The 121,896-nt window shown below is 33.5% G+C and overlaps 3 protein-coding genes across 3 annotated transcripts; 1 reads left to right on the top strand and 2 right to left on the bottom strand.

Moving 5' to 3' along the window:
- Positions 1–26,863: 26,863 nt before the first annotated feature.
- LOC140436419 (odorant receptor 13a-like) lies at positions 26,864–105,807 on the bottom strand. The gene is made up of 6 exons (XM_072525234.1): positions 105,695–105,807; positions 39,394–39,872; positions 34,907–35,008; positions 32,901–33,006; positions 31,662–31,823; positions 26,864–27,012 (listed from the first exon to the last, which is right to left on the bottom strand). Exons 2-6 carry the CDS (start codon positions 39,807–39,809, stop codon positions 26,941–26,943), a joined length of 858 nt encoding a protein of 285 aa, XP_072381335.1. The 5' UTR covers positions 39,810–39,872; positions 105,695–105,807; the 3' UTR covers positions 26,864–26,940.
- On the top strand, positions 63,512–102,827 carry stg1 (stargazin-like protein). The gene is made up of 3 exons (XM_072525233.1): positions 63,512–63,600; positions 94,723–94,863; positions 101,921–102,827. Exons 1-3 carry the CDS (start codon positions 63,534–63,536, stop codon positions 102,688–102,690), a joined length of 978 nt encoding a protein of 325 aa, XP_072381334.1. The 5' UTR covers positions 63,512–63,533; the 3' UTR covers positions 102,691–102,827.
- A 14,725-nt stretch (positions 105,808–120,532) lies between the features above and the next one.
- On the bottom strand, positions 120,533–121,510 carry LOC140435673 (uncharacterized). The gene has a single exon (XM_072524393.1). The coding sequence runs from the start codon at positions 121,508–121,510 to the stop codon at positions 120,533–120,535; it is 978 nt and encodes a 325-aa protein (XP_072380494.1).
- Positions 121,511–121,896: the final 386 nt, after the last annotated feature.

Consider the following 121,896-nt stretch of genomic DNA (forward strand, 5'->3'; position numbering starts at 1 on the left):
GAAGAAGAAGAAGGGGTTGATGTGTTAGAGAATTTAAGTCACATAACGCTTCTACTTCTAGTAGGGATATAAACTTTTGAAATAGTGAACTCAACTCCAAATTTGGATAAGGGCAAAAATATAATGCTACAAATGATCAAAAAATTATTTTTTTATATTCTTTGCTTGTATAATTTGTGAAATCAACTACTTACTGCTTTGTGATCTGCATATCACTGTATGTGTGTCTCTTAATTAAAGCTAATATACAATTATCTCTTTGTGAACCGATTCTTTACAGTTTTCTACATATTCTTAGTCTGCTTTGATTCACTTCAACACTATTAAGTTATCGTACCTTTCAATTAAAGCCCTAAGCTATCTGTATGCTACACACACTTCTGTTTGGTTCATTAAGTGTATCTTTCATAAACACAGTAAACAGACTACCAATCGCTGAATTAATTACAACTTATCAGCTACCTAATTGATAAATTTTAACGACAGCCATTAATTGGTCCTCGCCGGTCGTTTTATTTGATGTCTAGACCCAAAACATGGGCTGCCAATAATTTAGTTAACGAGAGGCTTTTGGTTCAGTTATAACTTCAAAAGGATATTGAAACTTTATTGGTCCATATCCGGCGAAATGTAAATTTGTAACGTCACGTTTACTCTTGTAAAGATGTCAAATGTGTGTCAATTTCGTCTAACGTTTAATTTGTTTATTTAATTCGGTTATAAATTAGTCAGTAAATTTCCCTAACGACACTCATTATTTCAATACACTCAAAAAAGGAAACGTCGAAAATTTTAACCGCTATTCGAACTTTTTTTAACTACAAATATTCAGTGTTTAATGATATTATTTAGCAATTTTATCGTATAGCAAATTTTGCTGAAAATATTAAACGGAACTCATTTTGCTCCCTAATATACAGGGTGTTTCAAAAAAAGGTAACCCCGTCTCTAGGGTAGGTAAAAAACTGAAAAATAATTGGGGTTTGCTTAGTAAAAAAATTTTGTAACGCCATCCGTTTTCAAGATACAGGGCGTTGGAGAAAAAAAAATTACGCATTTTTTACGATTTTGCCGAAACTACTGGCAACATTGTAATGAAATTTTATACGAATATGTTTTGGAAGCTGATACATCCCATGAGTTTGTTTTTATATCTGATTCTCATAGAGGGCGCTAGTTACACGGATCGTACTAAGTATTAGTCAATATAACTTTTTTAAGAGTATAATTATTAATCAAAATTTCAAGTAAACTTAAACATCATTCAATTTTACACGAAAAAGGTACTCTTGGTAAAACTCGATACTGTGTACCGTTTTTGGAATATTTGGATTTAAAAATTATGAAGTAATAATTGATGCTGGTAGTAATGATAAAGTTCTAATAGGTATACCTCTATTTTCTCCAAGTGTGCCATGGAAATCTGACATTTATTGATTGTTATGACGATAAATCAACAATAATTAGAGTTTTGAAACATTGTTATTTGTAAAATCAAATTAAAATGTACTCAAATGTTGAATACACTGACATGTTATTAACCTTAGGCGAATGTTTAGGATGTTCTAGTGCAGCTGTGACACGTTATGCAGAAAAGTTTCCTAGAAGAAACTTACCAAGTAAAAAAACATTTAGAGCCGTTGAACGACGTTGTCGAGAAACTGGGAATGCGAGACCAAATAAAATAAATTCTGGTAGACCAAGAACTACAAGAACAATTAATAAAGAAAATAATATTTTAAATTTACATGATCAAGATCCAACAGTTAGAGTAAGGAATATAGCAAGACAAACAAATACTTCTTCTTCAAGTACTTGGCGTATACTGAAAGAACAGCAATTACATCCTTATCATTACAGATAAGTCCAAGAGCTCTTGCCAGATGATCTACCGGTTAGAGTGGATTTTTGTGAAACATTGCAACAAAGGTCAGCCCACAATCCAAATTTTTTAAAATGCATTCTTTTTACGGACGAGGCCACCTTTACGCGACAAGGTATGTTTAACTCCCATAATGCACACTACTGATGTGATGAGAATCCACGAGTCAAAAGGGTATCACATTACCAACACTCATTTAAAGTTAATGTTTGGGCAGTAACTTTAGGTAACAAATTAATAGGTTATCATATTCTACCTGGAAATTTAAATGGTGATATGTATCTTGATTTTTTAAACAATTCCTTATTCGAGATATTAGAAGATTTAACGCTAAACGAGCGAAGATCTTTACTTTTTAGTGCACGATGGAGCTCCACCACACTTTGATAGAAGGTGTCGTAATTGGTTGAGTAATCATTTTCCGAATCGATGGATTGGTAGGGGTGCAGAAGCTCCGATTCATTGGCCTCCTCGGTCATGCGATTTTAACCCTTTGGACTTCGCAGTTTGGTCGTATATTAAGGAAAAAGTCTATGCTACAGAGCATTCACGCCAAGAATTGGAAGAAAGAATTCAACGTCAATTTAATGACATCATAGCTGATCCCCTACCGTTTAGAAGGTTAATGGAATCTTTAGATAAAAAATTCGACTTGTGTATTCGCGAAAACAGAGGGCATTTTGAACACTTACTGTAATTGAATTTTATTTTATGTTCTTAGTCATTAATATAATTTTCTTCTTGTGAGTTTTGTTTAATTACTAACTATTTTATACCAGCATCAATTATTACTTCATAATTTTCAAATCAAAATATTCCGAAAACGGTACACAGTATCGAGTTTTACCAAGAGTATCTTTTTCGTGTAAAATTGAATGATGTTTAAGTTTACTTGAAATTTTGATTAATAATTATACTCTTAAAAAAGTTATATTGACTAATACTTAGTACGATCCGTGTAACTAGCGCCCTCTATGAGAATCAGATATAAAAACAAATTCATGGGATATATCAGCTTTCAAAACATATTCGTATAAAATTTAATTACAATGTTGCCAGTAGTTTCGTCAAAATCGTAAAAAATGCGTAATTTTTTTTTCTTCAACGCCCTGTATCTTGAAAACGGATGGCGTTACAAAAATTTTTTACTAAGCAAACCCCAATTATTTTTCAGTTTTTTACCTACCCTAGAGACGGGGTTACGTTTTTTGAAACACCCTGTATAGGTTTAAATTTTTGTATGTGTATCATGTCGGTTCACCGATTATCTGATTTTGTTTTACTAAAACCGTAATGGAATTAGGATTTTAGTAAAACATAAAATATAATCAAGTAATTGATGTATTTCCTGCAATTTTTTTATCAGGAATTAGTAATAATGTAATTTATCACAAATAATTGAACCCTGCTGCGTAACTTAGCAAAAAGCAATAAATTCAGTTTTAGACATTTTTTAAGTAAATGCTACAAAGTATTTGGTTTAGTGGAATCTACACTGTGAACTGTTCACTTCAGGCAATATGCTTTAAATTCATTTAAATATAATATATTATTATTAATTATATAATATTATTAAGTTATTAAATTATATTATATATATATATATATATATATATATATATATATATATATATATATATATATTAAATTATATAATATTATTAAGTTGTGAAAATAACTGTCAAACTTAATGTGAATTTTGGGATTCTCCCGGAAAAATATTAATTTTTAGCGGTTTTCTGAAGATATTGTAATTGTGCTAATTTATTATTAATCATCTCGAGATTTGGTATATTTAAATTGATTATTGGTAAATAAATAAATTTTCATTTACCCAGTCATTGTGAAATAAAAGTGAGCTATAAGTGTAGTGAAAATATTTCCAACAGGGAACGGACCAGGATCAAGTGATTTTCACTACCCTACAGTGCAGTTTGAAACTCTAATGCAGAACGAGCCTACAAACATACATCCGTATTACCAAGTTAGTCAAATAAATACTCAAGATCCACCATCAACCAACCATCCATGTATTCAAATCAACCAACAGTCAACCAAATGATACCTTTTGATAATTATCAACAACAATATCAAATAAAGATCAACAATCGACCAAATATTTTTTACTATCAGACAAATGCTAGAAAAGTATTGGGAATATAATAAAGAAGTACATCAGATCTTCATAGATTTCAAACAAGCATATGATTCCATAGATCGCTTAAAACTGTGGAGTGCAATGATGGAGTTAGGCGTACCAAAGAAGCTGACCATGATTGTGCGAATGTGTGTCAACAATTCCTTTGCACAAATTAGAATAGGAGGCAAAACTTCAAAGGCTTTCGGCATAAGCACCGGATTCAGACAGGAAGACCCGCTGTCCCCATTACTATTTAACCTAGCATTGGAATATGCAATGCGAAAAATCTATACCAGAGTCAAACCAGACATAACTGCCAGAGGAGCAAAGATTATTCTCGCATTTGCAGATGATGTAGATGCAGTAGCACAGACAACACTGGAAGTTAAGGATATAGTATCGAACTTTGAAGAAGCAATACTAAGCGTAGGCCTGAAAATAAACGAAGAAAAAACTAAATACATGGTCGTATCAAAAAAGGAACGACAGCGAATAAGACAAAACATTACCATAAACGATCATAATTTTGAGGTGGTCAAAGAATTCAAATACCTAGGAGCAACAATTACCAGTGAAAACACAGGAGAACGGGAGGTTGAAATACGAATACTGGCGGGGAATAAATCATTCTTTGCCATTCAACATCTAATGAGGTCAAAGCTTCTCTCAAGGCGTGCCAAAATCCAAATGTACAAAACCATAATACGACCAGCAGTGACATATGGAAGTGAAACATGGACACTGAGAAAGAAAGAAATCAATACGCTATTAGTATGGGAACGCAAAATCCTGCGAATTATATATGGTCCTTGCAGGGACAGCGTGACAAATGAATGGAGGAGCAGATACAACAATGAAATAGAGACTCTCTTCGAAAAAAGAAACATCGTAAGATACATAAATGAGTCAATAGATTAAGATATGACATACAGAGTGATGACGACAGACTGATTAGCAATGTGTTTTGGAAAAGACCAGATGGTAGAAGATCGACAGGAAGGCCTAGAAAAAGGTGGAAAGACGCAGTCAGGGAAGACCTGGAGAAGATGGAAGTAAGGCCATCGGAAATAATAGCACAGGATCGGAATCAATTTACGCAACACAAAGGACTGCAATAAACCAAAAAAAACACGCCAGCAACTTGCACTAACTGCAACGGAGACCATCCTTCTAATTACAGAGGATGTTCTGTTTATCGTTAACTACTAAATGGTAGGTACCCTGACAAATCAAAATAAATCACAACTCAAAATCCTGTGAACAATTCCAATATAAATATTACTACCCAACATCATGCTCAGAATTTCAACAGAATCAGTTATAGAGATGCTGTCATTGGAAACATAAATGCAGATAACAAAAATAACAACAATGAATTAGCAGATAAACTATCAAATTTCCTAAACGAATTTAAAAATAGGTTCTCTCAACTCTTAAACCAAAATAATATCATTTTAACCATGTTAACTACAGTCATTAACAAAATAACAAAATAGCTTTCAAGTCACTATGAATTTCGTCGTAGAATGCTAATGGCATTTCAAACCATATACTAGAGATGTCACTGTTTTTAAAAATGTATAATATAGACATTCTATTAATATCTGGGAGCCATGCCACACAAAGAACGGTTATTAAGGTACCTTACTATACTGTGTATTATGCAAACCATCCAGACCAAAGAGCACATGCAGATTCTGCGGTTATTATTAAATCAAAAATTAAATACTGCAGTTCAACCTTATATTACGGAAAAAATTCATGCAGCAATCATTAAAATCGAAACAAACACCTCCCTCAGTGTATCATCAGTCTACAGCCCACCTAGACATCCAATTTTAAGCGAAGAGTATCATGATTTCGTACAAACTCTTGGATCCAAATTCATAGTAGCAGGAGACTGGAATGCCAAACACACCACATGGGGTTTAATCTGATCGCCATGGAGAGCGGATATTTGAGAAGAAAAGTAGCTAAAAGTGCAGTTAAGCAGGAAAAACAGCCGCACAGGGTTTTAGGAACCAGAGAGGAAATGAAGTTATAATTCAAATAAAAAACAAAATTTGAAGTTAAAATATACAAAACTCTGTTTGCTAGTTTATTATAATTATTCTCACCTTGCTTAAAAAACTTTGTACACATCAAAACTGATATAATAATTAAAATTATAGTCAAATGGTGCATAACATTCTTTTTACATTGTTGACGGCGATCACATATTTAAAAAATCACGTACACGATATAAAATAGGATAAAAATCATTTCCCAAAGACATTTTTGATAAACAAACAAACAAACTTCGGAAAAACAGTTTTTATATAACATATCAATATTTACCGAACGAAGCACCACTAGAACAACTTAGTTACTTTACACAAGCCGTCTATACGTTTGGAACAGTAGCTGGAGGAGTAGGTAAACTTCCGGAAGGTAAATTTTCAGCAGGCAATCCAGCAGGTAAGCCTCCAGCGGGCAATCCTCCTGCGGGCAAGCCTCCAGCGGGAAGACCTCCAGCAGGAAGACCTCCGGCAGGGAGACCTCCGGCAGGAAGACCAGCAGGGAGACCTCCAGCAGGAAGACCGCCTGGTAAGCCTCCTGGTAAGTTACCCATTGGTAGTTTTCCTATGGGCAATTTTGCAGTTAGTTTCGAGAGAAATCCAAGTTTCTTTGGCTTAGCGGCTGCAGCTTCTGGTTGAGCACTAGAAGCACCTGAGTTATCGGTACCATCTCCCAACAATGCTACTTTTCTGACATCTTCACTAGCCCCACTGCTGATGTTGTTATACTGCATCGCGTTTGTAATGTTGTTTGTTGTACTGTTCTGGCCGTGCTTCCGTGATGCAGCTTCATTACGAGCTTTTAATGCTTCTTCTTTTAACGTTTGTATATTTCCTTGTAGTAATTTTGCGATATGATCCTGATGTTTAGATGATTTTTCCATTTCTATCATCACTCGTTTATTAGCTTTAATTTCACATTTAGCCACAGTCAATTCACAGTTTAGTAGAAGGAATCGAATGTCTTCACTAGGAGTTTGTGTAGTCGTTTCAATAGATGCACTTTTATTTGCTAGAAAATCTGCAAGTTCATTACTAATTTTGAGATTGTCAGACACTTTTTTGTTTATTATTATGGAAACTAGGTCACTTTTTGAAAGATTGAGTAACTCTATTTCAATCGTAGACATTTTAAATTAAACACTGTACTGTTTATACAAATCAACTAACAAAATGTACGCAGGTTAATTTCTTATAGTTGATTTCAGACTATATTTAATCTTTAAGCGATAAATCGATATGAAATTTGATAAATTATATCGGGTGACGTCGAGTCGTTGATATGCTGCTACTTAAAGGATCAAACCTGCTGTTCCAACTGTTAAATTATCTTCTATTTTCTATTTAGATTCTATAAATACCAGAAAAATATTGTATGGAACCAACACAGCCGTATTTTTTTGTTTATATTTATGTCGGATCATGTTTATTATCTACATAGCGATTTAAATTGTATTGTATTTACAATTAAGTAAAATCATTTGAATAATTTATAATTGGTGAAGGAAATTTCCGATAATATTTATATTACAGTCGTCCTCTATGATCATGCCGGTTGTTTTTTTTTTATTTACAATTAAGGCGCCTCAACCTAAGTGGTTATTACCGCCGCTTGGTGTTACAATTCTTTTTTACCTTTTTGGATACCTACATAATATACAGATTTTGACATACATAGATTTTTACATATATAAATCTGAGTTAAACTAAGTACATTAGTTAATAGAAGATTTACACATTTATTTGTACACGTACTGATGTTTAAATTTGGTTGTATATTCCTATTGATTTTAGAAAACTTAAAACAGACGAATAGACACAGTTTTCTTCTAGACACTCGCGCAGCGTTGCCGGTAGGTTACACTTTTTTCTCTCCTTTGAATATGCAGGCCATTCGATTAAGCAATGTTGGACACTTAAACTGTTAAAACACTTACCGCACATTGGATGAACACTTCCAGTAATATGGTATTCATGTGTTAAGCATGTATGTCCTAATCTTAGTCTGTTTATTATAATTTGGTCTTTCCTGTTGCTACACATATTCTTTCATCTTGTAACTGTTGTTTTTATGTCTCGTAGTTTTTGTTGAGATTGATTCCATTCTTAAAGCCACCGTTCTTTCAATGTCGAGTTAATCCAGTGATGAAAATCTTTCGTATAGGTAGGTTGGATCAAGTATTCGTTGTTAACTGAAGATTTGGCGCCAACATCTACTCTTTCATTACCATGTATACCTAAATGTGACGGAATCCACATAAATTTTACAATCGCATTCTTTTGATGAAGTTGGTACAAATAGTTCTTTATCATTCGCAACAATGGATGATTTGGGTAAATGGTGCCTAAGCTACTCATGGAACTTAAGGAATCTGTTATTATCAGGCACCTGCCTAAGTTAGCGTTCAGTACATATTCTAATGCTTTGTAGATTGCGAATAGTTCTCCTGTGTATACTGTGCTAAAATTTGAGATTTTGTATAAAGCAGTGTAGTTGTTGTGTATGAGGGCACATCCCACTTTTTTTTCTAATTTGGAGGCATCAGTACAAATATGTTGGTAATTCTGGTACTCATAAATCTTACTGTAAAATTATTTAACCATAGAGGAAGTTTTGTCAAACTACTACAAAGACTAGTAATCAACCATTAAGTTGATTACTAGTCTTTGTTAAACTCAAGTCCAGGAAAGGTTTTCTGACCATCCAAGGAGGAGCTCAACTGTGTCACAGTTGACACAGTTGACACAGTTGACACAGTTGAGCTAAGCAAAATATTACAGGCGCTTAAAGAATGCAGGCTAGATTATAGATATACTAAATTATTATACAAAATATACCTGCAGGTAACAACCACTGTCAGATTACATACTAACAATAATCGCATAAAAATAGAACGGGGCGTTAGACAAGGAGACCCAATGTCACCTAAACTTTTTAATACGGTGCTAGAACATGCTTTTAAGAATTTGGATTGGATGACAAAGGGAATAAAAATAGATGGAGAATATCTAAACAACTTACGTTTAGCCGATGATATACTTATAATAGCTGAAGATCTAGGTATGGCAAGAGAGATGGTACAGGAACTAGTACCATCAGTATTGGTGGGAAACAAATAGAACTCGTAGATAGATATAAATACATGGGACATGAAATTATGATTGGCAGGGATAATCAGACTCATGAACTGAAGAGAAGAATCGGCCTTGGGTGGGCAGCATTTGGAAAACTGAGAGAAACTTTTAAAATTGAGCTGCCCACATGTCTAAAGAGAAAGGTATTTGATCAGTGCGTCCTCCCAGTCTTGACGTACGGAGCAAAAACACTTACCTTAACAAAAGTAGCAGCTACCAAACTGAGAGTCACGTAGATAAGAATGGAGCGGTCCATGTTAGGAATAACTCTGCGAGACAGAATAACCAACGAAGACATCAGAAGACCCGGAGTGACTGACATCATCGACAAGATAGCCAGACTAAAATGGAGATGGGCAGGACACATAGCCAGAATGACAGATGGGCGATGGACAAAGAGGTTATTGGAATGGAGGCCAAGGGAAGACAAGAGAAGCGTCGGTCGACCACCTACAAGATGGACTGACGATTTAAGAAGACTCAATAAAAACTGGATAAGAGCGGCGCAAGATAGACGGGGTTGGAAACACGAGGAAAGGCCTATGTTCAGCAGTGGACTCTTGAGGCTGGATGATGATGAAGAAGGAGCGATTAAAAGGGTGGTTTGGTATATTTTAGGGAAGACAATATTATTGCTGGTCATGTATCTATTAAGTCTTTCATAAAAAGGGGGTTTAGATCTTTTTTTGTTAAGATATGTTGTGTGAAAACGAGAAGCAAAGACATTGTTTCTGATGGGATTTTCACTATTTGCTGAAACGTTTGCGGCATATGCTAGACTAAGATATTGTCTTCTTAATTCCAGAGGCATTTCTCCTACTAAACATAGTAAGCTATCTGTAGGTGTGGTACAAAAAGCTCCTAAGCGTATTCTTACAGCAGCATTTTGGATTGTTTGCAACTCTTTTAAAAGTGATTGACTGGTAGACCCATACACTATTGAACCGTAATTGACTTTAGATCAAATAAGGCTTTTGTACACTGCCAATAAGATATCTTGATCACATCCCCAATTTTTAGTAGATAGGACTTTCATTATGTTCAAATATTTTTGACAAGATGTTTTAAGATGATAAATATGTTGCTTAAAATTTAAATGTTTGTCAAAATTAATTCCAAGGAATTTGATACAATCAACATATTCTATTTTTGTATTAAAGATTGTAAGCTCTGGATACATTTACTTTTGTTGGAACAAAATTTCATTCCAAATTTCATTGACCATTTTTCTAAAGCAGAAATAGTATCTTGTAAGGTTTGTTTAATTAGTTCTATGTTTCTTCCTTTACAATAAATTATGAGATCATCTACTCTTTACTGGTGGAGAATCGTTTTCCAAAATACTATTAACAGCAATAAGAAAAAGAGTAACACTAATTGATGAACCTTGAGGGGTTCCATTTTCCTGTATTCTTGTTTTAGAAATGAAATCATCTACCTTTACTTGGAAGCTTCGGTTTTTTAAAAAGTTAGTGATGAAGTTTAGCATATTTCCTTGCATACCTGATTTCTGTAAAGTTTTAATTATCCCATGGCGCCAAACTGTATCAAATGCTCTGGTTATATAAAAAAATACCGCTATGCAGCTTTGATTATTTGCTAGCGCTTCATGTATTTCAGACTCGAGGTCAACTAAGTTGTCTAGAGTTGAGCTGTCTTTACGAAATCCACTTTGTTTGTTAGATAAAACAGATCTTTGGTCGATTATCCAAATGAGACGTTGGTTAATTAATTTTTCAAGCACTTTGCTCATTGCACATCCTAACGATACTGGACGGTAGGAGTTTGGATCTGAACGTGGTTTACCAGGTTTAAGGATAGGTATTGTGTAAAGATTATTCCAAGTATGTGGAAACACTCCTTCAAGCCATATTTTGTTATATATCTTTAGTAAATAGGTAGTTCTATTTTTAGGCAAATTTTTAAGGAAAATAATAGGAATATCATCTGGACCAGGACTTGAGTTTTTAATAGAATTTATAGATTCAGTTAACTCTTCCTCTAGTCTTGGTGCATTTATTGGTAGGTTATGGCTTTTATTATAATTAAATTCTTGTAATTGTTCTTTGGTTTTAAATTGTAAAAACTCTTGAGAAAAATTTTCGTTACTTGAATATGACTGGTAGGATGAAGCTAATACATTGGCTATTCCAGATCTAGATGTATGTATCAAATTTTGTTAATTTGTTTCCACACTATTGCTGCTGGGGTAGAACTGTTTATTGTTGATAAAATTTTTTTCCATGATTCCTTTTTTGCTTCTTTTACCACTTTTCTACTAATAGCCCTTAACTTCTTATATTCTAGAAGATTTTCTTGTGTTTTTTGTTTTTTGTATTTATTGAATGCTCTGTGAGTCTTCTTTATAGCATCCTGACAGCGATTGTTTTACCATGGTACTCCAATACGATTTCTTAATATTTTCTTTTTTCCAATGATATGATCTGCTGCTGAAAGTATGACGGAGGAAAATTTATTTACTAAGTCGTTTATATTGTCATGCGGGAATGGACGTGAAAAAACATTCAATTAATCCTATCCTATCCTCTATTTCTGTATTCCATCTAGTGTATGGTTGAATTTTTTGTTTGTTTTCGAAATGTATCACTATGGGAAAATGAACGCTTCAATACAATTGTGTACTAGCTTCCCAAGTTATGCTTTATACTAAAGAAGGGTCTACAAGAGATAAGTCAATACAACTAGTGTTTCTAGTAAAAGAATTAAATCTTGTTGGAGATCCATCGTTAAGTATGGTAATATTTGTGTTATTAATGACCGTTTCTATTATGTGTCCTATTTTGTTATATCTATTGGATATCCAAAGCGGATTGTGTCCATTTAGATCTCCTGCTATAATCTTAGGTGATGGAATTTGTTCTATAATATGAGTTATCTCTTTTATACTTATATCAGTATTCGGTGGAAAATAAATGTTATAGATTGTAGTGGAGTATTCTGGAGAAACTGAAAGGTACGAGCAAGGTGGACAAGGCACAATCAAAGGAGAGATAGGTGAAGTTATCAATTTTGGGAACAAAAGGTTAGTTTCGTCATTTTTAGAAACAGAGACTTTCAATCACGACTACCTATTTAAATTAGAGATATTCGTTTTTTTGTTGGTTTTATTGAGAATTATAATACATGACAATTTATCGGAAGTCACTAAAATTAAGAAATTTTAGATTTGCATATAAGCTTAATTAATTTGTATTGATAATTTCAGTTTATTCAAAATTTTTATTTTAATATTTGATTGGTTTTTTTTAATATAACATTTGCTTTGTAAGTTATAATTGTGCTGTAATTTTATTTTCCTATTGTCGATCTTTTTTTTCTCAAAGGCAACTAGCAAAAAATACTTTGAAGCCACGTTTTGTTTTTAATAAGTAGAAGAGCCCTGAGATATCATATTAATTTATTAAAAAAAATTAAATATTTCACAACAGTATATATATATATATATATATATATATATATATATATATATATATCTTATATAGTATGTAATAACTTTTTACATTATATTTTCATTATTCAATGCATTTGACATTTTCATTTTGGTTAAACAAAAACCTCAAAACTGCATTTAAAAATGTCGTTTCGCTTTTAGCTATTTCGTGACAAAAAAACGGTAAAATACAATATTCGTTGCAGCTTTTACAAATGCTGCGTTAGAATTAATTACATTTCCTGAACAATAACAATCATGTCAGTTTGAGCGATCACCTGTCTGGGTGATACCTCCTCCTACGCTATGAGTAAAGGCCCTTCCCCGGAAATTTAAACTGCACGTTTGTTTTCATAGTTTTCCATCAATCTTACAAATGGTTAAAAATTCTGTCTATGTTGAACAAACCATTGTGTACTCGAAAAATTTTAATCTATTCATATTTGTTGTCTGCACAGTGACAGATTTTTCAATAACACGGGTTTGTAGATTTTAAAATGCATTTGGATAACAATGTTTTTTTGTTCTTCATTTGTATACAACTTTTTGTTATAAAATTTTTTAATGATTGCAACAAGAGTTGGGGCATACTGATATAAAAAAAACTAGTACATTAAAATACTTCAAGTCAATGATTATATTATTTTAATTTATTACATGATTGTATGGTGGAAATGTTCTTGTTTCAAATGCACTGGCGCGATGTTTTCGGAACAGTAATACGTAACCTAACGAAGCAGTGGCGTTTCAAAAAATACCTATAATTTACAATAGGTCAAATTGTTAAAGATGTGTAGGTACAACATAAACAAAATATGTGTGATGGATTCGACCGTTACTTGATGGAAGTTTATTTTATCAAGCAATAAAACACTGAAAACTTTTGTTTTCCACACTTCCATAAATTTTGTTATACTTTACTATCACTACAGTTATTTCAGCGTTTCGGAGTGCCTTTCTCAAGTGAGTGCCAGATGTTTTTTTTTTAATTCCTTAGAATTTTTGCCAAAATTTCCGTATATTTCCCACTTAACCATATTTAGCCTAGAATCCTAGAATGGACTACCTAAGTCTGACGTCAGAATGAGGGGAGGTTTTAAAAACCTTTCCAAACATTTCTAATTTGTGTGTATTTTTCACATAAGAAGTTGGAAATATTGTTTCTTTTTAATTGTTTGAAGAATGAATAAAGACTTTTGGTTATGAACGTTCATTCTGTGCGATTGGTGTTACTTGTTGTTCGTGAATTTGTGAGGTAAGAATTAGTGTTGCCAATGCAAAAATAGAAATTATCCGAATGTTGGGAGCAAAATATCCGAAATTATCCGAATGTTAGGAACCAAATATCCGAAATTATCCGAATTCATAAAAATCGAAAAAGAAGACTAATTAAAAGGCATTATTGACAAGAAAAATGGCAAGAAAACAAGATTAGTTTGATAGAAATATATTTATTTAAATAAAAAAACAACAAACCATACATAAACACAGCAAATTAACAAATTATTAACTCATACTTATTGTTTACATACATAATCATAATAGGTTGTAGGAACCAGCTAGGTACAGCTAAATCAAGTACCAATGAATAAATAAAAAAAGCTAAATAAAAAGTTGAAAAACTGAAAAACTAAGCAAAGAAGGGATAACAATTCCTAGTTCCTACAGTTTATTCATTTTTTTTGTTCCATATTTTACAATTAATCATATTCAATATTTGTCAATTCCAAAGATCCGTGGATTTTTGTACAGTAAAACGCGTCTATATTCTTTGGTAAAACAGTAAACCAAAATTATACTATTTGTCAACAGAGGGCGCTGAATTAATTCATAGGTTCCATCATCTTCGATTATATGAGAATAGAATTTGCAGTTCTATGTACATTCGCAAATTTAGCTATTTAAGCTTATAAAAATTTAAATTCTATTTAAAAATAAAAAGTCGATAGATCTTTGAATTATCCGAAATTATCCAAAAAAATTGTTCAATCCGAAAATTATCCGATGGCCCATGAAATTATCCGAAAATCGGATAATTATCCGGACATTGGCAACACTGGTAAGAATATCAAAGTATTAAGATATTTTAGCCCAGGGGGATCCCCGTTGTAATTCGCCGTTCGTGAAATACCACCACTCTAGTCACCGACAGGGAATCATATGAACAGAATTCAGTGATTCCCCGAACAATACGATTTCGAAGCAGATGGTATAATGTTGTATCGATGTGCTGGACGTTCAACAGTTCGAACCGTGGGAGTGTTGATAATCGCGCACCCATTTTCACGACGACACGACGAGGTATGATCCGGAGCGGCTATTTAAGGCGAGCGACTGGCGGAATTAAATTTGTCTTGGCTCTCGGCTCCCTGGCTCGCTGGTGTATTGAATCTGCGAGCCGACCCGGACAGAGAGACTTCCGTAGTGAGGATTATACTCTGTCCTCAATCAAGCAGAACCCGTGGGTATCGTGCATTGAACGTTACCGTCAACTCTGACTTAGAGTATAGCGTGGATCTACAACCGAATATTTCGATTGCGAGTGCGTTTGGCGCTTCCCCTGGATTGAAGTGGAAGCGAGTACAAGTCTGCGTGCGATTGAATTCGCGTATTCCATTGTTTTGTTAGTAATAATAATTTTTCTTTTACATGCTTCCGCCGGGGAATTCACTTTCGGCGGATCCAGACATATAGAATACATTTTATTTTTTATTTTTTGTATATACGTTGAAACTAATAGATTGATTTTTATTTCAACCTGTGTTTTACTGAGTCTGTCGCCTCGAAACAGCTACCCGTCACAATGTACATTTTTGGAAAGTTTATTAAATCCAACAGATTTTTTAAAATAGTCTTACAAATATTAAGAATTTCCTAGATTTGAATAAAAATATCTTTTTCCCTAAGCTGGCTCAGAATTCCCTAGGTATAGGAAAAATTCCTTAGTGTTTTTTTGTATTTATGACGAAAAAATACGCTCAAAAATAAAAATAAATATTATATCTATTTTTAACACATAATATCAGATATATATACAAAAAAATTTTATATTAAATTTTTTATCGATTTACTCATGGCGGTTAACGTGTTAAGTAAATGGCTGGAGAGTGTAGTTAAGCTTACAAGCAACGGTTTGTTTAAGTCGGTTTTCTGTGAATTGAATGACCTACCAGACTATTCAGCCTTTGAGTAACCAATACATCGAGAAAGAGAGGGCTCAAGGACCCATTAGTTTCTACCTCCAATCTAAATCTTATACATACTTGGATGGGGTGTATTCACATGGCCGAGAAATCAAGAAAGTGTGTTTGGTTGTTGCCACAGACAATTATATTATAAATAGATATAATGATTGGCTGTAGTCAAAGTTATAGCCTGTAAATAGAGACAATATTGTGCATATACCTTCTCCTTTTTTATACAAGAGACCAGACAAATTAATATTAGTGCGACTTAAGCTAGGAATAATAACAATAATAACAATATTCCGTGGATAATACGAGGAAAATAACAATACCATACATAAAAGGATTATGAAAGAACATATAAAAGAACAAAGAATTGTATTTATAAAATACCTTGTAAATGCGATCAGTTTTATTTTGGTGAAACATCAAGGCCATTAAATGTTAGAATAAGTGATAGTAAGAAACAACTATCAGCTTATTAAAAAACTATAGAGAAATGAACATTAACAATAAGTTTTCAATCAGTTTTATCTGAAGTTAGAAAAACTTTGAATTAGTAAAATAAACCTGATTAAGGAAACATATAAAAAATTAAGGCCATAAAAACAGACTACTGGAGACGATGTTGACGTCTCACTAGACTTAATAGGGTGAGGAACTTGGACATTAGTAGAGAAATGGAAATTGACCTAGACATAATAGACATTATCGAAGCGAAAAGACTAAACTGGTATAGGCACCTGCAGAGAATACTGAAAGTAGATGGTTAAAAAGATAGAGAAATGGACTTGGCCCACTAGAAGAAAACGTGATAGGCCGAGACGGTCATGGAGAGAAGATGTCAAACATGCAATGACCGCCAGATATTTAAAAACTGAAGATTGCTTCGATAGAAAACGCTGGAAATTAGGATGTGAGAAACGGCGCCAGCTGTAAATGTCTCGCCTATTATTTATTATTTATGTTTCCTGAGGTCAACTGATGTTTGACGCTATATTGTAGACATACTTTTGACTGACTTCATTGAAATGCTGCCCATTATTAATATTATTTTTACTATTATTCATTAATTGTTGTAAAGCATATTAAAGATAATATTGTTACATATTTTGAGACTAGAAACATTACATACGTGTGAAAAAATAAAAAAATACACAGCTTTGTCATTTTATTGTAAATTTAACGTATTTTCTCTGTCAGTTCCTTTATAGTTCTCGCACTTTTAGCCTTATTGTCCTAATTTAAACTCAAAGGTAGTAGTAAAAACGGTTGCAAACATTAGGAGTTTGATTAAAATTAGACGGACGTGACTGAAGTTCTAAATAAAAGAAAATTAAATCGACTTTGTTGTAAGAATCTTTCAGACTAATTTGATTCTCGCGTTTGGCAGGATCTGTTTGGTCCGTTACACAGAATAAATAAGATTTACACAAGACAATTTTATTTTGGGAAATATAACAACGGGCTTTTCAATTGTTTCGGTGTAATACAATTTAAAAAAGCAAAAACTTGGTAAAAATTACAAACATGAGACATGAATTAGGCTTTCACGGCCATCGTCTTGTCATCCAACTTGTTAAACTGTTTGTTCGGCTCTTAGACCGTTGTCTTCCGAGATTAGTTCTCGACCATCTTCTGAAGATGTTATTGCTTTGCTTGTAAGCTGAAACTGACGCCGCGTTTCAAGCAAGCAATTTGATTAAACCCAGCCTGTGAGAAATGTTCACCCCTATGAATTACGTTCTGGTGTAACAATTCGTTGGGGCGAGGTGTGTTAACTCGAGTAAAAACAGGAGTCACCCCACCGCGCTCCAATGCTCCAGACCATCCCATTCTCCCTATAGCACTCTGATGCGCGATAGAGGCACAACTATCAGCCAAATGCTCTTCATGTGGAGGTCCTGGGTAATAGAACCCCAACATGGTTTCCTAACCGAATGCAAAATGACGCCGCGTTGTACTACGGAGGCCATATTTATATTTTCTACTCGCCTCCCCTCAACAACAGGCATACAAACGACGACACGGCCCCTCACGCTACAACCAGTGGAGGGGAAGCGAGTAAAAAATATAAATATGGTCTCCGTAGTACAATGTGGCGTCATAAAACATGAAGCCATAAGGCAAAGCAATCCAAAGCATCCACATGGTAAAACCACATATTGCTATTATTACCTTTTATCTTCTAATCGAACACTGGGACTTTTAATCTTGTACTGAGGAAATAAAATTTATTTCTTACACAGAAAGACGGTATTAGATTTAATTTTAATTCCGGGCATCCGCCAACCGCTTATACGTATTTCAACCTCATCAGAGCGATATATGCACAAGCTCTGAATCAAAACTAAAAATGTCTCGCGTCAATAATTATTTTTATAATTATTGTATTATATTTTAGATGCGACTGTATTTGACGTTTATTGATGTCAAACTGCGCACATAAATAACATACATCATATAAATACCAGGAATAAAAACAAACAAAAATTTCACGTAAGGTATAATCAGAATTTTACGAATAACTTTGTCTTAAAATAATATTGTTTTGCTTTTACGGTACGAGTTAGTTGTCTTCTGTATTTCCTACTTTTGTACCAACCAGTTTTTAGTGTTGTTGCTTCAAAGTTCTTAAAACTTTTGTTAGTATTTACTTCTGCATGTTGTGTTACACTTTGAATTTCAATTATAATTTGCTGCATTTATTATCATCACCTTGAAGCTGAGAAACTCGGCTTTTCAAAGAACTCATCGACCATTTTGTCTAAAGACCCTTCCTTAAATTTTCTCTTTTAAGATTAACATAAACGTAAAATGTAACAAATTAGATTCCTTTATATTCAGTACAGTGAGTATAATGTATTGTATTTTAAGTATAACGGTAAACTAACATAATCAAAGAGTTATACTTCATTCACAATTATAAGAACTGACTTATGCAGAATTTAAAAGTATCCCGCTGATAAAGTCGAAGCCATAAAGGGATTTGCCTCTTCAGGTAAATAGTAAAAAGGGCCGGCTTAACGAATTTTATATTTTATTTGTCATTTACATTACATATTTAATTTAAATAAATATCTAGATAATTAAGGGAAAAAATACATAAACTGATGGAGTATTAGAATTAATTAATTATTATATTTTCTGTCTCGATTCTTTATTAAATATATCCAAATTTTGAAAGTCATAAACAATTTTTGTTTTGTTAAAAAAATTGCAAGTGAAATAATAAAATGGTGAAGTGAAAATTAAAATGAATTAATGTAGATATATACATATAGCTAAATATGATTATATTTTATACTTCATGTAAGGAAAGAAGTGTTTTAATTGTTAGTAAGGTATAAAGTATGTCTGAAAAAGTTGGCAACAATGGCCTTTTAATGATGTATCAGTAGGTCCATTAATTTTTAATTTTATTTCTAATCTATCTTATTCAATATACAAAATTAACAAATGCATAAGTATTTTTTTATTTACTTTTTACTTTAAATTTATTATTTAATCATTAGAAGACCATGAATCTAAACTTGCACATAATTTTTAATAGCTACAAACATTTTAAAAAATTACATTTTCTTGCATATCTAAATTTAAAATCACTTTCCTCTTCAGTATTAATTAATAATTTTGATTTTTTCTATCTACCACTTAATATTTTATAAGATTATCTGTTAATGATTTCTATGTGATGTATAACCTTTAATGAAGAATCATTTTTTTTCGTAAAATTATTAATAAAGAATATTTCCCATTTTTTGCCAACTTTTTCAGACATGAAACGGAAAACTTAAACATAACAAGTCAACATGAATAAATATGAACCTTTTAAAACGAGTAAATTGGTACTCACCGAAGGGACCTCAGACGTTCAGATACAATTAGCGTCTCTTTGTAAAGACAATGAAGTCGACTTTACTAAAGTAACAAGACATTTACTTAACACAGACACTACACAGTACTCCCCTGAGTTAGTGATAAGTTATAGTCTAAAAAAATCATTATGAAATTGACTGGCCAGTGTGAAAACTAGTGCCAATAAAACACAAAACACACACAAAACATTTTCTTCGTTGAGACTTAAAATAATGATTAATAACAATAATTATGGGAAATTTGTATGTTTATAAAAAGAGTTTTTTGACATTATGCTTGAATGATAATATTTGATCTGATTATATATACCTACATACAGTCGTGCTATGCTTGGCTATTATGCCGGTCCTGGCAGCTTTGGTAGCTGTGATAATTATACAACAATAGACTATTTACAAGGGATTATTCAGTTTTACAGCTGTTATTAAAATAACTTTTATAATGAGACACTAAATTTCTGGATACAGTATACATATATATATAATGACATAAAAATTTTTTAATCAAGTTTAGTATTCAGCGTTGTGTGGTCCTTGGTTTTTTGAAAGTCGTTTACAATGCCTATAGGCGGATAGTTCTTGGTTTATAGAAGCGGATGGGGTCTATAGTGCTGGAGTTTTCAAAATCAATTTGTGGCCTGTATCAAGATTGCGATCAGAAATGGAATGTTCATAAATTCTATTTTGGATTCTACGGCCTGTTTGGCCTACATAAGATCGGGGGCAGTCTGCACAAGACATTTCATAAACTCCTCATAAAATTTTATTCTTCTTGGTTTAAGGATTTTGTTGATTTTGTGAGTGACACCTTTGATTTAAGGAAGAAAAGCTTTTGAGTCTTTTGAGATTGAATGCGAGATTGATGCCAGTAGATTCTCCTATTGATGTGATTTTGCAGTAATCATTTTGGATAAGAGCTTGTTTTAACGAAGAGAGCTCAGCGTGTTTTTGTTTCATGTCAAAGGTGTATTGATCTGGAGACAAGGGTATTAATCTTCTTCCTCTTTATAAGTAATTCTGCTTGATCATTGGCCTATTAAGATCTCTATGGAAGTTTGTCACTCCATCTTTTGCGCGGTCGTCCGATACTTCTGTCGATTGGTGACTTATCTCTTGCTATTTTGACGATACGGGTCTCCTCCATTCTGCTTATGTGGTTATTCCATTCTTTTTTCTATTTTGTGTTCAATTATTTATACACTGTACGTTACATTTTCTTCTAATGTCTTCACTTCTTTTTCGGTCTCTCAGCGTATTTCCTGTAATTCTTCTCAGTACTCTCATTTCTGCCATTTCCAGTAGCCTTTGCGTTGTGCCTGCGCCTGCAGTTTTGTTGAGTGGATCGAATAGTTTGACAAAACTGTTGCCAGTCCCAAGCCTGGATAAAGGAGGAGGGGGTCAAATATAGCCAGGATAGCACCCTACTGATAGACTTTAAAACCATACAGCTCATAGAAACAGGATTATGCCTTGGAACAAGAGTATTAATGACTGAATTAATTTGTGAAGATTTTAACGTTTTAGCTTTCCCTTCCTCAGGTAGCTCAATGCTTCGTGGCTGTGTTATTTGTAGCTCTAGAACTTTATTATGACATTATTACCACAATTGGTAACAGTGTCCCTAGTGCTCCTTTCGTTAGGTAGCTGTAGCTTCCTCCGTGGCTGTGTTGCAGGGACTTCTGACAGTACTGCCACAATTGGTAGCATAGCTAGTGTAGATCCTTTCTAACTTAGCTGCACCCGATTGATGAAGACTGACAGTCAGAAATACGCATCTATGGTTGCCTTCCACCTCTATGGATGCTAATAATATTAACCCAGTCTAAGAGACTTGCACACCCCTTAGAATGACATCTGGGTGTTACAATTCATTGAAGCGAGGTATATTAATTCGTCTTATCGGGAATATGTTTTCTGAATGGTTGTGTCCACTAGTTGCGTGAAGGTTAAGCCTTGGTCCATGGTGACTCCTAGGTATTTCGCTTCTCTTTTCCTTTCGATGGAATAATCTTGCACTAACAGCAGTTCCTCTTGAATTTCTCTTCTCTTTTTGAATATCATTACTTGTGTCTTCTCTAAATTGATTGCTATTTTCCATTGGATATACCATTTTTTAATGTTATCTAACGCTGTCTGTAGATTGTTTATCGCTACTTCTAACTTTCTGTGTTTGGCCCCAATCGCTGTGTCGTCTGCATAAAGGCTGAGTAGTGTTCCTGGTGTTCTTGGAGCTGCGGTATGTATTGTGTACAGTAGGGGCGACAGAGCTGCTCCCGTCTTCGCCTCACTGTATCCGTAGCCTCTGATTTTGTATATTACGCCTTTTAGTCCTATTTCGTATGTTTCAGCTTGTAGTCTGCTTAGTATTACTCTTTATAAATTCTTGCTGACTGCTGGCAGTAAGCTTATCGGCCTGTAGTTTTGCGGAAACATGGTATTCTTTCCTGGCTTCGGAATCATGATAACGTGGGCTTCCTTACATCGATTTGAGAAGATCCTGTTTCTACGGATTGCGTTCGGTATGTTGGTTAAAAATACTATTGCTTTTGCTAGTAGATACTTCAGAGTTCTATTTGAAATTTCATCTAGACCAGGTGCTTTTCTCGATGAGCTATTTTTAATTATTTCGTTTATTTCTTGAGGAGATGTATGACGAACCTTTGGGAACGGTTGGTTGGAACGCTTCATTGTGGGTTTTGATGCATAAAGTGGAGAGGAGACTAGGAGGAAATATGTTTTGATCTCTGTCTATTAAGTGGAAATCTAAATGCTAGTATCTCTGTTAGTTATCTCGCTAATTTTGTAATACTAATTTTTTTCCGTATATGCATAAAAGTCAGACAAAGAGTATCTCTTTAAGTGTCAGAGAGGCAAAAAGCAAAAAACTGGCTGTAGAAATTAGGTATCTTAAAAGATTCAGACACGTAACTAAGATACATAAAATGCAAATCCCAACGATAGAACAACACTTATCATTGGTTAATGACATTATGTTATTGCTTTATGACATTATGTTTATTATCAGCTGTGTCATAAAACTGATAATTTGGAAGATTAGCAGTTATTACTTGATAGGGTGAATAGCATAGGTAAAAAATATGGCCTCAAAATCAACATTTTGAAAATGAAATATATGGTCATTAGCAGAAACCCTCCAGAAAACCCGATAATATGCATAGGTGACGATCGCATAAAACGCGTGAAAACTTTTAAATACCTTGGCACCACAATCAATGACCAATCGGATCCACAACAAGAGATAAAAACCCGAATACAAATGGCAAGACAAGCTTTTGTGAAATTCAGACCGCTCCTATGTAATCAAAACCTAAATTTCGAAATACGCTACAGAATGGTCAAGTGCTACATATGGTCCATCTTGCTTTATGGCATGGAAACGTGGACTTTTAAAAAAACATCTATCAACAAACTTGAAGCCTTTGAAATGTGGTCATTGAGAAGAATGATGCGCATACCTTGGGTGGATAGAGTTCGAAACGATGACGTCCTTAAGAGAGCCGGCGTGGAAAGAGAACTCTTTGAATTAATTAAAAAACGCAAGATTGGTTACCTTGGGCACATATTGAGAGGAGCAAAATATGAAATACCACAGTTAATCCTACAAGGGAAGATTGAAGGTAGGAGAGGAGCCGGCCGCAAACAATTATCCTGGTTAAGGAATATTAAAGAATGGACAGGAATACACAATACAGGCGAGCTGTGTCACGCCGCCAAGAACAGAATTCTAGTAATGAGATAGTCGCCTACGCACTTTGGTGTATGGCATGTTAAGAAGAAGAAGAAGTCATAAAACTTGTCTATCGATAATTTTTAAATGAATATACTTACATTTATGTGTACGAATTTGTTTAAGACATAATTTTTTATTAGGTTTAGCTATTTCAAAGTTCATTGTAACTTAATAACTTTAATATCTTTTCCATTATCATCGCCATTTCACTCATTAACGGCAGGTATACAGACATGAAATTAATGCACATTGAAGTTCGTATTTCAAACTAACTGCATGGAGTAGATTTGAAACTTTCGAGCCATTGTCACTGTTAGCTGTTACTTTTGAGTCTGCGATAGTTTATAATTAATTGATCTTCAACAACAGCGCGGCAAAACCTCACCTAATGACGCTAATAGAGAACTGTCTGTCATAACTTAATAGACTATGATATAGGGATGGAATACTTAGACTTTATTTTATTATTTGAATCTTACAGAGGGTGAATCAACCAGAAATAAATAACGAAACAAACCAAAACAAATGTTTCAAGGCTATATATAGACCAATTCTTACCTATGGGAGTTGAAAGATGGAACTTGAAATGATAGGATATGTATTAGTGAGCGTACACCAAACTAAAGACTTGTTTCGGATTGACCGAAAGTTTTCCAGTGATGTGACGATTGGTTTGCATCAAGGCTCTTCACTGAGCGAAGAGCCTATACTTCATCCTATTAAGGATGTACTGACAGAGAAGGTAAAAAAGGGGGCGCTTTGGTCAATGCTCTTTGCGGACGATACCTGTTAGTGGAGCAAAGTAAAGAAATGGTAGAGAAGAAGTTGGAAGGTAAGAGAAGGACTAATGAAGAAAGAGAATTTAAGGTCAGTAGGTCTAAAATGAAGTATATGTGATTGGAAAAAACAGGGGAAAACTAGGAGAGTATGAGAATTTAAATACCTTTTACGCTCCTACATTATGAGACACTAGGTCCCGCAGTTGCTCACAGGATATACAGGCTAATTTTTTTAACTGAAAGCGAATGAGCTGTGATCGAAATATCGAAGAAAGGCTGAAAGACAAGATATATAAGAGTGTTGTTAGAGCAGCGTTGGTGTACGGCAGTTAAGTGTGGTCTCTAAAGAGGATTCAAGAAAAGAAGATGGAGGAGGTTTGGTCACGTCAGGCGTAGAAGGATTGAGCTGTTAGAGGTTGATGAAAGAAGAGGTAGAAGAAAACCGAGGAGAAAATGAAAGGACTGTGTAGCAGACGACGATACGAAAAGATTTAAGTGAAGAAGGCACGATAGACAGAAATGAGTGACGAGAGTAAGGAACAACCTCTAAAAGGGAAAAACTTAGGAAGAAATAATGTACTTTTATGTGTTCTACTGCTTAGGCAAAAAATAATAACGAACCTATTTTTATGCCCTTTGTGAATTCAGAAATAGTTTTTTTACTTTTCTATATGCCTTCTTTCTTAAATTTACAAATTGCTGTTAAAAACTTGTCTTTATTTTAATCCTAATAATTAATTATTTAAAACTTGGAGAATATTCTATAATTTAAGCCCAAAATAACGTAAGGACAAGTAATCCTTATGCACCTTAATACAGAATTATTAAGGACCGCCCGCTGAAAGCTTTAGCGTTCTCCCCACTGGGTGTAGCTCCCCCAATGTGTTTTTTATCCCAATCAAGCATATTGTTTTGTTTTACATTATTAGAATAAATATCGGATAAAAAGAAATATATACAATATTCTTCTGGTATAGATTTTTTCTTCTCTCTTTTGCTGCCCTCATTTATTTATTTTTAAGAACAAAACTGCGACTGTTTGCTACTTGCATCACGTTTTATGTTTCAAGCGAGCGTAAGAAGAGTTTCTGGAAGTTCATTTTTGTCTTATATCCGCCACTAACCCCAAACTGGAATTATTTGAGTTGTGTGTTGCATTACTACCTTTCAAGTGCAATATCGATGATTTTGACATAGGTATCTGTAGTAATAAAGACGGCGGGCTCATAAAAAGTGTCTTGATTGGATTATATACATTCAGTTTTTACAGATATTGTTTTAAAATATATGTACATAAACTATTTGTTTGGAATTTGTCCGTATTTAGTGCTTATTTATATTTTATTTTTATTATTCCTAGTATAAACATATGACCTTATTAAATGACTTAATTCATTGTTTATCTTCTATTAATTTCCTATGTTAAAATTGGCTATATTCATATTTTTATCAAATCTGAGAACCACTTGCATACGATTGCCCACACGTCGGTGGAAAAATAATTAATTTACAAATTAATTATTTTAATTAAATTAATTTTAATTTAAATAACAAACAAAACGATTGAGTTAATATCTTTTTTAAAAATTAACTTGAGAATTTCTTAATTTATTACGTCCCTTAAACGGTGTGCGATTCGACGTTTGAAAATGTTCGCAGAGGTTTGTTCCATGCTTGTCTATTTATAAAGGATGACAATTCCTGCTAATAGGGAAGAACTTAGTCAATAACATCTCTAGCTTAGAATGCAGAAACATCGATTCTTCTCTTTTGTGCTGATAATAATTTATGAGTTATGCCATTCGATCTGTTCTTATATTTACAACCATATACATTTCATTTTTTTACAGCCCTAGATAAATAACCAGCTTATTCTATATATCCTACATAATCTGTATCATGTACTATTTATTAAGTACTGAGAAAACAAATGATCAAAGACGTATTGAGTTCTACGGTTCGCAATGCTTGATGACAGTATGTCCGGTGGGTATGTAAAAATTGTGAGAATATACGTGTATATATATACACACATAATATATACCTATCAAATGCTTTACTTTTAACTGGTAGACGACTTTTCTCAAAATGGTGCATTATTTTTCTAATATTTTTAATAATTTAACAAGTTCACCGAACCCACTGTAAGAAACATAGACATTTGGTTATCGAGTTCCATAAAACTCAAAAAACTTGTCGATACCTGTCTGAATTTAAGTCCATAACGGTGTACTTTTTTACAAGATCTCTCTTGACTTCTTGTGAACACTTTGTTTTTCTCGCCTCAGTCATTCATGTTTCTTTTATTCCCTTGCTGTGTTGATTCACCATCCATTTTTGTTAAAAATTATTTTTTTAATTCAATATTTCTTGTCCCCCAAATTATTACTAACTTCGAATCTGTATTTTTTTCTAATTTCTTTTCAACAAAACAATAAATTGTCCTTTGTTAGTTTTATTGAGAAACTGTTTTTATTGAGATTATTTTTATGAAATATTACTTATTTTTATTCTGATATATAAAGCTAAAACTACAAATAAAACTATATATGTAAACTATATTAAAATTTATTTTATGTAACCGTATACATACTTTAGCGTGCAATTAAATATTTCATTGTAAAGTTTAGATAGTGTAGCTTATTTTATGTGATCCAAATTTCAAAAGAACGTAATTTCAATTTAACTCTCAAGTGGTGTTGTAGTCTCAACAGTTTGCAGGAATGTAAAGAAGGAATAAGCCGTTTTGATCATCTGCAAATGAAACAATTACAGTTAGTACAGGAACTAGCTAACAATTTTACAAAGTGTTTTATAATTTAAAACCTTTGATAAACCGTAACTAAGAATTAGTGGGCATGCTCTGGCTGCATTGTAGATGTAGTACCTGTTGTTTGACACGACCGCACCAAGAGTCATACACTGGAAGTGGTTTCAAACATATATATTATCAAATGAGGTTGACTGCCTCAGTATAGGCAGTCATCTCTCATTTATAGTCCATGTGCCACACTCTTGTAACTCGATCACCCTGCAGATAACCAGATATTGCTAGAAAATTGGGCAGCGTTAGCTCTCTGCACAATACTGACGCCAAACGAGAAGTAAAAACTTTTATGGTCGTGAATCAGAGAGCAAACGTCAAAATAGAATCCATAGTGTCATTGACTGCTTTAGTCTGTAGACTAGTGCGCACTTTAATCCGCATTGCCTAACTTCAAATTATTCCCATTGGCCAATTGACCTGGACATCCCTAAAATCGCTACAATACGGGTGTATAGAAGTATCCGATTTTCAGGTCAGGCAAGTCAGTCCTTCACGGGCTCTCCTAGAGTCTTACTTCAACTACATATTAGTGTTGTATTTGTTATTCAAAAAAATAGCTAGTTTAACGCTAACCCAACCAAAACATGAAAAGTACATAGCCAAATTGGACTTAGCAAAGGATTCTTCTGCGACGGTAGGCTCTGCAGAGCGTTCGAGGACACAATGGCGGTGTGGCCCCTTTCTTTGACAAGACGACAATCGAAAGGCATTTGTACGTGGTACGAGAAACAAGTGAAAACTTCATACTAAATTTCTCAAGAAAAACAATTATGGCAGAAGTAATTTTTGTTTGTAGGAGACCTTAAATGAGCCAGGGAGTGCTAAGAGTTCTCGCGATGACATAAACAAACATAATAGAAACTTATTGTGGAAAGCCAACAAAAATGCACAGTATAAACTAAGCAATGCGAAGGTTGAAAATAAATATTTTGTTTTTAAGTGAAGTCAGATGACCAAACATCGAAAAATTCCAAGTCAGCACTTATACCTTTTACCACCACCCTCAAATCCTACCACATCGCATCTCCAAACCTTATATAACCCACTCAACAAAAGCACCAACTATCTATCAGACAAAACAGCTAACCTCAATACCGTTCAACTCCATAGGCCCTAGACTTTTATGTAAAGTCACCCACAATCCAGACCCATATACAATAAGCTCCAAACAAACGTTCATCTATTAATGACCGGCGTGAACCAACACTTATATCAAAAAGATATCGAGGATAGCTTGCCAGACATTAACTTTTCATACAAAAATATCGTCCTCATAATTGCCCCGAACTAACTTCGTACGAATCTTCACAGAGTCAAAACCCACTTACGCCTAAGCACTCTTAAGAGATATTCAGATTAACAAGAAAAAAATGCATTATAGGATCCGTAAGTCTAACAGTGTAATTCCTTTGCGTTTGCAATATTTCTTGACATAATATTGTTCTGAAGCTATTTTCTTGTGGCATTTTAAATTAATTACTATTTAAATGGGAATAAGCCACAATTAAAGGTTAAAATACGTTTATTGACGTTTCAATTTCCACTTCGGAAATCGTTCTCAAATACAAACATTAGTAAATTAAACAAATTTTGTTTTTTGTTACTTAGTGAAAAATTCTTCTAATAATTTAATTTTATCTGACTCATCTATATTGACAATTCAGACATACCTTATACATTTTAAAGTAGACGACTTTAAAATGATATTGCCAATATTGTCGAGTTGCGTTCCTGGGACGACTTTACTTATAAGATAGTTCATTCGATTATATGAAATCAACTTTAACTTGAGAATATCCGTCAGAAAAGATCATAACATGTAATTCGTCTTTAAAAAGACAAATACATGCCATGATGATAGTAAAATTCTCCTGTTAGTATTATATTTAGGTGAAACATCAAGACCATTAAATGTTAGAATAAGTGAACATCAATCCTATATTAAAAATAGAGAATTTGATAGATCTCAAATCTGTAAACACGCATGGGATAATGAACATAGGGTTCAATGGAATGATTCAAATATAGTCCTAAAAGAAACGGATGGTAAAAAGAGAAAAATCAAAGAAGCGGCTCTAATTATGCTAAATGAGACCAATTGTGTCGCGAATTCCTCGGCAGAATGTAGTAGGATCTGGTTACCCATATTGAAAGAGGAAGTTATTAAAAGGAAAATACCAGTATTGGTAAGTCAGTAACATATAGAGAATACATCATTTATGTTCTTTAAATAACAAACATATAAAGTCGGAATTTGGTGTTTATTGAAGGTAAACTAAATGCACGATCAAATACTTACCATGTCGGGATAGTATTATGAGGTTTTTTTCCTGGTTTTTCCCTCATAATTTACTATGGAATCACTAACAGGAGAATTTTACTATCATCATGGCATGTATTTGTCTTTTTAAAGACGAATTACATGTTATGATCTTTTCTGACGGATATTCTCAAGGTAAAGTTGATTTCATGTAATCGAATGAACTATCTTATAAGTAAAGTCGTCCCAGGAACGCAACTCAACAATATTGGCAATATCATTTTAAAGTCGTCTACTTTAAAATGTATAAGGTATGTCTGAATTGTCAATATAGATGAGTCAGATAAAATTAAATTATTAGAAGAATTTTTCACTAAGTAACAAAAAACAAAATTTGTTTAATTTACTAATGTTTGTATTTTGAGAACGATTTCCGAAGTGGAAATTGAAACGTCAATAAACGTATTTTAACCTTTCATTGTGGCTTATTCCCATTTAAATAGTAATTAATTTCTTGACATGTTGCTAAAGCGGACATCTCAACAACGAATGCCTTCAAATTAACAATATGTCCCAACTTCAGACAACAACCCAAACCCTTCGTATGACCCAAAGCAAATGCTCCTACCTGTCTAAACTGCCGAAGAAATTACCCCGCCTATGCTCCCAGGTGTCCTACAAGAAAAGCTCCACCAGCTAGTCTATAACAACAAACTCAATCCGTAACTACGCCCAAACAAAATCCAGTATACGAACTCACCTAAGCCACAGCGAACCTCCATGAAAGTCCAAACAATTCTGAAACGAATCGTTTGTTTTGTGATGTGCAATTCCGGTGTTTCAGTGGACAATGCCGCAACAACAAGAGGAAGCCTACCACCAGGAGTTCTCCTCGGCCCCTTCCATATTAAAATAATTTTTCCTTTAGCGGTGCTTCGTTTTATAATGAGTTGTTTTTCTGATTCCAAGTTGCAGTATAATAAGCAGCACGGTTTTTGGATTGAAAGATTTCACGTGAGTGTCGTAAAGTTTTATTTTTCATTAGAAGAGGTTTTACCATCTCAATATCGAAAGTCTAATTTTTTTATTTCTTTTTTTAAGAGTTTATTTGGCCAATGGAGAAAAAAAAACATCAAAGACAATCAATTTAGTTGGAAACGAAAACTGCAATTTTAGATCGCTTAGGAAAAGGAGAAGGATCTACGGCAATTAAAAAACATTTTAATTTAGGTGAATCAACTGAAAGAGCAATTTAGAAGAATATATTTGCTATAAGAAAATCTATAATTTCTGGTACAAAACTAAGCGCCAAATTTTCATCAAGGGATATATTATTAGAAAGATCAGAAAGAAACAACCCAATTTGGATTGAGGAACTAATTCAAAGAAGAATTCCTGTAAGTGGTTATTTATTCCAGGAAAAAGCTCTTCAGTTTTATGAGTTAATGAAACAGTGGGAGTTACCAACTTCAACTTCCCAAGGCAGTAAAAAATTTTCAGCTAGCAAATAATAGCTAATCAGGTTTATAAAGAGAAATGCATTTCATAATATCAAGATCACAGGAGAGAGTGCTACAGCAGATAAAGCAGCAGCAAAAATATTTCCACTGGAGCTAGCGAAAATAATTAAAGATGGGAACAATTGTGCCGATCAAGTATTTAACGCTGATGATGGGACTGTATTGGAAAAAATCGCTAACCGTACTTACATCGCAAAGGATGAAAACACTGCAAGTGCACATAAAGCGAGTAAAAATCGAGTAACATTATTACATACTTTGTAGCAATACATCAGGAGATAGGATGTTGAAATCGCTCTTAATAAATGAATCTCTTAGACCACGTGCTTTAAAAGGCAAAGATTTACTTCACAAGTAAAACAAGAAAAAGCAGTTGATGTTAAAAACTTTAGAAAAACAATATGATTTAAACTGGAAGAGTATTGAAGAATTAAGCTATTTTAAACACGTTTTAGAACAAGACAGCTTTGAAAAACATCCACCTGCAGACGAAGTTCATAAATAATTAGTTTACTTTTAACAACAATATTACTAAAATAAACAGGTTCCCCTGTTTTCCTGTTTATCGACACGACATTAATAAATATAAATAGTTACAAGACCGAATAGAAATATGGACCAATTTTTTTTAAGCTTTTATATGAATTTCTTTTAGATATTGGAACCAAAATATATTGAGGTATTTTGGAAACAGCCAGACGAAGAAAATTTAAGAAGATATTGGTGGTTTTGGTGCCACAACATCACCACATCGTTTTGAAGGATAAAAGACAGAGGAGAAATAAAACGCACTTACCGCTACAATTGTTTGTCTATTGATGTCTAAAAATCCCATCGCAGATAAACATACCATCTTCTGGCTCCTAAATATCATAAAACTCAATGGCTTTCTAATCGATATGATATTTGGCAAATACCATTCACAATGATAAAAAGCAGAATTGGCGACCTCTTGTGCCTAAAAAGTAAATTAAATTTAGTTTTCAATGTCATTTTAGGAAGATAACATACTTAGTAGATCTAATTGTAGCCCGGTGTCTTCTACAGCCCATACAGAGACATGGTCTCAGGGTCAGCAACCCCCAAATTGGGAGTCTTACGCTACCATGCAAGGTATCTATTAAATACTTGACTTGAATCATGTACACCTGGTAAGTATTTTAAAAACACATTGCTTTTTGAATTAGTAAAAATTTAATCTTTACATTTGTATTCACTAAAGTGGTAAGACAGTATTGCACAAAATAAACATTACTGAAACTGAAACATAGATGTCTCTTTGCGCGCGCTGTCATATTCAAATTGACTAGTATAGACCTAAAAAAAGAGGTTTAAATCTTTGTATGTAGGTATATTTAAAAAATCCTTAAAAGGGCTACATCAAAAAACACAAACGTTTTCGGAATAATAATTCCATCATCAGGTTAAAAAGCAGGTTAACATGCCTGAGCCACCAAAATATAAGGGTACAAAAAAATAAAGTTACCAAAAAATGTACATGTTGTTATTTAAAAGTGAGTGATGTTTAATATTATATTAGATTTAACTTCAGGCAACACATAACCATGCCTCACGTGAGTACCAGCGTCCTTAGAGTAAACCTCTTCAAACGGACATCAGCTGGTAACTGATTGACAAGATACCCTTTGGTTCATAGGTATCTAAGCACCGCTAAAAGAATAATTGTTTTAAAACAATAAGAGGTTATACCTTTGAATGCGAAACTCGCAATGATGTAATAGGGACATCATGTTACAAGGGAATCTCCGAATTACAAAGGCACACTTTACTGATATCTGGATGGAATAGTTAATATTTAATTATAATAGTTAATAATAGAAATTTTTAAATGAAATACTAACCGCACAACTATAAAATCGCATAAAAATAATCCGCATAAAAAGAAACCTTACTGTATACCGACTTCTCTACATTTCTTCCGTTTGATCTTCCTTATAGGCTACAATTACATTTACAAACGACTTTTCTAATAAAACTACAATTTTAATATGTTGGGTAATATTTGTCAACTTACCTCATCAATTAATTTTTGAGCTGGTACTCCGTATAACAATAAAAATTCTGAAGTGAAAGCCATCACCATAGTTCCACATCTGATTAAATCGACAATTGTGTTATGACTAAAAAAGGATATGTTTTTAAGGTTAAAAACTTAATTCAACACTAGCGTAAAATCATACAAAACCAAAGGATATCACATAAATTTGATATGGCCTTTTATTCAGTTCTCGTCCATTGGCCTTGATTAATTGCCAGCTGTTGCATTATTTTCATTCAGTTTTTGTTAGTTTCTATCTGATTTTTCCCAAATGTCTGCTTTATATAAGAAAATATTCTTAATTTCTATATGTCACTACTTTCGTTGTAACTGGTTGGCGACCAAAACAGCAAATTGTTCAGGATCTTGAATTGATGACTTAAGTATGTTCCTGTTGAATGGATCCACTCTATTTTTGTACAGATTGAACCATACTTGCTGTCTCTCAGCATTTAAATGCATTCGAATCTTCTTTTCGGGTACTTTTTTTCAGGAATTACATTTACAACGACACTGGCACTGGCACTGTCTACAAAATCAGTGTTACTATCGTAAGCAAAATTTTCAACCACGTGGTCCCACGACGACATATCTTCTTCTTTTTCTACGACACTACAGCCTAAATTGAACCTTGGCCTCCTCTATTTGTTGCTTTCGCCCTTGCTTGTCTCTGGCTAATCTTCTCCATACACGGACTCCTAAAAGGGCTTGTGCGTCGCTGATTACTGTGTCTTCCCAGCGCTTTCCTGGCTTTCCAACCGGTCTCTTTCCCTACATTCTAGCATTCAGTGCTCTCTTTGGTAACCATACTCTCCCAATATTATCACATATCCGACCCATTAGAATCTTTGTATTCTAATGAAGTCTGAGAGTGGTGCTTCCCTATAAAGTTGATAAAGCTCGTTGTTTTATTGACTTCTGAACATTCCGTTTTCACTCATAGATCCTTGTATTCTCCTCAATACTTTCCTTTCGAACGTGTCAAGTTTGCTTTTGGATGTTTCTTTCAGTACCATGCCTCATTGCCATAGCATGCTGTTGGTCGAATTAAGGTTTTATAGATTCTCATCTTTATATTTCGGTGGACATTTTTAGACCGAAATATATGGGAGAGGGCAAAATAAGCTCTATTTGCCTGCATTATTCTCTTCCGTATTTCTCCATCTTCTGACCCGTCGACATATATTTCTACTCCCAGATATGTAAACTTTCCAACCGTTTTAATGTCATCTTCATGTATAATGTTTTGTGGGACTATATTTCTTCTCGTCTGTATCATTTTTTTTTGTTTTTTCGGTGTTAATTTCCAAGCCTAGCCTTTTTGTTTGCATTTTTAACTCTGCGTATGTTTCCTGTGCTCCTGATGTTCTACTCATAATATTAATATCATCGGCATAAGCGGCCAGTTGAACCGTACGATTGGTCAGTAGGTTTCCTCGTCCAGTTTGCATTTGCTAACCGCATACTCCAGTGCCAGGTTAAAAAAAGTTGGGGCCAGCCCATCTCCCTGCTTTAGTCCCTACGAAATTTTGAAAAAGTTTGTCCGGTGGTTTTGTGTTCGTACACATGCCCGAGTTTCATCCATTGTGGCTTTAATGAGTCTAATTAGCTTGTGTGGTATTGCCAATTCCACGCCATATCACGATTTAAAATAATTAAATTACAGCAAACAACACTCTACACTCTACTAACGAACTGCTTTCCTACGAAAACGCTTCTGGCATGCTTTGGCACAGGCATCCGGTCGGCAGGAATAAAACGACGACGCTTTTCAAACGTTCTACAATATATGTACCACGACTATGGTTAACTTCTCTGCAATGAGTTTCTCTGCAAAGATTCTACCACTTTAAACCAAAGCGACTATGAATATAAGATTGTCCGATCAACTTAATTTATGATGGAGATCCAAATGGTACTTATTGTACGACGGAATTTATGTGACAAATTAGAAACAAAAACTTATAGTAAAATATACTTACGGTTGTGACAGCACGTACATGTTCATGCACAACAAAGATGTGATAATGGAAATTAACATTGCGAAGAGCGAAGAAAATATTTCGTCAAGGTGTCGGACATACCTAAAACGTCATAGCAATGGTTAAACTATTTTATTGTTGAAGCATTTGCAAAAAATGCCTTAAGAAATGTATGAGTGAACAGAAAGGGTAAGTTGTCTCATCATGCAGCCTCAGACGTCCCCAGCTAAACATAGGCGTCTATCTCTTATTCCCAACCCCATCTATCTCACGGTGCTTTCATCTAAATTGTATTCATTTTCTTTAAATCGTTGGACCAACGTGTTGGTGGTCATTCGACGTGTCGTTTTCCCTTGTGTGGTCTCCATTCTAATATCCTGTTTATCCATCGACTGCCAGCACATTGCTATATACCTGCTTTATTAAGAGGTATTCCCTCAGATTAAGCTTCATGGGCTCTGCTTTTTATTCGTAGGAGTAAACCGAATCAGCCTCTTTGATTCTTGTGTAAGGAAGGTATTATTTCTGAACATTCGCCACAGTTTTTGTAATTTGTATAAGCCTATTTTATTTTGGTTTAGTGGTTTGATGTAATTTTTCCATGTCTGCATCTGGTGTTTTTGTAGCTTTTGTTTGATCCGACGATTTAGCCATCGTTACCTATTTTAAACTACTGGGTTTTAAGTTCTGTTTGCTCTTCTGCCAATTTTTTTCTTGTATAATATCTTCAAGTTATTCACTTATGTCTTTAAATCTTTCCCTTGTATCTACTAACTTTTGTACCACTACATATATAGAGCATTTGACATTGCTTCTTCCAACTCCAGGTTTTTTAATTGGAATTCGTTTGTTTTCCTTGTTGATGTCTGGAATAATAACTTTAATTTTCATTTACCATTCTTCTAAATCTGTACCCTGGAGTTAAAATTGGTCAAATCGAAAAATTAAGAAAATGTTCTTTTATGGTGGGTAAAAACCTTGAAAACGGGTCTTTAGAATAGTAGTGTCCAATACCGGGCCAAATCCATTAGGACCAGATTTAGACAAATCCATTATTGTAATTTTCAAAAGAGGTCAAATCCTCTGACATCCAGTACCAAACTTTTAAAACTGGTCAAATCCAATTTATTAGTTTATTAGTAGCATTTTCTGTGCATTAAAGTATTCAAACGATAAAATCGATGTTGTTCTTTAAAAATTACATTCATATATTAGTAAGAAAATAATAATGTATCACGAAATGCCAATCTATTTTGTGTTTGTCACGTATACGTGTTTATCTCCATTGTTGTAAAAATGGAGTTGACCATTTTTGATCCTAGGGTACAGAAATGTGCTCTATGCCGTTCTCTTTAACTTGTAATATACTTGTGGGTTTTCAACTTTTTGTCTTCTCATTATCATCAATCCTCAAAAGTCCACTGCTGAACGTAGGCCTCTTATCCAGTTTTTATTTTTTCTTATTAAATCATCAGCTCATCGTGTAGGTGATCGACCGACGGCGACGCTTCTTTTATCTTCTCTTTGTCTCCATTCCAATAACCTCTTTTCCATCGCCCATCCGTCATTCTAGCTATGCGTCATGTCCATCTTCATTTTAGTCTGGTTAATCTTTCGATGACATCGTTACCTTCGTTCTTCTCCTGACCTGTTCGTTTTTTATTTTGTCTTGCAGACTAAAGGTTTTTTCGTGATATACCTATTTTCGAAGATTGGGATCTAACAATGGAAATTCTACAGCTACCGATCCATGGAAGTGATAAATGATATTGATCTAATAAGAATCGTAAAAAATGTCAAAAATCGCGCCCACTTATTTATTTAACAACTTTATAGAAACTGACTTCATTTGCGGCAAAATTCAAAAATTCTATACGAAAGCTGCACTCTTGACCAATGGGTTTTAAACTATTTTCCCTTATTCGTCCTACTTTTAGAGATTTAATCTCTGACGACTGGGCTAATATGAGTTTGACGACTGTACGTTGTATTCGTTTACAAATGTGTCCGTGTGTATTTGTACACAGTTTACATAAAAGTTGAATTACATGTTTCCAAAAACTTTTAAAAGTAAAAAATAAACAATAATTTATAAAACATGTTTATTTTAAAAATGAAAACATGTAGTTTAGAGTTTGTATATGGAAAATGTAAAATATATTTTTAAAAATATAAACTGGCGTATCGAAAAATAATCTTTTATTTAAAAATCAACTGGATAGAAAAACAATTAACGTTTATTTATCAGTGATTAAAAATGTTAAAGTAAAACCGCAAAAATAAATGTGAGATATTAAAAAAACAGCCGCATAGCGTCAAGTTACATAAAACAAAATAACTTGTTTATTTACATTTTGAGAAGGGTTTCCCAACTAAATTGTTGTAAAAATATAGTAATCAATACAAAAAGACTAGTCGCCATCATCAGTACTACAGTTCGTATGTCTGGGGCACATACTTTGTAACAATTTCTAATTTGCTTATGGGGGGGGGGGGTGAAAGGGAATATTCAACAATTATTGGGCTTGGAGATAGGGTAAACAAATAAACTGAAACGTTTTCGAACGGCTACTCGTATTTTGGTTGGAGAGCTAGGTCGTTGATAAGAATTCCTTTATTTAAGGGACTGGGAGAAACTAACTACGAAAAAGAAATCAAAGAAATACTTATAAAGATGTTCTGGGCAACAATACACAAGAAGATTCTTAAACTATTTAAAATATGACGCCATTTAAAAGAATCCTCTTGGTACTTAGAAAGGTTTTTCTTTCCAAAAGGGAGGGAAATATTATTTTAAGGGTGAATATCTTTTTAAAGGAAGTAATTTGAAACTCCTGGTTTAAAGAGAAACAGTATATATTTATTTTTATTTCACTTAAACGATTATTACAAATAAAAATATCCAAATTTATCAAACCTTACATTGATTTTAACCTTCTAATAAAACAAAATCTAACAAAACACTTTAAACTTAAAAATTTTGGTTATGTACCAAATAACAGGAAAGGATATATTGTATAAGGTCATGGATGAAGTCCAGAACGGCATCCAAGGCGACGAAGGAATACTTTCAGTACGGCGAAGATGGCGGAGTTGACAACCCTTGATGTTAGGGATAGTATAAGATCACAACCCGCGCCATAAGTCTACCCAACTTATTTTTAATATTCTTTGGTAGGTCCACATCTCGAATGCTTCAAGTCGATCGCTTACCTCTTTCTTTAAGGTCCAGGCCTCCACCCCATACAGCAGCACCGAAAACACATATGAATGTAATATTCTTATTTTGAGTTGCAAACTAAGGTCTCTACTGCATAATAATTTTCTCATCTTATTAAATGTTGCTCTAGCTTGTCCAATTCTTATTTTTATTTCTTCTGTATACTCGTTATTTTCATTAATAATTGTACCAAGATATCTGTATTTTTTTACTTTTTCTATTGGAACCCCTCTTACGTTTAACATGTCTTGTTGTTGTGTTTTGGAAATTGTCATAAATTTTGTTTTATTAGCATTAAGCGTTAGTCCACTTTCCTCACTACCATTTACTACATTATCTAAAAGTGTCTGTAGATCTTGTATATTCTCTGCTACAACTTCCAAAACGCTGCAAATAGCTTAGAGGAAAATGAAAGGGTCAATGCTGAGTATATCGCTTCGTGACCGAGTTACAAACGTAGACTTGTAACGAAGAACAGGAGTTACCGATGCAATTTCCAGAATTGCCATACTGCAATGGCCAGACACGTCGCCCTAATCCGTGATGAAAGATGGACTAAGAGATTGCTTGAGTTGAAGTCGAGGTTAGACAAAAGAAGTAGAAGAAGACCCCCTACTCGTTGGACTGACGATCCTTAGAAAATGTCAAAATGTCAAAATGTGACATTTTGACGTGACATTTTGATAAGTGACGCTGTTCAATCACAAATTAACCCTTTAATTTGTAATCTCACAATATTCTTAACTTCTTAATCTATTACAGTTTCACCGTGTATAAGTGACATTGTAAAACCATATCGTATAATATTTTAATAATTCGTTCATTTACCTACAACTAAATAAATTGCCGAATAATATGTGTCGCAATTAAATCGTAGATTAAATTGTAGGGTATGCAAAGTTTGTTGGTATGGTATGATAGGAAGCAATAACCTCTGTGCTGAGGTATGAATTATTTGTGAGATTTTAAATTGGGGAGTTGAGCTCATGGGAGGGCAGTCTACTACAGTCAATCTTAAGTAGTTACCTATCGAACATCATATTGTGTAATTACCAGTAACTGTCAATAAATCAACATTTCTACTCCACAACTTCAACCTTTTATAATACCTATCATCGTCGATCTACAAGAAGCGGACAAAGGGGCATTTGCAAACCGATTCGAACCTCAAATCTACGTACGAAACTTTCCAGACACCCATGTAAAGCAGTGGACGCAAAGGACTGGGTGATGATGATGATAGAAATTTTTTAAAAAACATACTTACGTAATAAGATGATTGTGATAATCTATAATCTCTCTAACCTCCTTTATGCAAACTTCGAGACCTCTCTCATTATTCTGCGTTTTGTTCAAATCCAATTGACGTATTTTAGTATTCAAGTTACTAAACTGCCCAGCACCTATCACTATGGTAATACTTATAAACAAATTTACGCCGATCACCATAGACATTGTTACCAAAGTGACGTAAAATTCTATTATATACGAGACAATAAAAGGAATCTGTTCAATTTGATAATAGTAGTATATAGTTGTGCCTTTGACAAGCAGTGGTTTAAAAATAAACATGCAAACACTACAGGAAATGTAGATCAAGAATGACTTTTCCATTTTCCGAAGTCCTTTGAGGAGTTTTTGATTTTCACTTCCTTCTGGATCGACGGTCCAAAATACTTCCATGTCTTTAAAAATTTGTAGAATTTTGTCTTTTTTAAGCGTCAACGTACAGAACTTAACCCAAACCTAAAAGATATTTTTTAACAAATTTAAATGTAAAAATAAATAAAATAAATAAATAAATAAAATAAACAGAAAATGTTTTATATATTTTTAAATATTAACAAAACTATTATCGATAAAATCTTTATAATAGTCAATTTATTTATTTGATAATTTTTCGACTGTTCTAACAACCATTCAAATTTCGTCATTTTGTGTCATGTGGAACAATTTCACCCAATCATGTCAACATTAGACTGATAATTGCATTCAGTGCAATTTTCAATCCCTATGACAACACGATCGAGTCGACACAACTTCATCCAAATAAATTTCAAAATGTCACGTTTCGGCAATGAGAATATTCAAAGTATAAATGCGCTAATCAAAGAAAAAATTCCCAGAAATACAACCTACAGTCACAAATATATTTGGGGAATATTCATGGAATTTTGCTGCGGACGAGAATATAAGTTGAATGAACATAGAAGCTTAGAAGAATTGGCGTTGATACTAAAAGATTGGGCGGTCAATATGAGAAAGAAAAACGGGGACGAATTCAAAGAGGCAACGGTGAAGACAATGTGGAACGTTTCGTGCAAACTATTGCAAGAAAAGTACTACAATGACTATAATATTATGATTGACCCGTTTAACAATATAGTGTTTAAACCAGCCCGAGATGCCCGCGATGCAATCAGGAAGAAACTACAAGCAGATCCATGTAAACGCAAGGCCTGTTCAGTTTCGTTAAGTTGGTCTGAAATTAACAAAATAATATTGCTTTGGGATGAAGATATCCCTGAAGGTCTTATGCGTAAATTTTACCATATTGCTGCTGTAGAATTAGCGTGGCGAGGAGGAGAGGCAGTTGCTTGTCTGGTGGATTTTTTTCAAATCGAGAAAAATAACGATGACACTCCAACAAATCGCATTGAATACAATCCGGTATTCAGTAAAACGTGCCAAGGTGGTTCTAAAAGCTGTGCAAGTAGTAAATGGTTGGTTATCAATAGTGAGAGACAAAGATGCCCTGTACGTCTTTTTCATAAACTGATATCAAAACGAGGCGACAATATTACCTCACCACGACTGTTCTTAAAACCAAATCGACACTGGAAAAATGAAACTGACAAATGGTACGATAATGTACCTGTTGAAAGAAATATAATGAATGGATGGACTAAATCTTCTGCTGAAGCAATTGGCTTGAATGTAAAAGAGAAAAAGATAACAAATTACTCGAATAGATCAACTGCTGTTAGCGAATTAGCAAAAAGTGGTGTAGAAGAACAACAATTGCTAAAAATTACTGGTCATGGCAATCAGAATTCTATAAAACCATACTTGAATCTCGATCAAGAACACCACAACAAGATGATAAATATTATGCGTGGTAATAGATCTTCTATAGTAGAGAACAGCAACGAATCTAATGTTAACTTAAATTTTAATAATTGTACTTTCACTAACTGTACTTTTAATAAATAAATGTTTTGTTATGTTGAGTTATGATTTTTTTTTTCGAAAAATTATCCGCCGAATATCCCTCGGACATTGATGAATGCCTCATAATTTCATAACAAATTTCTCAAGCTCGTTGCTTGGTTACTTGCTGTTACCAAGGAACGAGCTTTCGATTGTCATGAAATTATCTCGTCTGTTATCAATGTCCTAGGGATATTACTACTGATTATATATTATTGTTTTGATTGTCACTGCTGACAACTGCTTAACGAGAGATACATAGAAATACTTAAAGATTTTTTAAAGGGTTTCTAAAAAACTGGAAATAAATTGTAAAGAGAGATGATTGTATAGTTTTTTTGTCGAATATAATATATGTAGATTCATTTACTATATCAATGGATGAGATCTGTAAATAAACATTAAAGGTTGAATTTCTGGTGGAGTAATTATGATCAGGTCTTGCTGGAAAAGCATGTAGGTGTTTACGAATTAAGCAAACAGTTTATAAAATATATAAAGAGGGAAGAATTAAAATCCCGTGATTTTTTAAGTAGCTTCTGCAATGTGTTGTTCGTCTGAAACCAAACAGATACCGTATTGCTCTTTTTTGTAATTTAAAAATATTATCAGATTGGGCAGCTATTCTAGAACCCCAAAAAGAAAGACTATATCGAAGATAAAACTCGAACAAAGAAAAATATATTAAAAATATATTATTTTGGAAGATGCTAGATTGATTTCCTTCGAAACAGGTCTTACTGCATAGCAGGTTGAGGCTAGTTTCTTACTTAACAAGTCGATATTGTCATCGAATGCCATAGTCTGTTGACTGGTACGCAATTCGATGCGCATCGCCTCGCCTCGAGTTTTCCCATTGGCTCTTGACCTGGAAATTCCTATTTATTGCTCGAACGGCGCGTATAAATATTGGCGATTTTCAGGTCAGCCAAGTCAGTCCCTCACGGGCTCTCCGAGAGCTTATTGCTCTCGGGGCTCTGCTTCCTGCATTTATTTTCCATACTCTGTGGCTGAGAATTGTTTCAACTTAACTTGATGATTTTATTTCGACGAAGAAATTGTCATGTAAGAAATATATTGCCTTTTTCAAGGCAAGACACCGAAGATAAATATTTTCCAAGTCCATAACCCGAAAATGGATTTAAGTAGAGGAGCTCTCGACGTTTACTCCGAAGCCCTCTACAGAGCACCCGGGGATATCAGAAGGTGGTTAGACCCTTATTTGTTCCCCCGAGGTGACAATATGAAGGTTGCTGTCTATAAAAATAATAAAAGTACCAAGAAATCCTACAGAATCAACGATCTGGCTACTATTAAGAAGCAAGGATTGAAGAGCTCCTTTATGGGATAATGCTGCTATCTTATTCACGTTAAAATATAGTAAATTAGAATCGCACCAGGTTTTTATTTTAAATAGATTACAAAAAGGAAAAATTTTCCATTAATTTTTAAATTAGTGATGTCATTTATAAAGGTAAGGAAAAGTAGAGGACCCATTACTGAACCTTGTGGTACTCCACATACAATGCTTTTGTGACTAGAGTCAGTATCATTTGCTCTAACTTGTAGTTGTTTCCTATCCCCAAGTACGAATGGAACCAACCCAAAGAAATACCTGAAATTCCGTAGAAATTTAGTTTTTTTTATTAAAATGTAGTGATTTACACAATCAAAAGCTTTGGCATATTCACAACAAAAAACAGTAGCATTGTAAAGATTATTGTTTACTGCTTGGTAAACCTGATGTAATATAGAAAAAATAGTATCACATATTTATTAGATAAAACGCCGAACTGATTTTGTGATAAAATGCTGTTTTTGACGACAATGGACATAAATTGGGCTTTTATAAGTCTTTAAATAATTTTGGATAGTTCCGGTAGTAAGGTAATAGGTCTATAGTTGCAGGCATTCGATTTTCACCACCCTTATAAAGAGGAATAATAATGGCTATCTTTAGACACTGAAAATATACCTTTTTCAAAGGAATTACTAATTAGTGATACCAGCACTTAACACACAATTTTTGGGAGATTTGAGAAAATATTTATGGATAGTCCATCAGTGCTACAGGTAGATTTGTTTTTTTTTTATTTCGAATATTTTTGATAGTAAGCCTTTTAGCTGTTTTTTGATAGATTTCTCTGTACTTGGTAATATATTTAGTGATAGAGAAGTTGGTAGTAAATTTTTTGATGTATAGTAGTGAACGCATAGTTTTGTATGTTTTGTATCTTTGTATGTTTTGGCTTAATTATTATTAAAGAAAATGTATTATTAAAAATACAGACAAGCCTATCTGAAAAATTCTTGAAATTATAGTCGACACCCATAGAAGGAATGTGCCACCCAGAAGTCAAGCATAAATTTTGGAATTTTCGAAAATTCTGAGCGGAAAAAAATCCTACTTAAATGTTGGATTTTCGAAGAGAATTTGTCGAGAGTGTCATGCTTGATATAAATACTGCTTCATGATCAGATAGTCCTGCATTAATACTTGTAGAGTGTTCATCAAGGGGTGAGAAATCTTAGACAATATAATCAATTATGGTACACCACACAGAATTTTTCTGCTTTTATTGGGCAGGGCATCTAACAAACTTAGCAGGTTCTGAAAAAATAGTTCCGTAGAATAGTCAGGTGATCTATAAATACAAAGAATGCATAGATTAAGATTTTTATTATAAATTAAGGAAAACTCAAAGATGGCTTCATTCAACAGAAAGTCATATTTTAATCCCGGAGATAAATCATTATTTGTAGAAAAAAATTACGGTGCTAGCATGAGCTGAACTTGGACGATCATACGAGCCAATTGTGGTATAGTTTTCTACAAAAAAAGGCTCGTTGAATTTAAGCCAGCGCTCTGTTACCGCAACTATCGGAGAAATCCTAATTCCTCTAAAAACAAAAATAATTGAATTTCATCTTTATCTCTACTCTTCATGTCTACATCATATTCCTGTCCATCTTACTTTCTTTTATTATTTTTCTGTCATTTCATATATCCACCATCTACTCATTAGTTTTAAACTCAGTAATCATTCAAACACAATTCACAGTCCAACAATTTATCAGAATTCACTATTTCCTTTTCTCAGACACAGGTCCATCTGGTCTCACCTTCCCAATTATTAATTAAAAAATCCCTATTCAACCACTGCTCCCCTTTATTAGTCAACAACTTAGTACAGACACACTTATCCATCAAGTTCGTGGTTTATATAAACCAAATTTAATATAACCAAAATAAATTTTGCTTAGGGTGCTAGATGCTTTAAGCATGAGGGATCTCTATTATCTCTAATTCAATTTTACCTTGTCCTAGATGTGATCAACATAAATGGCAATATCATATATCTAAGCTAATCAGTCACAAATACACCTTTTAGACCACACTCCATACGACAAAGAGTAACATGGGCTGTCTAATGCATACGTCATTCTCTTAAACATGACCTTTACCTCCATCGGTAATTTTATATTTTTTCATATCCAAATTTTTTTAAATCCCAATACTTGGATTGCTGTTATCATTTTTAACATTACTAAGGCTTTTGAATCGGTTGGCTGCAGTAATATTATGTATAACTAACACTGTTCCATATTCACAACATAATAGTCAAAGTCTGGGAAGAAGAACAAATGCCAGAGGAATGGTGCACTGAAATCATATGTCCACTGCACAAAAAGGGAGATTTGTTAGAATGTAAAAATTATAGGGGTATAACTCTTCTGAATACAATGTACAAAATATTCTCCAACACCCTGTACAGCCGTTTAAGTAGGTACGTGGAAGAAATCCTTGGCGAGTATCAAAGCGGTTTTAGGCCAGGTAGGTCAACAATTGACCAGATTTTTATGCTACGTCAAATCTTAGAAAAAACCAATGAATTTAATATTGACACGTTCCATCTCTTTGTGGACTTTAAGTCAGCGTATGATAGCGTCCTAAGAGGTAAATTATACGAAGCCATGAATGAACTTAACATTCCCCATAAATTAATAAGGCTCGTAAAAACAACTATGAGTAAAGTGATCTGCAGAGTGCAAATACAAGGCGATATGTCACAAGCGTTTGAAACATATGCAAGGTTACGGCAGGGAGACGCGCTGGCGTGCCTTCTCTTTAATATAGCGTTAGAAAAGACTATAAGAGATGCCGAGTTACACAATAGGGGAACAATCTTTAATAAATCAACGCAGATTATGGCTTACGCTGACGATCTGGATCTGATCGCACGTACTACACGAGGACTTAAAGAGATGACTTCCAGCTTCTTGACAGCCGCACAAAATATGGGCCTTAAAATAAACGAGGAAAAAACCAAAATGTTAGCATCTATTCCAAATAACAGAAATAGAGCTAGAAACGCCGAAGAAAACTTCAGTATAGACCAATATAATTTTGAGGTAGTAAATAAGTTTACATATTTGGGTTCTCTCATAACAAACGATAATGACACATCTGAAGAAGTAAAACGGAGGGTACTGCTAGCAAACAAATGTTATTTTGGACTAAGCAAGCAGTCAAAAAACAGAAATTTAAGCCAGAAAACCAAACTAATAATATATAGAACACTCATCCTACCAGTGCTGACATATGGGTCGGAAACATGGACCATCTCCAAAACAGACGCAAATCTTCTGCTCGTCTTCGAAAGGAAGATACTAAGAAGAATAATGGGCGCATTCTGTGAAAATGGTATTTGGAGAAGGCGATATAATTTCGAATTGTACGAGAAGCATAAAATAGTAAATGGTAGAGATGTAATATCCTTCATAAAAATAGGTAGGCTTAGATGGGCTGGACATGTGTCAAGAGCAAATGAAAATTACCCACCCAGACGAACTCTATTATCGGTCCCAGTGGGAAATAGGAGTAGAGGCAGACCACGACTGAGATGGAGGGACGGTGTGGACGAGGACGCAAGGAAAATCGGCGCGGCAAATTGGCAACGGTTGGCGATGAACAGAAACGACTGGCGAAATAGACTGGGGAAGGTCAAGGCTCAACTAGAGCTGTAGCACCACTGATGATGATGATAACACTGTTCCATGGTGCATTAACATTCTGTTTTCGACACCGTTCATAGGTATCTTGTCAATCAGTTGCCAGCTGAAGTCCGTTTGAAGAGGTCTACCCTCCGGGCGCTGGTACTCACGTGAGGCATGGTTATATGTTGCCTGAAGTTAAATCTAATAAAATCTTACACATCCTTCATTTTTAACAACAATATGTACATTTTTTGGCAACTTTAACTTATGTAAAGGGTTTTACCCTAATATTTTGGTGGCTCAGGCATGTTAACCTGTAAGTATAACCATTTTGCTTTTTTTAACCTTAGTCAACATTTCAATCACGTTTGCTTTAATTAAATGGTTCATACTTATTTTAGGCTTTTAACCTGATGATGGAATTATTATTCCCAAAACGTTTGTTATTTTTATGTAGCCCTTCTAATGGTTTTTTAAATATACCTACTTACAAAGAATTAAACCTCTTTTTTGTGATACATGGTATACAGCCAGCTGCAGGAATTTATTTTTCTTGTGGATTTTAAAAATAATTCATCTGTTATATATCTTTCTCTACCGAAGTGATAAAGAACCTAAAAACAGCAAGATCAGCTTCTTCTTCTTCTTATGGTGAAGTGCACCTATAGTGCGTTGGCGAATTATCTTAAGGTCAGACGTCTGTCTTTTGCGGCATGCAAAAGTTCGCCAGTGTTAGTTACGCCTGTCCAGTTCTTTATATTTCGCAGCCACGACATTTGTTTGCGACCTACTCCTCTCTTGCCCTCAATCTTTCCTTGGATAATTAGTTGAGGGATTGCGTATTTTTCCCCTCTCAGTATGTGGCCCAGGTATCCAATCTTTCGTGCCTTGATCAAGCTGAGCAATTCTCTCTCAATATTTGCTCTTCTTAGGACTTCCTCGTTTCTCACCCTATCTGTCCATGGTATGCGGAACATTCTTCGCAAGGTCCACATTTCGAAGGCTTCCAACTTGTTAATGGAAGATATTTTCAACGTCCATGTCTCCATGCCGTATAACAATATGGACCATACATAGCACTTAACCATTCTGTAACGGAGATTGAAGGAAAGATTGCGGTTACAAAGTAGCGGTTTAAATCTAAGAAAAGCTTGTCTTGCTTGTTCGGTACGGCATTTTATTTCTTGTTGAGGATCCCATTGGTCATTCACCATCATTCCCAAGTATTTGAATGTTTTCACTTGCTCGATTGGAGCATTATCTACGTGCAGTTGTACTCTGAAAAATGCGCCCTTTCTTATTGTCACGCATTTTGTTTTTCCAGCATTTATCTTCAGGCCATATGTTTTTCCTGTTTTGTTTATTTTATTTAGTATCAACTGCATATCATGTTCGTTATCTGTGATTATTGCGGTGTCGTCAGCGTAACGAATGTTATTTATCGGGTACCCGTTGACCTTTATACCACAATCAGTGCCTTCAAGTGCCTCTGCAAAAACATTCTCCACATAGAGGTTGAACAGCATAGGAGACAAAATACACCCCTGTCGCACCCCTCGTAAAACTTCGAATTCCTCTGTGTTTGTTGATTTGTTCAGCCTCACATGTGCCTTTTGATTCCAATAGAGATTCTGGATAACTCTTATATCTTTCTCATCAATATCAGCATTGTGTAGCATTTTTATTATTTCATCGTGTTTTACGGTGTCAAAAGCTTTTTCGTAGTCGAGGAATGTGATGACTACATCTTTTCGTTGGTCCATACAGTTTTGTACCAGGGTATTCAAGCAGAATGATGCTTCGCGCGTCCCGAGTCCCTTCTTGAAACCAAATTGTGTCTCGCCGCTCAGCTCTTCTAGTTTTCTGAACATTCTTGTGTGGAGTATGCGAAGAAATATTTTAAGTAAATGACTCATCAAGCTTAAATTCCATAGGCATCGTTAAATTAAAGTCTCACTCTGTCAAATGCTTTCTTCAAGTCAATCAGACACAGAAATACTGGTCTTTTATACCTTAGAGATTTCTTCGTCGTATGTCGAACATTGCATATATGTACACGATATTCCAGTACAAAAATCCTGTCTATCTATCTATCAAACATTTATTGTAGCATTATTGAACTTAATTCTAATAAAAAAACCACACATCATTCAAAGCCTCGTCAAAAAATGTAAATGATAAAACATGAGATAATAAACTACTTAACTACTATCTACTATTAAAATTACAACCAATAATTCCTAATAAAATAGAAAGAAACCACTTTTTCAAAAAATGTAATTTTTTGAAAAAAATCTCATCAACTTTTTATTATACACACCTGAGTAAAAACTCCTACGGACTCAACGGTGACAAGTTCTCTTCCCAAAAATAATTTAAGTGCTATAAGGACCGTAATGTAAAACGTTAATATAGCGTTAAAAACAATTAAGGGCTTAACATACCCTTTTAATGGATGCATGCCAACGAATCTCCATAATCTGAAGACGTTTCGGAATTCCCTTTCATACAAATGTTGATCGGGATTTTTTATGCCCTTTTTCATGATCGTCAAGGGGTGAGTTATTCTTCCGACAACGTGAAAATAGTACAAAGCCATTACTGCTTGTGAGTAAAGTTTGGTTTAAAATTATTCCAATTTAGATAATTTAGTAATCATAAAATTTAAGATAATTCATATAAAAATTATACGGTATTAAATATAAAGAGCTTTACTATTTTAAAATGCAAAATGTAAAATGTTAAATTTGTTCCAATGTATAATAAATGAAACGTGAATTCAAAGGGCAAAAAGAAAAAATTCAAAAACACTTACAGTTCGTTTACTAATATTAGTAATAGCCCAGGCCGTGTCTGGTCTAAAACACCCTCATTTGGTTAAATTGTATACAGGGTGTTTCAAAAAAGTATGTCATAAATTAAATCACGCATTCCGGGCACAAAAATAAATTGATTGAATCCAACTTACCTTAGTACAAAAGTGTACACACAAAAAGTTACAGCCCTTTGAAGTTACAAAATAAAAACTGTTTTTTTGCATTATCTCCTAAACTACTTGACATTTTGTAATAAAAATGAACACGTTACTTTCTTGTTCTGAAAGCATTTTTCATACAAAAGAAACAACAAAATCTAAGCGCACAGAAAAATTTTAAGAAGGATGTGCAGCCCTAAATTCCCCAAACTTTACTTCAAATCAAATGAATTTTGTGACATCATTAGTTAAACACATTATTTTTAAAACTTTTTTGCCTCTTATCACTTTTTCGAAAAACTAGTTTTTTCCTAGTTGGCCACAAAATTACAATTAGTTTCTACGGATACAATAATTACAAACAGTTCCATCAATAATAGTCAATAATTTGAAGCTATCATTTATTGTGTGAAAAAGATTAATATTAAAAATTTTGATATTACAATGGCCTACACATTTCAGGAAATGGCAGATATACATTTAACTTTGGGTAAGTTGGATCAGGGAAATAGTGCAGCAGCCGCAAGACGTTATGCAGTAAAATACCCCAATCGAAATACACCCGATAGACGATTATTTCTGACCATTGATCGTCGTTTACGGGAAACGGATAAATTTCAACCGCAAGTTGCTGGTAATAGTGGTCGTCCAATAATGGATGCAACTGATGAAGACATTTTAGAAATCATTGAAGAAGTCCCTGGAACAGGTACAAGGGTAATAGCTGCTCAACTAAATGTTCCTCACGTAAGGGTTTGGAGGCGTTTGAATGATCAGCTGCTTGAACCCTATCACTTAACAACGGTTCAAGTGTTATTGGTTGAAGATTATCCTAAAAGGATTGGATTTTGCGATTGGTTGTTAATGGAAAATACTCGAAATGTTAATTTTATTAGAAATATTTTGTTTACCGACTAGGCTACCTTCAGTAGAAATGAAATAACAAACCATCATAACGAGCACATTTGGGCCGACGAAAATCCTCAGAAAAGGATTTTCAAAGTTAATGTTTGGGCAGGAGTTGTGGATAACATTCTAATAGGCCCAGTATTTCTTCCCAACAATTTAAATGGTGATAATTATTTGCAGTTCTTGGCAAAACGATTTACAAGAGTATTTGGAAGAAGTGAATATTACAATAAGGCAAAATATGTGGTTTCTACAAGATGGCGCTCCACCGTATTACAGTAATGAAGTCCGGGAATACCTTTGCAGGTAGTATCCTGCTCGGTGGATTGGAAGTGGTCGTGACGCACCTATTTCTTGGCCACCCAGAAGTCCAGGTCTCAACTCCATAGACTTTTGCTTTTGGGGGTATATGAAAGAGAAAGTGCATTCTGTATCATATTTATAGAGGTTATAGACATTTCTTCTACTTGTTAATTCATTAAAGCCATTTATTTAGTTGCACGTAATTTTTTAAGGTTAATGAAAAGGGCCGTAACTCAATAAAAACTGTTTTCTGAAAAAGGTGATAAGAGGCAATTTTTTTTAAAAATAATGTGTTAAATTAATGATACCACAAAATTCATTTGATTTGAACGTACTCAAAAGTTTCTGGGATTTTAGGGCTGCACACCCCCCTTAAAATTAGCTTATTTAAGAAATGTATGATCAAAGTTGAAATTGCAAATTAGATGGTCTTCTTCTTCTGGAATCTGGTTTCTCCAGGTTAAGTGACCTCTCCTCCTAGTTAGAACTTTGCCAAAAGAAAGTATTTTTATCCAACAAAAATAAAAAAACTCTGCCAATCTGGTTCTGCTTCCAATCGCTCCAATATCTGGTAGAATATAGAAAACAACTTTCTATATTCTTCCTCTAAACAAGTTATGTAAATTACATTTAATCATTTCTAATTATTTTATATTTACAAAGGCCTACAAATAAAATGTAATTTTCGGAAAATCCCAATTACTATTTACACTCAGTGTCCAACTATTCCGTGAAATCGTTCTTGGAATCATTTATTTATCAACCCGCACTTGTACCACTATAAATGGCTTCTTATTTTTAACTTAATCCTAACCAAATGCCTGCAATTTATTTTCTTTTTCTAAGTTTTCTAAATAGAAATAAAAAATCCTAATAATTCAATATTTTAAATAATTCTGAAATAGATAAAATCAAAAATTAAATATTTTACATGAAAATTTTAAAATTAGGAATCATATATATATATATATATATATATATATATATATATATATATATATATATATATACTATGTATCGCAACTAGATATTACGTAAAAACTCATTTTTATGAAAACAACACATTTACAAAGAAAATTTATTTTTGTCTCCTCAAATTGTTTAGCTGTATCTGAGCCTGAAGCTTTTACTGATGACAAAGAATTAAACTTGCCGGCAGAAACAAAGAGAGAAGTTTTTATAGCTGAAATATTACACCACGGAATTATTTGATACAAGGATAAATCGTTTTCCGAATTCTATTTATCTCATGACGAAAAACGTCCTAAAATATCGAAGAAAAATTCATTTTCATCGATGGACACTAAAAAAAATAAAAACATCTCGATATAATAGACGAGATTTTCCGTTTCTTTTAAGGTTAATAGCAGAGGTGACTCGTTATATTTCGGGGAACAGAAAATTTACGGAGAGTTTTGATTTCTCTAACACTGGTGATACTATTATTTTTGTGTTTCAATTGGGTTATTAGTTACACATCTTTTTCCAGAAATAGATTGACACGTTATTTCCAAATACTTAATTTTCATGTAAAAAAATATAGTGGGAAGTTTTCAAGACTTATGAACTCCTAAATTACAAACATTTGATAACTCAACTTTCAGAAATCAAAAGCCAACATCTGAAGATGTTGACTTTTTTTTATTCTGTTAAAAAAATAATATACCTTATCCTATGATAAAACAATATTTAGAATTTCATCTAATCTACTATATTTCTAGATCTCGTCAAACAAAAATTAAGTTCACTTTTTCTCTTTGCAAGAATGTATTAACAATCGTGATATCTAATACTGTTGCTATTTCCATTATATCATCTGCTGCATTTGTAATTTTAAAGACTAGTCCTCAATGTATTGGTTCATATCCTCTATTATATTAAAGAGAGTTTGAATATTATGACGAGTAACTCTATTAGACACCAAACTCTACAAAAAATATATTTTATATATGTACAATAAACTAAAATTGCGAAACTTAGTGAATAAAATCGACGACGCTATCCAAAGACCCGAGTTAGAAGATCTTACCAGATCAGTACTCCAGCTTGTACTACCAAGACGATTGGCCTTTGATCAATACTAAAAGGTCCAGGATTACAGTTCTTATCAGATCAGGTCTCCGGTTAGAACTCGATTCTCTGTTGCGGTAGACGGCGTTTTGTATCGTTGTCGGTATTCCATCTCCAGCGCGCATCGAATATTCAACACTTCTTTTTCTAGTACAAATTTTAGTAACATTAATCCAACTCCAACTCCATACTCTTATCTGTAATAATTTCAAGCTTCCAAGACCCTATTCTAATTTTCCTAACGTGTAATGGCGTTCCCGCTGAAACGGAAATTCGAACCAAATCTCAGTTTGCCTCTGTTAGAACTCCTTGGAATGTTAGAACGCGACAAAGACAAAAATTATGTAAGTTTGATATGGTAAAATATATTTTCAATCTCAGTTGTTCTCAGTGCTTCTCATACTTATGAGTACGTGCTTTATATTTTGGACATACACAATAAAGTTAAGATTTATTCAATAGAGAAAAAATTCCTTGACGAAAAAGAAGAAGTGTTACAAATTTTGAATGTTCTAGATATCATTGAGAAAGCTTCGGACTCCTGGTGTTCAGCAGCGATCCTAATAACTAAGAAAGAGGGATCTACTCGCTTTTGTGTAGACCACAGAAGATTAAACCAGCTTACACAAAAAGACAGCTATCCATTACCACGAATAGATGATACACTAAACACTTAACCTGGTGCTAAATAGTTTTTGAACCTGGATTTAAACAAAGAGCTGCTGGCAAGTAAAAGTGCATCCTGATGATCGAGACAAAAAAGATTTTTTTCAACTAGCCGTAGTTTCTATAGTTTCCAAGTTCTATATTTGGTCTGTGTAATACATACTCTAGCTACGTTTAAACGTCTAATGAAAACTTACCTGGAAAACATGTCCAGTATATATCGACGATATAATGATTAGAAATAAAAATAAGAGAAAGAATTAAAACTGATCCAGTGAAGATTTCAGTCACCAAAGATTGGGCTAAACTTGGAAATTAGAAGTTCTCTTGAACTCTCTTCATATTAACAAAAATGTATTAAAGATTTTGGTCGCATTTTTAAGTCCCTTTATCGGCTAATCAAAGACGCTGAATTTGACTGGACACCAGATTCTCAAAATGCCTTCATAGATTTAAAAAAACAAAACAGCACTTATTCTAGTCTACCCACGGGAAGATAACACATTCCTGTAGAATTGTGAAGCATCTCAGCATAGTATTAGCTCTGTATTATTACAATAACTAGAACTGCTCATATTGGGTGTCGGCCGATATGCACTCGACCGTTTTGCGCTCTTATCTGAAATCGGCCGGTTTGCGCTTTAACACTTTCTTAATGGAGATGTATAGCTAATTATTTTCTCATATCGACCGTTTTGCGCTCTCTTGTAATCGACGTTTAATTTTATTCTACCATAACGATCAGGTAATGGTTTGGCCAGTAAAATTAATTTTAAAAAATCATAAAACTATAAAAAAATAAAAATAAACCATCTTCCCTTCACAGTTTCATTCAGGCTTAGGACTGTCATAGTTTATACATAATATAAACATTGGCGTGTTAAAAAGATGTTTTTTTTTATTTTTTCATTTTTTTTCGTTTTTTTTAATTTGTTAATGTTTTTTTTTGTTTTTTTTTTAATTTTTTTTATTTTTTTTTCAAACTTTTTATACAGTAAAATACAACAAATTCTTGGGAATAAAAAATTGTCTATTTATTGCAGCTTCTGGATTTATGCCAATGTCCTTAAACACAACCTTAAGTCCCTTGTATCTTTATATTTCTGTAAAGTTTTGGATATTCTTTCATCAAGATTAATATATGTTTTCTTGCGCCGCTTTCCTTCTAGATTGAAAGTTAATCGATCATAAAGGTGATCACAATATTCTGCTTCTTTAACCAGGCACTTCACTAATTGGAATACATTGGGATGTGGTCTTATTAATGTATTCAGACGATGATTCCAACCTTCTAAAACATTATTACTGCGATGTCTTTGATCATGGCAATACCACATTTCCTTGGTAATGTGAGTATTTTGTAACCATTGTTTGACAAAGTAGTCATAAAACTGTTCCATTTTTTCAGAAGTAGGAGAGGTTTCTTGAATGCATAACCAGCGATCATTGATATCTTCTATGGGTAGATACGCTGACGCAGCACACATTCTTATATGCAAACGTATCTCTTCGTTGTCAGTGTATTCAGAAACAAGTCCAATATTTTGAACATTTTTCCATACACATTGATTTAAATGAAAATTACAACCAGAAATTTTGGCAATATCGATATAAACGGTATATATTTCACTAAATTGCTTACTGCAGCTTTTGACTGTTCCATCCATAAATACAGTGTCTTTAGTGTTAACCAAAATCTCCCTAGCTTTGTTGCTGGCAAACACCAAGATTCTGTATCCCGAGGGAGTGGTCTTGTCGATAAATAAAAATTTCGTTTTGTCGCTCATTGTAATAATTTCTTCTGGAAATACTATTTGGGATGCTGCCGTTGGATCTGTGAGCAGCCCACGCGTACGTTTTCTACAATCGCTTAAACTAATTTTCACTGAAGAGAATTTTGGGATATCTGTCACGAAATCCAGTCCTTGACTATATAATCTTTGAAATTCATCTTGATATATTTTTGACATCGGCAAATAACTATTGTCTTCCCTAGCTCTTTTTCGAGCATTAAAGACACACTGCTTCACTTCTGTCGCTGCAACACTCGGCTTACACAGATGTGCAGCTTCCTTAATTATTGTGTTATTATCCATAATTATGTGGCCTCGACATTTTTCAGTTTTCTCTTTCAAACAACTCCAAAAAACCGAACCATCTTTATTTGTTTTTTTTTTCATACGAAAACTGTACCCTTTATACAATGCACATGGTTTTCCCTTAGAAGTTTCAATAATTTGCACATCCATTTTTAAAACACTAACTCACACTAACTCACACTGATTTACAATAATTCTTGATCCTACTATCTCAAAGAACGCAATAGAAATGATTGACCATCAATATGGTCATTATCAGGTAGAATTTTCAGGTAATTTTTCTGTTACCATACCCTTTGTTAATGACTTACGTAGTACCAGTTCGCATTATCAGGTAGAAAGAAAAGTTAGTTCCAGCGATCTCTCATTTTGGGAATTCTAGTTACTAATTGTATCTAAACAATTAACTTCCAGGTAGAAGGATTATAAACAGAGGTATTAAAGATTAAAGAACACTCTGTTGTTCGACAATATTAGAAAAATTTAATAATTTTGTTAGTTTTGATTTGACTTTTCTTTCAAATCTAAAGGAAAAAGATGTTTCTGTTTATTTGACATGTTAGTTTGTTCATTGTAGGTTCACCAGACTATTATTGTAGAACAGTCGAGCGCAAACCGGCCGTATTCCTCATATTGTCATATTATGCTAATACCAATTATTTCCGAGGGATATTTTTACCTAGCTCACTAAATTGCATTACGTTCGTTCTCAGATATTTGTCTATATTATGATATACCTGAAAATATGCACTTTTAATAAATGCATATGCACTTATACAATTTATCCAAAATATGCAAATATACACTTAATATACATTCTGCATATTTCCCGAGCTCTTGCTAATGAATAAATGAAATTTTTTATAAAGCGCCATAAAAAACACGATATATTAAAATCCTAATTAAATGTCTAGTTAGAGATGAGATTTAGTATACTAGCCAGTTGTAAATATATGTGACTTAATTATGATTTTTTTGATGGATCTAATTAGTATATTTTAAAAAATCGTACAGAAATATTTTTTATTTCTTCCCCTTATTTATAAAAACTATTCGAGATGCGCTTATGCTTGACAACGTAGAAAAGTCTTCGTTTTCATCGAGAAACTCAAAAGGCCATTGGGAAATAAACGATTCGTTTCCTGAGATCGAGACCAACCGGAAATCGTTCTAAATTTACGACTTGTACTTCCGGTTAACTACAATACGAATTTAACATCGCTTTTCAGGTAAATGAAAGTTTTCGATAGAAAAGGATCATATCGAGAATTGCAAAGAATTCAGAACATTTGATAGGAGTGTAAAAGAGCGGGCTTTTCCCAATGCGGAGATAATAAAACACGAAGAATGTTTCATCTATAATGTAAAGATTGTGATATCATTTATTCCTTTTAAATAATGATTGGATTTGAAATGCAAAATTAATAAACTGCAGTCTCTATGTCATGTCGGTTGATATGTCATGCAGGTGTTTATTTGGTTATACCTGATGTTCATTACTATTATGCCATAAACTAGTAATACAAATTTCAAAGTTACTTGAAATTGTATTGATTCAAATGTTGCAGTAGTTTTATTAAATTAATATTGTGGATACATATATAATGTGTTCAGGTATAAAATATTATCATTAAGAAGTACCAAAGTTTCTTAGAAAGGATTAAAATTGCCAATCAACAAAAAATTCTAACAATAAAACGCTGAAAACTTTTGTTTTCAAAACTTCCACAAAATTTAGTCTAATTTTTATTTTTTTATCACTACAGCTGTTTCGGCAGAGTGCCTTTCTCAAGTGATCTATTTTTGGCATACGTTTACACATTATAGTCTTTAACGAAATAGGTTGAGGAGGGGAGAACTGTTTGTCTTAGTTGGTCATTTAGAATTATGTCTGTATTTTTTAATTTGTTAGTTTCCATAGATTCTGATAGAGCTAGCTTAAGGCCTTTATTTTGAATGTGAAGAATTAGTAGTTCGTCATTAAAAGAATGAATATTGCCTAGAAGGTGCAGTGTATACGTATAATCTGTGGACACCTGTCCAAACCCTCCCTAATTTATAAAATTGGTTCAGAAATCATGCCGTATAAATATAAGCGACTCACCAAAGGACGATTTCCCGAAGAAGCCATGCGAAGTGCAACAACTGATGTTTTATCTGGAAAGTTTTCTATCAGAAAAAGCGCTCAACAGCATGAAGTTAAAACATCAACACTAGCTTTATATGTAAAGAAAACTAGAGAAGTAGGAATTAACAATACGACATTTTGTCCACATTTTGTTAGATACCAAGTGTTTTCTAATGAAATGGAAGCCTCTCTGGCGTTGTACCTTAAGAGATGTTATCATTGTTTAACTCCAAAGGCGACTTAGATTAGCATACGAATTTGCCGAAGAAAACGAAGTCAAATTTGCAGAGCCTTGGAAAGTAAACAAATCAGCTGGGAAGGACTGATTTACAGGATTTTTAAGTAGACAATCTGAACTATCCTTACGAACCCCGAAGAATATAGACTTAGCGAGAATTTTCAGTTTCAATACTACAGTCGGTAAATTTCAAGGTAAGTTAGAGGATATTCTAAAAAGGCACAGTTTCACTGGATCAGACATATTTAATTTGGACGAGAGGGCCACAGTTCAAAAAGCTCAAAAAGTAGTTGCTACTAAGCTACAAAGTTGGTAAAGTAGTGTAGCGTGAGAGAGGAGAACTGATTACTCAAGTGGATATTATTGGAGCGAATAGAACAGCACTTCCATCAGTGTGGGTATTTCCAAGAAAAAAATTTCACAAATATAGAATGCTAAATGGTATTCCAGAGGAGTATGGTACAACCGGTTTAGTGCATTCATCTGTATGGATGAATGATAATGTTTAAAACGTTAGAGCATTTTGTAACTCAAGTTCGGTGTTCTTAAGAAGTTATTTTATTAATGGATAATCATGAATCCCATTGGAACCATTAGATTGTAGCATTTTATTTTGAAGTCCCCTCGTATATGTGTTAATTGAAATCCCCTTATATATGCATTAGAATAACGAAGAATTTTTTCAATGTTTCTTAGTTTGTATCCTTCAATTTAAAACCCATATAATCTTTCGTTCTTTCTTTAGGTCGCCGCCGCCGATAATGAATCATTTTATTGTTTATTTATGTCACACGCGCAAATTCTTCGATGTTTCTTTGTTCAAACCGCCCGATATTGCGTTTTCAAATTAATCTACGTCTTAATTTCCGTTGTGTTTAGTTTATACCATAAGTGCTTTGTTTGTTCTAAGTTTTGTGAGCAATTTTTTTAGATAATTTCGTCACTCTCAGTGGAGCCGCTGTTAGAGGCAGTGGTTTCGGTGTTAGTCCGAATTTTTCTTTTAATTCATAATGTTTTTTTTTTGTTTTTTTCGTCTTGTCATGCGAAAATGTGCAGTATAGTAGCAGTGTTGAGTTTTAAGTGCAGTTGATGAGGTTGACAGAGGTAACGGAAGAATGAAGACGTTTTAGAGGTCGGTCAAAAAGAAAACCGACAAATATGTTAGAGAAGTGGTATTTTACTCAAGTAATGTGTTTATAAAGATATAAACATTTCCATTGTCCAGTTTTTAAGAAGCGTTTACATGGTGTGTCCAATGTGCCAGTTTCCACCTCAAACCTCAATGTCCTAAGCAGCCGTTTAGGGATATTTTTTTTACAGTTTGAAGATGTAGTTTTTTGTTCCAGTTATTGAAAGTTATACAGTGAAACTAGGTAACTTTTTTTTGTGATCAGATTTTAAAAGTAAAGCAGACATTTTTTTAAATAAACGTAATTGCTTTCATACAAAAAAAATCTGTAATATTTAAAGTTGTAAATTTTATGGTTTGACTTTTAGCTGTCATTTTATTTGTTCAGTTTTGTTTTAAATTTAGTATTAACCTATGACACTTAGCACTATTTTTGACATTTGGTAAATACCTAATCATATTTGAGATTTTGTTTTTGTTTTTTAAAGAAGGTTAACCACTATGCATAGTTTCACTTAAAAAGATATTTTTTTTTATTTGTAATAATTTATTTCTGCTACAAATTGTCGCCCATTAACAATTGTAAGTTTTTTATGTATTTTTTTTTTAATTGTGACTATTAATATAGTGTTTTGATGTTCTCTATGTTTTGTAACTGTTTGTGGTGACACAAAAATAAATGTTAAATTTTGTTTTTCAACATTTTGTTTATTTTTTGTTACTAACCTTTTTTTGAGGTTAATTTGAAAAAGATTTTGAATGTTTTGCATTTCTGATAATTATATCCCCAGTTACAACTAGCTGGTTGTAATAGGTATAATTAGGCACCTCAAGTGGCGCCCTATATTAAATTTCTTGAGGTGTTTCCTGTATCGTTTTGTTTCTGTTTGTCCCAAGAGATTTATGACCCTTTATTTCATTTTTCTGTAGTTGCCCCAATCCAAACCCCCTTGTCTTTTATACTTATCCACGACCCCAGCTCTCCTGCCAAAACCTGAGTGCCCGTTCGCACAAGTAGCGATTATTTTGCTTACCCTTCTCCACCCCCATATTTTCTCTTCCCCTAATTTTCTACCCCTAATAGTAATACCCCTATGGTAGGCAAAATATATCGTTACAAGATAGGACTGTTTTTGGACCATTTAAAAGGTATTTCAATCAAGGAGCACATGACTGGATGCTGTCTCATTTAGGGAAGGCGTTATCAATTAACGATCTTGCACCAATATGTATGAAAGCTTGGGATCGATCTGCAACTCCCTCCAACATAAAATCTGGATTTCGTTGCACTGGAATTTGTCCATTGGATAAAAATATTTTTGGTGAAGAAGACTCTCCATGCTCGTTTGTAACAGACAGAATGGTTCCTTCAACTTCAAAAGACCCCAATGTTTCTCCATCAAGTGAATTTTCAAATCAAAATGTTTAGGTGTCATCGCAATTCAGCCTCTCTGCATTGTCACAGCCCGACACTCTAGTTCAAAGCCAGCACAAAACAGATTACTTATCTCCATCCCAAATAAAACCATACCCGAAAACTCCAGAAAGAAAATTAACTAGAAAAAGAAATTGAACAAAGAGACACCACAAATTAATAAAAAAAAAGGAGTTGGTAAAGAGGAAAGTAATGAGCGGGTCTTCTTCCGATGAGGAAGAAGTGATTTACAAAGACTTATCTTCAGATTTAGATTTGGAAAATGATGAAGATCAGGATGAGAACCTTACTAGACTTCGAATTGATAGTTTCGTGGTTTGTACGGTGTTTGGAAAAAAATCGGTTCGACATTGTGCTGCCAAAATTGAAGAAGTTGTAGATGGCTACAACGTGAAATTTTTGAAAAAGCAAGTTGCTTCCAAACCCGTTTATAGTTAGTGAAGAGCCTGAAGCATTTGTAACATATGAAGAAGTGATTGTAAGGTTACCATATCCTTTGACAGATCACAGTGCTAGATTTAAAGTCATGATATATTTTAACATTGATCTTTCCCAGTGGTTTATTTTAATAATGAATATTTTGTTTTTTCATTGATATCTAAAACTTTTTTAGTCGAATAAAAACCTTTAGTAATATTTTTTTATTTATTCGTTTATTGTTCAGACCCTCCCGGTCAGTCGGGAGGGTTTGGACACATCAGCTTAAGTATGTATACCGGGTGTTTCAAAAAAATTTAACCCCTTCTCTAGGGTAGGTAAAAAACTGAAAAATAATTGGGGTTTGCTTAGTAAAAAATTTTTGTAACGCCATCCATTTTCAAGATACAGGGCGTTGAAGAAAAAAAAATTTTACGCATTTTTTACGATTTTTCCGAAACTACTGGCAACATTGTAATGAAATTTTATACGAATATGTTTTGGAAGCTGATACATCCCATAAATTTGTTTTTATATCTGATTCTCATAGAGGGTGCTAGTTACACGGATCGTACTAAGTATTAGTCAATATAACTTTTTTAAGAGTATAATTATTAATCAAAATTTCAAGTAAACTTAAAAATTATTCAATTTTACACTAAAAAGGTACTCTTGGTAAAACTCGATACTGTGTACCGTTTTCAGAATATTTTGATTTGAAAATTATGAAGTAATAATTGATGCTGGTATACAATAGTTAGTAATTAAACAAAACTCACAAGAAGAAAATTAAATTAATGGCTAAGAACATAAAATAAAATTCAATTACAGTAAGTGTTCAAAATGCCCTCCTTTTTCGCGAATACACAAGTCTATTCTTTTTTCTAAAGATTCCATTAACCTTCTAAACGGTAGGGGATCAGCTATGATGTCATTAAATTGACGTTGAATTCTTTCTTCCAATTCTTGGCGTGAATTTACCTCTGTAGCATAGACTTTTTCCTTAATATACGACCAAACTGCGTAGTCCAAAGGGTTAAAATCGCATGACCGAGGAGGCCAATGAATCGGAGCTTCTGCACCTCTACCAATCCATCGATTCGAAAAATGATTACTCAACCAATTACGACACCTTCTATCAAAGTGTGGTGGAGCTCCATCATTAGCGTTAAATCTTCTAATATCTCGAATAAGGAATTGTTTAAAAAATCAAGATACATATCACCATATAAATTTCCAGGTAGAATATGATAACCTATTAATTTGTTACCTAAAGTTGCTGCCCAAACATTAACTTTAAATGAGTGTTGGTAATGTGATACCCTTTTGACTCGTGGATTCTCATCACACCAGTAGTGTGCATTATGGGAGTTAAACATACCTTGTCGCGTAAAGGTGGCCTCGTCCGTAAAAAGAATTCATTTTAAAAAATTGGGATTGTGGGCTGTCCTTTGTTACAATGTTTCACAAAAATCCACTCTAACTGGTAGATCATCTGGCAAGAGCTCTTGGACTTATCTGTAATGATAAGGATGTAATTGCTGTTCTTTCAGTATCCGTCAAGTACTTGAAGAAGAAGTATTTGTTTGTCTTGCTATATTCCTTACGCTAACTGTTGGATCTTGATCAAGTAAATTTAAAATATTATTTTCTTTATTAATTGTTCTTGTTGTTCTTGGTCTACCAGAATTTATTTTATTTGGTCTCACATTCCCAGTTTCTCGACAACGTGGTTCAACGGCTCTAAATGTTTTTTTACTTGGTAAGTTTCTTCTAGGAAACTTTTCTGCATAACGTGTCAAAGCTGCACTAGAACATCCTAAACATTCGCCTAAGGTTAATAACATGTCAGTGTATTCAACATTTGAGTACATTTTGATTTGATTTTACAAATAACAAGGTTTCAAAACTCTAATTATTGTTGATTTATCGTCATAAGAATCAATAAATGTCAAATTTCCATGGCACACTTGGAGAAAATAGAGGTTTACCTCTTAGAACTTTATCATTACTACCAGCATCAATTATTACTTCATAATTTTCAAATCAAAATATTCCGAAAACGGTACACAGTATCGAGTTTTACCAACAGTACCTTTTCGTGTAAAATTGAATGATGTTTAAGTTTACTTGAAATTTTGATTAATAATTATACTCTTAAAAAAGTTATATTGACTAATACTTAGTACGATCCGTGTAACTAGCGCCCTCTATGAGAATCAGATATAAAAACAAATTCATGGGATGTATCAGCTTCCAAAACATATTGGTATAAAATTGCATTACAATGTTGCCAGTAGTTTCGGCAAAATCGTAAAAAATGCGTAAAATTTTTTTTCTTCAACGCTCTGTATCTTGAAAACGGATAGCGTTACAAAAATTTTTTACTAAGCAAACCCCAATTATTTTTCAGTTTTTTACCTACCCTAGAGACGGGGTTACCTTTTTTTGAAACACTCTGTATACGAATATTTCATTCACATTGTTATATTTGTACACAAACTATACAAAAATATAGTGAGGAGACATACATTAATCAGTATGATTTCAAAATTTTAGATATTTGTTATCCATGTCCACGCCATATTTGTTTATTAAAAAATGTCCAAACCCTCCTGGCGTTCCCCTACAATAAAAATAGTAAATTATGTCACATAATTCGCAAGGAATATCTATTTTCCACTCGTATGAATTGCTTCATTACACTTGTCTGGGGTTCGTGCTACAAATATTCAGAGAATGATTTTAATCAATAGATATCTAAATCACACTTCTCTCTTACTTATGTATGATATTTTGTTGCAGCTGGAGAAACAATATACCAATGCAATATGATAGAATATTTCTCTGAGGAGGTGTATAGCCCAGATCCAAATGATTCTTCGCTTGCAATACCTTGTAAGTATAACCAAATATAGCTATATAATATTTACTAAACTTAATATCATACTATTTATATTTAAATAAAAGGAATAAACAGAGGTGGTCACAAGCTCGAGCTTAGCTCGGCTTAGCTTGGTTAGCAAACCAAATTTTTTCAAGTCGAGCCAAGCTGAATTCGAAACTAGTCGAGATTTTCTTAACGAGCTTGTCATTACTTTTGCTAATACTCTAATACTTTTTCTAATTCATTTATTTCTGCTACGACTGATACTTTTGTTTGAGAATAAGTAATTTAGAATACAAATATGTATTTTCAATATACAGTGTGTCCGTAAAGTATGGAATAAATTGGATATTTCCTAAAGTAAAAGCCGTTTGAAAAAATCTAAAACACGTCGATTTTAATTTTAATGACCTACATTTTACAGCCAAATTTAATTATACAGACTGATACACATTAAGGTGATGATGCCATCGGATATTTTGTAAATGTAACAGCCTGTATCTTGTGATATTTTTAGATCAATAAAAATGAGCTGATTCCAAGAAGGTATATTAGTTGGGGTCTAATATATCTATATAGTTTCTAAACGATACAAATTTAAGGACGATCATACATTATCGTAGTTTTTAAACAAAAATTTAGACAAACTGTGAATAAAACATTTTTAATTTCATCTACTTGACCAAGACTTCCAAGACGATGACCAGGATTGGCCCGAACCAAAGCAAATAGATGAGAATATCAAACCAACTTCCCCAAAAGAAGTAGCTGAGTTAATTAAAGAACAAATCGACCCAAATAAAGCACCAGGTTATGACCTCATTACCGGAAGATAGGTATGGAAGATAGCTGAGGTGATCATGATACCAAAGCCTGGGAAACCCCCCAATGAGGTGACATCATATAGACCAATATCACTCCTACCTGTGATGTCCAAGGTGTTTGAAAAACTCCTCCTGCGAAGAATCCTACCAATAATTGAAGAAAAGAAAATAATTCCAGATCATCAATTTGGATTCAGAAATAAGCATTCGACAATTGACCAGGTGCATAGATTAACTGCTATAATTGAAAGATCATTAGAGAAAAGAAAAGTCTCTTCTGCAACCTTCCTAGATGTGGCACAGGCGTTTGATAAAGTCTGGCATAAGGGTTTGATACATAAACTTAAATCATTCATGCCTAAACAATATTCAAATATATTACAATCATATCTAGCGAACAGACATTTTAGAGTTAAACAAGAAGATGCATACACTGATCTCAAGGATATTGAAGCAGGTGTTCCACAAGGGAGTGTATTGGGTCCAGTCCTATACCTAATATACACGTGTGATATACCTGAACTAGAAGACGACACCATAGCTACCTTCGCAGATGACACTGCTGTCTTAGCGGTAAGTGACACCGTCGAAGAAGCTACAGAAAAACTACAAAATTCAATAAATAAAATCTATGAATGGACCAAAAAATGGAAAATTAAGCTGAATGAGAATAAATCAGTCCATATAAATTTTACCAATAAGAGAATTAATAATATTCCAATTAGAATAAATGATGTCCAAGTGCCTATTGCAACATCAGCAAAGTACTTGGGGATCACTCTTGATGCGAAACTTCGCTGGAAAGCTCACGTGAAGAAGAAAAGAGAAGAACTAGGCATCCGCTACAAGAAAATGTATTGGTTGATGGGAAGACATTCCTCTCTATCCATAAATAATAAACTCCTAATCTATAAACAAATACTGAGACCAGTATGTACCTATGGCTGCCAACTCTGGGGCTGTGCCAAGCCTAGTAACATCAAAGTAATCCAGATATTCCAGAATAAAGTGCTGAGGAACATCGTAGATGCGCCTTGGTACGTTAGGAACAACGACCTTCACCGGGACCTCAAGATGGAAGACGTCAATCAGATAATCAAGAAATTTGCAGGGAGCCATGAACAACGACTCCATCATCATGTAAACGTCGAGGCTATCCAGCTCCTTGACAATACGAACCTAGAGAGAAGGAAAGAAAGAAAGAAAAAAAATTTACTTGTTCATTAACCTAAGTGAAAAATATCTCACTCGTCTTGTTTCCTAGCATTACTATGACGTATGATTAGACTATATGAAGCTATATGTATAAAAATTTAGTGTATATCTTATTTTTTTTTAATTTTACTATTCTCTTGCTTGGCTCAACTAAGTAAAAAAAGTACTATAAATGTAACATTTTACATTCATTATTATATTTTCGAGCTCCACTTGTATAAAACGAGTATGGACACATTCTTTTTCGGAACGGAATCTTTTCAATGTTGTTTTCAGTCAAATGTGTTTCTTTTATTGCATTCAATCAGGTTAATTAATGGTCCCTTCTCGTATACTATTCGTACATTCCACGTCTCAATATTTAGGTACATATTCTTATTTTTTGTTTCGCTATATATGTTCTAACTTATTTTCCTGTTCATCGCTAGAGTCCGTCGGCGTAATGATTCTTCTTTTTCTTTTTCCACTGCTATATGCCATTTTTTGGGTCCATATTTTTATAATTTTCTTGTTTGAAAATATTATATCCGGCCCATTCCCATTTTATGCCATTAGCAGTTAGTTCTTTTATTTTCTTTTTTTTTTCACCATAATCCTTCATTTGTTGTATCAGACATATACTGTTTTTTAGCTTCAATGCACATTCTATTTCGACGTCCTTTTAGGTGCTTTTTAGTGCATTCTTTTTAGGTGTTTCATCTGTTGCGACTATTGGTAGACCCTTAAATACTATGTTCTTTCTTTTCATCTGTTTTTCAATTCTCTCTACTCTGGGTTAATTTTCGTATTCCTTATTTTCTTCCCTGATTTCAATTCTCCCATCATCTCCTTAAACATACTCATAACGTCGCCCTCGTCCTCTAAATATTCTTCCCTTGGTTTTCTTGTGTTTGAGGTTCTGGCAGTTTTTTTGCTCCGTAGGAAAGGTGAAGTTGACCCTCTATTTTGTCTCTTCTTATCTTCTGAAGCATAATCATCACTATCCGTGTGCATCATATCTCTTTCTGAGGATCGTGAAAAGAACTGGATCCGCTTCAACCGCTCATAAATTCAGTTCCTATCAGTCCTCAGTTAGCCGAATTATTTTTAACTTTGGCAACGTCGCAAATCTAAGAGACAAATTTCCACCAATATGACTATTTCGAATATTAAATTACCTCACTCTTATCACTTTAAACATTAGTTTTTACTGGAAGCGATTTTTTTTTCAGAAATTTCTCACTGCTCTAGTACAAAGACTGTTTAAATTCACATTATGTAAACAAACAATAAATTATTTTTCTCTACTAATTGTCATATTTGGGATTTTAGTAGGAGAAAAACAAAGTTACCTTTTATCTGCTTAGTACACCGTTGCCCATCATCGATGTTTAGGTTTACAATAGGAAAATATCTACATCTAAGACGAAATCTTTAGTGATGGAAAGATAACCCAATGGATGCATGCAGTAGAATTAGAGTTAGATAGATGAAGTGGAAGAAAGCGAGTAGTGTGTTGTGTGACAGAAAGCTACCATTGAAACCAAAAGGAAAATTGTATAAAACGGATCTTAACCCTTAAGTACTATGACGGGGTCGAAATTGACCCCCCGCGTTTTTAATGCCAAGTTTCGCTACCGAAACATAGATTGAGCATTGCGCGCTTTCTGCTAATCTTCGACCTACTGTTATTACTGATCTGTTACTACTGCAGAGTTAGGCACGCATAGGGTCAATTTTGACCCGCTTATGGTATAAGTGTTTCTAGTGCAATTAACGAGTAATTTGAAATGGCGGGGTGTAGTCGCAATAAACGTCCTCTGACACAGAAAGAACTTGAAGAGGAGGGACAAAAAATTATGGACAATCGATTAGATAGTGAAAGTGAGTTTTTAGACCAGGCTAGTGAACACAGTGATCACGAAACAGACAGTGAAGAGGAATGGGACGATGATGACGAAAAAAATTGGCAAATTAATAATTCCGAAACTGGTAGTGAATATTCGGGTGAAGAAAGTGATATAGCTGACTCAAGGGATGTGTTTTATGGCCAAAAAAAGGTACAAGTGGTCTAAAACTTCTCCCACCTTTTCTCGTACACGTAAGCATAATTTAATTAGTCATTTATCTGGTGTTATTGGAAAAGCTCGAGCTAGTATGCCAGAGAAACCAGTTGATGCTTGGGAATGTATTATTAGCCACGATATATTGCAAGAAATTCTTGAGAAAACCAATGAACAAATAACTAATATGGCTTCTAAATATAATTTACACAATTTGTCGTGTCAATATACCAATCATCTTGACATAATTGAATTAAAGGCCTTCTTAGGCTTATTATATTTAGCTGGGGTATTTAAATCCAATAATGAAGATTTAAGGTCTTTATTTGCTACGAATGGTACTGGTCGTGATATATTTCGAGCAACCATGTCACTAAACCGATTTTATTTTTTGCTTGGAAGCCTTTGTTTTGACGACCCAGCTACTAGACAAGAACGTATTGCGCACGGAGATAAACTGGCAGCTATATCCAATATTTTTAATATGTTTATAATTAATTGCCAGTCCAATTATAGCTGTGGTGAATATATCACAATAGATGAAATGCTTATTGCATTTAGAGGAAGGTGCCAATTCAGGATGTATCTCAAAAATAAGCCAGACAAATACGGTCTGAAAATGCAGTGTTTAGTAGACTCTAAGACACATTATTTGCTAAATGGTTTTATATATACTGGAAAAGATACACGCAGAGCAAATCCAAAAAAGTTATCCATCCCCACTCTAGATGTTTTGACACTTATTCCACCAATTTCTGTTACAAATAGAAACATAACAGCAGATAATTGGTTTTCGTCCATTGAGCTCATAAAAGAACTGAGAAGCCATAAAATTTCATATGTTGGAACTCTAAAAAGAAATAAAAGAGAGGTTCCTGCTGAATTTCAACCCCAAAAAAACAGGCCACCTAATTCTGCCTTATTTGGTTTTACAGGAAGCGAGAGCCTTGTATCTTTTGTTCCTAAGAAAAATCGTGCAGTGTTGTTAGTGTCAACTATGCATCATTCCAATACAATGTTTAACGGAAAGCCAGAGATTATAAATTTTTACAACGAGACAAAAGGTGGGGTGGATTCATTGGATAAGAAATGTGCATGCTATAAATCTTTCAGAAGAACTCGTAGATGGCCACAAGTAATATGGTTTCGCATTTTGGACATTGCAGGATTAAATGCTAACGTAATTTTTAATGGAGTTCAGCAAAATCAAATAATGAAAAGAAGATTGTTTCTAACCACTTTAGGTCAAGAACTTATTAAGGCCCATTTAACTCGTAGAGCTCAGCAAACTTGTTTACCGAGAGAAATTCGTAGTCCATTTTTAAAGTTTCCGGACTTCAGGAACCAATGCCTGCCGCAAATCCAGAGCCACAACGACGAAAAAAGAGGGGAAGGTGTAAAATATGTCCATATTCCAAAAACCAAAAGAAAGAAAGCTCATCGTGCGATAAATGTCGAGATTTTATTTGCAAAAATCATTCCCGCATACAGACGTTATGCATAAGCTGTGTTGAAAATTAAGGTAAAATCATGCTTGTCATTTTTGAGATACGAAATCTAAATCAATTTTTTTTTATTTTAGGTAGGAGCTATGATTCCTAGATTTCACCATTGGATATAAAAAAACTGCACATTGTTATTATTTTTCTTATAATTCGAGAAAGTGCATAGCTATGTTAATTTGACTGAATACAAAAGTTTTTTTTAAATAAAGTTATATCTAATTAACCAAATTCGTTTATTTTTATATAAATGTAAAAGTAACTGTAAACAAAATAATTTAAAATAAAACAAGTTAAAAAAAGAATATTTTTTGATACAAAAAACAATGGGGGGTCAAATTTGACCCTGTCATGGTACAAATGTTACTATTTTTGGCCATGGTAGTTAAGGGTTAATGTTAAGCACTTAAAAAAAAGTGAAATAACGAGTGCATATGACAGAAATGAATGAGTATATTAGGAGAAGTCTAGGAGTGGTACAAATTGATGCCAAAATGAGATAGCCTAAGGTTAAGAGTGTTTAGACATATTCATAGTAGAGATTCTAATCACCTAATACGAAGAATTACTGATTTGCGATTTCTGGGAAGGAATAATTGAGCAAAATGGTGACTCTAACATGTCTGTAAAAGGAATTGATATAAGTGTGACCCATGATAGAAACTTACCAAATTAGAAATGTAATTAAGGGAGCCGACCTCACAATGTGAAGTATCTTATATGATAGATATAATAAAATAATGATTTTTGTAGTACTGAGAAAAATATAGGTCAAATATTAAATATATAACTTCTCAAAACATTTATCAAATATATAAATAAAAAATGTATTTTATTAAATGGCTGAACCAATAAATATATTATGTAAATGTCCGGAAATAAATGTCTACTCTGATAAAATCTTTCTAATGGCAGTGTCTCTATGCTGTCACAGCAGCTCCACAATATTAATTACTGCCAGAGTTGATGTACCGATACGTCACAATGAATAAAAATACGTATAATCGGAAAGTACATTACTGCTTTAATTTAAAGTAAAATTAATGTTGGTATTAAATTTCGAATTTAATTAAATAACAGACTAACAACTCGACTAATATTATTTCCACATCAACAGTTATATCTATTGTTATATAAAACCATATGTAGCTACATAGTTTCCAATATTATAGAAGCATGACAATATTGTTACACTTCTTGAAAATTAACTTTATTCATCACCAACAATAGATAGTGAAGTTTGAAACGTCAAAAAATTATTATATAGTTGTCAGTTAGTTATATGGTATTGTCATATTGTTGGTGATGAATAAAGTTAATTTTCAAGAAGTGTAACATTGGTGACAGCGGTGGGATTGTATAACCATACTGGGTCACCTCTTGCGAAAGTTGTACCAGTAGCATGTATGTCGAGCTTGGCCTTGGCTTTATCACTTTGAAGCTTCAAACTTTTACGAGCAAATTCGTAGACTTTTTCTAATTTTTCTTTCAAATTTTCAATGTAGGTCGGGAATGAACGTTCTTCTTCGCAGAGGGGCAATCTTCCGAAAATAAGATCTTGAGGAAGTTTCATTTCTCTTCCAGTGATCATCATTGATGGAGAATAACCAGTTGCTTCATGTTCGGAACTTCTATAGGCTAACAGGAATAGAGGAATTAAACTATCCCAATCTTTTTGATTATCAGAGACAAACATTGAAAGGTATTGACAAACAGTTCTATTATGTCTTTCGACCATTCCGTCTGATTGAGGATAGAGTGGCGTAATGCGAGTTTTCTTAATACCCAAGATTTTCATTAATTCTTGCCATAATTCTGATTCAAAATTTCGTCCTTGATCAGAATGTAACTCTAAAGGAACTCCATGTCTTGATACGTGTGTTATAAATGCTTCTGCTACTGTAGTCGCTTCTTGATTAGGAAGGGGTACAATTTCAGGCCATTTTGAAAAATAATCCATTGCTACCATTAGGTACTTGTTCCCTCTCTCTCTGTCATCGGAAGTGGACCAAGAATATCCACTGCAAGTCGTTCAAAAGGCTCTCCGGAAAGATATTGTGCCATTTTACCACGACTTCTTGTTCTAGGACCTTTTTTACCATTACATAAATCGCATTTCCTACACCAATCTTCTACATCTCGGCGACAATTGATCCAGTAAAATCTGTTTCGAACTCTGGCCAGTGTTCTTTTGACTCCAAAATGTCCTCCAGAAAGGCTGCTATGAAGTTCTTGCAACACACTTTTAATGTGTGATTTCGGCAGGACCACTTGTTGAACTATACGTACTCCATCGGGACTTTCCCACTTCCGATATAATAGACCATTGGAAAGATACAGAGATTCCCATTGAGCCCAGTGCGCTTTTATAGTTTCACTGTATTTGGTTATTTCCTGCCAAATAGGTCTTACTCCATTTTTAAGCCATTCTCGTATGACTTTTAAGTCATTATCTTTCTTTTGACTCTTTTTAAGGTTTTCCAGGGAAGTCTGATCATTATATTCTTCTTGTATAACTGTGGTTACCTGGAGACTTACTTCTTCGGTTATGTTCTCTTTATCTTCAAGTCTTTTACAGTACTGGCATTGTCGTTCCAAACAGGGTCGCCTAGAAAGAATATCGGCATTGTTATGGAGACGCCCTTTTCTATGTACTACGTCGAAGTTATACTGTTGGAGTCTCTCTAACCACCGAGTTACTTGTCCCTCTGGCTTCTTAAAATTCATTAGCCACTGTAAAGCGCTATGGTCAGTTCTAACTATAAAATTTCTGTTATAAAGAAAAGTATGAAAATGTTCTAGGGCTTTTATAATAGCTAGGAGCTCTTTTCTGGTAACACAATAATTCTTTTCAGCCTTTCCCATTGTTTTACTAAAATATGCAATAACTTTATTCATCACCAACAATATGACAATACCATATAACTAACTGACAACTATATAATAATTTTTTGACGTTTCAAACTTCACTATCTTTTTCGTCAATGGACTTTTCCTATGTGGGATAAATCTTTCGTAACAATATAATAATAATGTATTTTTAGTTCAGTTTTAAGTACAGACTGTTGCTGTAAAGAAATTTCTGTCAAAATCTTTTTTTTAACAAACGGAAAATGCATAGTAAAGAGGAACATTGGTCTGTTTAGTCAAGTAAGACAACCAATCTAAACAGAGAAAACCTAGAATTCAAATAACCTGGTCCTCCCGATAGGGGATTAAGGCGCCAGTCGTTTGAGCTATCTATTGTTATACCTAGATACTTACATCTCTCTGCATTCCGTTATAATTCCTAAAGGATTGCTCTTCTCTCTTTCCATTCTGTGTTCATACTATCTAATTCTTTATGCTTTTATTGCTATAACTATGTTCTCTTGACTCATCCATTCTCGTATTTCGTGAATTATCCATTGTCTTGCATCCTCTTCGTTTTCTCGCTTTGGTGAATATAAATTGTTCAATCTTTGTATCCTATGTTAAATTTTTTCATGGAATTAGCATATATTTCGTCTTTTCTTCATTTATTTTTAGTCATCCAAGTTTCGCTTCTATCAGAGTCATGAGTGAATATTCAAAGCTTTTTTGTCTCTTGTTATTTTAATAGCTTCATCCAGTGTTATATTAAAAAAACTTGTCGACCTCCTACGTACTTCTATATTTATAGTCTCTGTATTTCCCTAGACTATTATAGCTTCTGCTACAGAGTTGTTCATTGGTATTTTCGGTAATCTGATCAGTTTTCCTGGTTTAATCAGGTCATGTTTGGTCATTTCTGAGGATTTTGATTGACGTGTCGAGTTAACGATTAAAACCCATCAATCAAAATCCTACTGTCAGTAATGTTCTCGCCAACCCCCGCGCCAATCCCCACGCTAACGTGCTAACAGGCTTGTTTTCCTTTAGTTGTTTTGCGGTTTGTTGTGTCAATTGCTAGGCCTGTCAATACGATATTGTTTTCTATTTTTTGTTTTTTCAGCCATTCCATGCTGTTTTTTATATCTTTTATTTGTGTCTAATTTCTTGGTTTTCTTTTTGAACTCTTTCGTAGTTTTTCTGTAGTATAGTAGGTTTTCTTGTTTTAGCGCATTGACTTATCCTTTGATTTTCTTCTGTTCCTTTCAAATTTCTTTCAACCTTTATTTTTTTCATGTCTAGATATGGATACAGACGTCTTAATTATAACGAACCAAACAGTAGCTGGAGAGAAAATAAATAAATATGTAAATATATTTAGTGACATTTTAAAATGCGAAAGAACTAAAAGAGCTGTATTAGTTTTAGTACGCAAAAAATATAAACATAAAATTACTGACACCATAATGCAAGGGCAAGGCACAAGAACATACAGAGAAATAATATACGGTTCAGATCATTATATTGTAATGTCAAAGGTAGCTTTTCTATTCATTCATAAGGCAACAGAAGACATTTTGGAAAAAATAGATTACAACTTGAATAGTTTGACCGAGGATAGTACACAGACACTATATCAACACCGATTAGGTGACAAACTAATTAATAGAACTGATGTATCAACGAAAGAAGATATATATCAGAAGCTTGGTTCTAAAAGGGCCAAATTCATAAAATGCTGTTTTGGAAAACTGTTTTGGAAGATTCTAATACAGAATGATCTATAGTTATTACTAATATTTATGTTTTTAACACTATTTTTAAGCTAAGCCATTCTTACCTAGATTATGTAATGTTTGGAATCAGTAAAACTCTTCCAAAATTTCTAGTTCTTGTTCTTAATAAGCTCAATGTTTTAGGCTCATCTTCGATATAGGAGTTTTTGTAATTTATCACGCCAAGATTTTCACTTGAATAGTAAATAAAGCTTATTTTAGACCACACTATTGGTTGTCCTTAAGTATTGGTTTTTGCATGCTGAAATTTGCCAGATGATAAAGATTTCAAACAAAGAAATTCTTCTTGCTTCATTTCATGAACAAAAATTGGTGGTTTCCAGACGAATAAGGTAAACCCAGTCTCTAGGAGTATCTATCTTTGCAGTAGTAGAATTTTTAGTAGCGTGCAAGGTCAGCAGTCGCTATTTATATGACCTATATATAGCCTATACATTTTTGAAATAGAAAGATCTTGAGACAAATATTTCTTTGCAGTTTTCTGTCGAGACTAGTGAGTTTGAAACAAAGGAAACATCAAAATGTGTTGTCAAAATATTGGATGTTGAGGAACGATTTTTTGTTTATTATAACCTTTTTTAAGGTTACATCTACTACTACTACTAAGGATTTCCACAGTTTTCACTGTCTTCCTTCACTCAACCGTTTTCTCCAATTTTCCCTGTCATTCCAGTCTCCATCTCGCAGGGTTCTTTTCTCCATAGCCTCGTCGATTTCATCTCTGAATGACCTTCGGGGTCTTCCTCTCTTTCTTCTTCCAATCGGGCTCCATTCTGTGATTTTGTTTATCCAGCGTCCTCTGTCCGCTCTTCTGACGTGGCCATACCAGGATAGTCTCTTCTCCTCTATATAGTCGATTATGTCTGATTGCACTCCCATTCTCCGCTTAATCTCTGCGTTTTCAATTCTGTCTCTTTTGTAAGTCTACAGCTTCTCCTCAGGAACTCCATTTCTACTGCTCTTATTCTACCTCTATTTCTCTTGTTTATTGTCCAGTTTTCGGACCCATATGTCAGGATACTTCTTGTCAGGGTATTATATATTCTCTTTTTTGTCTTTATCGTAATGTTCTTATCCCACAACACTGAGTTTAGTTGTCTTATACAGTTTCTTGTTTGTCTCAGTCTGTTGTTTATATCTTCTTCTGTTGTTTCCTGGTTCGATATTATGGTTCCTAAATACTTGAATTTATCTGTTCCATTTATTTGTCTTCCCTCGTCTATCTCTAGGTTTCTCATATCCTTGTTTTCTGTTGTTAGGTATTCGGTTTTCTCTAAGTTTATTTCCATTCCGTTGTTTTTATATTCTTCTTCTAGTTTTCTGAGCATAAAGCTGAGATCTTCTTCATCTTGTGCGATGACTACTTGATCGTCGGCAAAACTTAAGGTGTATAGGTATTCGTCTTTTACTGGTATGCCCATTCCTTCGCACTTTCTCCTCCATGGTTTGAGTGTCTTTTCCAAGAATATTTTAAACAGAGTAGGAGACGTAGCACAGCCTTGTAGAAGTCCTTTTGTCGTCTTAAATGGATTGTAGGCTTTATTTCCACATTTAATAGCTACTTTGTTTTCTTTGTATAGTACTTTAACTGCTTTTATTAGTGTTTGTCGGATTCTGAGATCATTCATTGCTTCCCATAATTTGACTCTAGGTATTGAGTCATATGCTTTCTTTAGATCAACAAAGGCCAGATGGACCGGTCTACCTTTTGCCATTTTCTTTTCTATCAGTTTTTCTAATGTGTACGTATGATCTAGGCATGATTTTCCTACTGTGAACCCTGCTTGGTCTTCTCCAATTTTTCCTATTATTTCAGTTTCTAGTTTTTCCTTAATAATTTTCCCGTAAAGTCTACCTACCGACGATATTATACTAATTCCTCTATAGTTTTCACATTTTTTCCTGTTTCCTTTCTTATGTATGGATGTGATGTATGCTTGTGTCCATTCCGCAGGTATTTCTTCTCCATTTAGTCCTCTTTCGAACATTCTATGTAGCATGCGGAATAACTTTTCCGTTCCGTTTTTAATTAGTTCGTTTGGTATTCCTCCGGTTCCTTTGGCTTTTTTGTTCTTCAATGTCTTGATTGCTGTCTTAACTTCTGCCAGGCTTATTTCTATCTGGTCGTATGCCCCATTTCCTGCATGTTCTATATTCTCTTCCTGAAATTGGGGACGGTTTTCTGTAAGTAGTTCTACGTAGTATTCTTGCCACTCGTTTTCACTAATTTTGCCGATCTGGGTTTTCTCTGTCTTATTTCGTTGAAGTGCTTTTAATATTCGCCATGATTCTGAATTTCTCGTTCCTCCGATATGTCGTTCTATCTCTGTGCATGCTTGTTCCCATCGTTCGTTCTTTTCATTTGTTACTCTTTTCTTTACCTCTCTGTTTTTCGCTCTATATAGGTCTAAGTCTTCCTGTTTTTTGGTGTTTAGGTATTTTATGTGTAGTTTTTTCTTTTCTTTTATGCATTTCAATGTGTCTTCCCTTAATTTGATATTCTGATGGGTGTTCCTTTGGTCGTCTTCTCCAAGAGCTTCTAAGGCCGCTGAAATCAGGCAGGTTTTTATGTGTTCATGCATTTCATCTAACGTGTCATATCTGAATTCTTCTAGTTTTTGGTCTAGTCTTCTTTTGTATAAATCTTTTATTGATTCTTCCTGCAATAGATGTAATTTGAGCTTCTTTTCGTTTATTGTCGTTCCCGTTGTAACAATCGATGTATGTTTTTGTTTTGTCCAGATATAGGGGAATTCCATCCATGCCAAGACAAGTTTGTGATCTGTTCCACACTCTGCCCCTCTTTTCACTCTGGTGTCTTTCACTTTGATGGAGCTTTTGTGGTTCATGATAATGTAGTCAATAATGGATCTTAGGTTACATCTAACGTTGATAAAAACATAACTTGGAAAACTACAATTCTTTTTAAGTTACAATCTTAATGATATTATCTGCTCTACTTTCTTCTACTTCTTTTATTACGGCCTCTTATTCTTTGTACTGTTTTTTTTCCATGGAGGTGACTAGCAATAAACTGATTTTGAGCGTTCCAAAAAAGATTATAAAATTTCCTAAAAATGGTCTGCCTGTCTTTATTTGATAGTTGTTCAAAATATTTCTTTCTGCATTGACATGGATTTTTTATTGATTTTTTACCTTGGTTGTAAACTATTTTTTTCAAGTATTTTTAAGTACTACTAAATTTTTTTCCGTCCAGAAGTATTTTCCTTCGTCTTCTATAAAAAATTTCATTCCGGGCAGCCGTTTGATTATTTACCATCGTATATGCTGATTCTGCAGTAATATGATTTTTTTTTTTGTATTTCACTAGGTTCTGAATTGTCTGAGTCAGAAGAGTCACTTTCATAAGGTTGAAACTTCCTTCAAAAGTCTTAAATCGTTCTGAGTTGTTTTATGCTTCTTTATATGTCACAGAAGATTTCAACCTCAGTTTACTTCTTATTGTATTTTTTGATGTTGATTGTTCATTGGTTTTATTCTGTAACTTATTGTCTGAAACAAAGAGAGCAACAAATTGTCAAACTATTTACATCGGTTTACCTACCTGGCGAAAGGCTTGGTCCAGGATTATAGTTATTTTCTTGTAAAACAGCCCTAGCATCTTCTATATTCATATTCCATATCGAAGCTAAGTCTACATTGGTCCTTTTTGCTTTAAAAATTAGTGTTCATTAGAGTTAGACATTGACTAAAAGTAATGCAGTAAGTCTGTTGATACTCTATCTAGACACTCTCCAATTTTACACAGTATTGTTTATTTGAAATCTAAGATAAAAATGCACATATGCCCAAAAAATCTAAAACTGAGATTGACTCTTTTAGAACCAAGTTCCTGATAGCATTAAAGAAGCTGTACAAGAAGCACTCGGCTTGGCGTCTCAAAGACGAAGTAATAAGGTATTAAAAAGGAAAAGACAGTTAAGATTTGATTTCACGTACAGTGCGTCTGTGTATCTGCTTATACGTATTTCGGCCTAATAGTCCTCTTTAGAACGGCTTTAGTCGCTCTGAACGTGAAAATAAATCTTTTCCGTCTTAGGAAGCAACTCTAACATGGCTTCGAATAAACGCTAATAGCGACATCTGATATTCAAGTCCGTAAACTAATTTTCGAAACCAAATTCATGTTTAATAATAATTTTGCTTTAATATGTGCCTTCTAAACAGACGTTATACTTGATAAAGATGTTATTAGAGACATAGGGAATCTAAAAATTGCATTCCACAACATATCTCCTCAACTAAGCAAAATTCTTAGCGAATTGGTTTCTAGTACTCTTACAGAGTATATAGGAATAAAAAGGAAAAGACAGTTAAGATTTGATTTCACGTACACTGCGTCTGTGTATCCTAAAGCAAAATTCTGAATTTGGTTTCTAAAATTAGTTTACGGATTTGAATATCAGATGTCGCTATTTGCGTCTATTCGAAGCCATGTTAGAGTTGCTTCCTAAGATGGAAAACATGTATTTTCACGTTCAGAGCGACTGTGAAAGCCGTTCTGAAGATGCCTATTAGGAAGAAATACGTATAAGCGGATACACAGACGCATTGTACGTGAAATTAAATCTTAACTGCCTTTTCCTTTTTATTCCGATATACTCTGTACGAGTACTAGAAACCAATTCGCTAAGAATTTTGCTTAGTTGAGGAGATATGTTGTGGAATGCAATTATTAGATTCCCCATATCTCTAATAACATCTTTATCAACGTCTGTTTTGCCTTGCAATTCTTAGAAGGCACAGATTAAAGCAAAATTCTGAATTTGGTTTCGAAAATTAGTTAACGGATTTTAATAAGGTATTATATAACGAATAAACAGAAAACCTCGTAAGAGAAAAAAGAAAAATGTATATCAAATATCCAGGTAATAAACAACAAAGAAATAGGGATCAATATCTGGAGCTCAAAATAATAACAAGATAATAGTGGCAGCCTGAGGGATTATGGGAATATGGGATTAGAAATGTACAGAGACTTAAAAGTTTCTTAAAATAAGAACTAATGAAAGGAAAAGTACACATATTCGATAACCTGAAAATAGTATCCCAAAGCTCAAAGCTGTTGAAATCGTAATTATCTTCTTCTTCTTCTCGTGCCACTCCTAGCGGAGATTGGAAATCATCATGGCCACTGCGACTTTGTTAGCAGCGCGCCTAAAAAGTTCAATCGAACTACACCCGAACCATTCACGTAGATTACGAAGCCACGATATTTTTCTTCTTCCCACACTTCTTTTGCCCTTAATTTTGCCCTGCATGATATTTCTTAAAAGTTCGTACTTTTCACCACAATGTGCCCCAAGTATTCCATCTTTCTAGTTTTTATCTCATTTAGAATTTCGCATATTTTGTCTAAAGTTTGGAGTACTTGCGTGTTAGTGACGCGGTCCATCCATGATATTCTGAGAATGCGCCTATAGCACCACATCTCGAAAGCTTCGATGTTTTTTGTGGTCAACTGTTTTAGTGTCCAAGCCTCTACTCCATACAACAGGGTAGAAAAGACATAACACCGCAGTATTCGTATTCGTAACTTTATATTGATATCACGATTGCAAAAGAGTTTTGCGCATTCTATTAAAGACTGATTTCTATTCTACATCTAATCTCTTTTGTTTGATCAGTATCGTCTGTGATCCAAGCACCTAGATATTTATAACAGGACACACGCTCAATCGTTGTATTGTCGATTACAAGATTAGCTCTGATGTTCTTTGATTTCGTGATTACCATAAATTTAGTTTTTTTCAAATTAATTTTCAAGCCGTAACTGTTACAGTATATATTGAGACTTTGAACGAGATGTTGTAGTTCTACTAGCGTTCCCGTTAGGAGAACCGTATCGTCAGCATACCTTATATTGTTGATCGTCTCACCATTTATTATCAGACCAAGATCTTCTTCTTCGAGTGCTTGTTCACAAATAGATTCACTATACAGATTAAATAAAAGTGGCGACAAGATGCATCCCTGCCGGACTCCTCGACGGATTTGAATTTCTTCTGTTAGCCTACCCTCAACCTTCACATTTGCTGTTTGATTCCAATATAGGTTGCATATAATTCGAATATCTCGGCTGTCTATATTTTTCTTTATTAGAATTTGTCTTAGTGGTTCATGTTGTACTTTGTCAAAGGCCTTTTCGAAATCAATAAAGCAGGTGTAAATTTCTTGGTTCATGTCTAAGCATCTCTGTGAGAGAACGTTCATTGCAAACAGAGCCTCCCTTTACCCAGCCCTTTTCTGAATCCCATCTGAGTGTTACTGATGTCTACGTCTAATTTCCTATAGATCCTAGTATCGTAATTATCTAGAACGGGTGAAATTTCCCCACAGAGGGAGTGTGGCTTAAATATGGTAATAATAATGATTGATATGTTCAAATGTAAGTTGAAAGAGACTATTAACAGAATATTTTAATTACAAAATACAATTATAACGAACACTTGTAGTAAATATGTACAATTGTACATATACCTAAATTAGGCTAAAATTACACATGTTGCGTTTCCAACAGCTACAACAAACAAAAGGTGAACAAATGAAATCCTCTTTTAAATTTAAATCGATATTATTGTTTTAGTGCTGCCATAGAGGCGGCCGATTGTTGTCATTCGAAATTAATTAATGTAGTGCCCTATTCGCTTTGTAAAATAATTACCTGCTGCTTTGCCAACTCGAAAAACTCGAAAAGCTGGAGTATATAATTAAAAAGGTGCACTGAGTGTTGTTCATGGTTTTGAATTGAATATTTTGTTTAAATAGTTGGGCCGTTGGTTTATTTGTGCTTTGGTTGTATGTACTTACTGTATTATTTAAATAAATTTGAAATAAACTGTTTTATATAAAGAGTATTTGAACTGTTCTTTGTGGTAGATTGTAGTGTTTTCAATATGTTTTTTAATTAAAAATTGTAAAAATCAAATATATATTTGATTTTATGACTACCAACTAATTTTGACTACTAAGTTAATTTTTGTTAATTATAAGGTCTGTGAATTCTTTATCAGTATATGGGTTTTTACTTTCATTTTCATATCAAAATACAATGTTTAAATAATTTCCCCCTATTGGATGGAGATAAATACTTGTCTCGGCCAAAGTGGGAGAAGTTATCATCTCTCTCTCTCTCTCTCTCTCTCTCTCTCTCTCTCTCTCTCTCTCTCTCTCTCTCTCTTTCTCATTCTCTCTTTACAGTTATTGCCACTTAGCTGGATTTAATAACACAATTAAGATACCAGGCAGGGAAGACTGGAATAAAGGTGTACACATACAAGCTGCTGCTTGTACACGGATGGCTCAAAAACATCTGAGGGTGTGACAGCGGCATAGTAGGGACAAATCAAGGGATACATTTCCCGGTAAGTCTATCTAGGGATGTGACAGTTTTCCAGGTAGAAATAATGGCAATCCATCACTGCGTGGAAGAAATAGAAAGGCAGGAAAGAACGTTCTGTTCAGTTGCCATCTTCACAGATAGAGGTCAATTCTAAGCTAGTATGGGATCGGGGCACGAGGGTCATAAGGGCAATGAAAAAAAATCGGTTGCCTGTAAAGTCGGTTTTACGTTTTACGGGCGAAGATTTTACGTGACAACGTCTTTTTCTCGGTAGAATATTTATTGATATGAATATTATTAAATTGCACAATAGGAACAAGGAATTGCCGCTATAAACTCAGTTTCTCAACTTTTGTGTCAATCTAACAATTAATCAATCAATCATAGTTTACGATAATGAAATATTAGTGTACAATTATTTACCTTTATTGTTGTAGTTGTTGTAAATGACGAATCTACTCACGAATTGAAGACAAATCTCACGATCTCACGATTAAGGTCTTACATCTTACGATTTTTAAATTTTTTTTAAATTTCAAGTGTTTCTAATAAAATGCATGGGAGGAAATCAGCTTTTTTTAGATTGTCACCTTGAAATATCCATAAATTGACTGTATTTTTGTATCAAAGTGGGCTACTCCAATTAACTCAATCAATATACACAAAATAATATAAACAAAGCTTAAAAGGTTCTTTATGCTTTGAAAGTGGTTTATAAACAACTGAATTGTAATGTATATTTTACCGCCTTTAATAAATATGAAGTATAGACTAAATTTTGTGTAAAAAACAAACATTCAACAGACCTAATAGTAAAAACATATTGATTTAAGTGTGAATTTGAGATAATGTGCTGACAAAATGTTAAATCCTAAGAAAACAAAATTATGTTTTTATGTATATTCATTATACTTAATACTCTTGGGTAAAATACCTCATATCATATATGTCTTTAGACACAGTTAATAATTTTCATTGAAGTTTAAACTATAAAGAATGTTTACAATCATTGCTCAATATTAAATGGATAAATCCATAGCAATATTATAAAAGAATATAGGTCCCTAGGTAATTTCCTAAAATTATATCTGATACTGGTGGTTCCCCCTAAAATAGGACACTGTAAGCACTCCACATTTTCACTACAGACACAGCTGACGATACTTTCAACGATTTTCAACTTTAGCGATTCAACGCGCCTAATTCTCTAGTGCCGCGCGCAGCGGACCGATCATGTTTGAGTGGGAGAGAGACGCAAGGCATTCGCCGGTCCGGCGGGCCTCTCTCTCGTTCGGTGACTCACTGTAACAGACGTGAGCGGGCGTTACACTTTTTCTTAAATGACTCCGAGCCACAACCTAATTTAAGACGTTGTCACGTCAAAAACAGATGAAATGGCCAAACAAGGCTCATCAATGCCATTCATTGGACCGGAACCCTTCTGCGGCGTTTCAAAATCAGTAACAAAAAAGGTTGCAAGGAAGTGGGTAGCTCATAAATCTCTGAAATGGTGCAGGAATTCACCAGGACAAAGACAGGCGAAACAGTTCATTACAGAACATTTGCCAAAATTTAGGGCAGACCTAACAAGCAAAGACAGCAAAACAGTCAAAGCTATAGTAGGTCTTCTAACAGGGCACTGTAAGCTGAATAGGCACTTGAAGCTGATGGGATTATCAGATGATGACCTGTGCAGATTCTGTCACCTCGAAAAAGAAACAGCATTGCACATTTTATGCCGGTGTAACAGTCTGGCAAATGTGCGGTTTTTTGCATTAGGAGAAGAAAATCCACCGGCAAATAACTACATGGAAGGTACAGTCTCGAAGCTACTAAACTTTATAAAAAAAAGTCAGGCTCGAGAATGTTATCTAGGACTAGAGGACCACAATAGATCTAAAAAGGTCGCAGTAGAATAGGCCGAAAGGCCATCTCTCTTAATCTAATCTAATCTAATCTAAAGACTCCAACAATTATAGAGATCCCAACATATAAATCTACTGAACACCGCACTTAAGCTTACCATAAAAGTCCTAACCAACAAAATCAATAAACTAACAACTGTATCAAATGAACAACAAGGATTCAGGTCCAGAAGATTTGTACCGGATCTGAATCACCGTATTTGTACTAAGACAAATCACAGAAAAGGCCATCAAGTACATTAAACCAGCATATCTATGTTTTATAGATCTAACAAAGGCTTTCGATCGCATCCAAGTCGAAGACGTCTTACACCTACTGTATAAAAGAAACATACCAATCAATATTATGCAAACCATCAAAAGCATCTACTTCCAAATTCGAATACATGCAAAGATCAATGGAAACGTAACACAGTGTATATCAGTACAAAGCAGAGTCAGACAGGGTGACTAGTTAAGTCCACTTCTCTTTAATATAATAATGTATGAAATAATACAAGCAGTACGTAAAAGTCATGGTTACGGAATTGGGACCAAAAATCTAAATATTATGTTATGTACATGACGCCGCATTAATCGCCGAGACAGAAGACGAGCTCCAAAGATTAACACACTTCTTCAATACAACAGCCAAGAAATACAATATGATAATATCAGCAGAAAAAACTAAATGTAAGACAACATCTAAATACCCTCTACAAAGTAAAATCGAAATTGATGGGAAAATAATAAAGCAGGAAGCAAGGTTTTGACATCTGGTAGTAGATATAAATAGTTACGGAGATGTTGACGAAGTACGACAACAAACCTTAAAAACAAGTGAAGTGGCGGGATCTCTTAATGACACAAATGTGAAAGAGAAAACACATAATCTAGAAGACATAAATGGATGAGTGACAAAACTGAAACAGGAGTGGAACCAACACATTAGTAGAATGGCAGAGGATGGGATAGTACGAATAGCACGAGACAAGTCACCAAATGGACGAAGAAGTATTGGCAGACCAAAAAAAGATGGTGCTGTAATTTGAACAATTTAGGAGGCTTATATTGAAGAAGAAACATGCTATAAAGCCTTCATGCAAGAAGGAAATAGAAAAAGAAGAACCACAGAATAGATATTAAGGCAATAATTGAAACTGAAATAAATAGTGAATTAAAAAATTTTGAAAAGTGGGTAGGTAATAATAGTTTGTGTTTTAACATCGAAAAAACCAAATTTATGTTAATAAAAAACAAACACAACCCTATAAATATAGAAATGTTGATAACATTATTTTTGCAAATAAGGACCTGTACCTTAAGAGTACAGCTTCTTAGTGTTCATATTGTAAGAACCGCGATTATGAAATTAAGAAAATATACAAGTTGTCTATTTCAAAACATGTGCGTTTACTTTACCACTTTTTAGAATTAGGCATATTGTCCAATACTGGAGAATATCATCTCAAACTTTTTTTCTTAATTACTTTTTTGAATATCCTGTCCTCCTCCTCTATCCTTTATCCTTCGTAAGGATGTGGTGACGTTATGGTATTTGACGATTGGTTGCTATCCATTCTTCTTTCTCCTGGAGCGGTGTGCTGCCTCAAACAGAGAGAAACCGATAGTGCACTTTATTTGGTCTGACCATCGGAGTGGCGATCTTCCGCGGTTTCTTTTCCGTTTACCTTGCCTTCAACCCCCAATCTCTCCATGCCTTCCATTCGTCTGGTAATGTGTCCAAAGTACCTCAATATATTTTGGTTGATGATTATGGTAATCCTAGTATTGATGTCGAGTTCTGTCAATATTAAGACATTTGTGCGATGTGCTGTTCAGGGTATGCGCATCATTCTACGATATACCCACATTTCAAAAGGCAATTATACGTCGTGAGTCGGACTTTTTAATGGTCCAAGTTTCTGATACATAGGTAGCGATAGGAAAGATAAGCGTCCGTACTAGGTACAGTTTCGTGTTCCTTGTTATGTCCGTATCTTTCCAGACTTTAGTAAGTTTGACCGTTGCTGATCTGGCCATTGTAAGGCGTCGACGTATCTCTTCTTCGCATCCACCAGTTTTTGTGATAACAGAACCTAAGTAATTGAAACGGCTTACCACTTCAAACCCCTCTACGTTTCGTATTTCCGGCTGGTTATTTCTAATTCGATCGATTATCATTGCCTTGGTCTTCTGTAAATTAATTTTAAATCCATATTCACAACTAATAGTATCTAGTCTGTTCATGATGTATTCAAGGTCATTTGTTGATGATGCTATAGTAAAATTCATTAACCGGTGCAGGAAGATGTAAACATTACCACGTGTAGGCCTGCAACAGGGCCGCATTTGGGAATTATCTTTTTGTTTAGTCAGAATATATATATTATCTAAAATACGAAATTTATATTTTAATTTTGCAAAAGTGCTCGACAAAGAACCTGAATGTTTTAGTTGATATCCGATAATAGGAACCATTTATACAGGGCGAAAAACCCAAGAATTTATTTTTTTTGCCAACAATTTTATGTACAGAGTGCCTGCAAAAAATATAAGTTTTATTTTTAATTTTTACGATACTTAGTTGTTTGTACAATTCTAAAAAGTTTCCTAATAATAATCACAAAAAAAAATACTCATTACTCAATTATGTTGAAAGAATATATATATATATATATATATATATATATATATATATATATATATATATATGTATATATATATATATATATATATAATTATATATAATTATTAATAAGTCGTGACTCGTCACTGTTAAATTATCTAAATCTGAAAATTTTGGGGAATACATATGTAGGTACTATGAATATGTCATCAAAACAAAACGTAAAGTCTATAAGCTCTCATCTTTTGATGATATTCTCTTCGCCACATCACAATGTCGTCTCTATCTAGTAAAAGAGCGTTTCTTCCCCTACGTTTGTATTGAAAATTAAGTTTTTCAGTATTCGGTAAAATGTGGTTTTCGAAAAATTTGGCAAATCAGGGTCATAGTTCACCTTCTTTAAAACCTTGCGTCAAATCAACGGTGGGTATTTCGTTGCTCATAAAAAAATTATGAACCAGTCTTCTAATGGCATTTTTGTCAAAATCATCAATTTTGTCAAACTTCTTTTTCCGGGTCAGACATACTTTTGGTCCAGCGAATTGATGATTCGTTTTGTATTCCTTTATCACCGTAAACACACTTCTATCACAAACTCCAACTTTATCAGCCACTTTTTTCACAATATCTTCAACCACTAACCCGGGATTTTCTTGTCTTTCACATTTAAAAACATTTAAAATGATTTCTTTAACTTCAACGCTAAGAGGGCTTCTTTTACTTCGTTTTCAAGGAGGACTCCATGTATTTTCAACCAATTCATCAGCAGAATCAGTGGATGACATTTTTGGTTTCAATATCAGTTATTGAAATACGTGGTTATTGTTACAGTAATTACAATCACGTATAGATAGGGTCGTTATACAAATAATAGTATATTACTTTATGAGGCGGAGAAGCATGACTTTTCTTGACGCGCCCGATATTAGAGGGCAAGTCAAGAAAAGTCGCTTCTTTGCCGAATAAAGTATACTATTTTTTCTTCAAACGTAGCAATTTTCAACCATAAATAGTACAATTCATACGCTATTTTTATTCGAAATTAACTGTGACAACTATCAAAGTCGTCTAGATGTTAGAAATTAAAATAATTAAGTCGTCGGTGGGATTTGCGTCTCCCTGGTTACAGTTGTTTGACAGTTGTTTGCAATTATTAAAGACAGCTTATTGTTGTTGCAACCGCAAGCGCAAATTTAGTGCGAAAATGGAAAACCTAAACGAAATTGAGTCCGCGGCTAATGATGCAGTAGCACGTTTGGGGCCCTCCAAGTCCGGAATAAAGTATCGGTTAGCGTACAAGCACTTCCAAGAGTGGTGCGATATAAGAGGAGTACGGCAAGTTACCGAAGACGTTTTACTGGCATATTTTAATATAATGGAAAATGAAAATAAATGGAAATCTTCTACAATGTGGTCACGATACTCTATGATAAAATCCGAGTTAGTTATTAGAAAAAATGTGGATATAAGCAAATTTTTAAAGTTACGTGCCTTTCTGAAAAAAACAAGCGAAGGATATACTGCAAAGAAGTCTAAAGTTTTCACTAAAGACGAGTTTTTGTTTGAAGCGCCAGATAAGTTGTATTTAGGATTAAAGGTAAAAAAAAATTATATTGCAAAGCATGTAGTATACTCTACTAAATTATAAAAATATTTCAGATTGTTTTGTTAATTGGGGTTACCGGCGCCTGTCGATGCGACGAAATGGTAAAAATGAAGACTGTGGACATTGAGGATAAAGAAAATGTAATTATCAAAATCCCAGACAGTAAAACACGACAAATTAGATCTTTTACGATAATTGGTCAAAACTACATTAAACTGTATAAAAATTATGCATCACTGCGGCCTAAAAATTTCACAAAAAACCGATTTTTTATCAAGTACCAAAATGGAAAGTGTTACCGAAGCGTCATGGGAATACATTCGATCAGCGCAGTAGCCCTAAAAGTAGCTAGTTATTTAAATTTAACCGATGCAAGCGCATACACGGGTCACTCTTTACGTCGAACTTCAGCAACACTTTTAATTGATGGAGGCGGAAATCTAGAATGCCTCAAACGACATGGAGGCTGGAAATCAAGCACGGTTGTCGAAGGATATATAGAGGATTCAATAAGAAATAAGAACGATAATGCTCAAAAAATTTTAAACCCTCTTATTCGCCAACATCGGGAATGATTGCTGAATAAAAATGATGTTTAATTGTCGTTAATGACATTTGTATTGTTGCTTTGTGACATGTTTCATATTGTTGCCATGACAACATTTTTCCCTCCGCCGTAAAGAAATGGGAAAAAAACTGCTGCCGGCGGAGACATCAAACTTTGACAGGATCAAGTTACATAAGTAATGTCATCATTATTTGACGTTTGAAGAAAAAAATATATACTTAAATAGTTTTAAATTGCACAAAAAATAATTGCTAATTCAACATTAACAGCATAAATATAATTTATTGTCCTTTAACCATCAAGATGACTAAAAATATACTCACAAATCGATTCAAATTACAAAATTTCAATACCGAAATATAATACCTACTTAAATCCTGTCCGAACCTGTATGAGTTCCGACGACGTCGGCAGTAACGAAATAAAGATGGACATTTCGGTTAGTTTTTAAATATTCTTGAAGAACTGTTACTTGCATGTATGCATAAAATATTCATTAATTTTATGAATCGGATTATTTTTTTACTTACTATGTATTCAGTGATAAAAATAATTTATATACTATGCAATAAACACTAATAGTTGAGAAAATAAAAAAATTAATAAAGTGTCATAATTATACTGTTACTTATCGGAACGAGTAGACTCATTTGGAACATCTTTAACAATCATCTGTTAAATTTATCTTTGTTTATACGCCCTGCATCGCTTAATGAAAGTAGGTATAGTACTAAAGTGTCGTCAGCATAGCGGAGATTGCTTATTTTTCGGCCTCCGACTGATATTCCTTCTTGCCATCCGTCGAATACAATGCGCATGATGTGTTCGCTGTATATATTGAATAACGTAGGAGAGATAATACATCCTTGACGAACACCGGCTTTTGGTTTAAAATTATCGGAGTATATGTTGTTGACTCTTACGTTTGCTGTGTTGTTGATATACAGTTGTTTCAGTAGGTATATTAGATGTTTGGGATTATCCATTTCTCTCAGTATTTCTCACATTTTATGCCACTTTACATTATCGAACGCTTTTGAGTAGTCGACGAAGCACATAAGCACGAATATCCTGCAACATAACGAAATTATTGACAAATGTTGCACTAAAAACTCACCCTGTATATATGTAGTATTCATATGTTTTGAATGTTTATTGGTTTTTAAAAATTATTGCAAATCCAAACAAAACAATTGATCATTTAGCCTGAGTATAAAACAATATTAATGAATTACGTTTTGAAAATAATTTATTCACAGCCGTAATTCAACGCAAAATTGACTATGGTTATCTGTGTTTACATCCAAGCAAATTAAATAAAAGTCAAACATAGAATTATTATTTATATTGGGTTCAAAATTAGTGTCTCTATAGAGATACAAATCAATGATTGTTTTCATTCAAAAATATAACTTTTCAGTTCGAATTTTCTATTATTTAATGATTATTAGGCCACTCGTTATTTGAATAATAGTATGATATTGTTCTTAAGCTATTTTCTTGATGCATTTTAATATTATTGACTACTTTTATTGAGAATTAATCGGAATTTCAATTTAATTCATTTCTTCCGAGTGGTGCCTTTTTGATCCACTTTCAGGTCACAGTTCTCTTTTTAATAGCTACGAACCTCCATTGAGTTTTTATTAATCAAAAAACGATTCTGCAAGTGTTATTTCTGCAATAGTTATAAAAATTCTTCAGACAAGTTTGCCTTAGAAAATGACTATCAAGCTCATAAAAAGAGAGAAACTGATTCTCTTAAGATGAAGGCTGAAGATAAAAAACTCTCATGATTATGAACCCAAAGTTGAACGTGAATAATGAAACTGTTTTAAGTGGCTTCGTTTTAAAAAAGTAAGCCTTTCTCCATACAGTATAAATATAACTTGTATGATGAAGATTTCTACTATTTGGATGTGTCAACCACACGCAGGTGTACAAGAAAATCACCTACCTGGGAAGAAGTCTCATTGAAAAAAAAAATACTCCAAGCAACTGCCAATATCCATCTAGATACAGACTAGAGGGCGCGATAGATTTCCTACCGAACAAAGTCAACTTGCAAGACAGAGTTCCAATAGAAAGTGATTCTGAAAGTGAAATAGACTGTTGACGTTCTTTATTGTATTAACATGAATAAATATATTTATATATTCCTATTTCTTTATTATTATTTACATAAAACGTCCAATTATTAAATCAAAATTATGATGTACACTTTATTGCTAACTATTGTACGTCCATGTTTTTTTTTTAAATATCCTTCTTTAATTTTTTTGTGAGTTAAGGTATTTATTTTCATTATCCATTTCAATCTCCATGTAATGACGTATCATAAAAAAATTATACAAAGTTTAATGTTGAATGTAACACAGTACTACAAGAGCTTAAACATTCAAAATCTATTTACTCAAAAAGTACATTCACGGAGATACAATAAGTGTACTTTAAGCCATCGCAGTATTTCGAAATTTCATATTTTGACGTCTATTCGGCACGAACAATAAGATAAAAGAGAGATCACATTTGCGTCTGTTGTCTCTGCGACTTATCAACAGCAGAGATTGATTCGAAGTATTTTACCTAGTTGCTACCGGAAAAGGGAGACAGCTTTGGACTACATAAAAAGGTCAAAGAAATTTCGAGTATAATGTATATTATATATACAAGAAACGCAATGAGACTCGCCTGACGAATGGTAGCCGGAATGAAAGCCGTTTGACAGTTACAACCACCGGTCGTAATTTCCAAATGGCTTAACGTAGTATAACATGTGAGGTATCGTTGAAAAGGGGATGAAAAATACCGATCGTGACGTACAAAGGTTCGTTCACAGTAGAAAAAAAAAGATTGCAAAAATATTGAAAAAAAAAGCATTGCTAAAGGGGCACTTTATCGTATCTTGGTTGCTATTGGTCTAAATTTGACGTTTGAAGCATGAAATTAAAGTAGATTGGACGTAGATAACTTTTTTATGGAAAAAACAACCATCGCGGCATTGCCGAAGTTGCTACGTATGGATGTTTAAGGAGTTGCGCTCAAAATTTAGGGGTTGCTCTGAAAAGATCTTTGTATACCTACTAATTTGACAAAAATAATTGCAGAGTCTTTATCAGTAGTACATAAACGCATCAGTCGTTTTTTATATAAAAAATGCTTTTTTTATTTTTTTTTCTAGACTAATTTATTGCCAAAAGCTCGTTTTTAAAAATATTTTTTCATTATTAGAGTAGCCGGGTAAATATGGATTAAAATACACATTCATGATTTGTATTAAATTACATTTGGATTAAAATACATTTATTTTACGAGCCCCTTCCCATATCAGTTGGCCCACCTATGAAATTTGCAGTTTAAGTCTATTACCATAAATAAATTATACTCTGCATGTTTTATAAGTTCCCATATTAATTAATGTGGCATTTTTATTAATATTTATTAAAAACATTAACCTTATGGTTTTTTATTTATTTTCAACAATAAAAAAAATCACTAAACCCTGGCTATGCATTCACTTATGACAACATACGTTGAGTTTTTCATAATTACGTTAAATCCAGAGGTAACTCTGGAAAAACGACATCAAAACAACAATATTTTCAGTTAATGTCAAATGTATTTTGTAGTATTGTAAAGCTTTTTACCGTTTACGTATTGTACAATGGGTCGAGGTAAAGTTGTCGATAAGAAAATGTGTTCAATCATTATTAGATTATTTAATTCTGGAAAATCCAATTCGGAAATCACGAATATGTTATAATTTTCACGCTATAGTGTAAGAAATATAGTCAGAAGATAGAAAACTACAGGTTTGGTCGTCACAAAACCTAGACATGTACGAAAAAACTAAAATAACAGAAGCAGATCGAAGGGCATTAAGACGCATTATAGTGAAAAATCGACGAGCAAATTATATGAAGTTAAGAGTTTTATGAAGTGAGGTTATTGGAAGACACGTTTCTAGATCAACATGTCGCCGAGAGGCCCACAAATCGATGGCATCACGACAAAAAGGCATAAGCGCCAAAATTTATAAATTTATGTTTTGGTATCAAAATAAAATACATTTTACGTCCTATAGACTATTAAAATGACGCAGCTGTAAAAAATTCCAACTCGACTAAAACAAGCTTTGAATTTTCTAACCGCCAAACGAGTTTCTTAAAAGATTAGACACCGAACTCAGTAAGCGACAAGATCCGTAGTGGAAGGTGGTGCTTACGTCTTGGGTCTGAAAACGTGGTTATATTAATAAGGTAAACAATAATTTGAAATATTATTAATATTTAATGTTTTGTTAAGCGTTTAGTTAGATTATTTATCTTGAGAAATCATAATATACCATAAGAATGTACAATTTTACCGACTGTCGGTTAGGCCTTTTCAGAAAAAATTTTTTCGTTTATCTAACCGCCATTTGGCCATTTAAAATACACTGTGACTTAGATTTGCCATAGAAAAGTTACTGCTTAACCGACTTAAATAAGGTTTGAACCTAAATAAAATATATATTGACTTTGTTGTATAGTTTTCTTTTTTTTAATTTTAAAGTTATATTTTGGTAGTAATATTATTTTAAAAAACTAACATTTGAATGGCGCTTACTTCTTTTTTTTAATGGTTTTTAGAATGGTTTCTCGGGAGCACAAAATAATGAATCTTGCATTGCAATCCATTTGGGAAGATCAGAAAAGCAATGTGCAGGAATCCAGCGGAAATAATAAAAACCATGGTTCATTTTCCACTGAAAATGAGGTCCTCAATGAAGCGCTAAAGCATGATATTCTTTTAGAGCCTGTACTAAAAGACCATGAACAAGAACTCCAAATGTCTAGTTCTGTTCTAGATGATGATGCCATTGTGGATTTCAGTTTTCCTCAAGTCTAAATTTGAATATTGACAGCCGTTTATTTTCGAATATTGATGAAACTGCCGAAGAAGAGACTGATTTATTAACCTGTGATAAAAAGCTTGTACCTTACTCAGATAGTGATGATACTGATGATAGTAGTAATAATGCCGCAATAGTATTTAGTTCATTAGTTGATGATAAGATAGGTTGTAATGATTTTATACAACAAAATGATTCTTTAAACTCCGAATCAGATTCATCATCCTTGACAGTATTTTTAAAAATGAGACTGAAATTGACAGCATTAGTTCTAGCTCACTACGTTCTAGCTCATCAACTGGTTCAATTTCTGTTATATCGGTTCTTCGTTTCTATTAGTTTGTTTTGTTATTGATAAATGTTATTTTCTGTTATCAAATTTTGATTTGCATTTTATTTCTATTAGTTTTATAATACTTAATAACTTACTTAGTTATCAATGTAGAAAAAATGGTACGTTTTAATAGTTTTTGTTGTTTTTTACTTAATATAACGTGATAATTATATTAACTTTTATTTTTGTATTTTTTTACACCAATATAACTCTAAGAAACTCATAAATATATTATTGTGTATTGTTTAATTTGTATTATTTTTACTTGATTGTTATGTTTTAAAATGAAAAGATTTATTCCCCATTTTTGTTATAATTCCGTAAAATTAAAAGGCGTACAAGTTCCTAAGCGACATTTTTTGATCAAAATACTTTTTTCGAAATATGGTAACCGCCTTTCAAAAAGGCTTAAACACCACAGAACCTAACATTAAAGGCGTAAGCACAAAAATGTTAAATATCTCATGTTTATAATAATTGTGTTATAAATAACATATGGTAAGTCAGAATGCCTCAGTTCGATAATAATAAAATGCCAAAAAAATGTAAAAAAAGAAATATTATGCGATATTAAACGTTTTTGTGTCTCCTGAAAAAAACTGTCAATGGCGCTTATGCCTTTCTGTCGTGACACCGTCGAAATTAGAATTTGGTACTTACAAAGTAAGTTTTATAGTTGAAAAAATTTCATTTTATTTTAGGCAAAGGAAAAGCCACTTTTAACATTACAACAAAAAGAAAAATAGACTAAAATGGTTAAAAGAGCATAAATATTGGACTCAGTCGCAATGGAATTTATTACAATGGAGGATGATTCCAGATTTGAAGTGTGTGTTGGAGACAGTAACAGTCGTGTGATTCACAGGAAAATGAAGCTTTTATTTTAAATATTTATTCAAAATATTCAAAAATATTTGAATATTTTAGAAGAATCTATTTTACCGATTCTGGAACACCATTTAACATCAGCGGAAGATTTTGTCTTCCAACAGAACGGCGCAGGTTGTTATACCTCAAAAAAGTGTTTAAAATTGATTGAAGACCATGGCATACCGCTTCTGGAATGTGTTTCTAACAGTCCCGACTTATCCCCGATAGGGACTTTGTGGCGCGAAATGAAAAAGCTTTGATAAAACATCCTGCCAGGTCCGTCAACAAATTGAAGAAAAAATTGCAAGAAATATGGGATTCGTTTACATTACAATTTTGTCAGAACTTGGTAAAAACTATACCTCGAGGAATTGTGGATGTCATTAAAAAAAAAGGATGTAACTCAGTGGTAAACTGTCATATTTTGTTTTTGTTAATATTACATATTCTATGCGTTTTTTTAATTTATTATTATTATGTTTAATCAATAGTTTCAATTACGTTATAAAATATTTTCTAATTAGGAAATTCAAAAATGTTGTTCGATGCATTAAAATTTCTAAAATTGACGCTGCGCTTTTATTTTTGTTCTCTAAAATTTAATTTTCTTATCAATCTAACGTTGGGTCAACTGATATGGGAAGGGACTCGTATTTCCAAATTGGAAATAATTCAAATAAGCTTCAAAGGCTAAACAATATATACAAATTTTCTCTTTTTTTTTTTTTTGTTTTAGATACTGTGACGAAATCCATTGTGTTCATACTTTTGGGTAGTGTGTTCGTACTCGTGGGATACATTTTCTGCATTCTCGGCCAATGCTTGAACAACAAATCCCGATTTACGTTGATAGCAGGAGTAATTTTTATACAAACAGGTGAGTATTTTATATATTTATTCTGTATACTTTTCTATTTTTCTATTCTTTGTAGCCTTAAACAGAATTATCTTCTTTAAAAAACCACTGTGACTGTTCTTCATTACACTTATATTTCCCTGAAATATTCCTTGTATAACTAATTGAAGCACGTAATATCCTTCACCATACATAACATGTTCGAGGTACTGTAGATTTCTGGTTTTGGTTTCCATTATGTCCGTACTCTTATGCATTCTTTTCCTGATTATTACATGATCAATCCATGATATTTTTAGGATTTTCCTGTACATCAAGATGTATCATGTTCCTCAGTCTCTACAAATTTCCTCTTTGCTAGAGATTTTCTGTCAAAATAACAGTATCATCCGAATACCTAATAATAACCGCTGTTAATTGGTGTTCCATAAACGTTTATATCCTTCGAAATCCAGCACAATAAACTGACATTGTTGACTTACTGTCTAACTATTACCTTCAGCAGTTCTTAAGTTCACGTATATCTTCTTTTTTCATAAAATAATCCATATAAGAGTGATTTTGTCCACTTTTGTACATAATAAGTTTAATTTCTCTTTTTTGAGAGAATATATTAGCAATCGTTATATCTAGTTCTTTTACTAATTCAAGCATACCATCTCCAGCTTCATTTCTACTTGCAAAACCTAGTCCTTTATGCATTGCTTCATATCCTGTCTTGGATTAACCCACATGTTCATTAAAATCACTTTCTATTATGCCTTTCCCCTCTGATGGAATAGCACTTAGTATGTTTTCCAATTAATCTTAGAAAACTTTTCTTTTATTTTCACCTAGCTCTGTTTATGGAGCATGTACACACAATATTCAGTTCACTATCAGAAATTATACCAATTTCATTCCTAGTGTTACTTTTCCCTATATACCACAATGTGTATCCTTCACCTAGTTCTTTCGCCCTTTGTTCTTTCCACTTACTCTCTTTAATGCGAGCCATTTGTATACTCCTTCTTTTAAGCGCATCTACTAACTCCACATTCTTACCGTAAGACTTTCAAGCTTCGAAGATCCTGTATATTTACCTTTATATAATAATGTAACCATTTTATAACCTGTAATGGTGTTCCCTCTGAAATAGCACTCACCGGAATCTGAATGGAGGCACAGTTTTCTTGCGGATCATTTTACCTCAAGAGATCCATCATTTCAGTATAATTTTGATTACATTGGAGAAGGTCTTTTCATTATTTATTATTCTGGCTTTACAACCCTGCGTGGGTCCTAGCCTCCTCAAGGATTTCTCACCAGTCGTCCCTATCCATCGCCTTCCTACGCCAAGCACGTATTCCCATATTTCTCATGTCTTCAGCGTTGTTACTAAGGAACCTTGTTCTAGGTCATCCTCTTCTTTGGTCAATGAGTCTATCGTAGGATTTGTGGTTTCTTGCTTATTTTCGTATACTTAGTTTTGTTGGTGTTTATTATTAAACCCATTATTGTAGCTGATTCTTTTAATGCTACATACGCCTCTCGTAAAGCATTTTCCGTTCTCTCAACAATATTGATATCATCAACATAGTCCAGGATTTGCACTGATTTATTTTATATTGAACCAGTGGTTGTGATTTGTGACATACGTATTACTTTTTCCAGAGCTAAATTGAACGGTATACAGGAGAGAGGGTCTCCCTGGCGCAAAAGGTTCAGACAGCTCCCCCTGAATTCGTACTCTACATTCAACTTTTTCGAGAGTTAGTTTTATTAAATTTACCAACTACTGATTTAATACTTCTAGCTCTTTCATTGCTTTGAACATTTCTCTTTTATTCGCAGGGTCGTAGGCTGCTTTGTAGTCTATAAATATGTGATGAGTATCAATGCCATATTCCAGTGTTTTTCCCAAAATTTGTCTCAGGGTTCAATCTGATAAATTGTCGATTTACCACTATCTTACCAGCTCTGAAACCAGTCTGGATTTTCCTACTTCCGTTCTGCATATGTTGCCATACGGTGACATAGTACTGTGAAAAATATTTTATACGCTGCATTTAGAAGCGTAATTCCTCTGTGGTCATTGGGGGGGGGGTGGATTTCTGTATCTATATTTCTTTTATAAGCTGCTGTAATGTCATTATGGTATCATGACCACCTTCACATTCTTTATATAGTTCAGCTGAGAGATTATATATTGTTTCTGGCTAGTTTTTTAACTGCATCTTTAACTTCAAGAATCGTGGGTGGTTTCCCTTTCCTCTCGCCTTCTCCCCTTACCTCATCTCTTTCGTCTTCCAGGTTTTCTTCTTCTTCCTCTATATTAAGTACGTGGTTAAAGTATTCCACCGATCTAATCAATACATCTTTCCTTGTTGTTAATAGGTCGCCATTCTGACTTCTACATTGTCTTCTGGTTGTCTAGAATTCTTTTCTGTTGATTTTAACTCTCTTATAGAATGTTCTGAATTCTTTCCCTCTGTTGAGGTTTTCTATATATGTACTTAAGTTCTTTATTTAGGTGGTTTCGTGTTTTTCTTTTGTGTATCCTCTTTTCTTTTCTTCTCTTTGTCTGGTAACTATATATAATATCCCAACTTTAAAGTGCTGTAAAACCCAGAAAAATTAATGAAATTATACAAATTTATAGAGAAAATGATTCATTGCAAAACCCTTTATAATATTGCTTTGACATTATTATATTGCAAAATTACCAGAAAAAGAGCTATAAGGTCCAAAAGAAAATTTGTTCCAATATTTTTAGTTATTTTTGTTTATAATTTTTTTATTTTCCGTTTACGATAAAAAGAAATAAAAATAAAGTTGTAGACAATATAATTTATTACAAATAATGTTTAATACAATTTTTAAGTAAGTATAAAAATTAAACTGGATGTCAAACCTCTGAATGTGATAGTAATATATGCACCAGTGAACAACAGAGATACCACCACAAAGGAAAACTTCCACGAACACCTTCGGACTGTAATAAACGAGACCACAAATGATGAATATGTAATCATTATGGGTAATTTTAACGCCCGTGTTGGCAATGATATAATTCCAGGAATAAAACAGCGATATAACTAAAATATCATAAATGAAATCGGAGACCTTCTGACGGACTTCTGTAGCATAAACGAGATACGTAGTAATAATACATTTTTCCCTCACAAAGAACAATACAAATATACTTTTAAAAACGTTAGAGGACAAAGATTTATTATAGACTATATTCTGTCTAGAGAGTTACAGCTCTCTCAAATATTGGATGTAAGAGCACTGACATCAGCAGAAATAGGAAGCGATCATAAATTGCTACTGTGGCAAATCCGAATGAAAACACATAATATATGTGATATCAAAACACCAGAATACACCACAAAGATAAAAGTCGAAAGCTTACAGGATCTCTCCACAAGATAAGTAACTATTCCAAAAAAGCAGAAACACATATATCACAGAAAGTGGTGGAGTCGAAGAAAGCTGGGCAAAAATTAAGTCTAATATCTTAGCCACGGCCAAGGAAGTTCTTGGTGAAAGAAATATAAAAAATAAATCGTTCAAACGGCGAAGAACTCCATGGTTTTGTACAAAAATGAAGGAAAAATGTAAAGAAAAGAAAAAAGCTTACCTGAAATACATGCCAAATATAGCGCTTCATAAGAGATCAAAGAACGGATGTAAAGGAACTAGTAGAACCAAAACACATAGAAAAGGATACGTGGATTGGCTACCTAAAAAAGCTCTATGCAGAGGAAGAACAAACGACGCTAGAACTGGAAAAACAGAAATTATCACAAATGAAGAACTTAATATAAATGTACAGGAAGTTCGGAAAATACTTGAAAACCTGAAGAACAGAAAAGCAGTAGGTAAAGACGGGATACCCAACGAATTACTGAAACGAGCGAACTAATTCCACTATTCAAAAAAGGAGATAAAAAACAGCCAGAAAACTACAGAGGTATAAACTTGTTAAATACTATGCTAAAACGTACAACTAAAATTTTACAAGTTCTAATAAATCAGAGGATAAGTTTAGCAGTTGAACAACAGGGTTTTCGTAGTGGAAAATCCTGTACAGATGCAATATTCGTTATAAAGCAAATTACTGAGAAATCACTAGAGTGAAATAGACCAGCATTTCTGTGTCTGATTGAACTAAAGAAAGCGTTTAACAGACTAAGACACAAAGATGTAATCCATCTTCTGTATAATAGAGAAGTTCCCCTAAATATTATAAAAACTATCGAAAACATCTACCAAAACAACAGAATAGATGGACAACTTACAGAAACTATAGAAATAGACAGCCTAATTAGACAAGAGGATTCATTGAGCCCCATGCTCTTCAATTTGATTATGAATGAAATCATCAAAAGCGTTTACTAGGAAGAGGATATAGAATAGGAAACAAAGAAATCAAAATACTCTGTTACGCAAACGACTTAATATTCTTCGTTATTACAATGTCATCAGCGTATCTTAAATGACTCAGTTTTCTTTCATTAACATTTATTCCTTTATCTGTCCAGTTAATGTCTTTGAACACGTCTTCCAGTCCAAGTGTGAATAGCTTTGGTGAGATAACATCTTTCTGGCGAATTCCTCTGTTGGTTGGTATAGCTTTGGTTTTGGCATCAATTTGTATTTTCATTGTAGCTTTCTTGTAAATATTATGTATGAGCATTCTGTATCGGGAGTATATCCTGCAGTTGTTCATAGCTCTCTCTATTGCCCAAAGTTCTTTGGAGTCGAATGCCTTTTCATAATCAACGAAGCCAATGTATAAGTTTAAGTGATATTCATTGGCTTTCTCTATTAGATTTCTGACTGTAAGAAGATGATCCGCTGTAATATAACCCTTTCGGAATCCTGCCTGCTCTACCGGTTGATAGCTATCGAGTTTCGACGTTAACCTGTTAGTTATTACTCTCATAAACAGTTCGTACATTTGGGACAACAGGGAGATTGGCCTATATTTCTTCAGATCTTCCCTGTCTTCTTTTTTGAAGAGAAGTATTGTCAAACTTTCATTCCAATCATCTGGGACTTCTCCTCTGTGAAGACATTCGTTGAAAAAAATTTTCAATTTTTCGAGAATAATTTCACTCCCCCCTTCAACATTTCTTAAGTATTCCATCTGGGCCCGGAGCCTTATTGTTCTTTAGTTGTGCCATAGCTTGTTTTATTTCGAATGATTCTATGTTAGGGAGTATTTTTGAGTTGGCATTCGTTATCTTTCTCTTAAGATCTTCCTTTGCAGTGTTTTCTGGGTTCTTGTTTGAGGAATATAAATCAAGGTAAAATGTTTGAGTAACTTTTAGGATTTCGTTCTTTTCTCTTATTTCTTTTCCATCTTTATCCTTTATTAGGGAGATTCTTATAGGCTATCCCAAGTTTGATCTTAAGCATTTCAGGCCTCGGTTCTTTTCTATTATTTTTTCCAACTTTTTTTTCATTGTAGATCTTTAAATCTTCCTTTACTCCCTTCTTTATTTGTTTATTCCTGCTTTCAAGAGCTTTCGTTGCGTTTCTTTTATTAATTGTGTTCATGTCGGAATATTCTTGTTGATAATGTTCTACTTCTCTTTACTCATCTCTCTTCTGTCGCATTTTAGTTTAATTTATCTGATTACAATAATTATGTGGCCTGTTTCTACTTGTTTTTGTCTGTTTAACAAGAATCCTTGCTCTTAAAAGGCTATGATCGCTGCCAGTTGTGAATCGGTTGAGAGCAGTTATCTTCAAAAATGTCTTTTGTTCCCACACAAGAAATAATCGATCTCATTATTCGTCTTTTTATCGGGAGATATCCACGTCCATTTTCGGTTTGCTGGTTTCTTAAATTGTGTGTTCATGGCATATAAATTTTGTTGTTCTAAGAAGTTATATAATTTTTCTCCTCTTTCATTTCGTGTGTCATAATCATGCATTCCTATTTTAGTTTTAGTATTTTCTTCTTTTTTACCTAATTTTGCGTTAAATTTCCCCATAATGATGGTATACTTTGTATCATTTTCTTCTAATGCTGTTATCAAATATTCGTAGAACATTTCAACTACCTCTTCCTGATATGTTGTTGGGGGAGCATACACTTGTATCACCTTGATCTTGGTTTTGTTACCTTCGTCTATTACAATATAAGATACTTTATCAGAAACGCTTTTATATGTAGAAATGTATGGTGTAAGATACTTTTAGACAAGAAATCCTACTTAGTTATTATTCTATGTTACGTCTATTTTCCCTGTATAGTATAGGCGATTTCCAAAGTTTAGATGCATGCATTGTTCGTCTCTTCGTTTCACGTCTAACAGTCCTACAATATCCTACTTTATCTTGGATAGTTCTTCTTCAAGGAAAAAAATTTTTTAAGCCTATCATCTGAAGCATTTTTTTTTTGTTTGAGAAGTGCAAATTGGACAATAGTTATTTTTCTAATTCGTAGACCTTTTAATCTTTAGCCATCGATTGTTAAGCGTGTGCCTCCCCCAGAATCTGTGAGGCTGACCGGTTTTCCGGTCTGGGATTCTGAGATACTAGTTCTACCCACCTGGGGTATCGTCCCATTTTGTTTCAAGTTCAACATGTTGTATTTTGAGGGGTATATTGGCATTAAAACACCACGCTTGCCGGACGGGTTGGTGAGTGTTCGCAGTATCACTTCCGGTTAAATTAGTATTTGATTTTCGCCTGCGACTTTGTGGTACCGCACCTGTCAGGAATTGTATTCTTCAGCCACGGGCGACTAATGACACAGCTGCTGACCTGTGTCATATCCTCAGTTGATCCGCAGGTACTTATTTGGCGAAGTGTTATTCATACCTGTCCTGCATATCTACAGAAACGTTCCCTATCAGCCATTGGGATGCTCCGTGTCGGGGTTGAGGACTTCCCCGTCCAGTTTGTCTTGCACAAAATACTGAAGGACCCCTACTCAGTTTAGCATCCCTCCTCTACACAAGCTGAGACCGGCGCGGATCGCTCTTGTTATTTATTCTAAATTGTCTTTGGTTCTCTGTTAGTATAAAAGCGTCAGCTATTTTAATATTTGTTATTAATGTGTATGTTTCTTTTTTAGGTCTAGCAATGCTGTGTGGCCTCATAATGTACATCGCTGTTTTTAAATCAGAAGTAGGCAGTAAGTTACGTCCAAAGTCTCAACTTCAACCAGCGTCTTTTGAATATTACTACGGTTATTCCTTCATTGTATACGTCACCGGAGTTGTTTGCACCAAAATAACCGGAGTATTCTCCGTTTTTCTCTTCATAAATAGAAGCCAATACGAATGGAAGAGAAAGAGACTGATAGGTGCACCAATAGTTGATAATTTTGTAAATTATACCGAGAGGAGAATCATGCAACATCCACACCCATGCAGAATGCATCCAGAAGCGTATATTAATTCGAATAGTGCCATAGTTTACACGCCTTCAATACCACACAACCACGTCGGTAAAGTTGCTTACACCGGCCATTCTAGCACATTACCCTGTACATTACACCCCAGAAGATCGCAATCTAATTCTCTCAAAGACGTATCGTATTTTCCAGACATGTTCGCACCCTCAACCATATCGTATAGATTCCCTCACCACCTTAGCACGAATAACATTGAGAGCTTAGGGGGATTCCCGCGAGATGCCACTACTAACACCGTCAGTACCACGGCCGACATAGACTATGTTACCGACGATTATTCACCCAGTATGCACGAACACGAATTCACACGTTTCGATCTCGAAAGACCAATTAGTTTTCGGGCACCGAGTGTTTCTAGTTTAAGTTTGAGAAGTTCCGAAAGGCAAATGTATCACACGGATACGTTACGAAGGACTACCCCTGTTTAGTGTTCTATCGAATGTTGTTATTAGTTTTGATGTATGTTAGGCCGACTGAGTGGTGCCAAGTAATTTTATTACGTTTGTTCGTAAAAAATTTATATATAAAGTCAACCCTGAATTCATTATCAATAAAAAGTTTTATTATTGGGTACGATTTTTTATTTGATGACACACTTGAACGACCTTTATATCTTTCAGAAGTTTTTCTTTATGATCAGAGAAATTATGTAATAAATTGAGTTCAAACAATTGAGAATATAACAAAGTAATAGTAATGACGTCGAAGTTAAGATTATATACACACTATTGCTTTCTTTTATAAAGTTACATGAGTAACGTGGATTAATATGCGTTATATGCGTAATATATGAGAAGAATTTATTATATGGAATATAGAATAAGATATTTTATTCGTTAGCTGAAGGCAAATAGTTTATTAAATTAATCTTTTCTGTGTATCTGACATATTTCCTTTTCCATGTTACGAAATTAATTGAGTAGATTATCTGAAGTTTCAAAATACCAACTACTGTTTGTTATACAACCAACAATACAGTACTGCCTTAACTTCAAAAAATTTGAGTACGCATTCGCCACAATTTAAACTGTCGAATACGCTGTGACCAGAGATATGTAAGAGAGGGGATATGACACAAACGATATTTCTGTATCTACTAAATGGGACCACTTAATTTGACAGGATGTACTCTCCAATATGGCGACGGGCAGGTCCGGATTCAAATTAATTCAAACTGTATTTACGATTTACTGTTTAGTTTGGGAATAAGCATTGAGTTAGATTAATAATAGTTATTTGAAATAAAATTACTTTCATTTTTAGTACTCTTCAAGTACACTTTAATAATAATTATAAAATTTATTACATACATAAAGTTTAAAAAAATGTACAAAACCAGTCAATGATATGGTTTTAAAATTATAATATTTACATACAAGTAAAAAACAACAATTAGCAAGTGCACTCACATAAGTTTATATACATTTAGATATGTTAGTTCCATGTACTATTAATATAAATTATATATTTATATATAATTATTTTATATATTTATATAAAAAATATAAAAATTAGTTATTGTGTATAGGTAGGTAGTTAAAGAATTGTATCAAAGACATGCCGTGTTCTTTATCTTTTTTTAACTTATTGTGGTTTCTATGGAATTGTTATATCTGCATATAAAGGTCCCTTTTCCAGTAATGCGAGCCTATGATAAGGGATATTATAGCTAGTGTCAAAGTCGCGGGATATTTTAAACGGTTGAAAATACTACTTTTTAGCTGTTGCAACTGTCAACAATAACTAACTCAACAGGCGATTGTCGATATTCACCGGCTTTTCGTTTATTTTCCTTAACATATAAAGTTTGAGACACTCATCCTATGTATAAAGCTGGTACAAAAACTAGCTCACAATATGATGGTATATCGAGCCCTCGAATAAAAATTAGAAAAATGAAAGAGCTTTATTATATTGATGTTAACAATGTTTACAAGAATTTTTAAACAATATTTTTATTTTATTTTTTTTTTTTAACAATTTGAATTCCACTTAAGTGTCCACTAAATAATACCACTTTATTAATAAGAGGTCTCATACTGAGAGATTTGTCAGTCTTACTCTTGCACATATAGAACATCCTAATATCAATATAGCGGCTTGCTACAGCCTTTATTAGGAGTATTCTGTGATTATCTGAGAATTGTTGATCAATGCTATGACTAAGTAAATTTAAAAAGATGTCTTTGTTTATGTACCTCCTGAAAACTTTTGTAACTAAATCGTTGGTACTCATACAAGTTGGAGAAGGGATTTCTTTTAAAATTGTCTCAGCCATAAAGCATATATCAATTACACTTTTAGGTGGATATTGCAATCCTTTTTTATTTTTTTTTTATCAATAAATGAAAATAAAAAGTTGTTTCGAGTGACACTTACTAAGGCGCTTAAACATTCACTACAGACTAATCTTTTTTGTAAGTAAAACACAACATAACCAGCAATGTATGTAGTTATGCTTTTAGAGTATTGAGAGAAAGGATTGATATAGCTGTGATCATGATCAATTATATCTACTGACACATCAGTATCACAACTATTACTCAATCTATATTCTCTGGAAGTGATATTAATGTGATCGGTGGGATTGCATTTTAAAATATTTAAATCTTCTAAAGGAAAGCAGTTACCACTAAATTTATTTTTCAGTTCAACATGCACCAAAATTTTTTTATAAGCTGACTGAAACTTCATTTTGTACACCAATAAAGTAGATTTATTATAAAAAAAGCATAAATCATATTTTTAAACGCAAAAAACTGCTGTTGTTACATCAAAAAAAATGTCAAATAGTACATATTTAAAGAATGGCCAAAACAAAAATGTGATTAATTATTAACTAGTACTTTATACAAAATATCAAGAACCTTCTAGTTGAAATCTCTTTGTTCACACCTATACAAACTTATTTATTTGCAAATGAAAGCAAGTGAAATGTACAATTGAAGTTGTATACTGTGTAATGTCCAGGTGTAATTATAATTATAATTATGTCCAATTTACTAAATTTTGAAGGTTGCCAGTTCCCACACTATTTACGAACTGTATCCAGGTATTTCTCCTTTCAACATCTTTAGGAAATCTACAACCACATAAACCAAATTAAAAAGATTACATGTTCTTTTTACACGCGGCATCACTAAAAACGGAAGTGATACCGCCCTGTACACTGTTTACAATTTCATACTAACACAAAATAAAAGAACACGATGTCATAATAGTTTCACTTTAAATAAACGTAAAAACCGTACAAAAATAAGCTCAAAATATTTTTAAAATTAAATTTCTATGCACAGAACTACTCGACACAAACAACAATCTGTCAGATACTCACCAATATGGCGAACCGATCCCATCTATTTCACCGTATATCATATCCTCTGTCTTACATATCTCTGGCTGTGACCAAAATTTTCATTAATCAATATTTACCTTTTCGCAAGTTGCACAATCCACTATTGTTGTGTATTAATAAAACAAGTAGTTGGCGAGAACACCCTTTAATCAATATTAAAGTGAAACCTTACAACCATATTACTACTAACCTTACTAACTCCCTGGCCGCCATGTCACAACAACCCTGTGTCATATTGCCAACCCAAGGAATATCTTAACTAGCATGAGTACCAAAATACATAACATTTTCTCCTTTCATAAAAGGATTTATCTTTGGATAAAAATCGGAACCTATGTTTACAAATCCAAACGTTGAGGTGTTTGCCTTATGCGACTGCAACGTCCTACAAGATTTTATGGTTGTATTTGCATAGCAGGACTTTCATTTTCATTTTGGTCTGTTACTTCAGTTTGTTGTATATTATTATCTACCGATGTATCGCATGGTGTGGGCAATCAACTTTCTCAGATAATACACTTTTATTATTAGTAACATCATTTGCTATATGTGAATATGATTTTCTATCTATAACACTTCCATTCTCAACATTCTTTTTCTTAAACTATTAACATGTTTATATAACTTTCTGTCTCCCACCTTAACTAAATATGTCAAAACGCTTATGTGGTCCAAAATTTCCCCAACATTCCAATTTTCACTACACAATGAGTCTAAACCATTAAAGCAAACCGAATAAGATGGGCGGGCCACGTACTAAGTTCGAGTGACGAAAGACTCCTTAATGCCACATTCTCGGAAAGGCACGATGGCAGAAGGTCAGTTGGTCGCCCAAGAAAGTGATAGAAGGACGCAATAGCTAGTGATCTACGCAAAATGGGAATACAGCAATGGGAAATAGCTGCTCAGGACCGACAACTCTGAAGGGAAATAGTAAACGCGGCCAAGACTCACATAGAGTTGTAGAGCCAAATGATGATAAATGGGTCTAAACTCCCCACTAACACTTTATCGCAAGCCGAAAACAAGGGTACCTACACATTTGTTTTAACAAATCTAACCTTGCTTTCGGCTTGACTAAAAATCATTTCATTTGGGCTAATACCTGAGCTTGTTGGTGTGCTCCTATAACTAAACAAAAAATTTATAAGTTGTTGTTCTATTAACAAAGTTGATTTGCCGGAAATATACTTATCCACTGCCTCTTTGGCATTCTCAGCATGCCTTTCTACACTTCCATTGGATTGTGGGTGATAAGCTGGTGCCTTTAAAAGAAAGATTTACGTGACAAAACTTATCAAACTCTAATGAGTTAAAAGGTGGACCACCATCACACACAATTACATCAGGTAAACCTATATATCCGTATCCTATACATTTATTTTGAATGTCTTAAAGGATCAATAAAGATGACTATGACTATGACTATAACTGAAAATGTTATTTTTAACTTTTCAACAGTTTGTGTCAAATTAGTACCTTTTGATATTATGTGAATGTCAGTACAGAGTGAAGTACAGAGGAACCTATCTAAAAAGGATCTCGAATTCATTCTTTATTGACTTCATTTTTCATAATTCATTCTTTATAAGACCAGTTGACAAATCGGAACTGATCCAAACAATCAATAGTATTAAAAGCAAATCTTCCTATAGTATTGATGGACTATCCATAAAAATTTTCTTATATCTCCAAAAAAATGTGTTGGAAGTCCTGGTCTGACTAATTAATGACTTCTTTGAAAAAGGTATATTTCCAGAGTGCCTAAAGACAGCCATTATTATTTATATGTAACTATAACTTCTGATCTATTTAAATTAAAAACCTGGTGTGACTCTAATTTACTCTCTTTTAATGTGGATAAGCAAGGAGCTCTTTAACCCTTGCTTTTTAATTACAGTCAGATCAGTATCGTTGATTCTGTAAAATTTCTTGGTATTTTTGCTGTCTATCAAACTTAAATGGTCCCTTCATCGATTTGTAAAGTAAGATACTAACCTCAGCCTGCTGTTCAATAAGATCTGTTTCGAAGGAAATCAATTTAGTATCTTCCAAAATAACATATTTTTCTTTGTTAGAGTCTCATCTTCGATACGGTCTTCCTTATTGGGGTTCTAGTGCAGCTGGCCAATCTGATGTTATTTTTAAATTACAAAAAAGAGCAATACGGTATCTTTTTGGCCTTAGTAGAATAATAGATTGCAGAAGCTACGTCAAAAATCACGGGATTTTAACTCTTCCCTCTTTATATATTTTAGAAACTGTTTGCATAATTTGTAAACACCTACATGTTTTTCCAGCAAGATCTAATCATAACTACTCCACCAGAAATTCAACCTATACTATCTTACTAATAAAACACTCGTATTCTAAGGTTATTCTGTATTTATACCTAGAATAGTTATCCTAAGTATAAGGTAAATATAATACTAAAATAATTTGTTACAAATAAACTCGGTATATGTTAGTTATAAGTATTCCCATTTTATTCCGAAATAATAGTTTGGCAATGTCGCCATCTTTTGCACAAATACATATAACAACGACATACTGAGTGAAATATGTCAATTTTGATTTTTCTTTGAAACCGACACCAAATATATCTTTATTTGTTATCTTATATGTTGAGTTTGAGTATTTTAAAAACTTCCTCGACAGCCGCAACACCTCAAACACATTTTTTTATCATACAGCTACTCACAAAACAATACAAAAATAATATCTTTGACCATGGTGAGAAAGCACATAAAGTCATTTTGCCTAGTTTTGCAGTAGAAGCGATTTAATATTCACCGGTTACCTCTAAATCCGTTTTATAGCCCTAAATTACGTGTTACTTACTTTACTTGATTTTAGTTGTTGTTTTTATAATTATCTATATAAATGTCTTATACTAATATAGACTATTCTCCAAATTTTCCACCACCCATGAAATAAAAAATATGTCAAAAATGAAATTCGTGACTTATGTCATTTGATCCCAAGTGTGTCCATAACTTATGTGTTATTGCACTTACAGGAACGGGTTATGAAAATAATATTATAAAAAAAAGTATTTTTTATTTGTTATAAAAAAGGAAGTTTGATAAAAAAAATAAACCTAAAAAAAAGAATGAACCACTTAAACATAATAACTATTTAATCAATATCTTCGTCGATACCTGAATAGTCCAGCAACGCTGTTTCGATAAAAGATTTTCATAGAACCCATGAAAAGTTGTAGGGATTAAAGGAAGCAAATCAAGAAGATCCTTTTTTTTTCTTTATTTATTGGCACATGCGCCATATATTTCAACGGGGGAACTAAATTTTCCAACCCATTTCGTCTAATAAAAGAAATTTCCTTAAATGGCTTCTCTGCATTTAAGGATTTTTTGAAAAATATTTTCTTATTATCCCATTTTATATAACTTAGCCATTGCATGTCATGCCAGTGAAAAGGTTCTCCTTGATCGTCTTTTTTCCTAGACACCAATGGCCCCTTTAAGTTGTCGCATTTATGGCAAATATCCGTTTGAGGCTTTTTAAACGACAGATTCAATTTATGAAATTTAGATCTATAATATAGATACAACACAAAGTTTTGGTATGATTCCTTGTACAGGGAATACATTGCTTCTAGGGTCAAATGTGATGGTAGAAACCTTTTATTTGTTTGGACGCGTGAGTAGTGGCTTTCGTAACTCAGGAAACTCAAAATATGCTTACCGAGTTCTTCTAATTTTTCTTCAGACCACTTGTTTGGTGGAATATTCTTTCATTGGGCAGAATCAGTCTTTGCTTCCGCAGGTTATGCTCTTTTTATTAAAGCGATAACTTTTATGAAATTGTTTGTTTCATTGAAAGTCACAAGAAAGCATTTACGGCAAACAGAAATGGATTATTTATTTATAAAAAATATTTGTAGGTTTTGAGGCGAAATTTTTCTGTCTGGATCGTCTGTATGAGGCCTCTGCAATTTTTTGTCATGTATGGTGAAAAGACTGGCTATATAAGCTACTCTATTGTCGTAACTGCCCAAACTCCAATATTCGGGAAAAATTTCTTTCAGCTGATTTTCAGTGATTTTTGTTTTGCACTTTGCTCGGCATAGTGGCAGAGGTTGAAATGGTCTTTCTTGAATTATTTTACCATTTTTTGTAATATATGACTTCCCGAATTACTTTTTTTTTCGTATTTCTCTAGCCTTTCTTGTATCCGGTGTTTTGTTCAGCTGTTGACGTGATTTTTACGCTCTAAGTAAAATTGCTTGTAGTATTATTATTTTGTCATTAAAACAGAATTGCTTTTAGGAATGTATCTGCTATCAACTCATCATCAACAGAAACTTTAAACAAAAAACTTCTGGACATGTTATTCGCAATATCAAACAAAACTGAACTGTTTTAGGCTAAATTATTTTCTGCATGTAATGTTTCATTAGCGCCTAATATCATAAGTCACCGACGGGACGACAATAGAGAGCAAGTTCCAACTGGCTCTCTTCACATAAGTCGACTTAAGTGTTTATTCACAAACTCAAGTCGGTATTTTCTCAGTATGGTTAGTATGCACACTTCGCAATAACAGCTGTAAAAATGCATAGTAGACTAAAGTGCTTAGAGCCGATGATAGTATTACAAATCACCTACACATTTTTATAAAAAAAAAAATTCGGAAAATTTGACTTATGTGCTTACTCACCTCAGTCACAGATATATTCTTGTCACTGATGACTATGACATTCATAAAATAGGTTATACTAGACTTAAACAAGGGTGTGGGTCGGTATAATCCTGGAATAAATTCTTATATCAAGTATAACCTATATCTAAGTTATTCCATGTTTATTGGTAGTGATTTTGCCTATACCTGATTTATTCTGAGAATAAGTTTTATACTTGGTTTATTAGTTATGCTGTTGATGTATATTTACCGATCTAGTCCACTGAGTTAGTAAAGAAATCTCTATTATATTCGGCAAAAAAATTATACAACCATCTTCGTTTGCAACTTAAATCTGCAACTGCTTTCCTTAAGTTCTGTAAAATGACAAAAGCCTATCTATCTGAAAGACTGTATTATTCAATAGAAGAGTTTCTTAATGAATAACTAAGAAATTACAGTACCTTTATGTACAAGTAACTTTTGTATATATTTGGGTATCACATCCAGCAACTTTTTATTACGAAATTTGCAATTTATTTAAATTTTTGAATGGATTGTGTATTTTATTATCTTTTATTTTGTGATATTGACGATTTATGTAATTTCAATAAATTTTAATTATTATTGTTATTTTTCTGACTTTTTGTAAGCTTTGGCCATAAAATTGTACAATTTTCAGTGACAATAAAGCATATTTCTATTTCTAATAATTAATTGCTTCTAGGGTCGACCAATTAGTTGTTATTAGGGTCAAATAATTAACAGCAAAGCAATTAAATTTTTCTGAGTGTATTCATCACCATTACGAAATATAGAAATTCTTTCCAGGCACACTGTTTCAATACCGATGGGATGAACCGATTAAACCTAGTAGGCATACAACGTCTATAGTTCATCCCAAACCCTTCTTTCAGTGCGTCACAGTTTATCGAATTCTCTCTAACGCATTAAGCTAGAAGTGACAGAAAAAAACGTGAGTCTGTGATTATTATACATAGAACTTAGAAAATTATATATCGTTCACGGGTATTTGCATATTAAAGCGAATTCTACTTACGGATATATAATTGGTTGGAGTTTAGAATACGCTAAATAGATATCCAATCAATGATACGCATAAATATAATTTGACGCAGATGGTCTCGATAGTGACAGTACTTTGACAATGTCAACTGATAAAATGATAATTGTCATTCCAGGATAGTATTTTCAGACATTTTACAGTGAAAATTTAATTTTGTATTTATTGTCATAAAAATATTTTAAATATGCCGAGATATACCGAGAATGAACAAAGACTATTATTAAAATTATTAAATTATTTTCAATTAGAAAAAGACGCTGGGACAACTTTATTACCAGTTTCTGCCGTTCGTGAAGTAAGTTTTAAATTATTCTAAAGAATATTCATATTAGTAGTTTAAATACTATACATTTTAGCCATAGTGTTTGTAATAAATAATAATAAATACATAAATAAATCTTAGCTAATTAAGCACTTTCCTTGGAATGTATAGAATAGGAATTAGGACAAACTGCCGTTCCAATATAATGCACAATAAAAATTTTTATACAGGACGGGACCTCTAATATGTAAATTAAAAAAAAATTTAAATTCTTAAAATTTTTACTCCACATTTTCAAAAAATAACCTTTTCACATTTAGCCGATTAATATCCTTCAACTGTCAGATTTAACTAAAATTTCATGCAATAATTCTCGACATTCTTAAAATCCTATATGACGTCAAAATTAGTGACGCACTGAAAGAAGGGTTTGGGACAGACTGTACTTACATAATACATAAAGCTAGCCCAGGCCCACGGTTCGTAGACTTACTACGGTTGCCTCTTCCGACTGGGGTGGGGATGCTTGAGCTACGTCACCAGAGTACACAAGAATACAAAACCCATTTATTCGCGATTGAAACTGAATGTAAAGGGCAGGTCGATTGCAGTGTTGATTGGTTGAAGGGGAAGAATTACGTCACGAGAGTACAGTTTCGGGCTTAATGTTCATTGGTTAGGCGGAAGAGGCAACCGTAGTAAGTCTACGAACCGTGGCCCAGGCCCAGATTATCAGTAGTTGTCAAACGATATGAAAACAAACGTCAGAAAGAAATGGTTTTAAGCGCCCCCCTCCCTTTGTGCAAGTCAATTTTTTTTTTTCGAACTTCACAACAGTATGAATTTTTTTGACGTGATTGACAATATAAAAAAGTTACTTTTACGCCTAGATAGGTATAAGTAAAGCAATTTTACGCCTAGGCACAAAAGTGTAAAAGTCAAAATATCAAAAGTTTCGTAAACCGCGGTGAACTTGGTAGGCAACAATCCTTCGGTTGCAGACTTTGTAGTATTCAAAATATCTGAAGGAATACGGAGGGATCCCAATGCCGAGGGATCTTCCAAATCAGGCATAATACTCGTACTTTTGGACGACAATTAGCACAAATGTTCACAAAACTTATAGGAGTAGTGCAAATATGCAAAAATCCGTGATTTTTATTGTCAAAGTGACAATCAATAGAAGCAACCATAATAACATAAATTAATTGTGAAATTTGAAAAAAAATAACATGTTCTATTCGGAGTGAACATGACTTTTCGTGCCTCGGCTTAATCGGTTAAACGTACACAGTCTCGCCACAAAATCATTTTTACTCCTAATAAAACAATTACTGGATAACACTCTACTAACTTCATTTTGAAAGTCGATTTTTGTTTAAAGAAAATAAATATAATAATAATAATAATAATAGATTTTTGTTTAAAGAAAATAAATATAACTTTTATAATTTTACAATATTTTTTTTTTCTTTTCAAAAAGAAAAACAAAAAAAAACTGGTTGGTGGGTTGTTGGTCCTTCTTCCAATTTGTTTCTCGACTCCAACGTTTCATATTATTCGATTAACAGAAACGCGAGGAGATCCGTAGATCCCAACGCGTAATGTGGTTGAAAGGTGAACTAAGCTGCTTTTTACAGTTTCCTTCTTTCCTTGTTCCGCTCGTTTAGAATTTAACAAATAAATGACGCAAACGCCCAAACTTACATAATAAATTATAATAAATACATTTTTGCTTTAAAATATAAAATTAAATTTTCACAATTTCAGTTTCACTGTCGACGAACGTGGTTAAACAAAATTGAGAATTTTAGACAGCTAGTGTTAAAGAAATCAATATAGCCTTAAAATAAATAATACCAAACCAAAACAAGATTATGGCCAATTCGTAAGAGAAAAATAATCCATCACCAGACATGACAATACATGGGCAACCCATAAAAACTCTGAGCAAGTGTAGATACTTGGGTTTTATATTTTAATGCAAAAATGTATAATAAATTATTATAATTTATTATGAAAGTGTGGGCGTTTGCGTCATCTATTTGTTAAATTCTAAACGAGCGGACCCAGGAAAAAAGGAAACTGTAAAGAGCAGCTTAATTCACCTTTCAAACACATTACGTGTTGGGATCTACGGATCTCCTCGCGTTTCTGTTATCCGAATAATATGAAACGTTGGAGTCGAGACCAAACAAGTTTTTGTTTTTTTTTGGAAAGAAAAAAAAAAAATCGGAAGTCGGTTTTACGGGCGAAGATTTTACGTGACAACGTCTTTTTCTCGGTAGAATATTTATTGATATGAATATTATTAAATTGCACAATAGGAACAAGGAATTGAATGAAAATAAGAATTGCACAAATTTTAACTATAGAAATATATTTTGTTTACTAAAACATTGTACATGTAAACTTAAACTTAACTAATTTCTATTTGAGTGATTTTGTTGAGGATAGGACGATGATAGGAGAAATATGAAATGAAAGGAAGTGTTTCTGCTGTAATGTGTCTTGAACGCCAAGAACGCTCGAGAAAGACAGACACAAGCACGGAAGCACGCACCGATTCAACGCGCCTAATTCTCTAGTGCTGCGCGCGCAGCGGACCGATCATGTTTGAGTGGGAGAGAGACGCAAGGCATTCGCCGGTCCGGCGGGCCTCTCTCTCGTTCGGTGACTCACTGTAACAGACGTGAGCGGGCGTTACACTTTTTCATGAATGACTCCGAGCCACAACCTAATTTAAGACGTTGTCACGTCAATATTGTAAAATTATAAAAGTTATATTTATTTTCTTTAATCAAAAATCGACTTTCAAAATGAAGTTAGTAGAGTGTTATCAGTAAATTGTTTTATTAGGAGTAAAAATGATCTTGTGGCGAGGCTGTACGTTTAAGGTTGATCTGCACCCCCCAAAAGACACCCCAAAGAAAAAATTCGAGAAGGTATATGTGATGACTAGAAGTATTTTGACAACTTTTAAGCAAACTTCATGTTTTCGTTTTTGAAAAAACTCAAATTTTTTAATTACAAATGATTTCTCGTTTTTTATGACTAAAAACCAATCTTCTCCAGGGTGATTGTCTTTAAAAGGAGTTTTAAATTTGTTGGATTTTATTCTGGATAATCCAAATCCGTACAATTCCACTATCTTGAGTCCATGAGCAAGTCGCCTTTCATGTTCTTCTGAAATGGCTATTCTTCTGCCAAGTGATTTACTAATTATACCATGTTTACCTTTCAAGCGATCCATCGTTGTATTTAACGGCATTTTGTATTTTTTGCTTGCCTTGTAGGCATTTATGTCCTGCCCTAATTTCTACCAATACTTTTTCAAATGTTTCTGATGGATACGCTCTTCGGTTCGTTTTTCTAACATAATTACGAACCATTTTGGATCTAAAAAAGTTATAAATAAATAATTTGAGCAACAAACCATAAAAAGTATAAAAAAGTGTTTGAAATTTACTGGAAAAAGCACAACTTCGGTCTTACCCTGCCATATGCTCCGAACTTAACCCGTGCACTAATATTAGCGATTTTCAAAATTTAAGCAATGTTCTTAATACTTATCTACCAAAAGTAAGTGCACAAGACTCAAAATTTGCTCTAAGGAATGGCACTTTGTTTGACAGCTAGTTAGATATGTACTGCACAAGTTCCCAAATTTTGTAAATGTCAAAACAACAGACAAATTATTTATGAGTGAAAGACACCTATTTAGAGCGATTACGTTCTTGCCAAGCTTACGATCTTACCCCACTCCACCTTACTTATACCGTTGATTGATTGATATATTATATTATATTCCAATATTTCAATCAACGCTTATACCTACTTAGGTATCTAATCTTTTCAAGAGAATATAAATATCTAATATGCGGATCGAAAAATGGAAAACTGGACCAAAGCTTTATTATGTCTCATAAGTATACATACCACACATCATTTTTGGTGAAAGAATATTATTAGGGCATAAAAATGTGGTTATCTTATATTTCAAGTCTCTACAAAAGCTCTATAATTTCTTTCCTTTATGCTTAGGTATATTTATTTACAAGATGTGTGATAAGAAATTTAAATTTCAAAGATAAACGGTATTTATTACTTTGCGGGAATTGTTTTTATTGGGAAAGAGAACTCTTTGAATTAATTAAAAAACGCAAGATTGGTTACCTTGGGCACATATTGAGAGGAGCAAAATATGAAATACCACGGTTAATCCTACAAGGGAAGATCGAAGGTAGGAGAGGAGCCGGCCGCAAACAATTATCCTGGTTAAGAAATATTAAAGAATGGACAGGAATACACAATACAGGCGAGCTGTGTCACGCCACCAAGAACAGAATTCTAGTAATCGAGATAGTCGCCTACGCACTTTGGTGTATGGCATGTTAAGAAGAAGAAGGGAATTGTTTTTATGCCTATTTTTAACCAAGATATCTACCTAGCCATTTTTTAAATGCAATCATTATGTATTTATTAACATTAAGATTTTTTATTCTATTTGATTTATGGAGCTATTTAAAACCCCAGTAAAATTTTACTTAATTAATTAATTTTATTATCATCATCTATCATAATCGCAGATCAAACCAAAATCACCAATTTTAGCATTGACAAAAGTTCATAGCACGAAAACAGAAAAGCGAGAAGATCCTCCGTTTATCGGTCAGTCTGGGGCAGAAATGGGTTGTCGGTTGTCGTCGCTTTAGTTTGGATACGCCCACAAAATGGTGGCCCGACAACATGGCATCTTTTAAAGTTTTAATGAAAATCTAAAACTAGAAGTGTATCAGATATAAATATTAGTATTTTATGAATATTACTACATTTTTATAATGTTTTAAATATATTTTAAACAGTTTATTTACATTAATTTAAAATAATAATCACATAAATTCCCATATTAAATACTAGCGCCACCTATTGGCAAATAGATAAAGTTTTGTGAAAAATTTATAGCCTGACAAAATGGAATGTTTTAAAGTTTAAATGAAAATCTAAAAGTAAAAGTGTATTAGATATAAATATTAGTATTTTATAAATAATATTACATTTTTATAATGTTTTAAAATATATTTTGAACATTTTATTTACATTATAATAAAACAATCAAATGAATTCTTTTATTTAATGCTAGCGTCACCTATTGGCAAATAGATATAGTTTTTTGAAAAATTTATTCCCACACTGTTGCCAGAACTATAATCCTATAATGTTAAGGCATTTAGCAGGTTAATAGCATACCGGCATAAATTAAACTTTAAATGACAAATTAACTTTGTTGATTGATTGATAAACAGTTAGTTATCAGACAATATTGTACAAATCAATATAAACTAAAATTATACTAGTATACTCTATATTTTATACTATAAATTATTCTTTATGAATATTAACAACGCCTAATGCATGCTGGAAAAATGTAAACTAGGCAACATTGTGGCTGATATCTGACCAATGTAGTTTTAGATAATTTGCAATCTTGTTTTTATTTTATTATAAATCCTAAGATATTATAATTATATTTTATATTGTACCCTTACTAACATTTAGCTTAACTGCTTGCGCCATCTATGTGGCAAGCAAAAGACAAACTCACTCAACCGATTCTCGCATTCCTTTCCTCCTGTTATAAAATCTTGGAAACTTCTTGGATTCCAAAAATATTGCATGGAATTTATAACAGGGTTTTTATGTTAGAAGTTAATCATGGTACAATGAATACACACAAGGTATGATACATAATGTTCCAAAATCGGTTCGCTTTCGCGCATGACGTAGTCAAGATCGCTTATTCCCGCAACATTTGAATGTAGTTGTATAGGAAAGACTTTTAATTTTAAGTTTTTTTATATAATTTGGCTAATTTAATTATAGTAATTATAAAGAGATGATAAAATGATGTTATTATAATATTTATCCTTTATAAAACATAGATATCCTTTATAAGACAAGTTTTAATGATCTTTTATTACACGTAGGTACAGGTTAATTAACTTATACTCCAGAGTTCGATATTTCAGATGTTTAAAAAGATACAAAAAAGTGGTAATAGAGGTACACAAAATTTGTACGTATATATACCTACTGAACTAAACACAAAATCAAAATAAATAATGACAAAGTCAACTTTATTTATATCGAATGAGCTAGCTGGCCATCGAATATGAGTGTAGTGTGGGCACACAATATTGCACAACATTTAAAATGACATTTTTGTAATATTCACACATACAATTATCTTGGTATTGTTTATAATAATGATAACATTGTATATTTTAATAATGATAACATGGTTTAACAAAGAAAAATATGTTATTTTGGAAGATGCTAAATTGATTTCCTCCGAAACATTTCTTATTGCAAATTGCTTAGCAGGCTGAGGCTAATTTCTTACTTAACAAATCGATATGAAAAAACCATTTAAGGTTTCATGACCAATAATTAATAAAAATAAAGATTTAGACTTACGTCGTTGACCTAGAAGTAGTAAGAAGCTGCTCAACATACTTTTTGGACTCTCTGTGTTCGCCTCCTTGTATGCGTTTCTTTTGGTTGGTTAAAAGGGTAGCCGATGTTGATTTAGGCAAATAAAGACTAGGTACTGCCTCAGGTTTGAGTTTTAGACCCTTTTTAGAAACGTAATTTAAAAGTTCCTGTTGTAGATTTCTTTGGTAATCTTCAGTTTTAAAATGTGTATAACAAATTCTTGCAGTATTACAATTAAAATTATCCTATCTACAACAAGATATAATCCACAGTTTTCTGGTCACGCTATCTTTAGGAAATGTATGAAACCTAAAGATTTTATCTTCATTGTCACTATTGCAACAAGCAATTGCACAGCGTACTTTGAAAAAGGTACAAAACCAGATATACAATGGCAAATAAAAACTCTCAGTTTTACAAAAAAATACTATACAGTATAAATAAATAGTAACTAAACACCATTTGTATAAAGACACATATGTAAGCATATATCTAAATTATTTTTCTATTATAAAATAGATGACTCAGTCAGTATTGAGATACTTTAAAATATATTTATTATCTCATAACTTGCAATTTGCAATAGTCACCATTGATAACCGATATTATTGTTGAACTTTTGTTTTTATACAAGCTTTCTGTCTTGCCGGTGTAAAGTCGTCTGAAGTCGATATTTATTGTGTTTTGCGTTTGAACTAATTCGTGTCTTATTTTCATATTATTATATTGTTTGATTAGTAAATTTTGTATATAATAATCGGTAGGTTATAGTAATGTGTATATTTTTTATTTTACTAAATTTCATTATAACTCATCTAAAATACCATATTGAATTGTAAAACAGATTTTTCTCTATTGTACTCTATTTTGTTTTTATTTTAGTAAAACTGCTTGGAAGTGAGTGACAGTGAATCAGAATAAGCAAATCTACTACTATTTACCTATTCACAGTATTTCCTCTGCAGAAAATTTTTAAATTTCAAGGGATTTGCATACAAAAAGAGTGCTAACAAAAATAAATATTTTGCCTGAATCTCTAGGAGAAGTAAAGGTATTACGCTACTGAAAATATATTTTTTATTCAATTATAACCAAAACAAAACATTTAAAAAAAAATTAGATCACTTTTTAACCATAATTTCAAAATTAATGTGTACGTTAAGCTGTAATAATGAGTCCGAGGTGGTTCAGGCGATCTTAACTACGTCACACTCCTGGGCCAGCTGTCAAATGTCATGCGCAATATCATACCTTGTGTATTCATTGTACCATGGAAGTTAATTTAGTAAAAAATGTATTAAATGTAGAGGAAAGGCATCAAATTTGAGACACTTTTTTTGAAAAACAAATATAAAACAGAATATTCAAAAATTTTTAAAACATTAATTTGAAAAACTTAAATTTGATGTTTCTAGAACACAACAAAAAAAAATAAAAATAAAACATATATTTTTGCAAAAAAAAATACATTTAATTTTTTTTTGCGACATTTAATATTAAAAATAAAAGGTGCCCTAATTTGGGATAGCCAGGTATCTAAACTGGAGACAGGTACCTTAATTTGAGATACTATTCAAAAAAGCCCTATCCTTCGCAGAAAAGGCAAATAAATGTGCTGAACTTTATTTCTCCACAGTCTTCATGTGCCCACCTGCCACGTTGGTAACATTTTCCCCATCGTTCGCCATATCTATCGTCGGAAAATTTTCCGGTGCAAAATAAACATTCCGCGTCGTTTTCTCCACTTTCGTTGGACGATGAATCAGCTAATGGAAAGTCTTCACTGCTATCTGAGCTTGAACTCGAAGAAATTTTCCGCTTCCTTCTTGATGTTTTGCCTTTTGATGTAGAAGGTTGACCTACGTCTTCATCTGCTATTTCTTCTTCGGGCGTTGCTGTTTTTTTTTATCTAACACCTTTTGTTGAACTGTTTTTTTTTTTCTGGAGCAAATACACAATCCAAGTTTAGCTGGGGTACTAGTTTTTTTGCTTTTTACTTCTGCAAACTTTGCTCTAATTCTTCTTTGTAGGTTGTTAGAGTAATTACTGAAGCTTTTCCTGATCTGGCATGTTGTTTTTTAGTGGTATCTCTCTTGTATGTACGGATTGGACAGATGTCTTTCGGAGAAACAAGTTGTTAATGACGTAGTGGTGGACTAGTAGTTCTATGTTCTCGCATTGGATGATTTGGTTGTTCATGGTTTGGTTCTATTATTTGTTCTTCCCTTTAGTTTTGTGTTTCTAAGTGCTCTTGAATTCCAAATTCAAAGTCCCTAAAAAGATGGCGACAAATAGGGACCAGTCCAGTTTTTCGAAATCCATTGCAAGATATTTCCATTGTCGCAGCTCTGTTATACGCTTTACAAAAAATACTGGCAACGGCATAAGGCGACACAACACTCAACTGATTTTCTCTAAGCGAGTTTTCTATTTTTGTGCGTAGTAAATTTTCAGCGGTGCCATAAAAGCAACATCCAACGGTTGCATTTTATGTGTAGCTTGGAATGGGAGACAAATAATCGTCACATGATTCTGTTTGGCCAAATCTATTAGAGCAACGTTTCTCGTATGAGAATAGTGACCATCAAGGACGAGAAGAACAGGGTCTGCAGCTGAAGGTTTAGTGAATTTTATAAAGTGGTGAAGCCATCTAGTGAAAATATCGGCCTGTACCCAACTTGGCATTCTGCGACTGCTCCTAGCAGCTCTGGGAGCTCCTAGCATCAACTCTGGTTTTATATTTTTTCTAGGGAAGATTAATAATGGTGGTACGAAAACTCCTGCAGCATTCATACATGTAATAGCAGTAATCAGCTTGCCCCTTTCTGCTGAAGTAAGTGACAAAACCTGCTTCTTCTCTCTCATGGAAATTACTTTGCTATGTTTGTGCTGAACAATCGTAAGCCCCGTTTCGTCTACATTGAATATACGTTTTGCAGGGATAGTAAGCTTGAGATATTCTGGTTCATACAGGTCAAAGAACTTGGATACATTTTCAGGAGTAAAAGAGTTTACTCGAGCACATGACATTCCCTGAGGAGTACGCATTGAAAGCGTCGGATGCCTTTTCAGAAAGAGCCTCAACCATTTCTTTCCGGCTGATTTTTTGACTCCGCTAAATGGATGTGGTAGTGAGTTTCGTATTGCAAGTTGAAATGCCAGTCGTTTTATATCACGCGCTCTTAGCCCGAAATAACGTTGCTCCATAGTTAGGGCATACTCAACCAACTCATTTTCTAATTCCAAAGGAAGAATAGGTCCGCGGCCAATTGATATCCCGACGAGTTCTTCTGGAGTCTTGTCTGATTTTACATATCGTTCTAAGGTATCTTTTGGTACTCCAAAAACTTTTGAGGCCTTCAAATAGCCCATCCCTCTATTTCTTACTGTATTTACAGCCCACATCATATCATTTGCGTTCCATTTTTTATTTTTTGGCGGCATCTACAAACAAAAAAAAAACATATAAAAATAAAAATTTTACACGGGGTCCTAATTTGAGACACTCTCAAATTTGGAACCTACAGGTATCTCAAATTAGGATTTCTCAGAAAAATAAAACGCATTTTTGTTGATTATGTATGCCACACAATTACCGTTTAATTTGCATAAAATGCATTAACTAATATTAAACTAACAAAAAAAATAATTGGAGTAAATGTAATTATCTTACTTTGATGTATTGTAAGTTTTTATAAATTCCGAAAAAAATTTGTGTAATGTGTAAATCAAATTAACGTTGACAAAACAAAAAAGGTCACTTCTAAGCGTCAATTAAAAGCAGATCTACC

The sequence above is a fragment of the Diabrotica undecimpunctata genome, chromosome 3, assembly GCF_040954645.1.
Source record: "Diabrotica undecimpunctata isolate CICGRU chromosome 3, icDiaUnde3, whole genome shotgun sequence".
Classification (NCBI taxonomy): domain Eukaryota; kingdom Metazoa; phylum Arthropoda; class Insecta; order Coleoptera; family Chrysomelidae; genus Diabrotica; species Diabrotica undecimpunctata.

Bases quoted from the DNA above. Each gene is read 5' to 3' on its own strand.
- LOC140435673 (XM_072524393.1), bottom strand. From the start codon at position 121,510: ATGTGGGCTGTAAATACAGTAAGAAATAGAGGGATGGGCTATTTGAAG.
- LOC140436419 (XM_072525234.1), bottom strand. From the start codon at position 39,809: ATGGAAGTATTTTGGACCGTCGATCCAGAAGGAAGTGAAAATCAAAAA. The intron at 35,009-39,393 runs GTAAGTATGTTT...ATGACGTTTTAG, and splicing joins TATCACAATCATCTTATTAC to GTATGTCCGACACCTTGACG. The intron at 33,007-34,906 runs GTAAGTATATTT...ATCCTTTTTTAG, and splicing joins ATGTACGTGCTGTCACAACC to TCATAACACAATTGTCGATT.
- stg1 (XM_072525233.1), top strand. From the start codon at position 63,534: ATGATAGAATATTTCTCTGAGGAGGTGTATAGCCCAGATCCAAATGAT. The intron at 63,601-94,722 runs GTAAGTATAACC...TTTTTGTTTTAG, and splicing joins TTCTTCGCTTGCAATACCTT to ATACTGTGACGAAATCCATT. The intron at 94,864-101,920 runs GTGAGTATTTTA...TTTCTTTTTTAG, and splicing joins AGTAATTTTTATACAAACAG to GTCTAGCAATGCTGTGTGGC.